Consider the following 144179-nt stretch of genomic DNA (forward strand, 5'->3'; position numbering starts at 1 on the left):
AAGTTTGACCAGTTCAGCACAAACTGTGTAATTAACAGAGCGCAGGGGAATGTAATGCTCCCGTAACTGGTAGGGTTATGTGATCAATTATGCTTACCTGATACCCAAGTCCAACAGAACAAATAGCTTAACACTTCGTGAGCATGAATGGGATACCAGCTTAGCCCAGTTCTCTCTAACTGTGCTAATTCTCCAATTATTCATGACTCATTTTTATTGTTGGTGTGCAGAGAAATGTGCAGAGGCTTGAAATACATGATATAGTTATAGGCATTCACTGACTATAGAGCTGAAGTTGGCTTAAAATTTTCTTGGTTTACTTCTTTTCTGTTCATGCTCCACAGTTTCCTGTCTACATGCTGTGCTGATAGCTACTTCTGGGAGAGTGGGACTGTGTTGCAAATGGGGCCACTGAAATCAGCTGAATTAGTAGTAAACCCCTCTCTACAAAGAACTGTATGGCACAGGCTGCAGAGTAGAGTTGACAGGGCTGCAGACTGCAGAGCTGGGAGGTGCTGAATGGGGAATGGGAGAGGGAGCTCCTAATGCGGGCTTTCTCATGAGAACCATCTCACAGGAAAAGTGCTTTCTGTCCAGGTACCTACAGTATTTAGTGTTGTTTGGGCACCAAAGAAGGACCACATTTGATAAAAGAATGTAGGAGTTAAAGTGGTGTTTCAGGGAAATCACAGCTTATATTACAATGAAAATTAGCAGCTGCAGAACACTTGCAAATCAAGACCTTTTTTAGATGTTAGTAAGACATGACTCTTGAAATTTTGTCTGAATGGGCTAATATGTGCTTTAGCTTTCTGCTAACTGGGAGCTTACAAAATCCTTACATATCATATTTGATTCCTAAATGGTATGTTTAGCCTTGAAAACCCTTTACATGTACTTACAGTGTAGTATATCCTGTTTGGAAATGAAATTATGAAAATGTCTCTGGATCCATGCACTCATGGATACATGTATAAAAAATGAAGCTTATATGTTTTTATGGAATGGTATTTAACAATATCTGTTTCTCCATTTCTTATTTGTTCTAAATCTATTCAGAACAGATGAAATCCTAATAATTATAATCCATTTATTCTCTTACTTTTTTCTATACAATTTCTTTATTGGCATTTTTGTAGAAGAAGAGATCAAATACATATACCAAAGTATCTTTAAATAACAAGACCTTAGGAAAAAAAAGGGAAGGTGGAAGTCCATAATACTGTTGCAAAACTGGGCAAAATCTGTGATATTTGCAAGCATTTTCACTAATGAACTTTTGGGTTACATTCATGCTAATGAATTAAACAGTGCCAGCAAATGTTCTTGGGACTGGAACTTGATTGTCTCTACCCTCAAGTTGACCTTGGCATGTTTTTGCCCTGGCCACTGAGTATTGTCTTGAACAATTCATGGTACGGTTTGGGGGTTAGCATGGACCATACCTGATAGGAAGTTTGGATGTGACCATCTTGTTTTGGAGACTGAGAGAGGTGATTGGTAATGACAGGTACGGTGGAGTGCCAGTTGGGTTCAGTGCCAGAGACTGGAGAAATGTGTACTCTGCGTAGCTTTACCATCTGAGGCTGGGGTGCTCAGGATGCAGTGCTACTTGTAAGCTCTTTTTCCCACCATCTCCACGAAAAGGAGTGGCAGTGACTGTTCATCTTCCGTAGCTGTTTCTCACATGTAACAAGGACTTACTAAAAACAACCGCAAACATTTCCCAAACTTTGCGTCTTCATGCACCTTTTGCAGGTGAGGAGTTGCCAAGATTGACTTTTCAAGCATCAGCTGTGGTTGCTGTAATATCACGCCTGCCCTAGTCTACAGAGGTGGCCCCTTTCTCCTGTCACTACAAAGACTGGTGCTCCAAAAAGAAACAGTAGAAGTGTGAAAAATTGTAAAAGCAAATTTAAACAATGTGAAAAGACTGCATGACTGCCTGTGATACAATTAGAACAATGTTTATGTACATATGATGTATGTACATCAGATACAACAGATGTTTATGTACATCAGATACTGTTAATATCTGATTTATATGGGAACATAATATGATGCTTCTGCTCAGGACTATAACTGAGTGTATTTTTTCTGCATAACATAATGCAGAGGATGCCAGCCTAGCACTTCTGAAGAGACAGACTGCAAGAACTGGGTAGAATTTCTAAATGCATTAAACTTGTGCAGGAATGAAAATTTTGATAAATCAAAACATTATATGTGTCTAGTCTACACAATTACAATGAACATGCTAAAGGAACAAAAGCTCGCCAAGCTGTTTCAGTGCACTATTTGGACTCTGAAGGTGAGTTAAGATGCATAAGTGGACATGACCTTATTTTACAGAGTGGTCACAGAGGGCAATCCAGCCAGAGCTACATTACCAATCGGTTCACGTTTAAGTTGCTACGAGGCTCCTTGAATTTCTGCCAGCATCGTTCTCCCTGTTCAGACCCTGAACCGTTCCCAACTCGCCTCCGAACCCCAGCCCCACGCCAGCGCGCCTCTGCGGTCCCTCCAGGTCTCTCCCAGTAGATTACCGGGCAGCTCCCCACATCAGATCGCCGCTCTTCTCGGAGCTGCAGGCAGAAAACATTGCCCTCAGTGTTCCTTTTAGAGGGTGTTGTGTTTGTCTGAGAATCCCACCCGTTCCTCAGCTGCATCAGCCCGAGGATGCGGAGAGCGCTGGCCGAAGGAAGGTGAAATGCCCCCGTGGGTATCCCTGTGTAGATGGATATATTCCGCCGCCGGGGCGCCCCCCCCGCTCCCCCGGGCCTGCCCCGGGAACGCCCCCGCGGGTGCTGCTGCCTTGGAGCGCCTGGCGCTGGGGCAGCGCCGGCCTCTCCCTTCTCTCCCTCCCCCGCCCGCGAAGGCGCCTCCCGCCCGGCCACAGACACAGCCCCGGCCCCGGCCCTGCGCACAGCGGCGGATCCCTCGGGCAGCGTGCACGGAGAGCCATGGCGCGGTGCCGCGGCAATGTCCGCTTCCTCCTCCTCCTCCTCCTCCTCTGCAGCGCCGCGGCAGCCGGGTACGTGGGGCCGGGGGCAGGCGGGGGCGCCGCACCTCCCCTCCCCTCCCGCCCGGCGCGGGGGCTGCGGGGCAGCGAACGCTTCTCGGGGCTCCCGGCGCCGGGCTGGAGCCGGTCCGGAGAGCGGCAGAGCAGCGCTCCCCGCTCCCCGCCCTGCGCGCCCAGGAGCGCCCAGTGGGTGAGCATCACCTCCAGCCTCCGCAGCAGAGAGCAACGGGAGGGCTTTGCAACATGTATCGTATGTCTTTATATGGACGCTGTTACTTTTTTTGGGACTGTATTTCACTGCTTGCCCTTACTCCCTCTGCCTGTTTGGACTTTCTAGACCTACGTTCCTTGTGGCAGTTCCCTGGAACATCAGGCCTGGAGCAAACCTGACTGTTGGGGTAGCTCTGCTGCCGGACAGCCCAGCGCAGGTCACCGTAAGGGGAGAAGTGATCAGAGATAACGAGACCATCTTGAGCAGGGAAATGGTCTTTGAGAAAGGTAAGGGAATGGACTTGGTCTGGAAATATTTGATTTGCCTTCTCACACAAATATTTTGTTGCTCCCAAAATATCTCAACTTCTAAATGGTACTAAAATAGGAACTTTATTTTACCAAGTAAAAGTCGCTATGGGAAAATAAACTCGTACACTGCTGGCTCTGTTTGCAGTTGGGCAACTGTGCTGGATGGCAAGTGGCTGTGTGGATGTGCTAACTCATTTTAAACTCTGAAAATAAACAGGAGTAGCAAAGTGGGATGGATGTGGGATTTCTGAGGAGCCAGGAAGTACTCTGGTCAATGTAGTGGGGCCACTGAAGAAGTAGTAGAAGAAGAGTTGCTTACCGGTAGCTTGTTAAGGTGCAAAGTGGAAGCATGTGCGAGAACGGTAAGGGTGGAACAAACAAGGTAATAAAGCAACTGAAGCTGCTTCTCATGCCCTAAGAATGGGAGGACCTGAGGACAGTAGTGAAGATGAGTGTGTCAGACACCTTTACTCTGAGACCCTGCATTTGAAGAAAGGGAAATTTTTAAGAATCAAGAACTGAATTGTGGACAGACTGGGGATTGAAGAGCAAGTTGATTTGATCTATGCCACCAGGCAGCAGTAGAGGATGTGGTGGCAGTTCTGAATAGCTGAAGAGCTGAGATATCCTGGTCAGTGTTCCTTTTCAGAAAGGTCAGTTGAGAACAGAAGCATAGAGATGTCCTGCTGGAGATTTGTCCTCATGAGAAAGAAAATATTTTATATGGATAGTCCAGCTTTCCCACTGCTCCTAATATGAGGCAATATAAATGACATCCAAACTCTAGCTTTTTATCTGTTAAAAGTAGAGAGTCTAGGGGCAGCATCAGGTCCTGAATAATCTACCCTGCTATAATGCACTTTCTCTATCGCTCATCTAATTCTTCTATTAATGTTTTATAGTTAATATAAATGCCTTAATTGGAAGCATCACACCTTCATTTCAATGCCTTCATGAAAGCCCACCTCTTTTCACAACCTGTAGAGAAGACTGAGGCCTTGAGTGTGATGGAGTGCGTTTGACCAGATAAAAAAATTTATGGCCCCATGATGCAGAAAAGCATATCTGATCAAAACTCTTCTTGGTATTTCAAATATTCAGAAAAGTTTTCCAGAACTATGCATTGACAGTTATACAGTTTGGATATTGTTTATCCAGTTATTGTTATCAGGTGCCATGTCCTCCAATAGCCAGTGTAAAAGCATAAACCTGAGGCAAATTTCACTGTAGTGGTATGGCTAATAAAAAAAAAAAAAAAGTGTTCATTTCTGATTTAAATCAGTTTTATACACCTAATCTGTTAGTGTCCTAATCTAACACTAACAGTTGTGGTGATGTATGCCTAAGGCAATTACTTTAGCAACTACAATTTGCATGCAGGTAAAACAGACTGTCTGTCATGCCTACAGTTCTAATTCTTAAGTGTCTGTAACACATTACCTGCTAATTTTAGATTTTGCTTATTCAGAAGTTTAGGCCAAATCTAGGATCTAGACATAGTGGGGGATTCAGCAGTGGATAAAGGAAAATTTTTGTTCTGTGGAGAAAATAACTTTGATGTATTTATTATGCTATTAGTAATGAGCTTGCCATTTTAAATTCACAATTCCTCTTCAAACCTTTCCTGGCAGTATTTTGATATGGAACCAAACAAACCTAAACCAACTAACTTTTTTTGTTTTCTTTTGAAAGAAAAAATTATTAAAAGAAAAATAATTTCTTCCCTTTTTCTTCTTCTAACTATACTGGCTTTTTCCTGCTTCTATTCTACTTCAACGTCGAGTTCAGTGAGCCTTGCATGAGTTTCAACCTGTCTGTTGTTGTCCTTTTCAACATTAAAAGGCAGACAAACAACTGGTAATTCCAAGCTTGTGAAAATATATGGATGTCTCTTATCTGCTGAGCCTACAGAACAATCCCTGGGAGCTGCTAAAGTCAGAGTGAACAGTGGGTGATCAGGAACAGGTATGACACTGTATCAGACTGGATACAGTGAGGAAAAAGGAGAAATGCTGTAGTGCATTATTAACTTTTAATCTTTCTCCTGTCTTTTAAATATATCTTTGAATTGTCTATGGTTTTTTTTACTTGATAAATGGAACAGGAAAAAAAAAGATGTTGAGTAGCTGAGTATACGGTGTATAGTTTGCAAGTCCTCTTGGAAAATTCTTAACATTTAGTATGTGGCCATCAATTTTTTCTAGTCAGGTTACATAATCTGTTAGTCATTTGTTCTCTGTGAACAAATACGTAAGCAAAACTGTTAAGGGCCAGAAGCAAGGGAACTGCCCTCAAACAGAGGATGTAGTGTTGAAGATGTGTATCCAAAAGTGCTACAGGAGTGGATTAGTTCTGACTCAGAGAGAAAGCAAGTTGTCAGGGAGAAGCAAAAGCAGTTTGTCAGTGTAAGTTCCTAAAGCTTTAAATTCTTCACTGAAGAACAAAATAATAAGATAAAATATGTAGTGGTATTGCTATAGCTGAACTAGTATGTGACTGAAGGAAGGCAGGAGGAGGAGGTTTTATTAGGCCAGCTGTTGCAGTTGAAGGAAAAAACCCAAGCATATCTCCAGGCACACAAAATCTTTAAATGACATCATTACTGCATATATTAGTGCCCAGAAAATGTTGCTTTATCTGACACTGAACACCTACCTTGGTTATGCTGCAAATTCAGTGGCACTGTTGCCTAAGCTGGCAATATGCTCTGTATTTTTCCTTGCGTGGTGACAGCAAAAACAGGGGATTAACTGCTCTGAAAATCTGATGTGACTGAAAAAGTTTTTATTTTGTTTGAATGGTTTTTTAGGCAGACAGGTCCTCTGGTTCGGTGTGCAAATATTTGTGCTGATGGAACTGAGATGGGTGCAGAGTTGGGAGTTGGATGGTGGAGACAGAGGACAGGCTGAGGACACAGTTTTTATTAGGGATGTTTAATCTTGTAGGCAAAGTTCAGCCAAGTGCCTAAGTGTAAGAGCTATTACATACCAGCCTAGCAAAGTGCTTCTGCAGTTGCTTTAAGTTAAAGATTCAGCCTGGTTCTCCAGTAGCAACTCAATATGATACATGTACTAGTCTAAGTTTCTCAATTAGCTCCATAAAAGGATCCTTTGATTGTTGAATTAGAGGCACAGGGTTTTTTTCTTACTATAATATAACCCTTCCTTTACATAAGAAATATATATGCCTTCTGATGGGTGATAAAACATTTACAGTTTTAATGTTACTGGAAGGGGAATTTTGGTATCTGAGTGATTCATGGGAAATTGTCCATTAGAGAAAGGCTTTAGCGGTGGAGATTGGTTCACATTATTATTGTGCTTTTTATATAACAAAAGGCAAATGTATTTACTAGTAAGTGGTTAGTGGATGTTCTTTGGAGTGAAGGAGAAAGTGCACATGTGTTTAAAGAAGTGCTGATATTTTGAACTTGGCTCGGTATTTCAGAATCGAAATGTATTGTATAGCAAGGGAGATTGTTTAAGACCAGTGTTTTGCTACAGAAATTAAGTTAATTATGTTAAATGTAGTGAAAACAGACCAACTGAATGTTTGCAAGCAGGAGGTTACTGCTACAGGTAAACTTTGTGTGAGCAAGTACAACCCCCCCCCAAAAAAGTCAGTGCATCATCAGAAGAGAATAGGTTTCCATTGCCTACAGTGGACTCCAGAAAAACACAAAGCACTAACTCAAGACGTTTCTGTGCACCGTGCCAAACCTTGACACACTTTCTGTGGAGATGCAGTATCAGAAAGATCCTCACTTTGATTGAAAATGACTGCAGAAGATAACAATGGCTTGTGTGCAATTGGAGCTGTTGGGTTTTCTGGGTCAACAACAGCAAAAAAAACCATGATGGGAATAACAGACAGGCAAGTTAAATTTCCAGCATGAATGGTTTCATTTTCAGTGATTGCAGTGAAGGATGATTCTTGCCGTGCATATTTATCCAGTCATTGATCAATAAAGATGTAGTTTGAACTAGCAAGAATTGTTGTCTTACAGGGTTTGCTACCCAGACTTTGCTGTGTGCTGTAGTGTTTGAGAAACCTTATGCCTTAATTGCGAGAAGTTCTGTGTTCATGCTAGAATGAATTGGAAAGAGTAAGTAGCATGTAAGTAGGAAAAAAAAATCAGTTTTAAGAAAAGCTTTCATGTGTCATGAAAGCTTTTCTACCTGACAGTGCAAATGTTTTTAATTCTAAAGAAAAAGATTCAGTTAGAGCTTCTGATATTTAAGGTACAATATAATGTATTTAAGACATGGTGAGTGAAAACTACTTTGTGAACTTACTGAAGAATCTCATTTACAGTAGCATGCATAGTTTGTAAATTAGTTATATATTTTAACTAATTTGCACTCCTTTTCTGTATTTCTGGAGAGGAGCAAACTTACTTGTTAACAGAGATTATTGAGCTAGAGTGTGCTAAATACTAAACTAGGATTTATGAAACATGGTAGTCTGTGAGAATGTTTGTCAAACTCAGACATGTAGTGATACTCCACACAGACAATGAAAATCTGCTTTTACCAGAAGGCATGTCTTACATATTTAATAATATGGTTCTGAGCACGTTAGTATGTGAAACAGTGAAAAACACTAGGAATAGGAAGTTGTAAAGTTACACCTAAATGGAGTGAAATGGCCCAAGAATGCCAGTCTCTGTTGTTAACCTTGAGTTGTATCTGTACCTTATGTCAGAATAAAATGACTGAGTTACTGGTGACTATACTGTCTATACTGCAAATCTGCAGGGTAAAGGGTTTTGCTGGCAGTTTAGTGGGACATCTTCTTTCTACCTAATTCTGCATCGGTGCCTGAAATTCCAAACAGCAAGAGAGCAGGAGTTGTGTGATTTTACATCCATAACCTCCGCCTCCAAAAGTATGTGTAGCTGTGCCTCATGAAACATAACTTGTCTAATAGTCAGCATATGCAGATAACCTATGCAAAATCAGAATGAAGGAAAAGTTTTTGGGAAGGAGGTGTTGGGGTTGGATCAAAGACAAGGGAACTAGTAGAGAAGAATGCACTCTCTTATGGGCTTTCATATTGCTGGAATACATAAAAGAAAAAAAGCCCCGTTTTCTGTGCCTGTTGTTGAATCCATCCTGCTAATAGGCCCCTTAAGTTGTTTGCAGAAAAATGGGACTAGTGATCCCATCCAGTACTTTAGCTTTATTTTAATGCTTGGCTGCTGTTTGAGATTTGAGGGAAAGAGTCCTTCTGTGACTCAAGGCTTATGTGTTTGTGCATGAGGTCTTTCTGGTCACCATGTTCACCAATATCCAGCCAAGGAGGGTGTGGCAGATCGAGTGCCTACAGGCTGTTTGACAGTACCTTCAGAAGGGTGGAATGTAGTAGAAATGCTGACAGTGGGGCAACTCTTACAGAGTAGGGAATGTTACGCATTCCAGTGTGGGGTTCCCTGTTGCTACTGTGAACTGGAAGGGCTTTACAGCTGTTAGAAAGAGGAGAAGAGAGAAAAACAAAGTAAAGGCTGTGAATTAGGGAAAAAAAAAGTGATGATGATAAACAAAGGAATTGGGAGGTAAGATGCTGTCAGAAACAAGGAGGGAAGCAAAGGGAGAAAGCTCTTGAGGGATGCTTACTAAAAAGATAAGTACACATTACCCTAACGGAGCAGAAAGATAAGAAATAAAGTAACTAAAGAGGATCTTCTCGCTGGCCAAAAAACAACAGAAAAAAAGGAAAACTGTATGTAATAACTGAAAATGAGATCAGATTACAAAGGTTGAGCTTAAAGAAGTAGCACAGGTAAGAAAGGACAAAACTGGTAAGGCCAAACCATTAGTAAGAAAGAATGTGAAAGATAATAAGACAGGGTTTTAAAATATCATATTGGTAACAAGAAGGCTAGCAAAGGATGTGGCTTCCTACTCACTCTGATGAGAAGGGCATTGGTTAATGATGCTGAGAAGCAGTAAGTGTTCAGTCTTCACTAAAAGGATCAACTAACTGTTATGGAAAAGGGTTAAGAATTAAGATAGCAAAAGGGGTGGAACAGTTTATAGAGTACTATGGTAAAATAGATGTGTAGGCCTGATAAAATTTTCTGTAGAATATTTAGGAATTGACTGAAATAATTTTAAACATGCTAGTGAAGTTTTGAGACCATGAGTGAAGAGACAGGCTCTGAAATATTGAAAACCTGCAAATAGAATGTGTTGCACCATGGGTTGGCAGGGGTTGTAGTGGAAAAGAAGCAGGATATTGTTATAGTTGATGTTTCTAAGGCTTTTGATAGTCTGGCATGGCACTCTGACAAGCCAGCTGGGGACGCAGGGACAGCATGAAATTCTTATTTAATATGTTTGTGGCTGGATGGAAAATAATATGCATCAGGTAGGTCTAAGTGGTTCACTCTCAAATGGGAAATGGGTTGCCCTGAAACTGTATTGTTCAGTATGACTGACAGGAATGAAAAAAATGAGAGTGTTTATTAGATTAGTGAAGGGTCTGGTAAGGTTGCTGGGAGAAAGGATTTGATTTTGAACTCATCTTGGCAATACTAGAAATGGTTAGAGGAAAAACTGGAGTGTGCTTCACTAGAGCTAGTGCATGGGTCTGATTTGGTTGAGGAATTAGAGAGTGTATGGGGAACACTGGATGGGGAACAAGGTGGTGCAGCAGTCCAACAGAAAACTGGGAATGTGTGTAGGGTGGGTGATGGTTTAAAGGTGAAAGCAGAATGTGAAAGCTTGTAAGTAATACTGTAGTTCTTAAAAAAGAAGGTAAATATTGTACTCAAAGGTATACACAGAAATAATTTCTGTAAGCTATGAGAAAGTATTCTAGTAATCTTCACAGCCTAATTAGGCATCCTGGGGAATGCTGTGCCTGATCTTTGGCACTCCTCATGGAGGCTGTGAACCAACTGGAGAAATTCCAGGGAGAACAGAGGGAAAGATCAGAGATCTCTCAGGAGGCAAGTTCAAACCTGATGGAAGAAGATGAGCTGTCACATGAGATGAAAATAAATTGTGGAACTCCATGTCCCAGTTATTGGGGATGGAAAATGTGATCTCACAAAATTAAGACTGAAGTCCATCAAGGACTGGCCCACTATGAAGACACTAGTTTTCGTTTTTCAAGCTCCAAGCCTCAGACTGCAAGCCTGGGAAGAGCAACCAAGGAAGGGTTACTGTGTACTTGTTCCTTTTTTATGCTGTTCAGATGTCTGTCCTTGACCATTGCTGGAGATGGGACCTTAGGCCAAACAGACTTTGTTTTAACCCAGGGAGTCTCTTCTACATTCTGGAAAGCATCTGGGGAGAGATGGGAGGAATTAGGGTCGAGTATCAGGAGAAGTGTGCAATGCACCTATTTATGTAGTGTTAGGTATATAAAAAGTAGCTTTACAGAGAAAAGGGTGGGAGCTAAGAGTAGATCTCCGGATGGGTCTACGGTGGTGTCCTGAGCGGTATCTAATTAGGAGGAGATCCAAGATGAGGTGCTGGGTTATAGTACCTGCAGAGGCAACAAGCAGTTGGGAAATTCATGAGTTTCCAGTCCTACACAATTGACTTCTCTTTTTATGAGACAATCAGCACTGGCAGTGTTACTGATTTCCATGCTTTGCTATGCATGACTACCTGTTTGTGAAGGCAGAGTTGAGATCCTATGAGCAAAGATTGAATAGCAAATGGCAAGAGATGATGTTGGTTCACCTAGACTCACTGTAGTCCAAATAAGTATGTGTGTGGAAAACACGGCCACAGTGACAGACCACTTCTCTAGCTTTCTGCAGGTGCAGATATGAGGTGCTTATTTTGTATGGTTAGGGGTTTATATTACCTTTATTCACTGATTAAGAAAGTATCTGGTATTGTTTTTATATATTTAAATAGCTCTGTGGCCTCAGAAAAGTCATGTGTCTTTGTCATCACAGACTCTGAATGTATTCCAGAAAATGGAAGAAAACCAATATGAAAACAAACCTTCTTCTTCCACTTCCTCTAAGTGTGGAAATTTAAATAGATCCTGAATGATTTATTTGCAGTGAATGAGTCTGAAATGTGACTTGGCTTTGGAATTTTGCTCCATTTACAGCAATTGATGTGATGAGGATGGTATTAATACTGCCAAATATCTGGCATATACAGGCTTAGCCACATTTTGTCCTAGTATGATTTTCCTGTGTTTTAAGTTGTAATAAAAACCTGCAGTTTCTTTAAATTGCCTTAATAGTGGCTTTATCTGTGTTTATTTCGTGGACATCAGAATGGATAGTAATTATGGCCAGTAGTGCCTTGAAAGCAGGATGTGTAGATGCCTGTGAGTTTGTGTGTTTGTGTATAGTCACCAAGGGAATGATGACATAACATTTAGTTGTGTAAAAGGCTTAAGTATGAGACAGTGCCCCTTCTTTTCCTACCTTCTGGTATGTATCTGTATCTGTATCTGTTCTGTCCTGACCATGAGTGTTTCTGGTTGTGCTTTTTATGGTTGGGTTGGTTTTCCCCTATTCTTCTGGTGGTGGAGAAAAGCAGATTAGGGAAAAAATCTTTGTATTTAACTGGAGAAGGGTTTTTTTCCTGGTTGTCAGGAAAATATCCATACACTTTACATTGCAGACTGAAGCTAGAACTTGCTAACAACTGCGGAGTTTGCTAAAATGTGGCTTTAAACAGAAAAACGTCTGTACATACTACCTCTCTTCTGTCTTCTAGAGCTGTGGTGCCCTGTTTCCTGACCAGATCCTCAGGTTCTGTTCCAGTTCAGATTATTCCTCCTGCCCTTTTACATCTTTCTCCATAGGCAGCGCTGCTACCCTGTGTCTCTCTCTCGCTTTATAATTTCTGAGTGCTTTTAACCTCCTCATTTGAAGAAAGTACTGAAAAGGAAAGGGGTGGTGGAAATAGGGAGTAGGGTAATGACTGGCTGTGGAGGGAAGCATACGTAGTGCTGGCAGACAGGAAGGGTTTAGGAGGCTTTTTGGAGCAAGTATATACCTCTTTGCTACAGGCCTGTCGGCCTCATTTGGCTTTGGATGTCAGCCCACATGCTGACGTCCCCTGGCAATCCCTATTGCATGTGTTTGAGTGTTGTATTGCCCCTCCTTCTATCAACCGTGCCAAATTTAGCCATAACTGAACAGCAGTGGCTCACACTATGTATTTTGGGCTATTTGTGTAACTAACCACTGCTAATTTGGGTGCTAGCTTTAGGATGATATCTGAGGAGTAGAACACATTTAAGAAAACTATAAACTCAACAGACCTGCAGGTCTTCTTGTTTGAAGAAAAAGTATTTTTCGCTCCCTGGACAGTTTAGACCTTGGTATTTATACTTCCTCTTTTTTTTTTCTTCTTTAAACAAAAAAAAATGTATATTTTGGACAGAAAAAAATCTGGAAGAACATTGAGGAACGTTATTTTTTATTTCTCTGATGTGAGGTTTTTGAAATAGACTCACCAGTAGAAAAAACTCTATTTGCTACTGCAAGGAAAATGCTTTTCTGTAAACATTCCCTAAGCATGGATATGTGAGCACAGCTCTCAGAAGAAAGATGTGGCACCATTTCAGTAAATCAGTCTGAAGTGAATCCAGTTATATTTTTTCTGTTCTTGCACAAGACTAAGAAGGGATGAGGATGTAGGTAGAAAAGTTTAAGTGAGAAAGTCTATATGTAGCAATATATGCCACATGAGCTAGAATATACAGTCAGTCCTAACTTGATGTAAATTAGAGACTGAAGTGCTGCTGTACTGATACGTATTGGCACAAGCTCTAGTTCACTGTGCCAAGCCATACAGTCATTTTCCTGGAACCTCTGTCCTTTTTTTGGAAGTCGAAACATTTATGTCTAGTCCTAGTGCTAGTGGTGTCAGCTCAAGAAAGGGTATCATAACTTTCTGGGTTTGGAGCAGGCCCATGCAAAGGAAAGCATTTAAGATACCATTGTTTGTGCGTCTTTCCATAGGTCTAAAAAAACACGCGTGTGTTTCGTTCTGTCAAACTTTTTCAATTTGCTTTATTGATAACAATACTGTTAGACCATGCCAAGAAATGGCAGGGTGAAAAGGTACATTAAAAAGATGACAATTTCCCCCTGATGTCTATACTGGTGACTTGTCACTACCACACTGTCTTTGATTCCTCTTCTGCTGGATAATCCTAAATGCCAAGGATTCTGAGGAAAAGGAAGCAGGACAGTGTGGCATTTGTTTTCCCTCTATCTCCATGTATTTTCTCGATGCAGTATTTATTGAATGAATACAGTACAAGCTTCAGGAATTCTGTGAAAGAAATGATTTTGCAAGTGGTGAGGATATTTTTTTCATGTGACTTCTGTGGGGATTTTTGGTTGTTTGTTTTGTAACTTTCTTCAAGATTAGTCTGCAACAGTCCACTGAATTTTCCTGCCTTCCCCTGCAGCTAGGTCATGGCTCCCAGCTGGATGTTTTCTTTGACTAATCCCTTGTGGTAGCAGGGGCCTGTGCCCTTGCCTGGTCTCTCCACTCTCTAGCCCACTGCAGTTGTGCTGGTTACTCCACTGCTGCAGAGGGAAGATGAGATGAGTCAGGAGGAAGCATTTGATGGTCTGCAGTGCCTGGTGTAGGTGGCTTAACTGTTCTGGGCTCTTTTCTTAACTTACTTCTGCCTGGAGTTAGTTACATGTAATCACTGGGAGCTGTATTTAATGACTGAACATATTCCTTGCAGGGATGTGTTGAAGGAGGGTGACAACTGTTGCCATTTCTGGAGACAGTAGATTTGACTGATCCCATGTGTAAATCATGTGAAGTGTTACACACTGTATGTGGGTAAAAGTGTCCAGCTGCATGATGGCAGAGCTGCCAGCAGAGCAGTGCCATGTGCTAACTGTTGGACCTTGGTTAATTCCTTATAAACCTGAAATTGCTGTATGATTAAATATAACTGTAATTCATCAAGCGAACAGAAAAATGTGGTGAATTTCTACCATTCAGCATTAGCATAAAGGAAACATTTTGCCTATGGCTCTTGCTTGAGCACATCTGAGGCCATCTCTAGGCATGGCTGGGCAGAGCACCAGGGAATTGACTACAGCTTGGTAGTCTCTGAGAACATGGGAAAATCTTGCATGACAGGGAAATTCACTGCAGCACTGAAGAGTTTCGGATCTGCCCAGGCTGCTCAGTTCCTAACAAAATAGGTACGTAGTGACATGAACTGGAAGCTTACCTCATGCCCAACAGCCTCTTTTATGATCTCCACTGGCTGGGAATTAGTGCTCTGGGCTTTCTCAGCAGTCAGGGAGGCTATAGCTCCCTACCACTGATTCAGAAGGTAAACACTTTCTGAGTTGCACAAAGGAAAAGTAACTGTGACATAAATCTCCTTCCTCCCCAACTCTTTCCCCACCTGCGTCATGTCTGTATCTGGCTCCGACCTGATGTTAGGTCTCCCAGGCGCAGGAACACGAAAGAAACTCTGCCTTCAGATTCCCGTCTTTTGCATTCCAGTTGTTCTCAAAACAGGTGGAGGCAAGCAGGCACTGCCCTGATGAGAAAGGCTGTGAAGTACCTGCCCTGTTACTTGAAAGGTTGCTTTGCAGGCTGGTAGATGCTGCACGGGGTGGTGTGCAGCAGTCCCCTTCTTGCTCTGCCCTTGTGCTGTGTGGGTACTACTGTGTTTGCATTGGCGTGGGTAAAGATGGAAATAGAAACTCCGTGGTGTGGGCTATGGTTTGAGTATCAGATTTGTACTTTGTGTCTCCCAGTGTACTGAAGTCACTGCTGCAGCCATTGCTATAATTAGCTGTGTGGGTTGGATTTAAGATAGTGCGGCAGTACTTAACCATGTGCGTATCCATTCAGACATGTTGTTAAAGGTTTCTGGTCCTTGCGAATAACCACTTATCAGCAGTGACAAAGGTTATTTTTTTTCTCTGGTGGCACAGTGTTATGGGTTGTGGTTGTACAAACCTCAGCTTCAGCACAGCCTTATTTCACAGAGGGACAAACTAGAGAAGGGTAAAGCTTTTAGTGTACAACTGAGAGAAATTTTAGGAGGTAACTTTGTACCATGTCTGTTGTTGCTAGTTGCCCTACATCTTGCTCCCTTTACAGTGAAATATAATCCTCTAAAAGTAATTAATTCTTCCTAGTTAACAGTAACTCCCTTTCTCCTAAGTTAGGAAGACATAATTTTCCTTTAGCTAAAATGATGTCTCTCTTAGTACAATTGTTTGTGCATGGGGTTTTTTGGGTAGGTTTTGGGAATAAATATATCAGTGATTCCAGAGTTTACATTGCCTATGGATCAGGTATTCTGCAGAACTTTGTAATTCTTCTCCTGGAACTGACAGTTGTCCTGTAGCCCTGTGTGCCAAGCAAGCTCGGCCAAGTGTGGAGCTCCCTGCCACTGTGCGGTGGGGCAGTTTGCCCTCTCCATTGGCTACTGAAAAAAGTGTGTATTTTGCCAGAAACTCCTGTCTGGAAAACCTCAAGGGCCAGTGAGGTTGCTCAGAGTCAAGGACTACATGGGTTGGTTCTCAAGGGAAGAGGGAAATGGGATGGTAGGAAAAAAAACGTAGCTTTAGCAGCCGCATAAACATGTTGTGGAAAGAACTTTGTTCCTTAGGGCCCAGTACTGCCCATCCCTGTTAAGCTTTTGAATACCAGAATGAGGTACTGGAGTGTGCTACCCACAAACTTCATTTGTGGTATGTAAGTCATTTGGTGTAACCCAGGTTATAATTTGAATAGATGATACATGCTGGACAGCACTTTTCCTTTAGTGCTCTGGCATCATCCAAGACAACCTGTGTTCGGGTCATTGAGACTTCCTTCTGTTTGTTACCATCAAAGGAAAGAATTCATTGACTTTTAAAATTAACATTTTTTGAAGTTCAGAGGTCAAGTGATTGCTTCATCTTGGAATGCTTTTATGTCCAGGATCAAGAAGGACCTAAGTAAATGAATTAAATTTTTTTTTTTTTTGCTTACTCCATGAAACAATTGAGTAAAAGACAGGTATAAACCCATTGCATTTTAGGAGATATAAAAAGGTCTAACTGAGTGGAATCAGCAGGAGAAAATACGAGTCAACGTAAGTCAGCAGTGTGCCCAGGCAGCTAAAAGGGGAAACCCCATCCTTGAGACGTGCATCAAGCACAGCATTACCAGCCGATCAAGAAAGCTGATTATGCCACTGCATTCAGTGTTGGTGCTGCCATACCTGGAATACCGTGTGCAGTTATGGGCCCCGCAGTTTAAGAAGGATGTGAAGGTTCTTGAATGCATCCAGAGGAGGCCAGAAAAGTTGGTGACAGGGCTGGAAGGCATGTCCTGTCAGGAGCAGCTCAGACTTTGGGTTTGTCTAGTTTGGCTGAGGGGCAACCTCATGGCTCACTACAGCTTCCTGAGGACAGGAAGTGGAAAGGGAGATGTGATCTCTTCTCCCTGCTATAGGAGACATAAAGATCTCATCTCCCTATGCTATAGGAGACATAGGAATGGTTGAAAGCTGCACTGGAGAAGGGTCAGACTGAACATGAGGAAACACTTCTTTACTGAGAGGGTGACCAAACACTGCAACAGGTTTCCTAGAGATGTGATTGATGTTTGAAACCTGTCGGTGTTCAAGAGGCTTTTGGACAATGCCCTTAATAACATGCTTTACTTTTGGTGAGCCTTAAGTGATCAAGCAGTTGGACTAGATGATCATTGTAGCTCCCTTCCAACTGAAATGTTCTGTTCTGTTCTCTGCTAATCTAAAATACATTACATAATTAAAATAAAAGCTGTGGCACTAATGGCTTCATAATGTAATCATATCCGGGAGCTTAATAGCTTCTTTATTTGAATTCTAAAATATTTGAGGTCACATTATCTAAAATAGTCAAAGCAATAAATAATATTAACCCCAATATATTGATATGTTGGTTACTTGTTCCCATGGTGATGTAATGCAGTGAGGTTAATTCTGGGTGCTCCTTTGCTTAAGGGTGGTAAATTCTGTGCATGGTTTTGAAAATTTCAGCCTTTGTCGGGACTGCAGAATTAATGGTAAATAATAACTTGAATGGAATAGGGGATTGAAGTGTGAATGTAAAGGAGAGTGTTCAGGTGGAGAACACGGACATCAGCCCCCACCAAACAGAGAAGTAATGTTACTGTAGATTGGAGTTCATACTTTTACAGCCCTGCAAAACGTATCAGACACCTTCCATCAACCGTGGAAGGGAAGAAGGGGTAGGGCGGATGTATCTGGTGAAGAAGCTGAGAAGTTATGCCCATTAAAGCAGCAGCTTCCAGTTAATGGCTGGGCACAGACATGCTGCCATGCTGCTGGCTTTGTTTTGTAGCAGTGACACCACCAGTTAGGAGGTTACTTCTAGAGGGAATGGCCAGGATAAAGGCATTTTTTTTACTGTTTTACCTTCTGCAATGTTGTGTAATTTAAAGTATTTTCCTTTTTTTTTATTCGTTCTAGAAAAGTTGTCAGTCTTGATAAAAATAACTACAGAAATTAGTTACTTACTAAACTGTAGAGGTGATTAGTAGAAAATATGCTGGGTTTCTCTTACGTGTGATGGAGTTGCAGAATCAACTTCTTAGCAGAAGCAGAGGGCAGTGGTACCTGAGAGGGAAGTGATTCTCAAGGACAACAGTGCCAAACCATATCCTCCTTGTTCAGGTATCTCCCAGCTGGGACACTGTTGGTACCTTCAGAACATTATATAAGCGGAGCACTGCATTTTAGTTTTTCTGGGCTCTTCTGCTCTGACTGGTTCTTTTAGGAGATTTGTGATGGTAGTGATTGTGAGGGAGTTGTTGAATCTGGTAGCTTCATGGTTGGGGGATAGTTTCTCTGATTAGGTTATTGGGGTTTTCCCCTGCTGGTGTGCCTCTGGGCTTGTGGTGATGTGTGTATGGTGGGCTGAGTGCTCCCTTGGCATGGGGATGGCTGTTACTTGGATTCCACATCTGCTGTCTTTCCTTTGTGCTCCTTCACATGTCTGTGGAGATGAGCTGCTTATCCTGTGATCTAATAGTGGCCGACTGTGACCCTAAGAGGACTTGGGAGGAATAACTGCGAGGAATGGGATGTTCGGTGAAGTATAAGTGCAGTATGTCAATACTGACTAATGCAGCAGTTGCTCCAGGCTATATATTTTTTAGGTTCACGTCAAGACAATGTTTGGCAGCAATTAGTGGGCCGATAAACGTGTTTATGCTGGCCAGCCAGTCACAGCCATTGCGTGTATGTTGGCTGGATGGTCCATGTGCCCTGAGCTCCAGAGCTGCATGAAGGGAATTCATTTGTCCAACAGGTATTATGGGCAGTGAAGTGGGGAGGAGCACTGCTCATGTAAGATAATGTTGATGTTTTGGTGAGTTTCTGTTAATTAATCTTACAGATTTCTGATAGTGTGATATTTCTTCTTTTTTTATTCAGATTCCTTTGGGACTCTTGTGCTTCCAGTAGTAAGTATTTCTTTCCCTTCCTTCTTCCTCAGAAAATGTTGACTCTGTAAATTACCATCAGTTGGTGTTGATGAGATGATATATTTTGCATGTGAGCCCAGCTATTTTCACAGTCTCACAGATGAGTGTATTTACTGACCAATAAGCCAAGGAGTTTTCAGGTCAAATGCTCTGCTGCTTGTTAGAAGTAATTATAGGTACTGGGAGCTGATTTCCAGTATCAACAGGAACTATCATAAACCTTGAACACAGAAATTTGCTTTGTGGCTTTTTTGACTGGCTGATACCTACATCTATATTTTAGACACACCATGAGGGCTAATTAGAGCTGAAAGAATTGTGCAAAGTAATAACTGAGAAACACTAAAATAAAAATATTTATATGCAGTCTTTGTAAGAATTTGGAAATGCACATTCAATGAAAAGTACATAATAAGCAACAAAATTGTATCTTGAATTGTGAGTCATGTATGAATCCCAAATTTATAATCCTGGATGTTCATCTTGAAAACCCAATCTAGAGAACTGGGTATTTATATAAGAAAAAAAAGATTTGCCAATGTCATCCATAAGTCTAAGTATCCCTAAATCCAGTGGTTTTAAATTCTGATCTCAAATAAACTGTGGGTGTGATTAAATAATCTGGAAATGTTTGATAGATGGATAATCAATGACAGTGAGCAGCTCAATATTATGAAGATTACTAGGTTGAAATACATCTGTATGAACTATACTTTAGCAAACATAGAAAAATGTGTTCACAGAAAAAGAGGAAAAAAAAATAAATTATCAGATTCCTTTAATAAAATCTGGCCAGGTCTTAAAGTGTTCAAGCACCTAAAATTAGGCGAAGTAGATGCCTCCCTCTCTCGCCGCTATCTGAAATGTCTCATTTTTTCATAGCAAGGTTTTTTTTCATTTGTGTAGCCACAGTAGACTTATGTTTTGTCCAAAGTGTAATTTGCTAGCAGAAGGTGGGTAATGAGTTTTTGGATTCAGCCTCATCTTTTCCAGAGGAAACAGTAGCTGCCTTGTCTGAGGTGTTTGTGGTGGTGGCTGCTGTAGTCAGGAGAAGTACGTGAGGTGGCCCTTTTCTCTCTTGTGTTAGAAGTGCCAAAAGGGGGATAGTAATACCATTCATTTGGTGATGTTTTGACTAAGATAAAGTATTTTCACAGCCAGTCTCTACTACTTAGTGTTAAAAGCTGCCTTGATCATATTTGGGTTGAGAAACAACCCTTTAGAGAAGGGTTGGTGGGGCTGAGGTAGTTACTATTATTGTAGCAATGACCTTCTGGAAGTGTTGTATTAGTGCAGTTTCTGTTAGCACAGATGTGTGAAACAGAAGGTGGGTTAGTTGCACCTCAGCTGTCCTGATACACTACCATGGCTATGTAAACTTCATTGTCTCTGACAGTTGCATTAAGAAAGGTACAACAGGCAATTTTGTTACCATGTTATGGGAAGGAAAGATTTTTTTAAATATAAAAAGTATAAAAATCTAGGGAGCAACCCATGCTATCTATCATTATTCATGATAGGAAAGAGGTACAGGAAAATATATGAGGTCTCTGAATGGCATTTACAGACTTTTAAAGAAGTCAAAAACAGTATTTGCAAGCATGTTAAAATAATGCTGTAAGAGCACAATTTACTGCTATGATGAGCCAAAGCAAACTTATTTTCTCCCATTTTGATTTTGAATGGTTATAATGTGTCATGGACTTCTTGTAGGGAATTCTATCTGCTTTTTTGGGAATACAGCTTCTTTAATAAATAGCAATGTTCATAAATACATTAGTTTTGAGGTAATATTTGACAGATGCAGTAGGTAAGGCTGTTCCTCCTATTTAAGATATTGCAGAATACTTGGCCTGGAATTTGGAGTGTGTTGAAATATGTGAATCATATGTTCTTGGCAATGTGTGCACAAAAAACCTGCAGCTGAGGAAAATGGAGGATCTATTTCAGTGTGGAACTTTGCACATAAAATTTAGTTACATAAGTCCAGATTTTAAAGGGGGAATATCTTCTTCCTGTGTCATCATGTGCCTGTTCATGGGTAAAACCAGCCTGTTTATTTTTCCCCTTCCTGATTTTTTTCCTGGCTTGTTTTTAAAAACAGAAAGTCAACAGAAAGGGATGGAATTATAGTTGATTCCTCTTTATAGGTAAATACAAAGAGAAGAAAATGTATTTGATACAGATGTTTGCATCTACCTCATTTGCCACCCTGTGACATTTTCCCTTGTTTGTGAATTCCTGTTACCTCACTGTGCACTGTTAAAACAAACTTTGACAGCGCTACAGCTTTTCTTTATGGGACTTGGTAGAATACTTCTGATGTTATGTGCCTGGTGAGTTTACAGCTGTAATTTTCATTACACTGTAGAAGCACTGCTTGAGTTCCATATGTTATGCTGAAAAATGCAAGCCTGTCTGCTTTAGTTCTGTTAACTCCAGAGGTTTTACTTCAGATTTACTGTTGTAATTCCAAGCAGAAGCATATGACTCTTTAAGCTTTTCAGCAGGACTGCTCCTTGGAATGAGCTGTGTGCTGTGTTAAAACCGTTTTCCTTCTTCAAAGAGACACTCTGGCAGTACAGAAGCCAGCACCTGGTCTGGAATGTCCCTGGGGTCATTGGTTGTCTGTGAAGACAAAGATGAAATTTCTGTGTGCTGCAGCATCTCTGCTTCCAGTCTTTCAATCCCTGTGACTGGGATTCCTCTCAGCTAACTTCAGGATGTGAAGTTACACACCTGAATTATGAGCTCTAGATTTCCTCTGTCCACTGGAAAGACACAGAGAGAGAGGGAGAAACCTGTACATGATTACTCTAATCTTACATGGTATAAATTTCTTTGCCAGTGATATCTGTCTCTTTTCTGCCAGCACTGAAGGAGCCTTGGGTGTCTATCCCAAATAAGTTAACCATATAAAATGACTCTTCCTTTATTTCTTAATATTTTGGGAAGAATAATTATTTTTCTTTCTAGATGAGTCACAGTGTGTGCTATAATTTTGAAACATTAAACTGAAATGAAACAAATTGAAAAGCAGTACCTCACCTCATAAGATACTCTGTATTTGAGTTTCCTACGCCATAGAACATAAAGCTAAAGATTGTAAAAAAAGAAGTGCAAGGTTCTCTTACTGTCCTGCTCATTTTGCTCACACGTACCTTCTTCAGATCTTTTATATTTAGAAAATTTGTTACAAAAAAGTGATGAAGTCAGAAAAATATTAGCCCCTTATATCAAATCCAAGAAATTTCTCAATAACTGTGAAAAGAAAAGAAAGAGCACAATGTGTATGTGTGTGAGTCTATGAATTGTATGAGAATACATGGATACATACATTGTTGAAAACCTGATTACTACTGAAAATTAGATGCAAATCTGTTGAAAAGATGCCTCTGATGACACGTTTTCAGATAATTGTTGAAATAACACTTTAAAGTCCTGAAAAAAATCCCCTTTCACTTTTTGAGAATTTACATAAGTTGACAAGTTCAGGTATGTATTAGATCTTTATGTCAAATGTTTTTAAATAATAATATCTTCAAGAATATTTTTGATGGTTAACAGAAAGTCACTATTTTATTTTAAGCTGCCTTTGAACAGTGCTTCTGGGAATTATGAATTACTGGTGGAAGGCCGTGCTGACGGCCGGCACATCTTCTCTAACCGTACCAGCTTGATGTACATGTCAAAGAGCATCTCCGTATTCATCCAGACTGATAAATCTATGTACAAACCAGGACAAGATGTGCTGTTTCGGATTGTTACTGTGTATCCTGATCTAAAACCTTACAAAGTGCCTCTGAATATATATATCCGAGTAAGTATCCACAGGAATACAGTTATAAATTGGCCCGTGTCATATGTTCCAAATTTATGTGACAAATAAAGATGATATTTATTGCTACCTAAATCTTGCTAGCAGGACCACTTGCATTTACAACGTAGCTTGACTTTTCTCCTAGGACCCTCGGAAGAAGTTGATTCAGCAGTGGTTGATGGAGGAAGGTGATTTGGGTGTACTTTCCAAAAAATTTCAGTTATCAATGAACCCTCCCCTAGGAGACTGGTCCATAGAGGTGGAAGTGAATGTGAGTATTAACATTGCCAAGTCACAGAGATATTTATTTCTTTTGGTAGATGTGAATAAAATTGTGTTTACTTTGCTGAAACCAGTTACTAACATGGACCATGAGATGCAGAAATCCTTCCCTTATGACAAATATCATGCAAGATGCTATGCAAAGAGATTATGCAAACCTCACAATATTTTCAGTAGTGTATGGTTTTGTAAGGAAGGATACAAAAACCCCCAAACATGTTTTATCCCAAAGTCTGTGTTTTGATTCTAAAATAAAAATGCTATTAAAAACGTGAGGGGGTTTTAATATTAACATGCAAGAAAGACCTTATGGAGAACTGTGTGAGGAGTTTTTTTGGGGGTTGTATTTTTTTTTTACTGAAATCCTCTTATGTTTGTTTTGCAAGCAAATACACAGAAATTCAGGGGCGTTTCATCAATTTGCAATGACTAATGAGTTACTGAGGAAAAAATAACTATGTAAAATAGAAAGGATGTCTAGTAATGCACAACTATTCCAGTAAAAAAAAATGGAACAATCTGCGTTGCATTTTGCTATTGGTAGTAGTTCTCTCAGTTCAGTCCTTTAAGCTGTACACTCCTCATAGACCATGGAAAATGTTGCAAAAATAGCCAGAGATTTAGCTGTTCAAAACTCTGTGTGTCAAGTTTATTCAATCTGCTTTTAAATGCTGTAATTTGGGAACTGCATTTCCGACTTGGCTTGCAGTGGCTGTTCAGGGACATTTAGCAAGTACAAACAGGACTGCTTAATGTTCCATAATGAAGGAGATGATGGGGTAGAAAGCAGAAAAACTCATGTGATCATTTATTACTTGGGAGTAATGTTTACCAGTGCCGGTTATATACTTGATAGATTTCTATAGGCTGAAGTATGTGAGGGTGGTGCTCAAGTGAGTGTCAGGACTGGATTTTTCAAAAGTGTTCTCATGTGGGTGTGGAGTTGTTGCTGTTGTCTGTGATGGGAAAAATGTATTAAGTTGTTCCTGCCCTAATCTGTGTACTCTGCCACCCCTTCTCATCCCCAGACTTCAGTAGCTTCTCAGTCATGCTGAGGCAGCTGTAATCAGGATGGGATCTAAAGAGCAATGGGGAAGTGACCGCATTGAAAAGCATCTGTATGTTTTTCTTTGCCTAGACCAGAGTGGTTCACTGCTCTGGTTGACAACCATCCCCACTCACAGCTACATAGGTGCTTTTCAGCTGGTGGGGAAGTGTGGCTCAGACATGGGAACAAAGCCTGGTGACAGTGGTGGGCTACTTGCCAGGTGAAAGGGTGTTTATGAAATGTTACTTGGGCTTTCTGCAGAGGCTTGAGTAATCCTGAAGTCAAGAGATCATTGATGAAGGAACTGCAGCAGCTGTTTTCAGGATCTGAATGAGTGCTGCTCCGTCCTGAAACAAAAACAGAAAGAAAAAAATGAAGTTGTAAAATTGAAAGAAAAATGCCTTATAGATTCAACTCGGCTAGTGAAACAGCTGTGAGAAAAGACAAGTTAAGTGAAATCTTAGTAGATGATAGTTGATGGTATTCTAAATTTTAGCCATTTAGTACTATTACAGAGGTTAATGATCCTGGAAAACATACGTCAGGGTGGGAATGTCTCTCAACGCATGAGGAAGAAGGAGAGAGTAAATAGGGAACGTTTTGTTCACAGTCTCTTTCAACACATAGCTGAAGGGCATCAGGTAAAGGAGGTAAAGAGCGATTTCAAAATAACTAAAACAGCATAACTGAACTGCAGAACACAGTGGATATTGTAAATACTGAGAATTCAAGTGGGATTGAAAAATGTCTGGACACATTCATAGTACACTCCATTGAGAACGGATAACTAGAAACCCCTGCGGTGTCAGGTCAAGACAGGGTGTCACTGCTGGCTATCCTCATTGATGCAGTTGCCTGCCTAGGTGTTGAACCTTGCTGCAAAAGACTGGACATTGGCTCTCGTATTAGATCTATCAGGCTACAACCTTTCCTAGGTTGTCTGTATCATATTTTCATCTAATTTTCCCTACTATTAAATTTTTAAAATTTAGGGTTTTAACATAAGAGTTTTGGGGTACTTAATAGAGCTCTACATGCTTCAGCAACATGAAGAATATCCAGGGTCATGGATAATGCTCATCACTCTCATCACAGAGAAAGGATGTCTTTGTTCACCACTGTTATAAAAAACAATTCAAGGTGAAAGTCCTGCAGAGTGTTTTTGGTACATATATTAAAGCGGTCTTTTGGGAAAATACAATCTTGGGCAGAACAGAAGTGGAATTCTTTTTTTTCATTGACAGAGGATATGGTTAATACTTAAGAAACACTGTGTTTAATAAGTGGGGGAAAAAATGAACTAGCAGATAGCTATCAGTATAAATGAAAGTCTGAACTCTTGCATGTATGTAGGAAATGTAAAGATCTCAAGGAAAACTTAATGGTTAATAATAAAAGTATGAAAGAGTTTTTAAAGATTGCTAGAAACAAAAGGAATTCCAGCAGTTGCGTAGCCTGGTAACATGAGGAAACAGTAACTGTGTGGCAAAGGGGAAAACTTTTAATAGGGATGATGGTTTTTAGTAGTTAAGCGAGTCTCACTGTGGGCAGTTTTGAAAAGACCATCAGAAGATGAACATTCTTAACAGAAAAGAGTGAGGTAAAATGAGAAACTATAGACTTGTCATCTGGTATGAGAAAAACAATGACAAAGGTGACTTGGGATTCCATTGATTAAAAATTACGTTATTTAAGGCTAGTATGAAATTGGTTAATGAGGTAGATTTAATGACTTAACAGATTTCTGAAAAGGCTTTTCACTGTACGAAGTCTTAACGAAAAACAGTGGTGTGTATACAGTCTGTCAAAGAAGGATGGATTGATTTTTGTGCAATCGACAATCACCCAAGGTGTTTCTAATATAAACTGATACTCTCCCTGGAGCCAGGGAAGACAGCTCCATGGTAGGAGAGACTGCAGAAGTCCTCTCTGTTGACTGTATATCAGAGGATCAAATGAATCAATGGATTTATTGATTACAGTCTGAGAGTGCTGTTATGGGTTTTAAAGGCTTTTTAATCTAGTGGAGAAAGGCATAATATGAACCAACTAATAGAAATTGAAGCCAGACAAATTCTCTTTGGCATATATATGTCTCTCATTGATAAAGTGCTTATTCACTGGAACAAACGAAAAAGTGGGAGTGAGCGTTTTTCTGTTACTTGATGCATCTTTGTGTAAGATGCATTTTAAATGCAGATTTCTGGAGTAGCTGAATACAAAGGAACAAAACCTGGGATAAAAGAAGATCAGGCTAAATGGTTCCTTTAGACACCAAACTCTTTGAATTGAAAATTAAAATAGAGAAGAAAAAGAAGAGTATATTATAATAAAAAAAGAAAAAGAAATTTTAGGCTTTGGGTTACAGAAAAACGTGGCTATCCTTACAGTACTTATCCTTTGAGAATAAAGCAGCAACTCCAAGCCCAACACATAGTCATGTTTACTTTCAGACCATTTTTGTTCACACCTTCTCTGCTTTAATTTTCAAATTCAGTGTTGAATATAATGAAAAAACAATATGCATTATTTCTGTAGCATGTGCCTACACAGTATCTTAAGCTGGATAAGGCTGTCATATGCAAAATATATTAAGTGACTATTTCAATATTCACACTATTACGTTAGGTCTGCTTACTGTGTTGTCTCACAGACTGTTTTTTTCCTGATAGCACAACAACCATTGAATTAATGAAACCTGAAAGAAACTTTGCAGAATAAAGGAAAAGAACTTTTCTGTTGGGAAACTCTACTTGGTTCTCTTGGTTACTATGCCCTGAAATACAAGATTGTATGGGATGGGATTCAGTTTGAGGTTTAAACTCTGTGGATGTCTCTATGGTGGTGATGTGGTAAAGATTTAATTGATGTTTAGTGAAAGCTAGTGCATGACTTGATCACTCCTAGTGGATATTTCTGGCTATTGTCTGGATATTCCTTGCTGTTCTACAGCAATTTGGCTGTCAGAGGAAGGTACGGTTTTCTACAGTGTTATATATAAAGTTGCATTATATATATATATATATTCACCAATCTCTTCCTGATAACAGAGATCACTGAGAAACTGGATTTACTGCTAAGGAATACTTAGTATGTGTCTGGAGTTTTTAATAGATTATCTACCTATCTGTACTAGTACTGCTAGCTCTGAGTCTGCATGGCACTCAGGGCAGCTTATGGATATATTCAGGGCTTTAGATGGCAAAGCCAGACTGATCTCTGTATGACTTAGTATCTTGATGCCATGACCTGAACTTTCTAGCTAAATAGCCAGCTGTCCAGCCTTTCTTTCTCGGATTTCTCTCTTGTCTTTTAAGAGTGTTGTTAAGTGAGTAACATTTCCTTTCTAGTGGTTACACATCAGTTTCCAAGTGTACTGAGTTTTGATTCTTGGAAGTGTTGCCTCTGAATACTGTTTTAAATCAGGTTTTGGCTGCTTGCTGCCGTTAAACATCCTGTAGTACTTTCTTTTTCAATAAAAAAATGAGTTCAGGTGTTAGTACAGCTGTTCCAGGAAAACTCAAGACAAGAGTAATTACAGTCTGGTTCCCAAGTCTCCACCTTGTATTTTAGTTGGACATCTTATATTTCCTGTTATGGAGCCTTTCTCTGAAAGGCTTTTAGTTGCTGGGTTTTAGTAGCATGCACCTCCAACCAGAAGTTGTTGCTAGTTAAATGGCATTTTGTAATCTAATTTATGGAAGTTGTTATTAATAAATTTATGATCAAATATTGAAGAGTAGTAATGTTTCAGGTGCAATGAGGGCTTTCTAAAATATTTTAAGAGTTAATTGTTTTTAAAACTTCAGCTATTAAGCAACATTCAAAATCAACTGGGAATGATTATATACTTTACACTTTGAATTTTTTTGACTTTTGATGTTTTATGTCTGTTACAGTGTATCCACTATGAATTCTGTTATGTTTTACTGCTAGATCAGTAACAGATTTCACAATTGATCCATCAAGTTTGATGTTCTGTATAGAATTGCTTAAAAGAAGTGTCACCTTCCTTCCAAATCAGGCTGTACATAAAACCTTTGGCATTGGCTGTGGTGTATTCAGTAGTTTGCAAATGCACACTGATTCAATCAGGATCTGATAGTGTGAATACTGGTGACACTGGAGACTGTGATGTTGGATTTGAACAGAATTTTATTTTGGGGTTTGTTTCCTACATCTGAGAATAAAACATGGAAGTGATCACAAAATGCTTCTGTTACTTCCGTCTAGACAGAAATCTGTTTTATTTAGCTGCAAAGCCAGAGTGAAGGAGTGCTTCTAACATGGCCTGTGAGATGATGGGGTAGCCTCTGGAATGCAGCTGGTGCTAGCACTTGTCTTTTCCAGGGCCCTTGGACCACACCCAGAGTCTTTCCCGGTGCTCTAACTTGTGATGCACCTCAATGTCAGAAACAAATAAGGAAATGGACCCAGGACAGATAAATTTCAGGGACTTTTGGTTGCCAAAGAAGAAAAAATTGCAGGGAACGGTTCGTGTGACCTCACTTGTTGGATCAGACCCCAATCACTTAGAACAGGACTGGTTCATCACAACAGAGCAAAATCTGGACTGTAGTTGTTAAGGATTCTTAGATGTCAGGATCCACAGCACCTAAGGCTCAACTGCAGAAAGGCTCCATCATCCTCACTATCCCACAATATTTATATGGATCTCTTTTTGGTACTATTTTCTTACTCTGGCTAATGGGCACAGAATGCAATAGGTGTTTTGCAGTTTAGGAAATGATGACAGCGCAAAATGTTATTAGTCTGGAAGGGTGAGTATGTTTAAGAAGCAAGAGAAGGCATGGAAGGCAAAACCTGTACTAGAATAAAGCACCTTTGGAAACAAGTGGAATAGGCATGGTGGTGTTTTTCTACCTTAAAAAAACCTGCTTAAAATCTCTTTTGGATGGTATATAAAACTAACTGCTTGCCTCAAAAGCCACTATTCTTGGAAACTGGTTTAGTAACTTCCCATTCAATATATTTGAACAATATTTGCAGAGAGACAGCCCTGCCCTGATGAACTAAAGTGATAAAGTGGTTGAAATGATGTTACTTGTCTTGCTCCAAACTAGCTGGCTGAAAAGTGTGTTAGTGGCTTGGTATTCAGATCATCAAGATGACTAGTAGGGTCTTTTCCTTACCCTGAACTGTGAAGCATGATTTCTGTCACAAAGCTTGTCATTTTAGAGAAGGTACAGATAGGAGTGCTAGTCTCACTGTAATCTGTTTTCTACTACTTAAGAATTCTCCTAGTTTTTAGTTGTTTGTTTGTTGTTGTTGTTGTTGTTGTTGTTGTTTTACTTTAAGATAATGTGAAAAAAAATTTCATTTTCAAGGGACATGCTTTTTCATCCTGCCCTCTAAGATAATGTTCTGGTCATTGCTTAATTGGTAAGAGTGACATATATACCTAACATTGGAAATAAAAGATACACAGAGAATGAGATGTGAGATAAGTTTGCTGCAGATCATTTTCCTAAGATACATATTCCTAAGACTACCTTATAGTAATCTGATTGTGGACTGCATGTCAATGCTGTAGCATTTCTAAGTGTTGTGATTTGCACAAATATTGTGAAAATAGCAGATTCTGCATATATATTTTCAAACCTAGGAATATTAATATGGCATTTATTTTTGGTGATCAGTGACTTAATCATGGAATTGGCAGCAATCTGATTTTTACTTTGATAGAAGTATTTTGGTAGGAAAATTGTAAATAGGGATGTATAAACGGCTTGGTCTGAAATGCTAAAAAATTAAGAAAATTGCTAAAAATTAAGCACTTTGGAAAGTCATTGATCAGGTTTCCAGCTAAGGTCCTGGTCCTACTGTTTTTAGCATAGCAGCTCCCTTGCTATAGACACTTGTTCCTGTCTGACATATCTTGATGCCACCTGGCAATTGGTTATTCCCTTCCGAGGAAAATCAGGAAATAAGTGAAAAAAAAATAGAAAAATAGGAAAATAGAACGCAATAACAATGTACTATATAGTTTTTTTGGTTTTTTCCCATTGATTTTAACTAACAAATAAATAAGACAGGAAGATACAACACAAAATATCTCCACCAAAGTAAGTATGAGTGTACACTGTAGCTACATTTTATCTGTCTTTTGAGTAAATGTGGAACTATAAGATTAACATGCTTTTGAAATGGTCTTGTCCACTAGATACACACTGTAGGAGCTTCTCATTTGTAGAAGTTATTTTTAAATGAGCTAATAAAGATACTGCTGGTAGGTCGGTCATGGTTTATCCTGATGACTGTGGCTGCTTATGCTAGGTAATTTTATGTTAGCTGCCTCAGGTATTCTGGCTTTTTATACAGAAACCAGCCATATGTAGATGTCTGCAGATTGAAAACTCCACAAGCTTTTCATTTTATATACTTACAATCTGCTTCATGTGAATTCTGTGTCCTTCTCTTGTGCAAATACATACTACTGGTTCCTACAGGAGCTGATAGTGGTTGAACCATGATTTAAAATCACACCAAGTCAGAAATTGTAGTTTAACTTGAATATGGGTGGGATTTGGCCAAGAAAGTATGTTAAACTTACTAATCTAATTATAATTTTCTCATATGAATTTTTTCAATAGGGTCAATTTCATTATCAAAGATTTAAAGTGATGGAATATGGTAAGTGTTATTTAAGGGTATTTAGTAGTGACCAAAATTGTTAGTGATTCTCCATTAATTTATACTAACTTAACTTGGCTAACAGGAACCCTTTACTCACAGAAAGTTTAATTTCCAAATGTCTTGCTTTTCTGAGACTGACAAAAAAATGCTGTCTTATCAACTCCCTGTTTATATTTGATAGTTTTAATGACCTTCTACTGTAGTGTCTGGATGTCATGCAGTCTTAAAAATGCTTATCTTAAGCCTGTGGGAGGCAGTTATTGTCCATGTTTTTCCAGGATCATGCAGACAATGTGTTCGTCCCAAAATATCTGTATAATATCTGATTGTGGAGCTTGCTGATGATTCTGTAAAGACTGAGTAAACTAAAAGTTTTGTATTTCAGTTTTACAAGCTTATATGCAGACGGCTTTTATGATGCTTGTTCTCTTTTTAACAAAAAGTCTTAGTCTGGGGCATGCATAGGGTTGGGTTAAAAATATATCTTACCTTATACTCCTTAGGAAACTATAGTAGTAGTCTTTATCAAATTACATGTTCTACCCTTATTACTTAAAAAAACCCTAATATTCCTTCTGTGAATTTAACACTTTTTGGTTGGGTTTTTTTTTCAGTTTTACCAAAATTTGATGTCATGATAACAACACCATTATACTACTCTCTGAGAGATGAAGATGTAACTGGTGTTGTCACTGCCAAGTAAGTAAATCATCGATACTGTGGTAATGCTTACTCTTAAGAAAATTATTGTGGGTCTCTAAGTGTCAAAGTAAAAGCTTATATTCAGAATGCTAAAAAAGCCCTATCTACTCAAAATTAGTTGGCTAACATCCATTTCTAGTTACTGGATTTTGTTGTGTAACAAGGTTCGATAGATCTTCAGACTTTTAGTAAGTTCTTCTGATCTGGTAAACATACTTCTAGACTATAGCCTACACATTTGCAGCTACTTTATTTTAATTTTTTTTAAGTTTTCTGATTATAATGTATATTTTGAGGCTTTTTTTCTTTTGTCCTTATGGTTCTTTTATGGTCTCTCCAACTTAACATGTCAAGGTCTGTAGGTAGAGTAACTATATTTTATTAGACTACTTGGAAAATTAGGCAAACTTCTATGAACATCCTTCTTGATCCAATATATCAACGTTGTGGATTTCATTTATAGGCTTCTCCTACCTATCAAAATACCTATACCTGTAAATGGGTGAAGAATTAAAAGCTCTTGAGAAATTCAGGAGAGGATTCAGTGAAGACTATTGTATAAATAATATTTTATTTTTTAATTTGAGCAAATATCTAGAGAAAATTTTAGTATGCAATAATCTCAAATAGAAATTAGTTTTATTTTTGGAAGATGAGAACCAGATGAAGGTACCTGACAGATCCACCCAAGAAGACTGGAGATAAAGGTCTTTCATGGGTTATTTAATGCCATAGAATACATACCTTCTAAACAAGAACTGTTGATAAGTGAAATGCAGAAATGGTTGTTTAACAAGCTATTTAAGTCAAAGGTTTGGACTTCAAGAAAAAACTTCCATCCCTAGAACCAATACCATGTGATATTATAAACCATCTGATAAAACAAACTATAAAGGCAGGATTGACAAGGGGCCCTGAGCAACCTGATCTAGTGGGTGGCAAAAACTTGCTTCCAGTTAATATAGTTAATTTTTCTACATTGTACAGCCCTTAGTGATTGCAATAGGTTTATAGAGCTTGTGTGCAGGTTTTGGACTTCCAGCTTTAGTGTTGATAAACTGGTGTCAGTATTGCAAACCCACGTTTCAAAGGAGAAATGTGTTCTAGCCATGTTTGGGACCAGGGAAAATTATTTTGTTACAATCTTTGGCTTTGAGAGCTCTTCAGGTGTATTGTTTCTCTTTGACTGGTGTGTTTCAGGTACACGTATGGAAAGCCAGTAAAAGGAACTGTAACAGTCACATGCCTTTCTGTCTCTTACTGGACAAACAAGAGAAATATAACAATAACAATGGAGGTGAGTTGTCCTTAGCAGTTTCTTTAAGCCTGTGTTCTTTTGTGGGTTAAATAATACCTGGAACCATTTGGGGATGCTGAGTTCAGCTGGCATGGTCTGTGTAGTGACTTGCATGGAGAGTGTTAAACTCTCTTCAGTTTCCAGCCTGAAGTGTCGGTGTCCGTTCAGACTGCTTTTTGGGAATGATACTTGACACCTGTGGTCGTTTGACCTGTGCCTGGAAGTTATTTTGGAGAGCACTAGTTGGCCTAGGTAGAAAAATTTTCTGGAAGCTACTGTAGCACCATTGGTGCTGGAGGACACAGGCCCAGAAATGCCCTATGTCTGCCCCTTCACACTCAGCCCTGTGTTACAAGGCCAGAGCAGAACACATCAATTGTCTAGGTGGAGCTCCAGCATGGTGGAAACCAAACCATTTTGCCTAATAATTGCCTAGTAATGACATTTGATCTACTGCACTAATTAAAAAATCTAAAAGGACATACAGTTTCCAACTGAAGACCTAAAAGAGGTGATAGATTCTTTGCATTCTTTTTGCAAAATCAGACATTTTACTTTTGAGATGTGAACTGTGTTTAAAAAAAAAGTTAAATTTCTGCTACATAGTGTACCTGTCACTTTCTGTTTGCTGACTTCAGCAGCTATCTAACTTCAGTGCCTTCAGCAGCACTTAGTCTACAGAAACTGTGAGCTCAGTGATGTTCAATAGGTTATACCCACCTTGTTGGGCACGTATACCTGCGTGTTCATTGTATTTTTCTATAAAAAGTAGGTGCCACTGCTCTAGCTATGTAGAAATGGATAATTCTAGACATTGGGAGAAAAAATGAGTAACTTTCTCCATAAAACATTGTTATCTCTAAAAAGGTAGTGAGCTTTACTGGATTTAATAAAAATTGATGCCGAAAGCAAAAAATAAAGATCAGCATTGATGATTTTCTGGTGTTGACAAAGCCTTTATGTGAGGAGAGCTACAGGACTTAACCAGAAATAAGCAGTTGTAGATGGAAAGGTGTCCTTGGCTTTTCTGGCTCAACAATTATTTTTTTCTACATTGTAGATAAACGGATCTGTGAATGTAACCTGTAACAAACTTATGTTGCAAAACTTGAATGCTGAGCAGTCGCGGCACCAAGGTGATAGTGATTACACAGAGCCAATAGAAATGATTGCGGTGGTCACTGAGTCACTCACAGGTATGTGGATGTGTGGTGTCTGAGAGAAAGCCAGAGTAGGTGGTGCTGAAAGAGCTTACTGCCGTGTGGAAGAGCTTGGAGTGCTAGGAAAGCATCATGTGCTGATGTCAGCACAAACCATCCATGTGCAAATGTATCATCTGAACTGTTGCTTGCCTAGATATTAAATAGTTTAACCAGCTGTTAATTTGGTTGAATGGAGTTTTATGTTAAATGATTTATTAAATAATCAAGAAATATGTTCAGATGGGAACTTAAAGTCGATGACTGATCACTTTTGATGAGAACAGGCATAAAGGATTGCTAGCATTAGCCTGAATCTTACAAATTTAAACTGAACCATAAACTTACCTTACTTGTGTGTTTGTAAATCACATTAGTTGATTCTCTGGCCCCATGTTGTCCCCCTGTCTAGCCTCTTCTAGACCCACTGATTTGCAAACTAAGTTTTTCTTGTGAGTTTGTGTTCCGCTGCACTTGCGTATTAGAAAAAAACCATTTGTACAAAATTTCTGCCAGTCCCAGAAACTAGGTTTCATTACAGACTTTCTGTAGAAACCCTGTCAAGGTGAAGTTGGTTGATTTGGGATTAATAAGTTCCTTCCTTGTGTCATTCTGGAGTGGAGCCCTACGTGTGGTACGTCTTATTTAGTGTTGTGGGAGGCAGTACCAGTGCATGTGCCACCTTCGTACTGATGCATAGCTGGAAGGATGAAGAGTGAGAGGAGTGGAAATGATGAAAAATATGATTGAATTATTTATGAATCATGGACAGTAAATTTTATTGCTCCTAAAGTAATGTGTATGTTAAATGCATATTGTCTAAACATATACAATTATTCAACAGGAATTTCCCAAAATTCAAGTACCATCATATTTCCAAAGCAAAGTGATTATTTTATTGAATTTCTGGACTACTCTAGAGTTATAAAACCTTCTCTGAACTTCATAGCTACTGTAAGTTCTTTTCTTTTATTATAATCTGTGCCTAAACAAATATGACATCTCCTGTATTTTTGTTTAGATGACAAAGTTTGCCTTGGATTTTTAAGCGTAATTTACAGATTTGTTTTCAAATTACCTCTTTTTCATGACACGTATCAGCAAATACTAAACTTAAAGGCATTTGCTCTAGAAAAGTATAAATTGGCAGGGAATGCTGTGGTATTGGCAGGATATATTTGAGTATAGTTTGTTGACATTCTTATAGAAGAGAAATTTTTTGTTTCTAGCTGATTCTTTTCTGTTCAGTGACTGTATTTTAAAACAACAAAGTAGTTATTGAGTTCCAATCCTCCTAATAGTATTTGCATATCTAAGTGTGTATATATATATACAAATATATACTTTATATAATGCATATATATATATGCAAGCTGCCATTACAAAATTTAGTGAAACTCATTAAACCACATTGCTCTCAAGTGAAAGTGTTGTTTTTACCTTCTGTCCTATCTTTCTCATACCAGTTGCAGTCCACTCAAAGAAGTATTTAATGTTCTTCATGCTGTTCATAGTTTGCATTTGGTATTTCTACATTTTGCAGAGGTTGCATATTGCACCACTGCATTTTGCTTGAAAAGGGGAATCAACTTTACAGTTCCTGAGTCTTTACTGTATAGACCTAAATACCAATAAAATAGGCTGAATATACACTTTCAGAGCAGCTTGGCTCAAACTATAGCTTCATGCTAGCCTGATCATTTGGGCTTTTGTTTTTCGTCCATTTTATTTTCCTTACCAGCATTCCATTTTGACTCCAGCTCTGACCTGTTTTTTCCTCCTCTCCTAAAGATTAGCTGAGACATTTAGCAATGCTTACAGCTGGCAGAGAGGAAGGTATCAGTTATGCTCCCAGAGGAGCATGAAGGAACAACTGCTGCTGTTACTAAAAAGCAGAGATCTGCATATCTGTGCAGAGAGAGAGCATAAGAAAATAATGATGGGGAGGAGAGGTAATGCAGTGGTAGATATATGGATTGAAAAAGAAAAGAGAAGCATTAGTTCAGTGCTTTTAAATACAGACATTGATTTTTTTGGAGTATATAAGGCAGAATGAGAATGTTTTTAGAGTGGATGAGAATCTGCTTGCGCGTGGGGATAAAGGTTGATGTAAATTGTAAGAAGTTGCAGACTGTCAATTTTGGGCCTAGTTTCAGTCTTTTCTTCAACTCACTTGATGAATCCATAAACACATCTGACTCAGCACCATCCCTGCTCATCCAACTCATTTTCCTGCACGTGATGTAAGGCTGTCCTTTCTTGTGGTGATGAAATACAAGTGACAAAATTAAATAGTCAGACTGCATAATTTACCTGAGACGCAATCATTTTCAACAAGAAGAGTATTTGGAAGAGCCGAAAGTCAGGTCACCTTTCAGTTCTATTTGATTTTCTTTTTCTCTTTTTTACCTCCCTGGAGTTATGAGTCATTTTGTTCTTGGCTGACTTGCCTACCTGCAGTGCTTAAAAGGGATAAAAAATAAAGTTACTTCTGTGCAGTTTTGGTCATTGCAATATAAGAAAGATATTAAGCTATTGGAGAGTGTCCAAAGGAAGGCAACAGAGATGGTGAAAGGCCTTGAAAGAAAGCTGTATGAGGAGTGACTGAGGGGGTCACTTGGTCTGTTCAGCCTGGAGGAGACTGAGGGGAGATCTCATTGCAGTCTACAGCTTCCTTGTGAGGGTAAGAGGAAGGGTAGACATCTCTTCTTTGTGGTGACCAGTGATAGGACCTGAGGGAATGGCCTGAAGTTGTGTCAGGGGAGATTTAGGTTGGATATTTGAAAAAATTCTTCACCCAGACTGTGGCTGGGCTCTGGAAAAGGCTCCCCAGGTGAATGGTCACAGCAGCAAGCCTGTCAGAGTTCAAGAAGCATTTGGACAACACTCTCAGGCCCCTGGTGTGACTCTTGGGGATGGTCCTGTGCAGGGTTAAGGATTGGACTCGATGATCCTTGTGGGTTTCTTCCAACTCAGCATATTCTGTGATTCTGTGAGAGAAATCTGAGGATGCCTGTGTTTTCTTGATATGAAATGAATGCAAATATATTGTTAAATATATTGTGTCGTGTTGTGCATTTTAACTTTGCCCTATTCAATGAGTGTTTTCTTTCTTTTTGTTTTTAGCTAAAGGTGTCACGTTCCGATAGCAACCAGCTCACAGCTGAAGAGAGACAGAATTTTGTAACAGTCACTGCACAACAGTCAGATCTGCTTTTTCACCACTCTTCACTTTCTCACCTTGAAAATGAGGCAACAGAGGAGAGAAATCTGACAGTCCGTGTCCTGAATTACACAGTCCCAGAAAATGGAATAATTGATATTGAGTTTCCAATCCTGTATGATACAAAAACTCTGAGAGTTCAGGTATTGCTTTGCCATATGTGGCTTTGGAGCATTGACACATTGAATTAAGCAGGCTTTGATCAATGTTATGCTGTTCTTACCATCTATGACAGCTTACATGTCACCTATTATTATTTTTGTTACCTCATGTTTATGTTACAACACGAAAGTGACAGATCCTGTCAAATGGGATCTAATAATTGCACCAAGATATCAAGGGAAAACCAAAACAGATACCTAAAGCAAGCAGTAAAGTGATTCTGTACCACCACTAAGACTACCATGTAAAGAGTATGTGAGCATCACACAGATTTCGCTGTTTTGTTGAGAGCTGTTTTTTGCACTGTCTCACAGGCAGAGTTCCTCAGCAGCAGGACTGACATAGGTGTTTATGATGTGTTCAGCTCCCCCAGCCAGACTTACCTCCAGGTTAAAACAAAGAGCCAGGATATAAAGGTACAGTCTGAGACAAAACTTGCCAAGATAAGAACCGTTCAAGTTATTCATCATGTTTCCATACTCATGCATATGAATTGCATGTTTTTCTTAGGTTGGGAAGCCTTTTGAGCTGAGCATTGCAAGCAACAAGCCAGTGAGAGAGTTCCACTATCTGGTACGTCACTCGGTTTACACATGGGCACAGTCCAAGATGACTTTTACCATCTTGAGAAATACTCCAGTGAGGGGAATGTGATTAAACGTTAGAGATATTCAGCATTTTTTGTTGTGCTTTGTGAAAGAGGCGGCCCAAAAACTTCCTTTCCACTAGGATGCTCCTTTTTGAAAGAGAGCTCCATTTTGCTACCACGGAGGAATTCCTGTGGCACTGTAAGGAGATGCTCTTTGGGAAAAGTGCATCTCCGATTTGGGTGTTGGGTTATCTCTGCTTGCAGATGTGAGAAAACTGTAAGAACAATACTATCTCTGACTGTGCAAAACATCTACAATGGGAGAAGGGACAGGGATTTCCCAGGAGCAGCCCAAGCTGAGGCTTTTTCAGCAGGTCTTGCAGATGCAGGTGGAAGCAGGGGCATGGCAGAGCCTGTATGCATGTTCAGGACTGTCAGGGCTGAGCCTGTGGGTACAGGGTGAAGAAGACCTGCCTACTGAGGAAGCAGATGGTCCATTGGGCAGGGTGGCATTGTTAACATGGGAATTTCATAGAAGCATTTTAAAATAAATGTCTTGGGTAGTGGCTTGTTTAGTTGCTGAGCTGCTCTACTGTATTTAGCAGCATCTGAATTGAAGGATTCATTAAATATACCATCATCAGTCTCCCATCCTGTCTTTAACACGTGCCTTTTTTGTTCACAGTCTACACCAGAGTAATTGTGATAGCTACTATCCTTTTTCTTTCAGAGACTTTAACAGTAAACTGAATAAGGAAAACTGTATAAAATTCAGGCATTCATATGTATTTCCTAAATTAGAAACACCCTCTAGAAGATTTAAAATAAATCAGGTCCATGAATCAAAGGCAGAGAACCTCCTTTCATGACTCTGTCTTCATTAATAAGTGCTATGATCCAGTAGCAACAGATTTAGAGTGAAAAAATTGATGCTGTGGACCTGAACTCCCAGTATTTTGAGGTACCTTCAGACTAGCTCTAATCTGTTCTGATAAAATGAATGCCTTCTTTTAACTGGAGCACATTACTGGGCCCCAGTTCACACTCTGTATGGTGCAAGCCAAAGTGTTCTAGGTAGGGGTGTTTTGGAGGTTTGCTTTTAAAACGATATGCCTGAACCAAAGTCAAATGCTTTTATAGAAGACCCACATGAACCAATCCTACTACAGTTGTATTTTTATGTTCTCGTAGCATATGTGTGCATTTGTTGTAGTACATTACTTGTGCATAGTGATACAGGAATTAAAGCACCAAAAAAATCTATTACTGATATTTAAATGTTACATTACCTATGTGTTCCATGTCCATTTTCACAGAACTGGTCAACCACCTAGTGAAAAAAAAAAACAAAACCACCACTGCTATATGTCTCTTCTTTTAACAACTACTTGTAGAAGGAATTGCTGAGCTTACGACATATTGAGATATACCAACAGACTGAGTGATTTTTTTTTTTTTCCCTTTCAGGTATTATCTAAGGAACAAATTATGGGTTTTGGCACAAAGTCTGCAAAAACATTCACTTTAACAGCAGAAAATTCCTGGGCTCCTTTGGCATCTATACTTGTATTCTATGTTGATGAGCTTGGAGTAGTTGTAAATGATGCTCTCACTGTCCCCATCCAGCCTGTTTTGGATGACAAGGTAACTACATTGAACTTGAGTCTGAAACTGTGGTTTTGTCTGGTTGTTGCATGGTAAATGGCGTTTTAGATCATAGGATTATAAATGGAAAAACTTCATCATTGTGGACCTAATCTGAGGCTTGTACAAGTCCTTGGAAAGACTTCTGTTAATACCAGTGCAGTTAGAGTCCAGCTATTGCCTATTTGAAAGAAATTTCTACTAGCCCTGTGTGTTCCACGTAATCAGACGCACAGCATCTCCTTGTGTTTTTAATAGTTTGGTCAATTACTGAGCCAAAGATTGCTCGGCATAGGTACTCCTGAGTGCTCAAAGTTTGGAATTGTAAACGTTTATAAAGAGCTTGTTCTAACCAGGCAGTGGTCACACTGTAGGTAGATGTGATCAGTGTTTGTTTCATGTGACTGTGCATACTTTAGCTCAAAACAACTTTAAGAGGAGTGGGAAAACTGTTACATCAAGGAATTGATTTTTTTCTAGTGTACCAGGATGAGAGTTGGTCCATTGTGCAAATAAAAGCATCACTATAACTTTTTACGGGTAAGACCACCCAAAGGCCATCAACAGGTTCAAATTCTGTCTCTCCTATGGAAACTTTAGCACTTACAACCAGACATCAGTAAAGAGGCTATTTGTCCTGCTGCATGAAAAATGTCTCCATGTGCCTCATGATTTATGCAAACTTTTGAAAGTCCTAGGAAAGGGACTCTCAAAGGTTCAGAGTTCCTAAGAAAAGCAAATCCATAACCTTAATTATAGCCAAATAATCTAAAAAAATACTTCCTTGGGATTGTTAATGGCTGTAAATATCACTGTATAATTTAAATCAGTGCTGTTTTTTACTTTTTTTCTAGATTAAAATCTCTTGGAGCAAAGATAAGGTCAAGCCATCTGACAAAGTCTCCCTTAAAATTAGTACAACAGAACCAGGATCAATAATTGGACTTGCAGTTGTTGATAAAAGTACAAAGCTTCTAGGAGAAAGTAGTGACCTAACAGAAGATGCTGTAAGTACATAGGAAATTAAAGGTTTTCATTATTGTGTGTATGAAAGATGTATGCTTATGGAAATGCTACAGATTATATGCTGAACAAATAATGTTCTTCGGGCAGGATTTTCAGTCTGTAATCTTGCAAATATTTTTTACTTCTGCAAGTAACATGAGCAGAAAAGACTGTAAGGCATACATGGTTATAGGCACAGCATTTCCAATACCAGTTAATATTTTATTGTTCTTCCATTTGATAACCTGCTCAGTTAAGTCTTGACAGTTTCTTTCAGGAAAGACGAAGAAGTCAGAAAAAACTCTAATGATTCTTTCAGGAAAGACAGAGAAGTCAGAAAAAAACTCTAATGATTTGTGCTTTGTGCACTCCAAAATTAGTAATATAAAATAAAGAATTTTATTCTTTAAAGAGGAGAATAAATTATTCACATTTTTTAATTCCTTTTACTTTCTCTAGTGCATAACCATTGCAGCTTAATTCTCTTCATCCTGTAACAGATTGTTTTCTCTTTGATACGAGACCTAAGTAAGCTACAGCTTGTGGTACAGCTCCTATGAAATAGCATCTACAACAGTGAAAGTTTTGAAAAATGTGAGTTTGCATTCACTTTGAATGATTTTGGGTTTTTTTGTTTTTTTTTTTTTTTGTTTTAGGTCATCCATGAGCTCAATTTATACAGCACAGTGCAGTATTTTCCCCTGGTCAGAGGTTCTTTTGGTGTATTTCAGGTACTTCTTTTTTTACATTATAACCTGGCTTTTTTTAACTGCTTAGTGATTTGCACATCACTTGCTAGAAGAAAATGTACTTTTTAAAGTTTGGAACTGTAGACGGTGTACTGTTTTCATGCCTTATATGGGTTTTGAATTGTGAAATTTATTAATATGTAAATACTCTGAATGCAAGTAAATATGTTTATACTTCCATAAATACAGATTACTTTATGCTTGACAGAATCTTCCCTTTGAAAAGTTTTCAGTCATTCAGATTCATATGATCTCTGTTTTATTAGTTCCTGTATATTACTTGCTTTAGTTCTATGATTACTTTATGACTTTATTTACATAGAAAGAAAGGAAAAGAAAATAGATAAGCACTGTTGATGTCCTTAATGTCCTGTATTGAGATATACTGTATAAATTTTGTCCAGAAATGCAGCCTTTGGGTATCAACTGATGCAATTCTTGAGGAAGATAAGGAACATTTTCTTTGTAAGTAATAAAATAAATGTATTCAAATCTAGTTTACTGAGTGGGGAGGAGATACAGGGGTTAGGACTCCTATTATGTTTTACTGTACTGCATACAGGCTATATACAGCCTTGCAAAACATTCAAAAGTTCAAGATTTACAAATGCATACAATTAGTATTTTAAAAACTTCCTTTTTGTTGCTGTCCTGAGTGACACTTAAAGGATTGAGGGTGAATTGAGTTTTTATTTGCAGTTCCAGTTGATATATTTTGCAAAGGTATAGTCAAATTGCACCAGTTTCATAACCACTCCAGAAGGGCCATGTAGAAATTTAAGTTTGCATGAAACTTTTTTATTCTTAAAAAAAAAAAAGACAAACAAAACCCCAAGAAAAGAAATGTCCTAGTGCCAGAGTAGTCTTATCATATATAACAAAGCTATAGATTATACTCCCAACACCGTCTTAATTTGAATTTTCTTAACTGCATTAATTTGTTTTTTCTAAATATAGGTGTTTGTAGGTAGGACAGTGTTTTTTATTTTGTAGATGGTGGAATGATACCCATAGAAGATGGTTTTGGTGATGATATGCCAGTATCTAAAAATGGACCTCCTGATTTCAGCAATCTCTATGTGAGGACACATTTTCCAGAGACTTGGCTTTGGATCGACACTAAAACTAGGTATAAGATTAGAAGCAAATGGAAACTGATTTGCATTTGCCATTGTTATTTTGTAGGTTTTAGTAGCATTCTGCACTGATGCTGAAAAACACTAAACGATGTAGTAGTATTTATATTCTGCTACCACCTAGAGGCCTCAAGTGAGATTGGAGACCCAAAAAATGAGATGTGCAACTGCACAAAAGAGGACCATGCCTGACTGAGGGCCTAGGAGTTTCAATAGAACTAGATAAAAATCCCCAAGACAAAAGGAACTCTCTTGCTTTTACAGATGGGGAGATAATGAATAGGGAGACCCAGCCTTTTTCTCTACAGTACATAAGAAGATGGTGATTATGGTGTAATGTGATTCAGTGTAATTACCTTCAATTCATGTAATTTAAAATAATTTAAATTTTGTAAATAATTTTGCTCCCATCACAGTATTTCTAAATGATTAGAAAATGAAAAACAGATAATGAGCAGCTTTTCCTGCCAGGAATTTGGACTTAGTTTTTCATGCATTTTAAAAATACGTATCCACTTACTGATGTTGGTAAGTGGATAGTTTTGAAAGTCTGCTCTCCCCTTCTGCCATCAGATCTGACACAGAAACCACAATGGAAGTCATTGTACCTGATACCATCACATCCTGGGTTGCCAGTGCTTTTGTGATGTCTGAAAACAGCGGGCTTGGAGTGACAACTGCTCCAGTGGAGGTACTAAAGTGCTACACAGTTTGCCTTTGAGGCTGTAACACTGTAGGTTGTTACTGGCAGCTGTATTTTAGGTCTAACATCAGCCATCTCCTTATACTAATGAAGAGATTTAGAGGCCGTGTGTATTCAAACTGTAAAGAAAACGTCATCACTGAAGACCTATGTGATACTGTATCTGCCTTCCCTTCCTGCTCATATAAATCCACACAGATATTTGGATACTCGTTTCTGTTAGAGCAATTGTTTTGTTAGAGTACTTACAGGATGTGCCCACTTCAGAATCTTTGTATACAGGAAGGGGCAATGACTGCCTAGGACAGTGTTCCATGCTTTCTGCCCACAGCGTGTTCCATGAGCTGATAAGGCATACAGTGAGGTTTGCACAGACTAGCTGGGATGGCACAGGCACTTTGCTGCTCTGCTAACACTTACCCCAGGAGGGAGAATGGAAGAATTACTCAAAGACTAAATTGCTTTCATTTTTCTGTCAAAACCAGTCTTGGAGTAAACATGGGTGCAACCTGCTCTAGGTAAACCTGCTTTAGCAGGGTATTGGACTAGGTGCTATCCAGATATCCCTTCCAACCCAGCCATTCTGAGATTCTGTCATAGGTGCTAAATTTTGGATGCCTTTGCTTGAGGAGCAGAGTGGACACTGAGAGGTTGCCATGGGATGAGATGCTTCTTGCTGCCAAATTCCTGTCTCCTCAGGCTCTTTTTGTGCTTCCAAGTGTCCAAATAGTTTAGCAATTTAAGCTAAATTCAGCACTCCTCAGATTAGATCTCTAATCTGAGATTCCCAGTGCAGTACAGGTGCAGTTGTCCTAGGCTCACTCTGTGTTCAAGGAAATCTCTTGTTTAAAATAGGAATTAATTTTTCGAGTCTCATTTAGCTAGTCTTTTTTATACTATGAATAACCTTCTGAAAGTAGTTATCTCTCTCCATTCTCCAGTTAAGTACCTACATTTAGAAAGTTTGAGACTGCAGTACTGGATCACAGATTTCCATCTTGATGCCTGGACTAGCACAAACATAGCTTGGAGACAGCCATTTACCCACTTTAAGTTCTCATGCCCTCAAATTCTTGGGGAAGGGCAACTTTTGAGATCCAAACTGAGATCTAGATCCAGATTTTGTAGTTGGCTGCTATACCAGACACAGAACATGTGCTTTGAACATCCTGATTTAACTCCACCACAGAATTTGGAGCCTGATCTGGATTTTGAGGTTAAGTCTCCTTTGAGACTGGAATCATGATTCTTGTTTCTTTCACTTGGCTTGACAGAGATGGGAAAAAAAGAAAAATAGTTTTCTGGTTTAAACTGTGTGGAAATACACACTTGGCCTCTCATCCTCAAATCTGAGAAGGCCGCAAGTAGAACAGATGTTGAGATTATTATTTAGCTATAATCACCCACATGCACTGTTCAGTACGTCACCCTTGCTGGGATGTTTAGATTGAGCTTAGAGTTCCATATGGCCAAAACATGTTAATCAGTACCATACAGAGAGTCAAATAAAAGAAATACATGGAAAGTGTAATGGGGAAATAAATAAGAGACATGTGCATGCTTAATGTCATTTACTGCTTTGCATCTTGGGCTTTTCTGACTTCTACTATACAGAATGTTGATAATTTTACTCTGTTGTGTTTTATTGTAATATACTGGAATATTCCTGAGTGTAAAATTTTAGTTTTAAAGAAAAGTAAAACAAAAAAGACAAAGAAAATAGGTATATAGGGAAAACCCTGACTAGAAACTAATCAAAAAATCTCCATCAGAACTTCTCTAAAGTCTAATATCTAAAGAAGTTTTTGACACTGAGAGCTTTAGCAAACAAGCTTTCTTTAAAAAAAACCACATTGGAATAGATGCTAGCTAGAAAAGAAAAGCTGTGGGGTTTTTGGATCTGAAACTCAAAACACTTGGAAGAATTTCTTTAATGAAAACCAAATTAAAACCATTTTTAGTTGCCATTTCAGTAATAAAGGATTTCATGTCTCAGCCATTCTTACTGTACAGATGTTCATAAACAGTGAAATTTTGATCCCATTCGACTTGATGAGAGCTTACCACTGACTTCTTAGAGCCAAGATTTCTTCCAAAACCCTCTGTTCACAGATAAAAGTAACTGCTTGCTGGTGTATTTCTGCAGTTTTTTCTTTTAATTAAGAAAATATGTATTTTTAGAAATATGACTAAAGAACTTATGCCAAGGTTAATATTAAAAAATAAAAAATCATTCTAAGGTGTTATTGAATTATAAAATTTGGGAGAGTTAGTTATTTTGTATTCCAGCATGCATTTCTCTATTGACATAAAGACAGGGCAACTGACAGAGTCTTAATCATTCATTACCTATACACTCAAAACAATTCACATTTACCTTAATGCAATCTCAGGACAGATCACAACTTCCAAACTTGCCAGGTGAGACTCTTAGCCCTAATTCAGTTGCCTTTGTTGAGACCTTGCCCTGCAAAGCTGTCAGCAGCTCTCATCTGAATGGTGCCTCTGAGTTCCCACAAAGGTGCTAATGACCAGAAACCTCTTTGCCTTCTGTTTCAGCCCTGCAGTAATACCTTTAGTCAGCTGTAGACTACATACTCTATCATCTGAATTTAAAAGTGATTGGAAGATATGTTGTATAGTAATTTTCTTGCTAGTATCTGATTGTTGGGGCTCAGTGCTGATTTTGTTTTGCAGCTAGAAGCATTTCAACCTTTTTTCATTTTCCTGAACCTTCCATACTCCATCATCAGAGGAGAGCAGTTCATTTTGGAAGTGAACATCTTTAATTATTTGAAAGAAGAAGCTGAGGTAAAATAACAGTCTCTTTATCTTTGAATGTTACTAGATACTGCAGGGTTTTCATCAGTGGTAGAGACCAGGTCTTTCTTTTGTGAGAACTAGAGTATTTCCTTTAGTGGACAGACCATAAAGCTTTTTCTCTATACACAAAACAGGTGGCAGTTTATGAAAGCAGCTTTTCAAAATTAACACTTTGTATTGCAAATATTACTGTGTTTACAGGTTACTGTGATCCTGGATATGAATGATGCTTTTGAAATTATTCTAACGTCAAATGAAATAAATGCTACAGAAAATCGACAGTCTATATCTGTACCAAGTGAAGATGGCAAAACTGTTCAATTCCCAATCAAGCCGAAACAGCTGGGAGAGATTCCCATCAAAGTGACAGCAATATCATCTGCTGCTTCTGATGCTATCATTCAGAAAGTTTTAGTAAAGGTAAACAGTCTTCAGCTTGGCTTGTTCCTGAAGTAAATTGTTCCTTGAAATAGGCAACAAAGTGCAGCAAAAAGGCAAACCAATTTACTTGTCTGCCTCTTGCTCTGTGAGGTTGGTTTGGTGTCAGGTGGCTTTAGGTAGAAAACACGTATTTTAAAATAATTTCTCCTTTAAAATTCTTCAGATCCCCTTCCAGTGCCTTCACAGCCTCTCTGGGCAGCTTATTCTAGTGTTTTAACGCTGTCACAGTTTAAAAAATATTTCTTTATGTGTAAGAGGAAATCCCTTTATTTCCTGTGCATTGCCTCCTTTCTACTACTGGGCACCATTAAGAAGAGCCTGGCTCCATCTTGTTTATGCCCTCCCATCAGGTATTGATACACGTTGATGGGATCCCCCTGAGCCTTTTCTTCTCCAGATTGAACAGAGGCAGCTGTCTTAGCCTCTCCTTAGACTGCTTAAAACCACTTCCCTGTAGGGTTGTGAGCTGTTTTCAGGTAGAGCCACTTACTGCCCTTTCTGTTGAAGTTCAGTTGTTGTGCAGAAGAGAATAAGAGTCCAGTACACCATTTATTTTCTCTACTTCAAGGACAATTTTTCTCAAGGTATTTTGCATCCATGAGGAAATGAAACCTTTATGGACATGTACCTAACTTCAGTTTAAGTCTTTCTTGTATCCCTCAGTACAAGCTGTAGGACTGTAGAGAACATGAAAGGCATCACCTCCAGCCTTGCCTGTGCCTTGGCATGGAGCTCACTGGAATCAGAGATGCTCTCATTGACTTTGCAGGTGTATTTTTATAATTGCTACATGGGCTTGAAATGCAAATAGTGGAGGTGGGTCTTTATGAGAAAAACATCTCTGTGTCAGTTTGGCTGGGCCAGTAGCTCAGGTTCTTGATGTGTTAGCAAGCAGCCCAAAACACCTGACAGTGTTTTAGATCCTTCAGTACAGTAAGCACAGAACTTCTGTCCTAAAAGCGATAAACTGATTGAGATTACAATAATCCTGTCTTTATCTTGATAGGCTGAAGGATTGGAACAAACTTATTCTCAGACAGTTCTTTTGGATTTGACTGGGAATAAGCGACAATCAGTGTCAAAAGCTTTGGATTTCACTTTTCCTTCTGACGTTGTAAGTGACAGTGAGAGAGTGCAGATCACTGCTGTTGGTAAGAATTATCTTATTCTGTTTCCATCTTTAGGGAATGGCATTAATTTTTATTTAATTGCAGTATTAATAGGTTGAATCATTAGTTCAAAGGAATTTACCATCAGGCATTAGACTAAATTTCGGAAGACATTATGGATGGACTGTTTTATTCCTTTATTTAATTTATGATATTATGCTGTTTGTATGGTATTTTCAGAGTTGGAGAGTTGGATTTTAATCAGGGGAGGTCCTGCTAAGTTTGCTAGTATCCTGTTTTAATTCTACTATCTGCAGAATAAAACCTATAACCTGACTGATAATTGTTTCCTGTGACACTTGGGCTTTGATAACTGTAGGTGAATTTGAAATTACTCTGTGGTTGGAAAGGTCTGTAGGGATCTGGGTCAGTGGGCACAAAGTCAATGAGAAGAGTAGCTATTTTTTGTGCCTGATTAGTGGTGTTTAGAAGAAACATTCCTAATACATCGTATTTTCTCCCAGCATAGATTTCACTACCCTTTATGTGTGAGATATGCATTTATTTGCAGTAAGCTTTAATTAATTTTGATTAAATTTTATCTTTCAGGTGATTTACTTGGGCCTTCTATCAATGGTTTGTCATCATTGATTAAGATGCCTTATGGCTGCGGTGAACAGAATATGATCAACTTTGCTCCGAATGTTTATGTTTTGCAATACCTGACTAAAACCAGGCAACTGAGAGAGGATATTAGATCAAAAGCTGTATCATTTATGAGAAAAGGTCTGTATGTGTAAAAGAAAGATGGTAGATTTCTAAGAACTCTTACTAGTAGAAAGGTATCTGTGACTCTGCATTTAATGTTTGAAATATTGCTCTTCTGGTGAGATGAGAACTGGAAGAAAAGCCCACTTTTTCTTTCTTTTCCTCTTTTTTCTGGGCTGACAGAAGTAGACAGCAAATTTTTTGTTTACAAGGGCATGTTTGCTCACAAAAAAAACATGTTTTTTATATAATTGCTTTTTTTTTCAGATTTCCTAGATGGTGGTTATTTCTCATTTGATAAAACTACGTGTGAGCAAACATTTCTGACCACTGCCTGAGGCACAGAGGTTGAAAATTAGTCAGTGAGCAGAGTTAACTGTATTCATCCCATCTGTGTATCTGTCTTCGGTGATGCCACCCTGATCCTGACATGTCCTTGTAGAGCTCAAGGAGTGGCGTTTGCTCTGGTGGCTGACTTTGATTCCTCAGTGTTTTAGTCTTGCTCAGAAGTGAACTCTGCTGGAAATCAAAAGCTGGAACAGTGTAGTTGGGAACTGTTGTATATTTTAATCGGGAGATACTCCAGGGCATCACAAAATGTGGAGAACATAGTTGCTCTGTGCTTCTCTGTGCCTTTTGGATCAGACAGCATCCAACTGTGATGCACCACACTCACCACCTGTCAGTCTCCACGCTGAGAGCCTGGTTCACAGAGAGCAATGAGACCATCCCCATGTGAGCTACACCCCTACTAAGGCATTGTGATGACAATTTCAGTTTTTATTTACTCTCTGCAAGTATTTTTTGTTTGATTTTTTAACGTTGTTGACATTTCCCTTGGAAAAGGCCCAGCTAAAAATAAATTTTCCTTTCATCAAGATTCCAGTTTTCTGTCAAAGCAGTTAAATGATTTTTTTTTTTAAACCCTTTTAAAATTTTTTAAAAATCCTTCCTCCTGGTTTAGTTGAAAAGTATGTTGGGAAGGAAGAGATTTTGTAAACAACTACTCTGAAGTTTGTAAGCAATCTATCACTCTTTTAAGCTTTAGCTTTAGTACCATAACTTTCTGAAGTTTTCCAATAGCCGATTTATTAAAGCTGTTTCAAAGCAAGTCAAAATTATAGGTTTAAATGTCACTTACATACCAAGTGTTGTGTTACTTAACTTCTTCCTGAGGCTTTGGATTGATGTACGTTTTTCAACACCATAATAGCCAAAACAGCAAGTCTGCTGAAATATTTGTAACCTTAATATAGAAAGGAACCACAATCTAAAAAATACTCTGATTTTTTTTGTTTGTTTTGGTTTGGTTTTGCTTTATTTTAACAATTTATTTCACTTGTTGCACTGACTTTAAAAAAGTGTAATCTTGAAGTTGAAATTTATCTTTAGTCTAAGATGTAATTTTTCTAAACTCAGTTTTTTAAAGGATTGTCATGAAGTTTAATTTAAAACAGACTTTTTCACATCATAATTCACCAAGTATTTGAAAAAGTGACTTCAGAATCTGTAGTAAATGTAATTAATTTTAAGGCTAAATGCTTGTGAGAGGAAGGGATCATATAGCCAGAAGAGACTGCTATATGGTCTTATAGGAGTTTTATTTACCTAGAACAAAGGCAAAACCAGAGAAAAGTTGCCTTTCAAACATATTTCTTTAATTGTGGTAATGACAGGTCCCATCTTTAAATCACTTCTTCTGAAATGAAAAAATTCCTGGTTGGTCTGAAAACTTTTTTATTAGACCCAGAAAAATAACAGGTTTGAGCAGTATTTCCAAGCTGTTTGAAATGTGAGACCCTTTAGTCTTTCACATATTTCTGAAGTCCTTTCCATCCTGATGCAGTCCTCTTTCAGTCTTGCTCAGTGAGCCTCCTACATCTCCTGGGTTCCAGCCAGTCCTCTGGGAGTACTAGTGTACATCTTCGTAATAGGATCCTTCTTTTCCTTGCCTTTCCACTTGTACATGTTGACATTTGAAGTATCATTTTTCATGTCTGATGGAGTGTCCGTTGGAATGAACGTGGTGGTTCACAGGCTCCAGGTCTCCCATTCTAGCGTTTTCTGCAGGCTTCCCCACGTTGGATATGCTCATGTTTAGAGACTTGCGTGACTGCAACAGGGTTGGCATTGAGACAAAAGCACACAGACTGTAGGAAATAGCTGAATGATCTCTCTGTCCTCCCTCTGGTTCTGATCTTTCTGGTTGCTCCCAATCTTAAATTCTGGGATAAATTTATCCCCTGTTTGCTCCTCAGCAGTCTTAGTTAAGCAGGCTGTTGGTCTTAGTTTAGTGCTTTTACACCACCAGGGAGGTGGTGATTATAATACTTATTGCTGGCCAGTTCTGCAAAGCAGCAGAAGACCTTGTTTTCAGGCCTTGCAGTCAGATATTTCTGAAGAGGAAGCAATCTATTTGTATATATACATAAATTTGTGCTCCTCATAGAACATTATTTTGATGCTTAAACTTTGACAGTGACTTTTATTTTCTTTGGTGACAAATGCCACTCATTCCTTCTTCTTTTTCCTTCCATTTAAGAGTGCTTTACTCAATATCATTAACTGAGGTGACAGGTGTGTCTGTATGGGAAAGATCCACCATTTTTAGTCATGTAATTAGCCACTGTAATGCTAAATATGTTACAACAACCCTATATTTAAGTGAAAATTTCAATTGCAAACTCTTCTAAAGAGTCAGAAGCTAAATTTGATGTTACTGAGATTACATGGGAGCATGCCCAAGTATACTGTAGCAGTTTAGATTCACATCTCTATATCTCTCTCTCTTCTGTTACAGAGAGACCATGACTAGGGTTTGATTTTACACCGAAACTGAGACTGAGGGACCAAACCATTTGTTCCTTAGTGATTAAGGCCATGATTCACTCACTGTGACTATCTGTAGTCAGGATAGTATGTGATTAATCCTTTATCTGTGAAAGCAAGGAACATTTTACAGGGGAACAGTTGTAGCTGGATGCACCTCACGGGACGTATTCATAAATTCATTCATGTAGGACTTACTGATGTTGCCTGAGAGTTTTCTTTCTGCCTGTCTGATTCTGTATTGTGTCTATGTCTATCATGTTTTAGACTAATGAATATACTTTCCTAATTATAATAGCTAAAATAGCAAAGCCAAGGGAAAACATGAAGTGGGGGGGAAAGAAGAAAAGATGTCTTGTGAAATGCTATAAATAGATATCATTATTGTTCCAGATACACAACTGGCAGGCAAAATTTAATGGAAGAAAGGCTTTAGATATCAGAAGCTACAATAAGTAATTTTTAGCGTTAATGAACATTGATTTTGTACTGAAGTCAACTATTGAGTAAGGATGCTGCTGGTGGTTTTGAGCAGCTGGTGAGCCCTTGAAGCCCTTTTATAATGGATGTCCCGTAGTCAGGAGAAAGCTGTATTTGTTCTGGATACTGAAAAATCTTGGGATACATTTTAAATGCTTGCTTCTCAGGATTTCAGGATCTTCAGGTCTTTTGGCATTTTTCACTCATTTCAGAACAACCTTTTCCAGCATGCTTTTTCTGATAGCTTGTCATTTGATTGGCAAAAGCCAGCTGCTGAAAGGGCCTAGTTTTCAGCAACACGTGTAGCCTTGCCCTTCCAGTTGGAAAAGACGTTTTGCTGGAAAGATAGAGCATTTCTGTAGGTGTACAACTTCAGCTCCCCAGAATGATGAAGCACTGAACTCTAACTGCTACTCTGCTCTGCTCTCACTGGAACAACTGAGTATGTTGGGAGCATGTCTCTCTGCACCACTGTCATGATTGGGTGGCAGATGAAGAGCAGCAGGAGTTTATGGTTCTGCTTTTGTAGATGGATCCTTTGTGTTATTACTGCCCACTGTCTCATCATCTTCTACATGGCTTTGTGTGTTCCTGCATATTTGGGAATATTTTTAGGAAATACAAGCTTAAGTTCTACCCTTCTCTGCCTTAGAAAGTGCCTTGCTTCACATCAGCAGTTTGTGCTGGAAACTGCATGAGTGTTCAATACCAGTCTCTACTTTTCCACTTCAGGCTACCAAAGAGAGCTGCTTTTCCAGAGGGATGATGGCTCTTTTAGTGCCTTTGGAAATGAAGATCCCTCTGGGAGCACATGGTAAGTAGTTCTGCCAGAATCATTGTGGAATTTTAGCGTTTCAGATATTTTTCCTGTGTCTCAAAATTTTTTGTGAAGCTGGTAAAAATTTCCAGCCGTATTAGCCTTCTGCCTGGTTTTCATTAGGTGTTTAGGCCAACTCTAAAGTCTTTCTTGCTGGGTAACATACTGTCAAAGCCATTATTAGTGTAAAGCTTTTTAATTTTGCAAAAAAATGACTGATGTATTATTTTAACCAGGGGAATAGTTTGGTCTGAGAGTTTTTCTGTTGCTTTCCTGAAAGGAATGAAGGATAACAATTAAATTACTTATTCTTGCAGTTGACAGGAACCATTTAGGGCTATGTGATCATCACTGCTTCAAATAGATTTTCAGTTATCTCCATTCAGGAAGCTGAAGACTGACTGAGACATTTCCTAGGGGGTGAATAGAGTTAGCAGCGATAAAAATTTGTCCTACTTACCTCTCTCACATTTCCTTTTATTGAGACTGTAAAAACAGCTGAAAAAGTCTTTTCAGGGCTGAGCTTTGCTCCAAGAAGCATGGAGACCCTAGTCATGGAAACTAGATAGATAATGGAGACAAGTTCCAGCACTTTATTCAGCTAACTCATGTCAAGTTAGTTTAAATATGTATTTCAGTACATGGTTCTGACTTTAAATAGAACTATCCTCAGCCACTGACTGAAACACTGCTTCTGGAGTCACTGGGCATCTTTCATTGACATCAGAGGGGTTTGTCTTTGACTCAGTATGGATGAATTGGAAAATGAAGACAATTCATCTGTGCTAGCAACTCTAGTGCTAAAACAGTACAGTGACAGGTTACATGAATGCACATTTGGAAAGAAGGGAATCGAAGGATAACCTGAAATTATTAAAATAAAGCAACAAAGATTGTTTCAAGGCTATCATTACAGGGATAATGATGGTAATTAATATCACACTCATAACTGCATTGCTTTGTAAACTGTAATATTTGCCTAGCAGCAGAAGGCAGGAGAGCAACATTTGAATAAAGATATACATGTGCTGGCAGACTTGGATTTTTGACACATAGCAGCTGCAGAAGGGGTGATCTTTAGGAACAAGAGCATATCTTCATTTTTGGTGGATTAAACTTAGTCTACTTGCTTATCTGGGTGAGGCATATATTTTTCTCTGGGAGGTGTGTGTAGAACACCTTATGCTTTATGGTATTTTTACATCATCTTAAACTGTAATAAAGCTGTAATACCTGGCTAATTTTGTCATATTTGGTGAACCTTTTCCCCAAGGTTATCAGCTTTTGTATTAAGATGTTTCCTTCAAGCTCGTCCGTTCATAGATATTGATGAAGATGTGCTCATGGATACAGCTAAATGGATTGTCCGTCATCAGAAATTAAATGGAGAGTTTCATGAGCCTGGGAAAGTGTTACACAGTGATCTTCAAGGAGGCACCAATAATCCAATTACTCTCACAGCTTACATCATGTCATCCCTCCTAGGGTTCCCAGATAAACAGGTATTGGAATTCATAAATATAATTCATAATTACAGGAAAAATTCATAAATTGTTGTAGTACCTAGCAAACACTTGGTAGTTTAAAGACATAGAGGGATAAGTGAACAGAGACAAAATGTAACCTTACTTTGTTAAACATCCCTTACCTACCCAAAGAGATGCAAAATTTTGCTGTTAAGCCCCTCAATTTTATGTGCCTTTGCAAAATCTAAAGGCAGTTATCAAGGCTTTTAGCAAGAATATTGCCATGGCTTTAGTCCAAGAACTTACAAAGATATTTATGGGGGGAACTAGTCTTAGAGACGTTAAGTCATTCCGGTTGATTTCATTGAAATTACTTATGTTCATAAAAGGTGGTGCCAGATCAAAAAGCTTACCTTTGAGGTTTGTGTCTGTGACTCTGAAAGAGATTTTTCAGTATTTCTTGGTGGTTGTTTGGTGCTAGTAATTTTTCTGTTTCTGTACAAATTTTTCTTTTACATTTAAGTATTTCAATATATATTTTATTCACATTCTTCAACGTGATCTTCATTTCCAGCATGCTTATGCCATCAAGACTGCTACAAACTTTCTAGAAGATAAATTAGAAGAAGGTATTTCAGATAATTACACTTTGGCACTTGTGACGTGTGCATTGTCCTGGGCAAAAAGTACAAAAGCGAAAGAAGCACTGAATATGCTGAACGAGAGAGCAGAACACCAAGGTATTGCACAACTATCTTACACAGTTCTATAGATGGATTTTTGTCAAATTTAAAAATACCTATCATATATTGACAGCTGCCTATAGAATTCAAGTCTGTTTTGAGTTTGATATAGAGAATAAGCTAAGAAGTTCCAAGACAGCTGTAATGAAAAGTGTCCATAAATGAATGACAACTCACAACAAAGCTTTCAGTCTCAGTTACCATGTTCCTGGTATGAGAACCATGATGCTGTTGAAGAACATGACTTGTCAGTTTTCCTGTGTTATTATGCACACTTGTAAGATCAACCTGGTTAAAGAGAGATACTTGGATGAAATTAGCTATTCCGAAGTGGTTGGGAGAGATCAGGAGGGTATTGGGGGACAATTAGTTAAAATCAGTATTGAAATGGAGGTAAGGCATTGAACTTTCTGTAAGGCAGTACAGAGGTCTGTTGCACTTTCTCTGGGCACCCACCATCTCATTCTTTTTAACCTCTTTCAAGTTTAGCACAGCTGAATTTATTTTCCTAGTTTTGGGGAAGAATAGACTATATTGAGTATAAGAAATGAAAATTTTTGGCTCATAGTAGTAACTCACCTCTTGAAAAATTTGAAGGAATTAATGTTGTAGCCTGGTAACGGAGCCTCTTGAACGTCCCTCTGCGTTTACTGAGTTAGACCTTTTAGACAGTCACTTTTGGGAAGGGAAGAAGTCACTCTTTTGGGAAGGCTTCACTCAAGAACGAGTCTAGTGAGCAGCTCTGCTGCCTGAGGTGCCTTCTCTGGTCCTGAAGAGAAAGGAGCACTCAAACAGCAAGGTGGGGTTTTCGCTAGGGCTCCTTTATGTGAGTACTTTAGGCTGATAATGAAAGGATCAATGTAAAGTTCACTGAAATCAGTGGGAGTGACTATTTGGACTCCATCTTTTTTTGTATATAGATTCAGGCACTGCTGAGGAAGTGCTTAAGTCAGTCCTTTATGGGATACAGGCCTAAACATTAACACAATTTCATGCAACCTTGCTAGATCTTATATGTAAGCATTACTGAAGAGGACTCCCCTAAGTCTTTTGCAGAAATCCTAAGACTTCAGTCTGTGAATCTGAGGTTATTATTGGTTCTTTTTGCAGGTGAATTTCGTTTCTGGATAACACCTGCTTCTGAAATTTCTGACTCATGGCAGTCACGGTCCATTGATATTGAACTTGCAGCATATGCTCTGCTCTCTCACTTTCATCAAGACAGATTAGCAGAGGGGATCCCTATTATGAAATGGTTAAGTCATCAAAGAAATCACCTTGGGGGATTTTCATCTACTCAGGTAATATCTTACCGTAGGGGGCTTTGTTATACTTTCCTAAACAAGCAATGCATATTAAAAGAAAAAAAAAAGGAAAGGAAAGAAGGGACTATTTTTTACATAATAATTACTGAATTTTGTTTTGCTGTAACAGCCTTGGTTATGTACAAGCTTGCATTCTTTGTGATACTGGAATCTTAAACCTGGACTGCCAGTTTTAGTACTTTTGGCAAGTCTAAGAAAAAGACAAAGGGAGACCTTGTTATGTAAAATATTAATAATAAAACATCTTAAATTAAGAAGCAGTGATACCCATAGAAAAGTATTCAAACATATTTTCCAAATAATATAATAAATATCCATGCTTACTTTCTTTCCAAGGAGAGAAACCTCTTTCTATTTTTCCATATGCAGGTCCTCAAACTCCTGAAACTAAGCCTTTAACTAAGGGGAGTAGGTTTTAGAGAAACAACCTAGCCTAGTGCCTCTGTTGGCAGTTGGTCTTAACTCAGTAATTTACTTTGTCCTCATTATTGTGCAGATTTTTGATGGACCGTGAAATTTGGAAGATCTTCATTATCTCCAAGAGGTTTCCATGTTATTGAAGCCACATCTTGTAAGCGATGCTGGCATCCAAAAGAATTAGATAGTACTTTGGATTGCATTAGTTTAAACTAGCTTTTAAATTAGCTACAAATGCTGGTCACAGTGAAATGTCACATTTCATCACTCTGCTTAGTACCAAACTGTACAGGCTATCCTTCATTATTTTCAAAAATTTGTTGGTATTAATCTGAGAGAAATGAATTCTACTAAGTAAAATGCAATTTAAGAACTAACCTGGTTTCCCTGAGGTATTAGGATTTTCCTCATGTGTTAATTCTTTCTTACTATTTGAAGAGGTTGTTCGAGGCACTGAATGAGTTGAAAAAGCTTTTCTCTCTTCTCTGGAAACCTTCTTTTTCCTGGAGAGTTTGCAAATTCAGCAATGTACCATTTACCTCTGAGGCTGAAATTAAGAATTTAATTTAATCCTTTTGTTCTTCCACACTCTAAACTGTTTTGATTTCAAAATTACTCTAGTGTCTCACTAGATACTTTTTTAAATTCGTAGAAATGACCCCATAGTTTTTGTCAACTTCTAAGATTACTTTAAAAAATATTCTTCCATGAATTTAGTACATTAGAAACTTAATATATTGTTAAACAATAAGGAGGAAAGTAATCAGTTGCATGTGTGATGCTTTGTAAGTTAGAATATGATAATTCACTAGAATTTGTTTACGTGATATATCTTACTATGAATTTGTAATCAGTATATTTTGCTTTATAATACCTTTAATGTTTGGACACAAATGTACATATTTCATATATATAGAGGAATACAATTAATACAAAAAATAGCACATACATGACTGTAGATTTAAATGATAGGGAGAAGTAACAAATTCTGCAAAGCCTGTGTTGCTGGGCAAGAGAGGCCTCTGAGTCTGACTTGAAACCATATTCCCTAACTTTTCAGGTTGTGTATTGTCATGCTGAGCTGTGCACCTCAGCTGTGAGTGTTGCCTGGTGAAGAGCATTAGGTGTGCCTTCTGCTTTAGAGCAGCCAAGGAGAATATTTATCTTCTCTGTAGGTAGTTTGTAGCCCTCCTGATTTCCAGGTGTGTTTCTGAGAGTCATTTGAGTCTAAGATGTGGAAGAGCTCTAAAGTCACCTTCAGCAATGGCAGATAACATTTCTAGATATCTCGAACTCTCTCTGAATTTAGTGCAAGAAATATAAATGCAAAAAATATAATTGTAAAGACTTGGGAAAAGTGCTTCAAGGTATTCCTTGGTTTCTGAAACTTAGGTATATTTCTGCTTTTGAATGATTAAAAACATATTCTCCAACAAGATCTTATAGCTTCCTAGATCTATAATATAGATCAGAGATATATTCTTGTTTGTTTTTTTGTTCACTATTGGTGTAGTGTGTAATTCTGACTGTTGTGTCTATCAGCTTGTCAAGTCTTCCAGATACCTTGCACAAGAGGAAAACTTTCTTAGCTGGCTCGTATTTCATATCATATCAGAGCAGCTAACTTCTCATCCTGTGTTGCCATCTCCCTTCTGTACTGGGACCTTCATTCCACAGGAATCCCAACAGAGATGTGGAGATGGCTGCATGAATACTCCAGCATAATCAACAAATGGATTGATGCAGGGATCACGAGCTCCCCAAGGCATGACCTTTACACTGCACAGGCTTCTTCTATTTAATACCGAAGGATTTGTTTCTCTTGACAGGACACAGTGGTGGCTCTGCAAGCCTTGAGTCTATTTGCAGCTCTCACTACTGCAGGCAAAACAGAAATGGATATAAGAGTGACAGCACCTTCTTTGGAAATACCAGAAACATTTTCAATTGATACTCGAAACCGTTTTCTGCTCCAGAGCAAGGAGGTACTATAGAAAATGAATACTTTTGTAAAGTCTGCTGACTGAAAGTACTTTGAAAATACTGGTTTACTCATCTTTCTTTCAGATTGCCCCTGCACAATCAATGACACTTACAGTGTCAGCAGAAGGAATGGGATTTGCTGTCTTTCAGGTATGGAATGCAGTTATTCTTGCTAAAGGTATGCTCTCTTTAAGGAAAGTATAGTTTGGAAGCTTTATAAAACATGTTACTAGGAACAATCTCCTGAAATATCTTAAATCAGTACCAAAGCACTTTACTAATTGAGGAATTCTGTGAACTAAATATTGTGAATGGACGTATTCATGTGATTGTTTCTGACTGATGGCCTGGCCTTTTAAGTACTGCTGGCTGACTGACAGTTTTGGGACACTTCCATGGGTCGGGGCCATTAAAACATCTTTACTTATATTTAAACAAATTAAACTGAGATCAGTGCATACTGTATTTAGAATTAACAAACCATAAATAGACTTTTCAGCTGCCTACTCTTCTTTCATATCAGAGATTAGGTTTTTAAGAAATTTCCCCTCTAAGATTTTCCCTTATTTATGAGAAATACCATATCAGAAGAAGACAGTATTGGATCCATCTTGATATGGCGACTAGCAGGTTTCGCTTTTCTGCTGCCCCGTCCGTGATAATGGGTTAGAACCACACGGGTGAAAGAGAAGGCCTTTGAAAAGCTACAAATAATGCAGAAATATTAATCTCTGAGCATGAGAGACTCATTTTATTGGAAGTGTATAAACTCATAATTGCAACTGTATTGCAAAACCAGGCAGAATTCCTACTAGACTCCTTCTAGTCATACTTGGGAAAACTGAACTAAGGCTACCTTTAATCTTCTCAAAGTTTTATGCCAGGTCAGATTCCATCTCAAGTTCCTTCCAACCTGACCTTCACTTTAGTGTTCTTATGCATGTGGGAAACAAAAAAGTCTGGTGATGGTTGGTAAATATGCTTTGGGATAAAAGACCTTTTCAAAGAAACCTTCACGGCTGCCTATCATCAGTGATACACCTCATTCATTCACCACCAGTCTGCAAAACCCACAGGGCGGTAAATCATGACCCGTGTTTATTAATTCCCAGAAGTACAAACAAAGTTTACAGCAAAGTTGAAAAGTTTCAGGGGATAATTTAGCTTCAGTCTTGCAGGCCAAGATAGGACTGAACATCTCAGCAGGACTGCGTTCACATGTCTGTGGTTTCAGTGTGTGTGTGTGTTTGTATGGAATGTAACAAAGGGGGGCTCCAGAACAGTTAAGAGTACTTAATCTTAAGTCATTATTGAGAAATGCTCCCTGATATTAAGTCAACTAATTTGTCAGACGAACTGACCAAAAACTTTTCAGCAAATTGTTTCTTGCTGGAAGACACTGATTTGTTGAAATGAATATCTTTTATGGAAACACATTGGTTCCAGTTATGTTATTGCCAGCCAGAAAATTTAAAATTCAAACCAGCATGCCTGGTGAAGACTGAGCAGAAGTCTTCCACCTTGAATAGTCAGTAGCTGACTGTGGTGGGAGGACTCCCTGGGGGTGTATAGCACCATGGTTTAAGTTCCTGGTTTGTTATATGAACATGGAAATGTGCTCCTGAATAACTGGTGTTCAGGAACCAAGGCGCAGATTACCTTCTTAATTTAGGTCACTGTGCTGTTACCTCTTTTCCTCAAGCTTTGAGTCAGAGATGCTGTGACTTGATTCAAAATATTGTGCTTAACACCCCTGAGTAGCTCCTCCAAAACCTTATCTTTGCTGAGATCAGTTCTTTCCTTCTGCTTTCTTTAGCAGGTTGGTATTCTAAAAAAAAGAACACTGAGGCCATTGAATGAGAATTCTCTTTTTCCCAAACACAAGCTATATCTGTGTCGAATTTAATAGATCAGATAGCATATGACATTGCAATCACAGGATAGGGCAAGAGGCAATAATTAGGGCATTATAAATATGTCATATTTTTTGAAGCGTAGTGCAGTTAATATTGTCAGCAACTGTTATGAGTATCACTCATACAGAAGACTAGCTTTTAGTTTCTCTTCTTAGGCCTCTCAGCAGAACTGGCTGCAGCATGACAAGACTGGACCAGTTTTGCCTTTAGGTTCAGCAGTTGCTCTTTAAAGAGTTAAGAAATGCAGTTGCTCATTTTGTTGATTTAATGTTAGTTTCTCTATAACTGCCTTCTGTCCCCAAAGTAAGGGTGTATAAAGAAGAAGGCTTTAATTAAACTCTTCATTGTGAAAACCTTTTCCTTCATTGTCATGAGAAATCAGGAAAGGAAAGTCAGACCGTAACAGCGATAACTTATTCCTGTTCAGTATGTGGCTTCAGACATCCTACATTGGCAGTAAATTCCCATTCATTAGCTTTTTCTGGCAAAAGTTAAAACAGCTTTGTTTCTATGATGACAGATAGTTGAGGCGCTGCCAGCTTGTCTTTACCAAACTTTTTGCGTGCCTTTAACTGGCAGGCTTTCTAGATTGGCTTCATCCTTGGTACTGACTTCTCCTGTGGAGCAGTTGTACATGATAAATCTTCACCATTGCACCATGGTTGTCCTGAATGCCTGTACAGAATTGGCTCTGTACTCACACAGCATGCTAAATTCAGCAGTGTGGGCAGGGTAACAGGAATTGTGTGTGTAGATTGAAAAAAAGAACATAACTTTCATATCAAGGAGTGAGAGACAGCAGCAAAAGCAAAAATCAGAAATTAAAGACTCCTCTGTTTGCAAAGACCTGCTTGCCTATAACTGATTTGGTAACCTATAACTTGGACAACCACCTGTCATAGTTTTAAATTTGGACTGACAGTTCCATTTGTTGGCTGAAACTGTTGTAGAAGGACTGTAATTTTTCAAAAGCACTCTTCATTCCCTTTTTTTTTTAAGTGAAACAAAATGCATTTTGGGGTCTTGCAAGGGGAGTTATTTGAGCTGCTTTCAGCTTATTTTTCTACCAAAATCAAGGAATTAAAAATCACCCTACTATGTGTTTTATATGGATGACCGAGGGAAAAAGATAATGATTGTTGTCATGGCAGTCCAGTGCAGTTCCCACTGACTGGAAAAGGGGAAATATAACACCCATTTTTTAAACAGGAAAAAACTGTGGAACTGCAGGCCAGTTGGTCTTGCTTTGGTGCCTGGCAAGAAGATCATGGAGCAGATTCTCCTGAAAACTATGCTAAGGCACATTGGAAATAAGGCAGTGATTGGTGACAAACAACATGGCTTTACTAAGGGCTAACTGTGCCTGACAAATTTTTAGGCCTTCTGTGACAGGTTGATAGCATGTGACAGGTTGATGTCTGAGCAACAGACATCATCTACCTGGACTTGTGCAAAGGACTTTACGCTATCTTGCACATCCTGATCTCTAAACTGGAGAAAAATGGATTTGATGGATGGACCACTCAGTAGATAAGGAATTGGTGCAAAATCATGGAAGTCATCATTCTGTACACCTTTACTATGTCTTTCTTCCACCTTACTTGTTTATGGCTGAATTTCCATCTATTTTACCACTTCTTAAATGGTGAACAGATCAAGTAGTACCAGCAAAGCCCATTATTATGTACATAAAAATTCTGGTTTTTTTTCAACTCTTAACAGTAAGTCTAGTCTTTACTACTGCAAATAAACTATCAGCAAACCTTATCACATCAGGTCGTTTATTGATATGTTTAGTACTGGTCACCAAGCACAGATTATTTTAGGACTTTGCTCCTTTCATGTATGAACATTTCTTCCCACCTTCTATTCTTGTCTTTTAACAGCACTTTATCCCTTGGCAGCTTCATTTCATTTCGTACCTTTGTTTAGTAAGCTTCCTAACCAGCTTCATGCCAGTGTAACATCCAGGTAGCTTATACTAGATAGAGCTGCATTATACATGTTTTTTTGTTTGATTCAGGTAGCTGGGGGGTTTATAGCAGCAGCCTAATCTCCAAGGTGTCATATTTACTCATTTGTCCACTAGTTTGACTCTTTATTATAGTTTTGACAGCATTTTTTGGTACAGATACTGAGTTTACTTGATATTCACAGCTTTTTAGACCTCCAGTACTGTTTTGAAAATTGCTGTCACATTTTTGATCCTCCAGTCTGGAACTAAGAGAGTTTTAAGGAAACACTGCAGTTAATGATTCAGCTGCTTTTTTATCTCATCAAGTTCAATTCTGTAGTCAGTACACGATATTCTGTCATGGCTGATACCATGAGAGTACTCATTGTTTGCTTAATTTCAGCTTCAGTTTTTCTGCTTTGGCTGTTGGCATTGGTAGTTTTATAGGATATAGAGATCTGTTTTAAGAATTTCTGGTTTTACCACTCTTCTGCCATTGTTTCAAACTTCTTATGCATGTCTACAGTAGAAAAACATTGGAAGCTCTTCAAACTGTGTCTTAACAAATAAGCTTGTTTTATATTAATGTTACTGTCCTGCACTGGACATCCTGTCACACTTCCTTACTAGTCTTGCTTAGCAGAGCTTCTTGCTAAGCAGAAATGGTGAGAGCTCCGTCCTTGAGGTAGACCAAATCTGTAGCTTTGTCTTTGTACGGATGAACCAAATGAAACTATTTAACTGCAAGAAAGCTGTGGTGTTCTGAGTTTGGACTAATGTGCTATTCCTCATCTGTTTTGAGTGTATCAATGCAGTGACATGAAGACTGAAGACATATTCTGTACATACGCTATGTATCTGCTCATGCTCTGCTTTTATGTACAGCCTGCCTCTTCTAACCCAGTCCCTGACCAACACCCTTTATTCATCCCAGTTCACACTGTCAGGAAGCAACTGCATACGTTATAAACCAGCTACTAGGGAGAAAATTGATGGTTGTCCTAGAGCTCCCTTGTGTTTGCCTCAGTTGTGTCCTCCTAATTGCATTGGTTCTGCTGCATTACGAAGTGTTCAGAAAGGATTTTTCTTTCTGAGAATTCCTATGGATCTCATGTATGCAGCTGTCAGATGTATGAGTCCGTGTGCAACTGTACAAGTCCATGTATCTTGTCACATGGGAACACTCCTCTGGTGTTATATTGTTAAAAACTTCGTGTTTTAACCACACTGGTTTACCTTACATATGTCATCTAATGTCTGTACTTGTAATCCGCAGCTCAATGTTATGTACAACACAAAACACACTGATCAGAGGCTCAGATATGTCCAAAAGCAAGAAGCCTTTGACTTGAATGTTGATGTAAAGGATGACAAAGATGATAAAAACCATTTGACCTTGAACGTGTGCACAAGGTAGGTAAATCAATTGGAGCATCTCATGGACATCTTTGTCTATACAACTTTTAGATTATTTTAAATGAACTAAATTATCCATTTGTTTGTCTGAATTTACTAAAATATAGGATGTAAATGTATCAATAAAGAGAATAAAAATTACTTTGTAAAAATGGCAATAGTTAAGAAGCAACTCGTAAGTCAATTTTTGCTGGCCAGGTGATTTTTTTTTTTTACTGGTAAGTGTAAAGATACTGGTGCCTTAAACATTAAGTATATGTGGAAAAGTCTGTGTGAAATATGACAAAAAACTCAGAGGCTTCTTTGGTACAAGTGCTTCCGAGCTATATGGAAGACTGTGCGTGGACTTGAAAATTGAACCAATGTCTTCCACATTCTGACTTATAGTAGCAAACCATGAAAATGGCCTATTACTCTTACCTTTCATGAAGAGAATCCTTTGCTTTTGATCCAGAATTAGATACTTGGCTCAGAACAATTTTGGGAGGAGTCAAAATCTGTATTTACATAATGGTAAATTCAACTGTGGATGTGCATTATTGTGCAAGTAACTTTGTGGTCTTTCATTTACCAGTAGTTATGAATTTGGTAATAGAATACAATGTAAGCATTATTGTAGGTTTGAAACAGGTTTTCCAGCCAGGCTAACTCTGTTCTTTCTGTTGAATAAGGGGGAGGAGGATGAGGGATGTGGGGCTGTGTGTGTGCATCTGGGACGTTTCTTGTTCGGTAATCACCTACTAAGAACTGAGCTGAGACTGCTTAAGTATCATCTCAGAGACCACAGAACAGCCACCAGATGTTACCTGAATAGAATTTGGATCAGATGAAAACAGGTGACATCGAACAGTCATATTGCATATTCCTAGGTCAGCCAGTCATTAAACCAAGTTGCTTCTTTGATGGCTTTGTGCCTCAATTTAACTTGCTTTATACATATATTTAAAAGGAATATATGAAGGTATTTGTCCTCTGACTGTTTCTTCAGTATGCATTTCCTCTTGTAGTTAAAGACCACTGCATATTTCATAGAAAACCCTATAGGACATTGTATCTCTCTATATATTTATGTTTTTTTATCTTCTATCTTTTATTATCTACAAGAATGTTGAAATGATTACATTCTTTGTATTTAAGGATTTCATCTGTTTGTGAATACTTCCTCTAGAAACACTGTTTTCTCCTTGTGATGTTATAATGGGTTCTTTGTAAATGCAAGATTTGCAAAATACTACCTGATCCAGCATGATTACTCTGGCATTCCTTTCATCCACACCCTCTTTTTGCTGTTTATTTAAACTTTGAACACCATATGTCTAGAACTTCTTTTATGCTCTGATTACCACAAGGGAACTGTGAACTAGAGATGGAGCCTGTAGGTGACACCATTGTACAAATAATCAGCTATAGAGAATGTCATTTCAGCACGGAGAATTGATTTAACCTGGGAAGTAGCCAGCAGGCATAAAGCCAGAGCTCTCTTTTTATCTGTCTGTGGTATCCAGTTCAGTGACACGGATGGTGGGCAGAGACACTAGAATACATGAGAGCTCTTGAAATAGAATGGGCTTGTTCTCTTTTAAAACTTTCTATGGAGCGTCGACAGCATTCTAAAGTCTAGCACAAACTCCTGACATGTAAAGGGCTTATATGCTGTGTCTGGAGTAAGTTTTTGAAGCAATCAGACTTTCCAAGACCTTTACTTCAAAAATACAGACAAGAAGTGCTCTGTCTCTCCAGGAAGGCTCTAGAATGATGACGATGCTCTAATTATAAAGTGTTCAAAGGATAGCAGGAAATCTAGTGACATTAAAAAAAACTTCCTCAAGAGACTATTTGGAACATTGTGATCCATCAGCTCTTATCATTGAAAGTGAACTGGTATAACTTCTAGTAAATCTGTTTCTATTCCTTAGTCTAAGACTTCATCTCTGGTTGCTTAACTTGATGGATCAGCCATCATCCTTTTCTACTTTTTTTCCCTATAAATTGTACCTAATATATGCCTTATTTATATTCCTGAATTAATTTAAAGTTGCTCTACTTATGATCTTTACAACATGATGTGGCTTTCTAATAGAGAAACCAAAGGAGGCAAATACAGAAAGATTGCTGAAATATCAACCAGTGAGTATGCATAGTCTAGCTGTGCATAGGCATCTAGCTGTGGATATACATAGTTAGATACTGGAGGCTGCAACTTCACAGTTTTTTAGTTTCTCTAATCTGTAGAATATCCACCTTCTTTCAACCAGCTTGATAGTGGTTGGCCGTGGTTGTCTCCACGGGGTATCACTTAAGACTGTGGAGCAGATGATGTCTCACTCAAATTGAAGTGGTTCTTAATTAGAGGAGCTAACTCACTGTCTGGGAAGCAAATACCTAGGGGGTGCCTATTCCTTTGCAGTCTTATTGCCTGCATACCTTTTCCAGACATGAGAAGCTGATCACTGATGTCTCTACTTACTCTCTTGTTTCTGCTTTCTGCCTACACTAGCTTGGTGTTGTTTTCTCCTCTTTACATCATCTCTGAAAGGGTCTTACCCGTATCTCATATTGCTGAAGAGCTGAAACATAAGATGCATCTGAAAACATGCTCAGTTTTCTTCAGGTACAAGCTTCAAGTCTTTCTTAGTGCTCATTCTTGCATGGTCAATTTTTTCCCTTTTTTAAGAGACCATGGAGTCGAAGAGACCCATGCCCAAGGCTACCTCTCTTCCTTGTTAAGACAACCAAATCCTCATAAGCGTATATCTAAGTCACTCCTTGACAGTATCAAGCTGGTTTGGTTGCCTGTTGGTATTTTAGTAGCACCCCACGCTGGCTAGACAACACGGGTATTTTACTCTCCTCTTATTGGTAATTATGCAGAAATAATTACATCCAGTTCCAATTCAGTTATTTGTTTTCAATAGCAGCTACTTTGGCACAGCACATCATCCAACAGATGGTTTCATTTGTTTCTAATCTTATGAGCCAACTGAAGTCAGCAGTTGTGCTGTGTTTCTTTCAAAGTTGTATCTGCATTGAATCAGCCATGCTGTCAGGCTGAACAGCATTACTTTGAAAGTAACTCTTCCCTCATTTTTTTTTATAAGCTATCCAACTCTACAGAGAAATAGTTTAATTACTTTCAGCTACTGTCAGGCTTTCAAAATGAGGATTGGAGACACTTCTATTTTAGTGTAACAATAATCATTTACCCTCCATGCTAAGGCAGGGGAAACTCTTCTGTCACCTACTTTATTTAAAGCAGTACCATCTTTTGCAGATATCACTTGTAGCAAGGAGCACCATAAAATTTTTCTACGTGTGTTGTGCACCATGGTAGGTAAGGCTTGCTCAATAGAGCAAACCTTTTTAGTCCAGCATCTGATTTTCACATTGGAAGAAGATGTAATAATAAACATTATTCAGGAAAAATAAACTTAACTTATTAAATCTTTTTTTCAAATCTGGGTTAATAACATAGCTACGCATTTTAAAACTGAAACTTTGAAAAATAATCTGATAATGACTTTGTTAATGGAACCATCAGTTGCTGTGAAGGAAATCTAAAAAGGTTTGGGAGACTTTTTTGTTGTATAGTTTCATCTCACCCTCCAAAATGAATAAAGGCAAAACAATGCATTCATAAGAGGAAATATGTGTATTTCAGTACAAGAATTCCAACAGCTTTTCTTAATTGCTTCTTTTGAAGCATGTGTAATTGCAATATTTCCTGTGTATTGTTGATGTAAACCTGCACTTATAGATGTCAAAAGAAAAATCCTCCTGTGTCAGTGTAGTCTCTCATATGACTCATGTACTGTAGTTTTGTCTGTGCTGAACCTGCTTTTGCATATGTGGTTGAAATTAACAGGCAAAATAATTGAGAAATGAAGTATTAGCTTGTTATAATTAGAAATTTTCTTGTCAGAGTTTTGTTCCATTTGTTTCCTAAGTATTCTTAAACATTATTACTTCTGTAGTTGAGATGTAAAGATCCAACACTGTCTTTGGAGAGTGGGCTACTGTATTTCTTCTAAAAGTTTCTTTGTCTCTGTGTTTTGAAAAGGTACTTTGGTTCAGGCACAGCTTCCCGTAGTGGTATGGTCCTCATGGAGGTTGGCTTACTCAGTGGTTTCTCTGTGTCACCAGATTTTGTTCCATTAGACAATACAGTTAAGAAGATGGAAAAAGACAATGGAAAAGTCAACCTATACTTAGACTCTGTAAGTTGAAAATAACAAAAAAATGTGTTTGTAGTGATGTTAATCTTGACTCAGGCATTGTTTGGCTTAAATTTGGAAAGACATTATGATTGTATTCTTTGAGGAAATCAACATCTGCTATTCACATTGAATTAATAGTTCCACTTTTTTTTAGTGAGACTAATTGGATAGGTACCATTCAGTTGTATTTGTAAGGGGTTTCTAAATTAAGTCTCTTAAAAATAATGTATAAGAAGGCAGACATTTCAAGAAGGCTGGAGTTTGACTGAGATGACTACAAATAAGATAAGCATCTTTATATGCATCCTGACTCCAAGTCTTTAGAAAAGGACTACTGCTGAGCTAAAAGTCCTTACCTCTTCCGTGAAACCACCACCAGGGTTCTCAGGATATTTCTCTCCTGTTTTTCTAGCTAAATGCAACACAGGTTTGTGTGGATATTCCGTCTACAAGAGACTTCAAAGTGGCAAATATCCAAGATGCTTCAGTGACTGTGGTGGATTACTATGAACCTAGTAAGTGTCAGACATTTCAAACAGGACTTAGTGATTCAGAAGTTTAAAATAAAGGTTTTTTTATGAAAATAGAATAAATTTTATTGAAGAGAAAGCCACATTAAACTGAAGTTGACTTATTTTCATTAAAGTTCATCCTTTTTGGACATTGACATGCCCAATTTCTTAACAAATAGTGTTTTCCCATATATATTTTTATTGTCCTAATGGGTTGGTTCCTCAGCTGGTGTGAGTTGTCATAACTTAGTTGTCAGCTGATATAAATTGGCTTCAGTTTGGCCCAGTGTGTTCCCAAAGTTACCAAAATGAAGCAGGAACTTCACTGTAGTTCACTTATCAAGTTAAAGATTCTCTCTCAAGTAGCTTTACCATCTGTTTCATGCTCAAACTAAGAATCCTTCACTGGAGAAAATGCCAGTGTTTTGGTTTCTATAGCTATCTAATAAAGATGTATGTTGGAAGAACAGTTTCAAAGTTTTTTGTTTGTCTGTTTGTTTGTTTTTTGTGTGTAGAGTGTGTGTTTTGGAGAAAGGGAAAGATGTATGAAATTCTTGGGTAAAATGAATAGCAAAGAAAGATTACAAACTGCTGCAGAAGATATTAGGTTTTCATTACACCAACCAGTTGGAACATTGTTAAGGATTTGGGCTTGTTTTGAGATAAGGCATAAAAAAGTTGTATAGGCAATTTTTTTCATGTTAGTTTGTTTTAGCACAATACAAAAGACAACCAAATATGCTATGAAGTGTGCTACTGTAGCTAGGTGAAGATTGCATTTATTCTATGTAGGCTGAAATGCTTGTTCAATCACAGAATTTTAAAGCAAAATGGGAAATTAGTGAATGTAACTACACAGTCCATTAAAGTAGAGCATGTTTTAAGGCCTGATGTGGCTTAAAGAATTACATCAAGTTTTTATTTGAAACAAACACATAACACTTAGCGTCCATGGCCAAAATTAAATTCCACATACTTCAGTTCCTAGGAGAAGCGCTCAGGACCTAATCGGTTAGAAAAACACCATTAGATAGGCTAATGAATATGTGTATTACAAAGTTACATATAAATGCACATGTGAAATATTTTTATTATATTTAAATAACTGTGGTCCATAAATTCTCAATTAATTAACTAATACAAATTTAAATATATTAATTAATATCTGTGAGAACAAAAACTTGCATGACATAATCAGTGCTGAAATAGAAAGCTTTGACTTCAAGGAAGTTATTTATTTCAAATATTATTTTACAAGATACCATTCTTATTACTATATAGCATAGACATATTATTGGTTAATATATATACATATCTCATGATTCTGAGTTCTCCTGAGAGAACTCCTTCCTATCTAATACAGGAATTTGCTTTTATTTTATTTTAATGATTTTCCATCACTGTTGTTGGTGACCCAAGTTGTGGGACTATATTTTATGTGATTAGTGACAGTCAGATTCATGTCATATTCAGAGTTAGGAGATGTCTAAGGAACTCTCATGCTCTGGCATTTATCAAAAATATGATGTCAGTGTGGCAGTAGTACAATTGTCTTGGGTATAAGAGCTGGCTTGGATGCCAGTACAGCAGTATTCTCTTACCTGACAGTTTAGAACTAGTTTGTTTTCACTGTTTGGAAAGCATTTGGGCTCATAAAGCTGTATATTTTATTATATTTTTTTAGTATTTTGAGGCTTGAAATGAAACTGAATATAATTTCAGTTTAAAAATACTACTAATAAAAAAAGAAATTGCAAGGTCTCTAGCTGGAATGAAAACATTCAAAAAAAAAAAAAAAAAAAACCACCACACTAGGGGAAAAAACTTTGCAAAAGCTTGTTCTGTGAGCAATTACCATGCATTGATGTTTTTGAAATGAATATGATTTTTCAGACTTCTAATCTGTTTGGCTCTGTAGCAACCCTTCAGTGAATGGGAGAGTAAAGTACAGGAGCAGGAGCTAGGGCAGGTAAGCAGTCCCAGATTCAGGAAGCTCAAGCTCCCAAATATGATAGAAAGAGAAACCATCAGTAATGAGAGACCTAGCTCTTAAATGTTATAGCCAATAACCTGACAGGTAAAGCATCCAAATTCCTTTGTCATGTAGTTAGGGACAAAATTCCTTTCAAAATGTTTGACTGAGGTTTATGGACAGATTGGGTCTAACAGTTGAGATTGAGTCAATGAAAGTGTACATTTCAACAAGCATTTCCCTGAATATATTGATATATCCTGGGTGAAGAAAAATGATTAATGTCTATGCTTAAATACTAATTCTGGGAAGTATTTTGCGGTGTACGATGAGGTCTGCATCAGAGTTCAGTGCATCCTTTAAAAATGGTTTCTTTGTGAAGCTAGTTTGTTGGTCAGTTCTGAGAAGTTCATTAATTAATGTTAACTAACTTTTTTGAACAGGGAGAAGAGCAGTGAGGAGCTACAACTCAGAAGTAATGCAAAGTGTAACCTCTTGTGACTTTTGTGAAAGGGATTGCAGTCTTTGCCACCGAGATGGTTCTCCAGCCTTGCTTCAGCACTCTTCGTTGGCCTCCTTGTTCTGTGTGCTGTTTGTCCTTCATGTAAACTTGCTGTGCAGTTGGGTGCTGTAAAAGGAAACATATTGTTTCACATCTAAGGTTTCCATAAATTATCCAAAGAAAATTTTATGTTCAGATACCAGCCCATCTTCAGTGATTACTGTGACCAAACTCCTGCTGTGTTCAGGGAGAACTGGGCTGGCCCATATGGTAAATTTCTGGCTGTGCCAGAAAACTTCTTTAAATGTCTGCTGGAAAAACTTTGTTAGTTTCATACTGAAGTTATTTTCTGAAGAAGCACAGAGTTACTGAGAAAGCAGATTGAGAAAAAATAAACTTAGCTCCATATTCCCACTTCAATTTTACCCCAGCTTTCAACTGTGCTTGTTTTTTAGGGGTGTATGTTAGTTTACTTTGCTTTTCTGAAACACTATCTGCTTCTCCACTGGAGTGTTGGTAAGCAGAGCAATGGGAGCTTGGTACCAGAACTGACTTTGTTCTGTTATGAAGATATGACACTTAATACTGAATTTCACTGTGTGCTCTAATAGGGAATAATATGAAAAAAAAAAGAAGCCGACTTCAGAGCAGATCCAAGAGCCAAAAAGTGCTGCATCTACAAACTGCTGAACGCTCCAGAAAGTTGTCAGTTTCCTTTTTTCTTTGTTTTATCATTACAGAGAAGGTAGGCAGATTTTTTGCCAATTCATAAGCTAATCATGCTTGAAAATAAGGCCTCAGGATGTTCTCATGCATTTTACTCTGAAAGGGTTTTACTGTAAATGCATCAAAGATACAGACTTCATTTTTCCAGAATTATTCAAATCCAAACCTAATTGTCTTTCCATATGAGAATGCTGGTGTCAGCTGGTGTATATTTATGGCCAACTGGAGTAAGGTTACCTTGAACCTTTTCTGGTTTTGGGAAGTCTTCTAGTAATGGCACTCTGGGGCATCATTTTTGTCTTGCATTTGCAGTGTCATCTTGTCAACAGTTTAAGGGGGATGACCCCAAACAGCTGTTTACAGCTCTCAGTGCCATGTGAGTTGGTGGCCCTGGATGCCATCTGTGCACCCTGCTGTTGGTTGGTGGAAGAGGCTTTTAGGAGGCATGGACTGTGCATGTATTCAGTCCAGCAAAACGACACACAGGCTTGCTTAACTTGAAGCACATCCTTGTATGCTTAAGTGCTTTGCTTAAGTGGGATGGAGGAGAAGGATGGTGAGAAGCAGCAGGCACTTTTACAACCTAAACCTGCTTTTCGCACGTGGGGAGAATTAAAGGTCTGTACGAATGTGCAAACGTGGGCTTCAGAGCTTATTGCTGCTGAGTGAGTGTATGAGCGTGTTCCTTGTCTGGCAGCCAATTTATCCTTCTTGAACACTGCCTGTGACATCTAATGCTTATTTCTTTTTAATAAGAAAGCCAAGCTGATAACACTCACAGTTACTAAAATGAAGTTAATAGCTGTATGCCAGCTAACAGAGGTAGAAATTATGAGACTATTGATTCCCTTTCTTTCATATCTTTTTGAGACGGAGTGTGTATTTGTGCACATGTAATAATATGGCAGACACTTTCCTTGAGTAATTTTTATTCAAGTTTTGCTTCTGCTTAAAATGTATGTTTTTGTATTTATGCTTATCTATACTGTTGTTCACAATGGAAATTTTGTGTAGTAGCATGGGAAGAGGCCTGAACTTCCTGAACTTCCTGAACTGGGAGTGCCTTCTAATACTGATGTATAGAGTTTTAACTGCAGAACTAGTTTAGATGGGGTTATTTGTTTTATTTCAACTATATTTAGAATTTACAATGTTTTTCACAAATTTGGGGTTCTGTTCTGTTTCTCTGGCAGAGCTTAAGCCTGGTTCTTTGTAGTCAGTTCACTCTTTTCACTTGTTCTTGGTACGCTTTGGATCTAGCCCCTTGAAGAGTTAAATAGTGCCTTAACAGAGCATCTGTGCTGTTCTGACCCACATTAAGTAATACTGTATTTATTGAAACTGCTTAGTTCAGTAGGATGCACGGTCTGACCCTCGGTAAGCCATGCCCTTGGTTACATGGGTCCAAAGCTACAAGAAACCAAGATACAAACTGAAACACATCTCTGCATCACAAATTCTTTACTCATTTATGGGAGCATAGGTTGAATTGTGCCGAGTGTAAGATTTGGAAAACGTTCAGTCTCTAAACTGGGATGTTTTGCTGTGGGTTTGATTTCTTGGTGACCTATGAAAGCTGGTCTCTTGTCTTTGGGGACAGCAGTGTTGACATGTCATTTGCCTCTTTTTAATATAAGTTCAAGAATGCAAAGCTCACATACTTTCAGGTTTTACTATGTGTAGTGCTTCTAAAAGGGACATTGATACCTGGTTGATGTTAGGATAAAGAGGCTCATTTTCTAGACACGATGTACTGGAGATAAATTACTCCTTTGCAGTAGATAGTAAGAAGAAATTAGTTCTATTTAGCATGTAGTCCCATCTTCCTGATTTCCTTCAAGAAAAACAAATTTAAACTGCTTAGCTGAGTCTCGGACAGTGCAGCTTTTACTAGTATTCCCTTACATTTGTTTTTGAGACAAACAACACATGTTTTTAAATTACTTTTGGCTGCCTTGCACACCACATAAAAACACATCAGTCATAATACACTATATCAGGGAAATTGTTGGACTCAGAGAAAAAACATCCTCTTTTATTTTACTTTTTTCTATACAGCAGGCATATCATTACAGACATCCAAATCTGCCTCTGTACCAAGCTATTTTAAAGGAACAGTGTACATTGTATAACTTTAAACAAATGTTTGCAACAGGTGGCCTATAACATTCCTGCATCAGTGCCTTCAATCACTTTGCAGCTGTGGCTGGTGCTTTGAATGAGTTGCAGAGGATAAAATTTGTAATGTGTGTTGGCAGTGAATGGAACAGTGGACAGGGAATATTATGGGAAATAGTGACTTTTCTTTTGTTTTCCTCATCATTTTGGGGGAACTTTTACACAAACGCTCAGTGTGTATATGATCCCCACTGTAACGTCAGTTTTTGATGTTAGAGGGGCTTGTTCCCACTGAAGTTAATAGGAAATCTTTTAGCAAAAAATCTTTTAGAACCCTTTAGCACAAGGTCTATCAGGAGCGTTAAGGAGTGGTGCTAAAAGCAGTCAGGAAAAGGTATTTTGTGATGGAGTCTTCATGTTGCGTTGCATGAACATTTCTGTGTGATTGCTATTTCTTTGAAACCTGAGTGTTTTCTGGTACTATGCTTTTCAGCCACATGGTGTCAATGGATATGGTGTGTCCAGGGCCATTAATACACTATCGAGTCAGTAAGAAATATTCATTTACTTCGGATGGAGTCTAGGAAAAAAACATAGTGCATTTTAAAGGTCCCCCCAAAAATTCTACCTTTGCTGTCATCCATGATCTTAGTTGAGGTTTTCTCTGTAGGTTTCAAGGTGGGTGTCATCTAGAAATCTTCTATCCTAAATGCCGTTTTTCAGAATAGGGTATGAGTGCTGCCTAACAGCTTTAGAGCACCTCAGAGTCTGCATGCTGGACCAGCTTGATGGCTGGTTTGGTTCTCAGCATAGCACTGCTGTAGAATTGTTTAGGTTGGAAAAGACCTTTAAGATCATTGAGTCCAACTGTTAACCCAGCACTGCCAAGTTCACCACTAAACCCTCTCTCCAAGTGACACATCTACACATCTTCTAAATACCTCCAGTGATGGTGAAACCACCACTTCCCTGGGCAGCCTGTTCCAATGCTTAATAGTGCTTTTGGTGAAGAAATTTTTCCTAATATCCAAAATAAACCTCCCTGGCACAACTTGTATCAAACACAAGAAGTGCAGATATTTCCCAGTTTGCTTCCATACCACATGGTCCCATTTACTTCACAAGCAGGAGCCTGTGGCTTGTGGACATCAGTGGCATGTGATAAAAGGCAGAATTGGCCGTACTGGTACAGGAGAAACATGAGAGCCAAAGTCCAATGTTCACAGAATCATGGAATGTTAAGGAGTTGGAATGGACTCTAAAGATCATCTAGTCCCAACCCTCCCTGCTGTGGGTAGCAGACCAGGTTGCTCAAGACCTTATCCAACCTAGCCTTGAGCACTGCCAGGGTTGGGGCATCCTCAGCCTCCCTGGGCAACGTGTTACAGGGTCTCACCACTCACAGAGTAAAAAATGTCTTCCTAATATCTAACATAAATTTCTCTTCTTTCAGTTTATACCCATTATTCCTTGTCCTGTCATTAAAATTCCTGATAAAGAGTCCCTCCTCTGGCTGCCCTGTAGGCCCCTTTCAGACACTGGAAGGTTGCTATGAGGTCTCCATGCAACCTTCTCTTCTCCAGGTTGAACAGTCCTACCTTTCTCAGCCTCTCTTCATGGGGTAGATGCTCCAGTCCTCTTATCAACTTCATGGCCCTCCTCTGGACTTGCTCCAGCAGTTCCATGTCTTTCTTATAATATGCGCCTCTCTTTTGTCTTGAAAGTTGCTGTTGAAAGTCAAGCCTAAGATGCAAAAATTGGTTTTATTCAGTTTCCAAAATATTATCCTAGCAATATTTCTCCAAAAGTGATGTTCAAGTTGATATGAATATTGAAAATATTTGGTTTAAGTTGGTTCGTGTAGAAAGCATATGCATATACAAAATCACTATAGGCTGCAGTGTGCTACAGTGTGCAGTGTATGTGCAATTAAACTCAAGATTTCCACAAAGTGCCCAAACCAACAACATTGTGTGATGTTAGATTTTTTAAAATACAGTTAGGTTTTTAGGAAAGAATATATTAGAACTAGTGCCTGATGGCATAATTTTTCTATCTCAAACACAGATTATTCAGTTTTAATTCTAATGAACAATAATATTTTTGTTACAACCTTTCTTCTTCTACCATAAATCTTTATGCAGTGAACCATCTCTTTGTGATTTGAAGATTTTGAAATTAGACATTCTGACTAGTAATTTATGTCAAAAATATAACAGCAGTTATGTCTCCTTTTCCCCATATCAAAATATTTCACTTCCATGTCGTTTGTCATTCGGGTTGTTGTATTTTTGTGTGCCATATGGAAATACCATTGCACTAATGCTATTCTAGACAATAAAGGCTGACTGTGCTGTATTAGATCAATCCAGTGACTATTTTTCCTATGAATAGCTTGTTTCCAGATGCATATGAGCATTAACTCCTTACATACTGCTTTTGAGTCACCAGAACTCCAGTGTAAGATTTATCTTTAAAAATCACACATTTTATTTCAGTGTTTCTTACTGGTTACCCAAAAACTTCATCAGCCTTGCTTAGATCTTATGATGTTATATTATGAACTAGGTTTTTTTTGTTATGGGTTTTTGTATTGTTAGGTTATGTGGAGTACTAAATACAAGGAAGGAAATATAAAATTGCTGGCTCAAAGGAAGTATATAAGCAGGTATAATGTACCATACATTAGCTGTCCCACTGAATAGCACATCTTTTTTCTATATCAGGCCTTAAGCAATTTAAACTAAAATTTTTGGCTGCCTTGAGACATGGTCAGATACCCATTTTGGTGTAGGGTAGGTTCATCATACACATTTCCACTTTTGATCAAATCAGAAATGGTAGAAAAATAATGCTTTTATGAGCTGTTTTGAGCAAACAGAGGTGAATTAACATGCCAGCTATGCAAATCGCTTCTGTCTTTTCAAATAATAAATGCTAAGGAACTAGACTGTTTTAAAGGATTTTGGAAAATTGTAATTGGTTTATTTTCCTCAAATAAAGTTTGCAATAGCTATTTTTAAATTCTATTAAAGATGACTTTTAATAATATATGTCTGTTGTTTGCTTGTTTAACAGTACAACTACTTGTACTAGATCACAGTTTCTGTACACTGTTAACCACTGCCCATCCTCATCACTTCTTAGGGGCTGTCTTGCCTGTGTTTTAAAGCTCACAATTTAATAATAGAAGTAAAATAAAAATAAAATAAAGTGGTACAACAGTGGTTTCTATGGTCAGACTGTGAACAATGAACCTGTGGGTCATTGTGACTTATAACTAGGGTCACCTCATTTTTAAAAGTATATTATTTTGTTAACATGAAGTTATCAGAAGATTTGCTCATATCTATAACAGAGGTAGTATAACTAGTCTTATATGATGAACTCAGTTTGGGTAGGCCCCTTGTGGTCATGGAGAACCTCAGGAACTATACTGTTTGGTGAGCAGGAGCAAATCTTTCAGATACAGAGCTTACTGCTAAGAGAGAAAAGCTCACGTTGAGATAAAGACACATGGGGGAAGGGCAAAATAGGAAGGAAAAAAGAGAAAAAGCAAGGGATGCAAAGGCATCACTGACCACGTTCCACCAGGAGACCAATGTCCAGCCAGTCTCTGAGCAACAGCTGCTTTGGAAAGTACCTCCAGTTTTAATGCTGAGCATGACATTAATATCGTATGGAACATCCATTTGGTCAGTTTGGATCAACTATCCCAGCTATGTCCCCTCCAAAACTCTTGCTCACCCCCAGCCTATGTGCTAGGAGGACAGAGTGAGGAACGAAGAAGGCTTGGACACAGCTAAAACATTGGCATGTTATTTACACTATTTTGGTCACAAAGCTGAAATGCAGCACCATTTGGGCTACTGTGAAGGGAATTACCTCCAGCAGAGTCAAATCAGTTCACCTGCAAACCCCTCCAGCAGGTCTCCTTTGCTGTGATTTCACATGCAATACTGTGTGTGAGCGTTGACAAGCCTTGTGCTCCCATGGATCTGAGCTCTGTTGCAGTGACCAACATCATGCAGTTTCTTGGGTCTTTTCAATGGATCTGTCTGTTGTTGTCTCTTCCCTTCTAGTGAGATTTTAACTCTCTTGCCATCTAGCTAAAGCCTGCTTTTTCCTACATTGGTATAAGTTTGTTGCAATAGGGTCTCTTGTATATTCAAATAATATCTTTTTATGGGGAAAGGCAGTAAGCCTAGGAGTATAAATATGGAAATATTTTGATAGAATTTAAAATACCTCAATTGTACAAATGAAGACTCCACTGAAGTAAAATTACTGTTTCAGTAGGTTTTTATTGGTTTTTTTTAGTGAAAAAAATCCCATTCTATAATTTGTTTTGCTCTCCTAGAGCTGTCCCTGCAATCCCCAGACCTTGAGAAAAAGCACCCATTTCTATATGGCAGCAGATGATAAAAGATACAGAATGTTTCAGTATTGTTTCTTCCTTCACTCCTCTTGTATGTGTAAGTGTTTTAAGACTGCAGGTTCGTGGGTTTATATTCTTTTGCCCAGTAAAAGAAGATAATAAAGCTATACAAATACTCTGCTTCATCTGACTGCCATATGTTTTAGTTCTATGTTCTAATTCTTAACATATAACTTATGCTGATGTCCCTTTAATAGAAAAGCACTTTCCAAAGTGGAAGATAGTTTAATGTTCTGTTCTTTAAAAATATTTTTCCTTATACTCAAGACATTTGCCTGATGGTTGTCATTTGTTCATTCTCCCTTTCTGCTTCCTTCCCCCATTATTAGCACATTAAGGACTGAGGAGTGGTAATCTTTAATGGCAACAAGAATCACAGGATATGCTGAGTTGGAAGGGACCCACAAGGATCATGGAGTCCAACTCCTGGTCCTACTCCCCAAGAGTCACACCACGTGCTTCAGAGTATCATCCAAACACTTCTTGAACTCTGTGACTTGGTGCTGTGATCACTGCCCTGGGGACCCTGTTTCAGTGCCCAACCACCCTCTGGGTGAAGAACCTTTTCCTAATGTCTAACATCAACCTCCCCTGACAACTTCAGGCCATTCTCTCAGGTCCTGTCACCGGTCACCACAGAGAATAGATCAGTGTCTGCCCCTCCTCTTCCCCTCATGAGGAAGTTCTAGACTGCAATGAGGTCTTCCCTCAGTCTCCTCCAGGCTGAACAGACCAAGTCACCTCAGCTGCTCTTCATACGGCTTCCCCTCAAGACACTTCACCACCTTCATTGCCCTCCTTTGAATGCTTTCTAAGAGCTTAAAATATAAATTTTATGTAATAAAAGAATATTGTGCAGCTAAATTTTCATACCTTTCTTTGGAAGCATCCTCTGCAGGTTTCAAGACAGGGTTTGATGTGTTTCTGCTATTACCCTCTGTAATACATTCCCTAAGTCCTTCTTGTGCAAGGAACCCTGAATGGAACTGGTGCTTCCTTATTATCCTCTTCTGGGCTTTGAAAGCCTTAAAATAACTGAGTATTGCAGTGGAGAAAGGATTTTCTTTTGAAGAGCCAGTATAGAAAGTTACATTGAGTCAAATTTCACAGGGGTGTTTTGGGTTCCTATTTTGAAAGGTAGAAATTGCCTTATTGAATTTGCAGGCACCAATAGACTGAAGGGACTTCCAGCACTGTAGAAACCAGAATTCAAGTTGACCTTGACAAAATACAGAAATGCTCTAAAAATATTGGTTTCACTCCAACGGAGAGAAGAACAAAGCTCTGTGCTTAGGAAAGACAGTGCTGAGCTGCACAGATGCAGACTGGGGAATGACTGACAAGGTAGAAATTCTGCTGAAAACCAACCGAGATGCAAATGGATCTTTCACTGAACACAGGCCAAACTATTGCATCCGACAACATTTGTCAAGTTATTCCAAAAGAAGTAAACGTGCTGGGTTTTGTAAGTAGAAGTGCTATCTGAAAAGCTGTGCTTCCTCCATCCAACACTGCTGCAGTCTCAGCTGAAGGAGCTGCTCTGGTGCGGGCTGAGGCTCCAGATGGAAATGTCAGCCGAAATGAGCAGGGACTTCACAGACTAGATGTATGAGGATGGGAATAAAGAAGCAATGGTTTAATCTACAGAAGAGGCAGCAGAGGTTAATGGGATAATAGTTTATCGTTGAGGTGATGGTGACAATAGTAAAAGTAGTAAAGGGATTAAATAGTAGCAAGGAGCAGTCAGTGTAGATATTTATAAATAGAGTCAAAGGATCTTCAGTGCTTAATTTTCTGAAAATAGCTTGTAGACTTAATAATATCATGGAAGCCTAAGATATGAAATCCAACTGTTGTAGCTTGACAACTGGAAGAATGTGAAGCCTAATAGTGGGGCATTTAAGCAGTTAAGTATGAAGGAGCTAGAAATGCCTGTACTGCACTGGAACACTAACCAAAGCTGATGTAAAGCAGTGTGGGAGCTCATGGTGGAGCTGTTTTAAATCCTACCTGGAGCATAGACATGACTTCTCTGTGTCCCTGACACTCCTAGTTATCTGGGTCCAGAAAGCTATCCGTGCCTTTACTTCCATAAGGCCATAGCAAGCGCTTGAATAAACAGTTGCAGAATAGAAAAGGCTTATTTAGATGAAAAGCTTGCTTTGTGTTTGTATTCCTACCAACAATTTGCATTTGGGTTTTGTCTTGTATTTTAGGTAGTTTGTTGCATTTATTATCCTGTTTTATTTTGTTCATTTTCCTTCAGTTTAAGCCTTTTACGTAATACATAACACTGATTCCTTCTAAGCTGACTGCAAGGACTGCTTTGCAGTTTTACCTTACAATATATTTTATGTAGTTTTATGCACTATTGTCTGCCATAATCTCCATTTATATGAATAGACTAATAACTCTAGAAGTGTATCTTCTAGGCCAACACTTTTATTACGGTTGGTACTGCAATAAAACTGATTCACTGTTCATGAAAGCATGTACAAAAAGGGAAACCTACCATGTTTATTACAATGTCATTCAATATGTTTTATTACTAGAAGAAATTCATATACAGTGAAATTTTCAGACAGTTTGATATTTGTAGGGTAGTACACAAAAGGAAGTTAATTTTGCAGTCTAATGGGAAGTACTTGGTACTGAGATCTTCATACAGAGCCAATTACATGTAAATTTTAATTTCGGTTCTGTCATAAATGGTTAAACTTAAAAATATTTTAATATTTAAAATATTTATATGGGGATCATATAAATGTAACATGGAACAACATATGAATATGTTGTTGTGTCAATCAAATAGTTATATTTATTTTTTTTCTTTTCAAATTGATAATAGTCCTAAGTAAAGCAAATTTGGAACATGAGATATTTTGATAACGGACCAGTTCCTAGAAAAGTGGTTTTGAAGCAAGCTACAAGATAAAATATAGAATTAACCAGAGCTTAAGTGTAAATATTGGTGCAAACATACCATCCCTTCATACACAAGAAGTGTCAGGCAGATGCATGTGTAAGTGGTGCACAAGTGGTGACTCCTTTTTTTCTTGACTCATGGACACCTTTAAAATAGCTGTGAACCCGTGCAGAGGAAGTGCATGTTGGTGGTGCACACTTTCAGACCTCAGTATCTTGTTACCTGTTCTGTGTTAGCCCATGTCTGTCCAGCCTCAGCTGTGGTCTTCATATCTTGTAACCAGCCAAGACCTTAGGCATAGCTACTTAGGAAAGTAAGGATCTTAATATGTCTGAAGCAAAGAATGAGAAATCATATCCCTAATAAAGAGGAATAAAATTATATAAAAAAGAGCCTCTTGACCTGATTCACAACAGCCACCTACCAGGGACACTGTACAGATTTCCCTGGGGATTCTTCTGACTCACGTTGATGGAAAGGGAGGTCTGGGCTAAGGGATATTATAGGTAAGTGGATAGACATTTTGTTATATTTTTTTAGAGATGAATGCTTATTAAAATGCTGGATTCAAGGAGTAGGGATAGTATTATAAGCACATGTGGAAAAAATGTACTAAGAAATCTCTGTGGTTTCATATGTAGAAAAAAGATAGCAGCCAACTCCAGCTCAGTGGGCAGCTAATTAAGCCAGAGATATCTCTCTACATTGTATTCTAAGTTCAGTAGAAGAGCATGTATCAGCAAGGTGTCACGTGATTTTTCCTTTATAGTTTGCAGTTTGATTTCAGGAATGAACTATGCATCATCACCATAGTGATTATTTAAAGATGGGATGGCTGGATGTTAGATGGGAGCCAAAATGAAAGGTGTGTCTTGTGCATGATCATTTTCCTTGGTCAGTTAGTCACATGCAGCTTAGGTCTGTTGTTTTTCCCTTCCTAATTTTAATTGAATCTTAGTTAGAATAATAAAAACACTTTTAATGTTTAACAACATTAAGTTTTATTAAGACAGTAAGGAGTGATTTTGCCATTGCTACATATTCTGCTTGCTTCATTTAAGATGTGATGCTACAGCTTTCATGGTTGCTTTCCTTCCTCCATCCATCATTTTTCCAATACACAGAGACCAACCACAGCCTAAAAGACTTTTATTACAGGATACAGGAGAAGGAAAAAAAAAAAGGTGTGAATTCCTTGTGAGGAAGCACAGCGTGTGGTCTCAAAGTGGTACCTCTCACCAAAGGAGTATGAAACATTTAGCTACACATTATACAGAAAACAAAGCCTGGTATGACCTATACAACTCTGCCTCATCTGCTTCTCTAGTTTCATTCTTTTTCCACTTATTCATGATGACTTTATTCTTCCACATTTGCAAGAAGTAGAGACGGGATAACACTGCACAAGGTCGTATAGAGGAACACTCTCAAATACAATCCTAAACCCCAAGTCTCTCTAGATTAGCACATTTCACCTGGCAACTTGTGGACACATCTGGCTTGCAGGAGGTTTGAACAACCCTTTCCCCTGGAGGTGATTGAAAACAAGTTATGTGAACTGCAAGCAAAGCCAAGTGCCACCTTCTGCTTCCCAGGCCTGGCAGCGGCAGGCAAGGAGAGGAGCAGTGAACAAAGGCAGCTGCCTGGAGCAGGAGCAGCCTGGCAGATATCACTTGTTTGCACTGTCCCACTCCAATACCCAGGCACGAGAGTGGCTGTCTCCCACCTGGGCAAGCAGCCAACCTCTGTGCCTGGTCTCTGGCCAAAACATGCCTTTGGCAATGGTATGTGAGTCTCTCTGAGAGACACAGGGAAAGCTGGCTGTGTGAAAGAAGGAAAGCAAGAGAGGGATAAGGAGCAAAACTGTGTTTTGTTGGTGCTAGATCAATGTATAGATCAGTATTTATTCTGTGCTAGCAGAAGCAAAACTGACTCTTCAGGCTGACATTACACATCTTGTTTTCCAGGTTGCAAAACATTCCTACGTATTCGAGTTACATTTTATTGGCCTGAACAAGAATCTCTTTCTCCACATCACGTGCAGTGTACGTGTAATACAGATCACTCCGTGAAGGATGTTCAGGAACAGAACACACGAGCATAAACAACCCAGTGAGCGTCAACAACCACAAGCTGCAGTGCAAAAAGGCAAACAACAGTGTAATGTATAAAGAAGACTACACTTGGGAGGCACGTGATGGCCTCCTACTTCTCAGCTACTGGTCGTGCTCTGTTGAGATCTGTGACAGGAGACCAGTGATCTGGCTGTGGGGCTCCCGGGAGCAGAGAACAAGGGTTGTCTAGGAAGCTCAGCCACTATGGGAAGATTGAATGAATTATGGTTGCTTGAAGCCTGAGGACGTGGGGGGTGTGGATAAAATGTTGCTTTGTCTGCCAAGATTTCAAAAAGTCTTGAAAATTTAGGAGAATAATTTATTTACTGTAACCATGAGAGGTAAAATGAGAACCAGGTGATTAAGTTGCAGGAAGAAAGTTCCAGTTTAATCAGCAGGGAGAACCTTTCTAATAGGACAAACAAACTGTGGGACAGGCTGTTGTGGGAGCCTGCTGATTCAATAAGACAAATTATACAAAAAAGCAAATTATACAAAAATCTGCTAATGATTACCTGGGTCTGTATGAATCTGTGTAGGTGGAAAAAGTAATCTCTTGATGTCCTTTCTGGAGCTGTTTTGTTATGACCTGAAGTTTGCAAGTCCTGCTGCAATGACACAGCATTAAACAGTTTTTATGAGACTTGCTGAGGTATAACTTGCTTCTGATGCTAAGGGAAGTGCTGAAAAACTGCTTTGAATTCACTGGAGTTACAGTGGAGTTAAATGGTGATAATGAAAATCTAGGCCATAATTCCCTCCAAAAGTGACTTCTGATTCCTAAAAGCAAAGTGGGACTGCCAGGATATTTGATTTCTGACTTATGGCAGGGTTAACAGTATTTGCACAATGAAACAGTCACTCCTGAAAAGTTTTCATTAGAAAGTAGAGGAACAGGTGTCCTTATAAGAAGAGCTATCAGATATAGTGATCTGAATTTCTGAGCCTTTCAAGAGTTGCCTATAAATAAATAAATAAATAAATAAATAAATAATTGTGAGCAGGCAACTTATCTACAGCTTGGAGTTGCATCAACATACAACAGGAATTGTTCTCCCAGGCTGTTCCTAAGGTTAGGCCAAGTCATATCATAGGTTTGGTAGGTTTCAATGCCCAGCTCCTCATTATTATAAAGAGATATAAATACTGTCTTTGTGACTTTGCTGGTTACAGTTGTGTTGTTAGATTACACAACAAGACAACTTACAAATTCAGTTTTACAGAGTATGAGCAAGCTACTAAGGGAGTGTTTTCATTAGTGGCTACAATTCTGTGCCAAGCTTTGTCCTTCATATCATATTTCTACTGAAATTTCCTACTTCTTCACCATTTTCCTCCCCAAGGGTAAAATAAAAATGCTAGTGGTTACAAAACCAGAAAAATGATACTGAATATACCTTGGGCACATAATAACACTCACAGAAAGCAAGATTGTGAAGATCAAGATAACTAGAACAATTTTGTTTTTTATTTACACTTTTCCATGAAAGCAGAGCTGACTTTTGTTTGTTGAAACAGATGTTGAACAAACAAATTATTTATCACTAAATTGTGTGCCGAAGGCAAGGTGTTAGGCAAAAGTGCATATCTACACTCAGTACCTTTAAAATACATCTATAAATGAGGCTGACATGGTCTCAGTGCTTCCTATTATTTCTTGCTGTACTTAAGAGTTTTGCCACATTTAAAGTGCTATGACTGGCTGTGCAAGAGCCAGGACTGTACAAGGAGTCCAGGACTGCACAAGACCACAAGAGTTAGGGCCCTTCTAGGGTGTCTCAGCCTTAGGATTCCTCATGAACTTTCTTAATGATTAGCCTGATCTTGCTGTTCCCTGACAACAAAGTGGTGCAGGGAAAAAAAAGGCCCCGTATTTAAGTGACTAAATATCTGTCACATGTATGGCATTCACTGGTGTGCTGAGATGGGTGGTTGTTCTATATATACCAAAAAACTGCTGCTCCAGCAAAGATTGTGTTGAGGATTGAACCTTGAAGAGGTCAACCATGTATCAGACTACTATAGGGCATCAGCCTAGACAGGAAATGTTGGCTTCTGGACATGGCTGTTGACAGTGACAACTGACAACTTGACAAACCTGATTATTTAAAACAGAAACAACCTTGGGAGGCTGACATAACTGCAAGATGAGGTGGATGCCATAGATAATAAGAGAAATAGGGAATTTCTCTTTTCCTGATGAGAATGCTCACTATGTTCATCAGGGCAACTTTGAGAGAAAACAAGCAAGGCTATAGAGATGTCCTGACACCTTTAAACTTTTAGCTCTGGAAAAATTCTTCAGTACTGCTCTCTGTCTTTTCAAATATCCCACTAACATTTACAGAGGGAAATGTGTCCTGGTTGTCCAGCAACACTGCTTGCTAGAGCTGCTAATGACCATTTTAAGGGACTGAGAAAATGACAAAAAATGCATCTGGTAGCACAATCTTATCAAGCAGGAATAACCAAACCCAGCCTGCAGGATTATGTGGAAGCAGGTATAACTATAGGGAGAGATTTGTCACCTCTGTAACTTACAAGTTTTGCATATCCACATAAGAATAGAAGCACAGAACTTTTTCTGTTCTACAGCTTGCAGCTGCATATATAAACACTTTACATTTGAAATCCTCCAAAATATGTGAAATGCCCAATGATGCAGGTTTGATATCCTGGCAGTTTAACTCAACATCTCCAAATGAGTGTTGACAAGGTATGCACACTCATCTGATACTTTCTGTATTTCCATTCTTCTGGGGTGCTAATCCCATGAAAGAAGCCACAGTGCTGGACCACAGCAAATATCATAATTTTGCCCTTCAGCCATTTTAGCTTTACTGTCTGGGAAAACAGTTGATTGCATTAATTTTAAAAGTCAGCTGCTGGGTTATTAACTTATTTAAAAATTATTATTTCTTGGTGAAGGCAGTAATCATTAGCACAAATTGGTGCATGCATTGCAGCACATAGTGCACAGACAGAGGCGTGGAATTTTCTTTGGAGGTCACCAATGAGTCTCAAATGAGGCACCTTTTCAAAGTCCGGATGTAATGCTTGTCTGCCAGCTGCACATATTTTGATTTTTTAGGCTGCCTTCAAGTACTTATGTTGAATATTTTAGAATCAGAAATACAGATGAATTTCAGTTCTTGGTTTCTGAAAATCCTGAAGTCCTGGGGAGCTGAAAGTGATCTGCTCCTTTGAAAATGAGCTCACTGCTGTTCATTGACCTAATTATGATTATAAGAGCTTACTGATAGGTTCACATCGGAAAAAAAAATTGCCAATAGGCAAAATGAAAGAAATCTGCACATACCATATTTACATAACTTGGTCAATGTCTTGTGAGCGAACCTGGTGGGGTGTGAAAACCAGGTGACAAAAGGTATTTTTAATCCTTTTTCTCCTGATGCCAACAAACAATTCAGTGTAATTCTAGTTGTTCTCCTCAGCCCACAGCATGTTTTATTAGCTTTTATCTAGTTTTATTAGTCAGTTTTTGTGCAAGTCTTTCCATGTATGAAGTTAAGTAGAAAAAATAAAGAAGGTAGAAAGATCAAATGACTACGCTGTTAGGTAATTTTTCTTTTATTATTTATTATAACCCTAAAACAAAGATTATGTATCACCATCTTTTATGAATGAGGCTGCTGTTCAAGCAGAAGAAGTTTACATATAATTTGTGATTGAAAACCTCATTTTTTTACCTTACTTGCAAAATGCCAGCAGTTAAGAAAAAATGCATGTTCAGCCACTGGCAGTTTCCCCTGGATCTTATGCCCAACCCACCCTATTACAGGGTTCCAAAGCCGCAGGAACTTATCAATTAATCTTCAAACTTACCTTTCAATCTTCCACATGATCTACAAGTATTTCAGTAAGTCTTGTGTAGACTCCTGATACAAAATTAGATCTCTTAATTAAAGAACAATAAGCAGCTCAGTATCCAAAGATTTTTTAAACGGGATTTTCTCTTAAATGTAATTATAGATAGAATTCATAACTGAAAGACAATCAGACAAAATATTTCAGATACATTCATTAAAAGATTGTAAACAAAGAGAATATCTTCAAAAGCTCAGGAAAAAGTTTAGTCCCCAGCTGCCATGAGGAGCAAATTCCTGTAGGTGATTGCAACTGATTCACTAATTTTCTAAACAGATTTTTTGAAATCAGATTCTACTTCAGATCAACCTTCTGGAGAGCCTTTCAGGTGCTAAACTAATCTGAAACTTGCACACACAATATACAGTTTCAAAAGGTGTGGTGGAGGAATGGTTATCACTTCAGCATGCTCGGATAGGTCAGGACTTGGTGCACATGCAGTTGTAACTGATTGCATTGTTACTGTTAGCTGGGACAGCTGAGAAGTCCTTCTCAGTGGCCCTGACCCACCTGTGCTAGTCATGGTGCAATCATGGAGCAAAAATATGGTGCCTACTCCAGAAAAATCACTGTCAACACATGACACAGGGAGGACATAGAAGAATGGGGACAGATGAAGGAACATGGGGAAATAGTGAGACAACTGCAAATCAGCAGGTAGGTCTATCTTGATTCATAGTATGTGTCCAGTAAAGCCCTGGTGAAGACAAAATTCTGGACCAGATCCTTGCATCTTCTCTTTGAATCTCATTAAAACTACAAAGCATCCACAATTATGAACTTAATTTAACTGTGTAATTAATTGGGTCTTATTCTGCTTTACATGAGTGGTACTTTAAAGGCATGTGGAGACCATAAGAACAACTTTCATTAGGACCTGCAGTGGTGTCATGATTGATTTTAAGGGTCAGAGGAAGAACTGTGGTGGGATTTGAGTTAAGCTACAAAATTTTGAAGTAAATGCAAATTTGAGTGTGGCAGATTGCCTCTTTATTTAAAGGTTAAAAAAAGGCTTCCTTTGTTTTTATTTCTCCTCCATGTAACTAAATAGTTCTTCTGGAAATATAATTAAAATTGCTTAAAAAGAAATATTATTCATAAAAGAAGTTTCATCGTTGCATTTTATATTTTACATGGAAAATAGTAGGTTTTTAATGTAGTTGAATATCAAAGCTCTGCAGGTGTAATTGTTGTGCTTTTGAAAAGAAAATGTTAATTAAATGGATGTGTCACTCCCCTGATTAGCTTTTCTTGCTTTTGGATAGTTGCTACTCAACCTCTGTGTGCAGAAATTGAGACCGAAAAAGTCACACCAAAAAAATGAGAAATGAAAGAAATTAAAAGCACCCTAAAATTGCTGGCTCCATCTCCTATTCAGCAAATACCATCTTCATAAATAGAAAGGATGACCACAGCATTCTGGAACTGCCTTGCTATGTAGAAGGTGATTCAGAAATGGAGGAAGTCCAGAAGAATGATGGGGATGGTGAGGAAAGAGGGACAGTTGCAAATTTAATAACATTGGAAAATTAGAATCAAACCTGAACTTCATTAGTGTTTCCAAGTTTCTGTTCTGAAATTTGGAAATATCAGAACTGTGCAATTTCTCCAGTGGTCTAGGATTTGACTTTCTGCAGCTTGAGGAGAGATGATAAAGCAATTCTAAGTTAGCTCCAAAGAGCTCCTGCATCTTAGGCGCTTGTGTTGCCGAACACTGAAATAAAGCCAACAGTTTTATGCCTCCAGGAGACTGACCTCATTGCAAGTCTTTAGGAAGCAAAGTATTTTAGGACTGGGAAAATATTTATCAGCCAACTGGGAAATGTTTGGGTCTGAGTTAAGGGTTACATACAATTGTGTATAGTTAGAAAAGATGGGTTCTTATCTGGCTGTATTTCAGAATGCTTTACGTACCGTTTTGTATGTGGTATGTGATGCGTATGAACACCTCGAACTAGCAGTATCAAAAAACTATTTTTGATAAACAGTTTGTGCTTTGATCATTTTGTACCTTTTCACAGCCAGGTCTATTAGGTGTGGCAAAAACTGAGCATTTGTTTGCAAGGGTTGAACAACAAGAAAATAAGGAGGAAATGAATGCAGGTCAGAAGGCATGTTTTACTTGCCAAATTGAGCCACAAGCACAAGGGCCTCCTGAGCTTCCAGTTTCGAGAATTCAAGATGGCTCAGATGGCTGTTTTGGCCTGAGGTTTATTATTGCCAGTGCATTGGGATAAATGAAGGAGTATTAATTATATTGATATAATCTAGGAGATAACTACAGAAATTTCTAAGGATTTCCTGTTTTTCTCTTTCACTACTTTTCAGTTTTGTTGTTGAATGTGAATTTTCAAAATAAGATATTCTTGAGAGATTTCTATTTTGAGAGTGTTTTATTATTAGTGCATTACATATCTTTTCAGTGTGATAATTCAGCGCTTTATAGCAATGATTTCACTCTGTAAAAGTTGTAATTTGTAAAGTTAGGGAAAGACTATAAAAATTTGCTGGAATTGTAGAAAATTTGAAAAGTCTTACTCACCTTGGAAATTTTGGTAAGCTGAGGTTCAGATTTGATTCACTGAGTTATGATAGTTTTCCTTAAATGATCTTCCTAACCTCATTTAATAAAAGTAAAACTCAAGACTGATTTAGTGTTTGATATTTCAGAAACTTGGTGGAAGGGAGAGGTGCGGGATGTGGGGGGTGTGTATATGTATTTACACTTCCCTGAACAGTGGGGATACAAAAACTACGCAATCCCAGTATGGGGTATAAACTGGAATCTTTTATTGAATGCGAGAACACAATTTAAGGGGCTTAGGGGCAGGACATGTTAATAAGGAGGACAAGCTATGTTAATTAGGGAGTTACACAAGTTTTACTGCAGTTTAGCCAATAGGTTAATATTTCTCTAAACCAAGATTACATAGGGGGAAAGGGATTAAAGGGGTTTAGACATTGATACAATTATCTCAAGAGTCCTTTCTGATTTCTGCTGGAGCCAGGTTTAATCCATAAGGTAGAGCTTTTACAGGTCTTGTGATGCAGTGCCCTGAGAGCAAGGAATTTCTCCCAGCTCCTGCTGTTCACAGCCTGCTACATAATCTCATCAACTCCTTCTTTGCTGATATTATATTTTTGGGATCCTACACTGAACCCTTTTGATAATATTGGAAAATATATTATTTTTCTCACAGTATTGGCTAGAAGAGTCCAGTTATGGTACTGCGTATTTCTCTTGTTATGAATTAGACAATATCTGAATTGATGAAGACCTAAACAAACCTGTTATGTAAAAGACTGTTTTAAGACCTACGTCACATGAAATCTGCATCTCCAAATAAATGCCTAAATGCACAGCTATTGTTCTCCTTTGATGGACTGATTTTCTGTGGAGCAGAGATTTGAACTGAAGATTAAAGAAACTTTTTCCCAAAAGTGTTTTTTAAATTTCCGAGCTCTGGTAAAAAACTTTTGGGTTGCCAAAAGTCATACCTTATGGTAAAACAATCTTTCTTGTTGCTGTCAAGATCTTCAAAGAAATTAAGATTTGCACTAAAGTCATAAAAGACTGGAAGAAATGGCATTCAAATGAAAACCAAGTTTTGGGATCTGGTGAGAGACAATATTGACTTAGTTTCTTCAGAAGAAAGAGCTACTGAAAACCAAAACTTTAAGTCCCAAACCTCCCAAAGAGAAACAGCTGGTTTTGGCCTAGTATGTGTTTTCCAGTTCTTAAAATTCCAGTTTCATGCCTCCAAACTCAAAAAACAATGAACAACATCTTCAATATTAGCATCAACAACATTGCCAGCAATAGGCAGCTCCAGTCAATCTGTTGAACTGTATGTTAGAAATGGTTTTCAATTCTCTTCCTGTATAAACATCACATAACATCACAATCTGACTTCTCAAGAACTTAAATGAGGTAGTGTTAAATTAAAACTTCTAACTCAAGTTAGTCCCTGCACAACAAAATGTTTCCATCCGTGCTATTAATCATGTGGATCACATTTCAGGACTAACGCTATGGATAAGCTAAAGCAATGGAGTTCCAAAATGGATTTTCTTGCACACAGATTTTCTCACTGATTCCCACAATATGAATGTACTTAAAGTGTGCTGAAAATGGGTTTGGCACTATGCACACTGTCTGGTAAAATAGTACTTCCATTCAGCTGTCTATAGACTGAAAAACAGACAGAGAAGTTTAACTATTGAGAAGGCAGACAGCAAAAGAAACTTGAACACACCAGAAAAACTTAACTGCAAGTCTTTTGATAAAAGACAACTAATTTATTTCAGGAGTCTTTATATCTGCTGATTATAGCAGTGACCCATTACTTAGAAATTGATAACCTGAATTTAGAGACCAACAGGATTAGCTACAGGATTTCTTTCTTTCTTCCTGAATTCATATGAAGTATCATCACTTACCTTGAAAAACAGCATCTTTACCTCATAACATATTAAATGACTGAGTCTATTAATTTTTTCCCATGTTAAAGAGTGCCTAGCAGTAAAACTTGTTTAACACATTAAGTGGTCCTAGCCACTCAGTGAGAAGGGTGGTATGTTCTCCAAATGACAATGGATCAAATTGTCATGGTACAGAGATTCATCCAGATTTCTGGGCACCCTTAATTCCCAAGCGTGCAAGAGGGGCTTAGGAGTGCTCAGAAATTTGTAACTTGGGACACTTCTAGATGAGGTGCTGGCATAGTGCTTATTCAGACTGATGAACTCTGTTCACAGTCTTCCTTTCAGGGAGGCATCAGACCTGCCATCAAGCTCATGAACCATGCTTCCCTCCTGGGTAAGATGCTGCCACTTACAATCCAGAACAATGAAACATATAGTCTTTTAGCAAATTAAAATATTAAAAGAAAATTGTTATTTTCAATTTGCAAAGTTAGTGATGTTTTCTTCATTGCACTGCTCAAGTTCCAGTGCAACTTGATGTGACCTGGAGAAACTGCTCACCTGGGAGTCTGATATGGTACCAGCAGCAGTGACTCTTGTCTCCATAGCAGCCCTTAGTTCATTAAGTGTTGCTAGAGATTCTCTGAAAATTTTTCAGAGCTGAAAATTCACAAATTCTATATTGTGTGCCACGGGGTAGGTAACAAATTTTTGGTCTGCCCTTTTCTTCTCCATGAAAACATCATATAGTTCAAATTAATCAAACTCAAACTAGCAAGAGTGAGTCAGCCTTCTCTACTGCCATCTTACCCAGAGGGGTGATCTTTAGGAAGCACTTACCTGTTTTCTACTCCCTTTTCTTGTTGACATTTTCCCATCCAGATCTTTACCTACTCAACAACTCAACAGTTGCTCTCTGCCAGGCTTTTCTATATCTCTTTCCTTCCAGTAGCAGGTCACTCTTAGGGTTGCCATGAAGAGTCATGCGAAGATTTCCTCCTTCTCTCCCTCTGCCTAGGTTTTGTTGACTTCACTGATAGGGTTTCTGCTTCCCTTGAGAGAGTTTATGACCATCCAGAAATTACCTCTGCTAGGAAATTATTCTTTTCCTTAAAGGAATGTGTTCTTAAAAACAACAGTAACCTTTCAGGGTAGACTCAAGGGATGACTAATATTTTGGCGTACTCTCAGTGGTTCACATTCTCTCCTCTTTCTCTTTCCTTTCAATTCCATTATGTGGATTTTCTAACTCTCTTTAGAACATAATTGGAAAACATATCTTTATTTATCTTTTTCACCGCACTTTGTTTTTTTTCTCTCTGTAATTCATTTTCCTGCTCTGGGAATACAAAATACTCTGAAAAAATAACAGTGGGTAAGCAGTACTTTAATGAACATTGCCTTTAATTACTCTAGGTTCTTTCAGGTATGATTTTTGTCTTCCTCATTTTTTGCCATCTGTGGTAAAGACAGTGCAAGCCTTAGGATTTTGCAGTAGATATCTGAAGTAATTCTTTCCTTCTTTTATCTACAGAAATTGATCTCAGTCTAGCCTCTTCAGATTTAAAGGGTTTGGAAAGTATTGACAGTATGTCTCTGTTGCTTTTTCCTCATCCAGCTGAAATGGTATGGGCTTTTTTTCACCTTTTTTTTTGAAGAAGAGTGCCAGAAGATTACTGGGATGTCACCAGTCTCCTCTGCATAATTGCCAACTTGAAAAGGTTCCTGGATGCTTCTCTTTCCCAGCACATGCTGTTCTACTGTTCACACCATTTATTCTAATACTTGTCAGCTATGCAGTGGCTTTTTTTTTTTAAACACTAATCAGCCTGAAGAACCTGTAAGTGTTAGTGCACTTTCAAGAAAGACTTATTCAGAATGAATAATTTCAGAAGGAGAAAGGGGTGAAAGCCATTGCACCTGCTGGCTTCCAGAGCAGTTAGAGTCACAGAGATGCCTTCAAGGCCAGGTTTCCAGCAGTGTTGATCCCCTGTATCTTCTGCTGCATTGGGTTGGGGTGGGAGAAGGTGATGGTCTGGTCCATGTCGGCCTGGGGATGGGCACGTGGAGACTTGCATTAGCACAAGGCAGGCCTGTGATCATGCTGAGACCAAGAGGATGCCAGGGGATGCAGCCCTGTAGGAGGCTTTCCACATAAATGACCCAAGTCCAGTTGAAGTAGATAATCCCTTCTGGCAGCTGACTGGAGTCCTCCAACAACAGTCTGAGAGTCCATTTTGTTTGCTGCTTGCTCCTCCATTTAGTCCCTGTGCTGAGAATATAATTTGCAACCACGTTGTTCTGCTCATTAGAATCTTTCTCCTAAAAGCTTGCCTAAATTTATCATACATACTTATAGGCTGAGCTGCAGAAAGCAGCCCAAAGAGACAAGTCCAAGAAGAGGTCATCACCAATGGTATATTTTACTGGCTTTTAAATTTTTTTTAATAGTTCTTCAATGTTTACATTTTTCTAAACAATTAAACAATGTTGTCTGTCATGATCACTTTTTTTTCTTTCATTTCCATCCAGAAATGAGTGTCCTCCTAAGATGCCACTTTAGCCCATCTCATCAGCTCAATGCCACTGTGGGATGAATGCAATGCAACACACTTTCTGTGGGACAGCTGTTGCTGGCAGCACAGAAGCACGCCTGCTGGTGAAAATGGCTCAGAGACATGCTTGAGAGACATGGAGTCTGCGTCAACTGCACTTTAGAGATAGCAATGGGGAAATAAATGAGCTCCAGAATAGTTTAGGGTAGCTTGGAATCATTCAATGATCCAGCATGAAATACCGTTGCTATGCCGTTGGAGATGTAAACAGTGAAGGCAAGGATAGGAGCCCCATGGAAATAAAAAGGAAAGGCATTTTTCATCAGGAAAATAACAGTGACACTTTGACAGTGCCCATTTGTAGTCCAAGATCAGCCAGGACAGACCTTCAAAGCACACTGCAGCATGTCCCATAACTGACAGAGGGGATCGGTAGCATGCTGTTTGATTTGCTCTTCACCTGTTGTGCATGCCTTTCTGCTTGGCTCATTTTCCTTTTCCTCAATCTGATGTAATTTTTACAGATGAGGCATACATGGAAAGATTCCAACGGACCTCTAGTAACTTCTTCCATTGAATAATGCTTTATGCTTTTAAAATTGTTTCAAATAAGTATGATAATGAATAGAGATAGTAAAAAAATTAGGAACATAAGGCATTTTTGGAGGATGAGCAAAGACCACCCAGCATATTACATTTTTCCCTTACCCACATATCTTCCCAGTCCAGCTCTAGCCAATTGCTGCACAAACAGCTCTAATATTACAATCCTAACTGGTTTATTGGTTATGTCTGGATTTGCCACAGTCATAATTAAAAATTGTGTTGTATGCTTGACCAAAGAATCACACAGCATCCCAGAAATGATGGAAAACAGGGCTGCTAGGAACTTCAGCTGATCATTATTTCCATTGTTTTTGTGACCACTTGTCATGCCTGACAGGTGTTTGTCTAACTTGTTCTTAAAAGTTTTGTGTCAGCCATCGTGCTGCTTTGGCCTCCCAGCTAAACCAACGTTGCACTTCAATAACCACCCCTCAACCACTCCTGATCCCTAACAGCAAGAATTCTTGCTCCCAAAAGTTTCCATCCTGTGCCTCTAGTGAAATCAGTGTTGGGATGATAGCTGAAACTGGGGATACATTTTACTACTCCTGGGTAAATAAATGTCACCCTAGAGTTTCATTCCATGAAGCCCACTGACACAAATTAGAGTTGCAATTTCTCACTTATGCATTCAGAAGCAGGTTGTTTTTGCCAATTGCAGTAGCAACGAGGATGGAAAGCTATTTTTCAAAAGTCTTGAGAACCTGCTTCTCTTTTCTTTTCATATATGTTTTTTTTATTTATATAAGTGCTCATAAGAGAAAGTACTCCCAATGCTCTGGCACCTTTGCTGGACCCTAAGTGTATTAAAATGATCACTCTGTATTTTCTTGAGTGTAGCCCCAAAACATAGCAAGATCAGAAGGAAGGAAATGAGTTCACCCCACTGCCATCTGCAGAGTTTTATGTCCCTTGGTTTCCCATCCACCTCCTTGCAGGCGAGGAATATGACTCTTGCTCAGAGACTAATAACTAACTGCATGTGGCCTTGATGGGGGAGGGGGATAATTTCCAAGACATTGAGCCATAATAGAGAATTTCCTGCTGTGCTCCTGCTCCTACAGCAGCAGGTCTCAGCAATAGCACATTCCCAAGGCAGGTCTGACCAGCCACTATGGGGAAAAGAGGATATCTCTTGGGAAAGGCCCGTCTTCCCAAGACTGGTTTTAAAAAACAGTTCTGGCAGACAGCCTATTGCCAGTGCAGGTCTGTGAAGAGACCATGTTTGATATTTCCATGAAGGGAAATGCCTCATCAAAAGTGAGAGGCTGAGCTGATTAGCTGCAGCCTCTGAACAGAGCCAAACCACTGCCTTGTGCAGACCGCAGCACCATCATCATATCTCCAGCTGATACAGGCTGTTCTTGTGTTCAAAAGTTCTTATTCAGACAAAGAAATAAATACAAGAGCACAATTCTTTAGCCATCTGGTACATGGAAAATTCAGACTTTGCCACAGGGGTTGCTAATCTCTGCCTGGCAGCTAGGATGCTAACCAGACACCCTGATGCAAATCCAAGCAGCAGAAGGCAGGCACACACCTGTCAGGAAATGAGTAGAAAGTGACTGCTCAGCACAAGTAGCCAGCATCACCTCCCTGGAACCAAACCCATAATGTCTCAAAATGTTAAGTAATGCAGCTGACAGCTCTGGTCAGTGGAGTCATCGTTTTCAAATCAGACTGTCACTGGTTTAGCGTCCTCACCGCATCCCATGGTTGTTCATCAGTTCCTCAGGCTTTCTGAGCTATGGATGCTGCACATATCTGAGAATAATGTGGGCAAGGCAACATCTCATTGCATCTTTTATGAGCAACCTTTCCTCACCAAGAGGACAGTGAGATGGGAGGGGAGTAGAGAAGGCAACTGGGTTTTATTTTTACCACCTCTTCATAGGGCTAGAGATGAGGAGTAGAAGGAAAGGGAGCAAGCAAGTGAACCATTGCTCCTGTTTTAAAAAGAAATATTTAGACTCCTGTCTTCAGGGATCTGGGTTATGACTCTGGAAGGAATGGGGGAAAATCCTAAAAACTCAAGGTGCAGTACCAGAAGCAATATGGGAAAAGCAGAAGGCCCTAACCTGAAAGCCCTGATGACATTTGTTGATTTCCCACTCAGTGCCGGGGTTTTTTTGAAACCCCTGCTAGCCCACCTCATGCATTGCGTGGTGAACTGAATTCAGACTCTTAAAACTTTTATTTTGTGAATCTCAGAGCACTCTAGACCCTCTCTGGACTTGATTGTAATATGTATTCAGTACACATATGATGAAGAATGGATAGACTGGACTGTCTGTCAGTGCCATCCACAGTCCATGCCATCGATAAGAAAGCAATGCTAAGCTGGTTCCAGTCAACGGCCACAGCAAACCCAGCCTGTTTCAAAGTCCTCTGAGTGACATGCATGCCTTTAGAGCATGGTTGGCAGGTAGGAGCTCTAGGCTCTCCTTGTTTTTCTTTACAACGTGGGGTGCAGCTCAGGATGATAGCAGAGCTCTGACAAGCCCTGAGGCCGTGTCTAGAGGGACGCTGCTGGCAAGGCAGACAAGGCTGGAGCTGGCTGTCCCTGTTTTTGGCTGGGGCTCTGCCCTCTAGAACTGGATCCTGTGGGAAGCCTGACCCAGGCAAGAGCGATGCAGCAGACAGGACTCATCTGCTTAGCCTGGCTATTTAATCAGGAGGAAAATATTTTCTGTGAAGGGCTGTGTGTCCATAGGTAAAAGGAGATGTCAGACTGGGTTGCCAGAAATAGGTAAGCCCAGCTCAGATGGGAGTGTTTTTTATTATCAGTAGTTAAATGCATTGGAGGCAAAAATGCAAGTGAGGCAAATCCTGTTTATAGAATTTCACTTCAGCAAAGTAAATTTGCTTTTCCTGTTTTTTGCTTCTTCATATCTCTCTAAATGGGGATCCTGTCAGTACCATTTTACAGTTACGGAGGATGAAGAAGCAGTGCAAAACCTGGCATTAAGTTTCCTTGATTTCCCATCCTATTCCCATGGGGATCTAGGGAGGAACTGCACCAGACAAAGCATTTGGCAGGGTTTAGTCTCTATTTTTTTCTGAGCCCAGAAAGCTCTGTTTCTGTTTGATCCTGATGAGACTTGTGTTGAGGAATTTGCCACCAGTAAAAAGGCCACTGAGCTTTTGGGAAGGATGAGACTGCAAACATTCACTGTAACTCCTGGATAAGGCAAACAGCATGCACTGTAGCCTTATTTAACCTGTGTGCTGCCCCCCAGACATCCTGACAGCAGAGCCTGCTGTGATGGCAGAACAGCACTGCTCCGAGTCTGCAAAAATAATTAGGATATTTTGCTGCTGCAGGGACTAGGGCCAAGCAGCAAAGACAATCTGCCTTAGAATGCAATCAAACATGAGTTTCTGCTCTGAAGGCTGGAGGGAAATGCCAGGAGGACAATTTGAGTGCTAGTGGGAAGTCTGGCCCTGGGCCCAGGCAGCACACCAGCCTGCACTAACCCTCTCGGCCATTGCCACCTGCCTCTGTCCAAGAAAATATTGGGGCATTTTAAGAAGATTTGTCAACCAAGACCTTTGGTCTTCCAATATTTAAAAGATAATCAAACTGTTTCTGTGGTTACTATGGCTAAGGGTAAAAATCACAGCAAATTCTAATGGCAATAATGATTATCAGATTATCAGGATCAATGTGTAAGGGGAAAATGGCAGTATTCCAGTATTATCACACTTGTTGATTTTTTAAAATACATTCAGCACAGATTCAGGTTTTTTCAGGCTGGAGAAAAGAAGGTTTAGAAATACTGTGGCTGCTTACCTTTTAGACCTCTTGCTGTTCTCTACTTATCACTTTTCACCGTCAAGGTGAAATTCGCAGCTGCAGCAGTGCTGGAAATTTGTTCCTCACCCATTTTTCCTCTAGTTCCAGGAATGAAATAACACTGTAAAAAATGCATCAAAACAAGCCCAAAAAAATATTTGCTGTCGTGCAGAAACCAGCAGATAAGTCGTCTTCTTCAAAAAAGGAAGACTTGTGGACCACAGCAATTTCTGTGCATATGTACTCAAATAAAATTTGATTGGTAATGTAGGTATTATTTCTTCCATACTAATTTTTCTGCAACATTTGAACTACCATGTAATTTGCTACGTCTGCGTGCTTCTTTCTAAGACAGGTCTTGTTTGTACTTTCCACTAGAGCAGCGAACAATAATTCTTATACATGATGTGATTTATTGTCTCAGTTGCTCTTAAAAAACACAGGCTTATAGTCAAACTGTTTTGCCAAATAAAATTGTAAGTCGAGTGTAAGAAACCCAGTGAAACTTCTCACCAATATTTCAAAGCCTCCTATCTAAATAAAACTATTTTGCTCAGACTCTGTGAACAGCTGAGTCTATGCATTTTACAACCCCAGCATTAAATATATTATTTCTTTCAAGCAGAGATCTCAGTGAAGTGAAGGCAATTGAATCTGGATTGCTGGCATTTGCAGAGGCAAAAGAGTAAAGCAGGTGGTAAGAGCCATCCATGAGTTTGTGTCTCAGCAAGCAGTGCAGCCCTAGCTGTGGCTGTGCCAAGGGCTCACTGCCTGTGGCTCTGAAATAAGGAATGGCAGATAGCTCTCGGTCCCACCAGCCTGTCTCCTATTTTATACCCAGGCACTCACATATTCTAGTTCATATCATGTACTGTCGGAAACTGGGTTGCTGAGCCACCACTACAGCTGGATATCATTGAGAGTGTCCTTTCACCAATACGGAGAGGGACTTGCTGCCTTTTCAGTTATTCAAGGATGACCATTTGTCACGGTTTAGGAATGGTACTACCCAATTTAGTGGGTACTCCCCACCGAGACTCTTCAAACCACCTGCCTCCCTCTCTCACTCCCTCACCTTATCCTCCCCCTCCCCGCTGCAGCAGGATGGAGAGGAGAATTGGAAGCACAAAAGGCAAAGATCATGGATTGAGGTAAGAACAATTTACTGGAAACAGCAACGAGATAAGAAAATCAAACGGTAACAGCGACAATATTAATAACAAAAGTGTACAAAAGAGAGAGTAATTCACATGCCAATATGCTCACCATGGTGCTCATGACCCAATTGTAACCCCATCACCCCAACCGCAAGACAGCCCTTCCTTCTGGAAAAAGACTCCCTTCTCTTCCCCCTACCCCAGCAATGGCTTGAGGTGGTACAGAATAACCTTTGGGTCCTGGCCACGCCCCCTCCTGGCTACTGCAAAAATTAACCCTGTCCTGTCAGGACATGTTAGACTGTTACTAGTCTGTTCTTCGGTCAGGCACAAAGATATCTCACCAGCAGATCAAGCCAATAGACACGTGGCAGTGAGTTACGGCCTACATTTTAGAGTTGGCTGTGGAGACAAGGAGGACTTTTCTGCTGTCCCATACCAGATATCCTCCCATGGCCGATCGCAGACTCCCCAACCCCTTACATTTCAGCCCAGCTGACTTTTCTCCCTTTCCCTTGCTTTGTTTCTCTCATGGTTTAATACAGCAAAATGTACACTGGAAAACAAAAAACCCCAAATCATTTCTGTTCACAGATATCAGGGAAGCTGAGCATTGTCCCAGCTGCATGTACTGGGCTTGTATCCAGGGGCAGCTGTAGGGGTGGTCCAGCCTTGCTTAGCAGGGCTGTTGAGGGCCTCAGCCAAGCCCCCCACCACGCCTCAGAGAAGGGTTTTGGGAGGCAAAACCTTTTAGAAAACTAAGGGATTAATCACACCTGGGGTGGGAATGGCAGAGCAGAAATGCAGAAAACAGGGAAAAGATGGCTTTGATTATAAGGATTCATAAAGTCATCACTCGGAAAGAAACCCAGCACTTGAGGAAAGACCATGTTTCTTGGAGGGGGAGAGCAAAAGAGGTTTTAATTTTCATGTGTTTTTCTTGGTTCACAAAGTAGAGATCACACACGGAATACTTTACCCCATCACTACCTTGCCACACACTGGCTGCTAAGACATGAACTTCATAGTCCTATTCTGCACATGAACATCTCCCTGGGGGATAAATCCTCACCCTTTACACAGGCTCCCAGTCTGGGAGCTGTGTCCTCTGTCCAAACTGAAAGAATATTAACAAAGATTGCTTGTAGGTATAAGAAAAGGCAAACAACCAGTTGAACAGCTGTGACTCCTCTGTGTAGACCAGACCTTCTCTGTTTCCCTGAATCACAAGAAAAGGGAGAAGGATTTACATGGTAAAGCAGCAATGGATGTCTCACAGGGACAGAGACTGGGGATGTAGCAGCTTGTAAAATTTCAATGTGAAACTGAAAAAATTAGAATTTAATTAAAAAAAAATGAAAAAGAAAACTTAGGTTTCAGCCCAAAATGGCAAATGATGAAAGAATTGTGGTTTCCTATGAAAAAGTAAGAGAAAAATTTCCAGGAAAGTTTTTGTCTAGTCAAAAGTATACTTTTCCATTAAAAAATAAATTAAAAAGATTAGATCAGACAATTTCTTCATAGTCCTGGTTAGTCCCAGCATTCCTGAGAACACAATACCCACTAGATGTCAGTCTATTGCCATGCAATAAAAACAAATGAGCCAGAAATATCATCAGGAGTTTTTCGGGATGAGGATATTTCCACTGAGCTGTCTTCTGTCAGAAATTTTGCCAATAACTCCTTGATTTCTATAAAATTCCTCAGCTTTGGATTTCCAGAGTTTTTCAAAGCCATTGCAACACATTCCATGGACTATGCCAGCCAGATATTTTTCCACTACCACATCTAACCCCCAAATGACCTTTAATTCCTCAGATACTTAAAAACTTTTAAACAACATCTAAACAGCATAAAAAAGAGTGTAATTCCCCACCACCACCACCTCCCCCTTCAGTTCATGGTATTACAGATTTTCTAGAGACAGAGAAACAAGCATTTTCTTTAGCTGAGTGGGCACACAGGAAAAAAATTTTTTTTTGCAATATTTTAAATAGCCAAAGCAAACACCTTTCTCCCTGACACCAACATGTGAAGAAAAACTGAGTGTAAAAAAATTCTGTGACTGTTCTACTCTCAGCAATCATTCATTTTGGGATTCAGGTGTTCAAGCAGAGGCCAAAAAAGCTTCTGTGTATTCTTTCCACCACATGTGACATGTGCTATGATACTGTAAATTGCTCACCTTGACTTTCGTCCCTGAATTGACTTCTGTGGAATTTGTGACAGTTGTATTGCAAGAAAATGCAGCCAACAGTTTCTAGAAGTTGTGGTCTGGGTGATGGGCTGTTTCAGAATATTCTGCTGCTTGTGTCTTCATCAGTATTGTTTGCACCATCTTCAATATTGATTCTGTTCCAAGAAAAACATAGAGCATTTGCCTCTGGCATGGAATACAAATAGGAGAAATTACTTAGGCACTGGATCAGAACGGCACTTTCTTTCCTAGCTGCAACACTATAACTTTAGGAGGCCTGCTCACATAATTCCACTTCTGAATTAGAACTTGAATCTTCAGAAGATCAAAACTCCCCTTCACATACACAGATATAATAATGAGGGCAATTCAGATTTGGAGTGTTTTATATATGAAAGCAAGCTTTTCTGAGAAGCACATAGAGACACCTGAGCAATATTTTAAATACAAAATATGCTAGGGCATCTGGGTTGAAACCTTTTCTTGATGATCAGTTGCGATTACTTCATGTACAGAAGAAATTATGCCCAAAGAAAAGTTAAATTTTTTTTTCTGAAGAATTTTTTTTGGTAGAATTAATTTGCACCCAGTACTTGCTGCTGGATTTCACAGATATACATAGCTACTAAGCTTTTTAATGTCAGATTATTGGGAAACAGATAGTCAATTAGGAAAAGAAAAAAATGTAGTATCATATTTGTGTTCGCAAGACTAGACAAAATTGGAATGAAGAGCTCTCTCAGTCATAAAACTTCAAAGCCTCACTTTCCTTACAGAATACAGAATGCAGGAGTGAAAACTGAGAAATGTACCTCCTCGTGTTTAATATCTTCCTGTTCTGCCAGGTGGCGGGCATCAAACTATGCTTCATACTAATGGTTGTGGAAGAAACCAAGGGGCAGTTTTGGGTAGCCACCAGTCTTATACTGGTAAGGAGAGGTAATTTGATTAGAAATCCTGAAACCTCTTCCTCCCAAGAAGCTGTTGTGACTGATCTGTACAAATTAAACTAGTGGCTGACATAAGAGAAGTGCAAATAGGTAGTTAATAAGTTAGTGCTTACAAAAAAAATGTCGGTACAAGATCCATACACATACAGCTCTCTCAAAAGGAGCCTAAAAATATCAGCAGCAAGAGTTTGGGAGAAAGCACTAGGTATATATATGTTCTGACTTGCAGGCACTATTTCCAGCCACATTTGGCTTTCATTTACAAGTCCTGCTTTGCACATGGGGTCTGTCTCACAGGTGTAGTGTGTTCCAGACAGCAGAGATCAAACAAAATTGGATAAATCTGCCTCTTGAGACTTAACACATGATGTGTACTGGAAGATATGATACAACACCTCTGGTCCTCTGTAGTTATTCATGAGTTGGAACATACTTGTATTTAAGGAGGTTCATTGGAAAATAGTTATTTAATTTGTTATACCCTAACACCTTCAAATCATCAGTGGGATTTTCATTATAACTGAACCACTTTATATGAGCTGTGACATCTCGCGTGGATCTTTGTTTTTCATCAGGTCCAGGATGATTAGACTATCTGCTGGTGACAATTATTTCTTCCAGGTCTTTGGGAACACACAGTAATAGAGCAGTTGAAACAACAAGGGAGACAACCTGCTCTATCCCTGTGCAGTTTCACTGTTGCGCAAGCCCCAGCTTAGAGGGTCACCAGAAACCTTTAACTCATCTAGTAATAGTCCAGGTCCATCTAGCAGATAGGAAATAATAGTGCTTTTGGCATCAAAGTTTGTTGAACACACTGTGACAACAACAGAAAAAAAAATATTCCATGGTGGGGTTTTTTTGGTTTGGTTTGGTTTGGTTTTTTGTTTTGGTTTTTTTCGTATGGAAAGAATCTACTAGGAAATGTATTGCTAATAATCCTTCCATATGATAAATCTTATCTTCAGGATTTATTCTCATAACCCTTACCCCGAAAAGGGTCCTTGAAATAATGTGAAGGCTTGTATATTCCCACAGTCCTAGAAACTATGAAGTGTGGGTTTTTGTTCATGCTAAGGCCACCACAGTTTAGAGAGTTGAAAGAGTAAGGGTCAGATAAAGATCCTGTTTTTGAAGGACCCAGTGATCCTTCAAATTGCGAATAGAAAGATAAAAAATCATCATGTTCTTGTACAGGAACTCAAGAAGCGTTTCAGACGGGGCATGTATGTTCTCCACAGGTAGCAATTTATTTAGTTTTATTCTGTTGTGGAAGAATTCTTTGGGATTGGCACTGGGAAACAGAGGAAAGACAGAGAAATCTAAGACAAAGCAAACTGCTGCAAATGATAGGAATTGATCTCCAAAGTGTTAGTACAATGAAAACCAAGGTATAGTACTCCCCTTGCAGTGGGAAAAGATGTCTGGTTGGAAGGTGATAATAACTGACTAAAAAAAGAGAAGTTTCAGCCAATCTAGGGAAGCATCTGTGAAGAAGAATATTAACTATGCCTTCTGAAAGAGAAATGTCACTTCTACAGTGGAAGCCAATTGATTTGCTCCATTCTTAAAATCATTCTTGAAAATGACAGGAAATGTTACACATTGGCAGACAATGCGAATGAAGAGACTAGATCAGCACTTAAAATGTTGATTTACAAAGCCCCAAGAATGGCATCTGCTCCATGGGAGAAGTTAAGGAGGAACTCCAATGCCCCGAGATGCTGCATCTTGATTTCGTGTGATAAACTGGGTGACCCAGAAGAGTCAAGAGGGCTCCTAAATGAAAAGCTACTGGTCATCAGACTCTCTTTATGAGAGAGTCTGTGTCAGAATTTCTGGAGCACACAAAGATGACTGAGTCCCATCCTGAACTGGGACACATAATCTTCACTTTGCCGAAGTATGTATTTTTGGGGACCTAGTAGACTTGTTTGGGCACTCTGCTACAATGCCAGAACCCCACCTCTGAAATGCCACGAAGGACCGTCTGGGGATAGTAAATAAAATGGCCAGACCTTTAAGGACTGGTTGGATGTTGTTATACTCCTACAGTAAATGCTACCAGTTCCCAGGTGGTCAAGTGAGGCATAGGTGTGTGAGAGAGGAAAGCAGCTACGACAAGCAGCAATTCCTCAGATTAACTGCAGGAAGAAAGCCACTGAGAAGATTGCATAAAACAAAGGACATAGCAAAAAGATGAGAGATGGGTGGAAACACAGATGGTACTCCTGGAGAGCTGGAGCAGCTGCTGGAAGGGATGGTAGTAAAAGACTTCATCAGTAGGTCCTAAGTACTAGGCTTGCACTGCTTGGCTCATTCATGGGAACAGAGGGAGAGTGCAAAACACAGGGAAGATGGGGGACTATGGTGGCAAAACCCTCTACAGAGGTACTGGACAGACTAATACTACAAACTGGTGCTGTCTGAGGTTAGGGAAATACCAGGTATCCGCAGGCAGACGCTGTGATACTGCAGACTGTGGAGTCAGAAAGAAGAGATGGGGGAGTGGAGTGAAACATTTTATGCAAAATGCTAAGATACTAACTACAAAAACTCTTTGAATCAATTTATTGAGAAAAGGATGTAGAAATATCTGGATATATGTTTAAGAGTAAAACAATTTGCTCTGTCAGGACAATACACCTTTAGACAGCCGGAAAGAAACATGAAAGGGGCTGACTAGCAGCAATCTTCTGTTGAAGCCAGGCTGACAGGGAAAGCTTTCGTGTCTTAACATCAAAGATGTGTAAAAGACATAAGACAAAGTTGAGAGAATTTTTCGGACATTGTTCCTGTCCTAAGGAACAGACACTTGGCAGACTAAATATGATTCTTCTCCAAGGTGAGAATTTAAGTTAGTGTTAGGTCTGATATGTGACCTGAAATGAGATGGTTGGTATCCATATTACTGATTATCCATATTTATTATTTTTAATAAGAACATGTTATAATCTGATAATAGTGGTCTGTGACAAAGAAGAGTTGAGGAATGAGTTTTTCACTGCTGGGGCAATGTTTAACAAGGTTATTTTTTACAAAAAATACTCCAGGATTCTACTACTCCTTCTGAGATTTTTCGGAATGGGAGATTGTGACGCAAGCTCTAAGAAGATCACAAAAAGAAATGAATGGGATTGTTTTGCCCATATAAAAATAACAGGAGATTGCCAAAATTCATCATTATTGGCAGCCTCAGGGCACATTGCTGCAAGTCAATGTTGCCGGGACAGTGCAGGGAGGTTTGGACTACGTCTGCTTGCACTTTGCTGAGTTCTCATCATTGCTTATTCATTTTTCACCTTTCAAAATATGAAACCCAACATTTTGTCATATTTGGATGGTAAAGTCCAGAGTTAACTAAATCAGAAGTGAGAAGGACACCAAGTGATTTCATAGACCAGGTCAGTCGTGTTTTTTATGCAGGGGATTTTCTCAGTATGCTGTTTGGAATGTGAAAGAAAAATCAAAACGTTGTCATATTCCCCCCCCCCCCCCCTTTTAGTGTGCATTATGAGTAAATGCCCTTCTGACTGTCCCATCTTTGTCAGGAGACCTGTGGCAACTCTTCACAATCTGTGTGCCTGACTAGGTAAGTAACAGCAGAGCAGCCTTAGAGTTCAGACAACCATACAAATTGGTGTAGTTTGACAAGTTCTTACATATCCTCTGAGGCACAGTAATTCAGTGAATGTGCTTTAAGCATGGGGCAAACTTGGGTTACTGTTGTATACCTTTAACCTCTTTTATTGCAGGTTAAGAGGTCTGCAGCCTCCAAATTAAGAGTTATCATTTCTACTTACCTTGCTGGCAGAGTTATGATACGAAGACAATGGCAATTTTACATGAGGGCTATACACATGATATGCCTGAGCAACGGTTATGAAATATGCATTCTGCTGTTGGAGACCAAATAATAGGTAAAATTTTGCCATCAGCATGCTTTGACCCCTATTTGCCCAGAGAGCTGAATAGACCAGTTTTCACCTCTAAGCAGTCCTCCTTTCCAATTCCGTTTGTTGTGGCTGCTTTCCTCTTTCACACCTGTGTATAACCTTGGTTAGTCAGACTTCATATTTGATTATGTGAGGACTGACAACAGCTGGTAAATAACTGTGAAAAAGGGGTTTGTATTAGAGACGTTACCTCCCCAGAAATTGCTGCAAAGATGATGTTTCACAAAGACTATTAACAGAACTAAGAAAGGATGAGTTTATTCGCTTAGTACAAGGACAGTGGGATTTGAACCCTACAAAGTTAAATTTGCTCTACCTTTTGTTTGTTTGTTTGTTTTTGTTAGCAACTTTTTCTTGTTAGGTCTCTACATTTTGAAAGTGACATTATTTAGTAAATCTCAGTATATAAGAAATGAAAAATACATTAGACTTTTATCTGAGACAATGAGATGCACAACTTGGCAAAACAGAAATTTGTTTTTCTTGTCATTAGGGAAAGAATGAAGTTATTTTATAGCTCTGTGATCTCGTTAGTTTTTGCATGTAGTTATTCATCAACAAACATATAGTATGAGTAATTTCCATTAGGAGCAGCAACGTTAAAGATTTAGTCTCTCACAGCATGACTACAGGAGATTCCAATGAGGTCAAAACATAGTGGGCAGCTAACTGATTCCCTCAGGCAGCATTAACAGAGAGGAAACTGTACTGCTCACATGCATGACAGCTTTCCACTAATTTTCCATTAACTGTTCTCTCAGTTTGCTTTACTTGTTGAAAGGAACCAAACTAATATTACAGAAAAGAAGAATTAGAGGTGAGAGGATAACACTCTGGGAGTTTCCTTCAGATTTTGGAAGTTTCTCTTTAATTTTTTTTCCAGTTTCCCAGCCAACCACAAGATAAACTTACACCTTCCTCAGTGCTGTATGCAGTGTTGTAATGTCTTGCAGGTCCAAAAAAAAAAGTTTTTGTGACATGCTGACAAACTCTTCTGGTGTTCTATCTTTTTGTGAACATTTACCTTTGTGAATATTTACATTATAGTTAAATATTGCTAGAGGAATTAGGACAGTGCAGAATTAGCTTAGAGAATGGGTGCTACTGGTGTAAATACCAAGCATTAAAGTGAGATTGAGAACGGGTGGGGATGTCTGAAAATACCCAAAGAGAAGGAAATATTTGAATATACAATGCAGTTATGCTTAAAATACACTTTTAATTTGTAGTCACTTGGTGATGCTCTTGAGTTGTATTTCAGCTTTGGAACAGATAATTGGCAGAAGAGAAAGTTCTTCCATTTTCACTCCTCTCTCTCAGTTGAATCCTGAATTTAGTAGGGTCCTATTGAACACTCCTGAGCTCTCTCTTGGGTGTCTCCTGCACAGACTCAATAAGCAAAGCTTGAGTCATTGTGAGTTCTGTGCCAGAAATAATCAGTCCGGGTGGTAGGATGCACCTCACTCTTTCCAACCATCTAAAAGTATCCTCTGAAAATTAGTTGTTAAGACTCTTCATTGTTGCTAGAGAGAGAGGCCTTTACAGAGAGTATTTCATCTCAACTTGCCATATGCTAGTTCTGTTTTGACCACAAAAGAAGTCTAAACAAGTATTATGCAGTAGATTCCCATTTTTTTGGGGTACCCCTTTCTAAGGTTCTTTTCTGGGGTTGTTTTGGCCTTGTGGGCTCCATACTGCAGTCACAGTATAGCATATCTGGGATCTACCTGAGATACAGCAGAAAGCATGTCATGCTATAGAAACCATCATGAGGCATCTGACCAAATATTGAGAGATTTCTGCAGTACCTCAACTGTAACAGGAATCTAAGGACCTAAAGCATATCTTGAAACAATGATAAAACTAGCTCTATCAGACCTGCTCTGCTATTTCCAGGACTTATTTTCATGTCAGCTTCCCAGGGATGCACTGGAGAACCAAGCCTTCTGAAACTGCAGTTGCTAAAGCCTAACCAGGGAGGTGATTCAGTCACCATCCCTGCAGGTGTTTAAGAGGTGTCTGGATCTGGCGCTGGGTGATGTGGTTTAGTGGTTTAGTGGTTACAGTGACAGTGTTGGGTGGATGGTTGGACTGGATGATCTTAAAGGTCTCTTCCAACCTTGATGATTCTATGATTCTGGGATTCTCTGGTCCTGGGACTGTTCTGACACACTGCTGCTCATCTAAAACACTTAAAAAGGGGTTTTAGACTGATGAAATGATCTAGGCAATTCTGACTTGTATACAAGGCCACAGAACTTAGTCAGATTTTATTTTTTTCATCATAGGTATCTTTCTGTAGTACCTATTCCCTTGAATGAGTGTGATCTTTAACATGTTGACTCCTTGAATGAAAATGCTATCATAAAGCATAAATAATTACACATGCACTTTATGTTCTAACAGTGTTTAACAAAGGAGGCTACCTTTGTGATGTCAGAAAATATGCCTTAAATAACTAGTGTTTATAAGAAAATAGTTGCAAGTTACACAGCTGATGATTTTATATTTATGGGAACTCAGTGGGAAGTGGGTGACTTTAAAACCAGTCTCAAATATGGATGTCTTCTTATTGGCAGTGTCCTGTCTTTGCAAAGTATATGCTTGAAAGCTAGGAGTCAGATATTATTTGTTTCTTTGGCCTCATGATCTGGCTAATCACACAGCTTAGAATTTGCAGATGTTGTATCAGTACCAGTTTTCCTTAAATTCTGGATATGTTGGTGTGCCATTTGTCTAGACATTATTTTTCAAAGTTTGTTCTTAGTTGGCAGCAATTTGTTTATGATACAACAGACCCCATCTGGACTGACCACTGCACTTATGTTGCTGTGAGATCTCAAGTAAATACTATTTGAAAGTTTTGTTATCTACTGTGAGCAATGGAAATACGAACAAATCAATTAATGCCAAACATTATTTTTACACTGTAACATCCTGAGGGTGGCTTAAACTTGCTCAGTTTTATGGGGATGCAATGGAAATAGGGTGCAGTAGCAAAGCTGAAAAAACTACTGAAGTACCAAAAAACTGCTGACACTCCATCACCTGTATGCAAGGAATTTTATTCTCGCAGACACAAGGGTGCTCTCAAGGCAGCTTTTAAGCCAAACACAGCCTCCTGTTGGTAGCTGAGCTATCACATATCATCAGTGAGGTTGACATAAACATGGTCTTTTATTTTTCTCCAGTCTGTTGTGCATTGATTGATGCTGCTGGCAGATTTGGCATGGTGGCATTTTCTGATCCCAGTGTCCAGAGAATCCCCTCTGCTCACGTAGAATAGATTGTCTTGTTGCTGCAACTGAAGGGCCATGGTAGTTTTAATCCTCACTCTAGGAACAAAAAGCAAAAGGAGGATCCAGCTAGAAATGTTTTTAAGCTTTCAAAAACAAAACTTTGTTTTATTTTTGGGTCAGAGTCCTTGTCCTTTGTGCTCCATCAATGGAAAGAAATAATCTTATGTTGAATCAGTGAATTCACCTCCAGCAGATTTCTCAAAGCACCATAAGTCTGATACATTGAGTGAGACAACTGTGTTGAAAATTTGAAGAAATGCTTATTACTGTTTTATCTCAAACTGTTTTTTTTCCCTTTCTTTTATTTTTCAAGAAGAAAAAACATTCTCAGTAGTCTTCAGCCTTATACGTGTAAAATATTATGCTTATTTCTGAGTGGCTACCGGAAAAATTCTAAAGTTGTATGTTTCTGGAAATTGCAATAATTATATGGATTATTAATCATACAACCCCTTTATTTTTATAAAACAAGGAAGAACATATGTTTCCTATTTGATGTAAAATAGTCATCTTACAGAGAGAGACAGAAAACACTGAATTCCATACATCAGAAGAAAGAGTAATTCAGAATAGTTTTAAAGTAAATTGCCACACTCTATGCCAGTCACTGAAGATGTTTCCCACTGCTTCCTCCACATGTTTGCTTTCTTTTCATATGAAACCCACACTTTGCAAAAAGAGGGATTTTATATCAGGATTTGATTGTTAACCAAATGTAAGTGGTATTTTTCAAATAATATGTTTGAATATTCAGTATTAGCCATTTGTGGTAGAGTGGGTGCCCTCAAAATTTAAATGGTTGCATCTGACTTACAGAGTTCTTTAGTGATTTGGAATCAAGCTGTGTGGATTTCATTTCTGACTTGCTTAGTGAGTCTAGGCATATTCCTTGTATACAAAAATGAAGGGTCACTTGGGCTATGGCTAAACTGTGTTGCTCAGGGTACTTTATAGCTTCCAGCAGCAAGTAGACATCAGTTGTGATCCAACCCCATTTAGGACAAGACCTGCTTGAATAGTATTGCTCCATCATCTTGCTTTTCATTGGAATTGGTGTCTTGGTAGGGAGCTATGGATGACTGGAGGCCAGCATTGCAAGGCATCAAGGTATGCTGAATGTATTAGTACTGGAGCCAAGATAACACAATTCTCTACTCAAATGAATCAACAAAACTGCATTCTTTGAGCTGTGAGCTGTTAACTGCTAAACAGCTTGAAATATACTGTGTAGTCAGTATAATGTGTAGTTTAGTGGCAAGCCAGAACTCATGGTGCCTCTGTCAGCAGCTATGGGTGTGGAAGATCAGATATAGTCTGTGGTTACCTACGCTTCAGTTTCCAGCTCTTCTGTTCATATGCTGTGGTGTCTTAGAGCCATCTGGGTCTCATGGAACCACATAGCTGCTGGACATTGAGGATGGCCTGGGAAAGCGGGGTGAGCCACTGGTTCAAAGGCACAGATGCCTGAAAGGATTTAAAAAAGGGGTCAGAGAAGGAGATCTGACCTGAGTACTTCAGCCAACCTGGCAGTATTCCCCCAAATACTGAGTCATTTTGCCCTCACAGTGGAGCATTAGGACACAGTGGCCTGGCTGCAGTGATGTGGAGTCAGAGGTAGTTCTGTGAGATCAACTGAGTCTTTTACAATTACTGTATGGAGGACTATGAACCTGGATTTGCATAATTAGTGGGTCATTTTACCTTAATTTTCTTTTCTGTAGAACTGCTGCCTAGATACATTTCTGTGCAACTGATTCTGCTAAGTGCTTAACAGTATTCTTACTGAGGTGCATTGTATTTTTTTTTTTGAGGTTAGCTCTTAATTTTGTGAAGATCGATCAGAATTCCCATCCTGTCCATTACAAACTTTACTTCAGCTCTTCCCTATCCAGCATCACCTGCAATTTCATCATTGAGATCCCAAGGGTAACAGCTGTAAATCAAGAATATATTCCTCTGGAACTCCTTGAGATTTCCAGTTTGGCAATTAATCTCTGATAAATAGTCTTTAGACACACTTATGTGTGGTAATTAGGCATGCCAGGGAATCATCTTGGGATCAAGAATCTTTATAATTTGTGCTATTTAAGAACTCTTGGAACAGTCATGTCTGTGATTTTGGTCCAAGCCAGCTAACGATTTCTCAAGTAATATTTGAGCGTGGGTGGGGTTGATATGGACCAGAGATCGTACGGGCTGAGCAACAGGCACCCTAGATGTGGCCACCATGTTATGGAGGAAAGGAAGTTGAACAATGTGGACATATGATATTCTGTGCTAGAAAATGCATCTAAGCATAGTTTAGTTCATTTGCAGATTTGTATTGTCTGGATCTCAGTGTTTCATAGTAGATGTAGTATTTATTTACAATTTGTGCATTATTTATTTATTTCCAAGTTGTTTATGAAAATGCGCATCTACACATGGCAAAACACAGAGAAAATCATTTAATCATTTGTCAAAAACCTTGCTGAACATTTTTGAGTCAGTATTATGCAAACTTTCTTTTTCAGAGAGTGACATGAGTGACTAACTTGGTAATGGAGTTGGCAGAGACAATGTTGGCTAAGTGCTTGGACCAAGAACTTTGATGTAATAAAACTGTACTTTCAAGGCCTTTTCTGCAGTGTTTTTGACAGTCTGGAGATCCAGCAATTACTGTTCCATTATAGCAGTCCTCGTGGGTATTGCATGCTGATCCCCACCAAGCTGCTTAAGTGCATTAACTTCTGAGAACAAATAATTTAACTAATACAATTTTTTTTTCATTCTGGATTAGATTTATTAATTAGTCTTGCATGGATTTAGAAATTCCATGTATTTCATGTTTATTTCTGGTAGGAATGTGAGTGTTCCTTTCAGTTTTAATGGAAACGAAAAAACTACTTTAATCTCTTCTGAATCAATTTCATTTCAATTGAAACCTTTTGTTTTCACAAGGGCTCTAGTTAAGAGCATTCTGAATAGCACAATTACTGGTAGAATCATTACAGAATTTTTTCTCTGTCATAAGCACATCTGCCCACTGAGACATGATGCATTTGTCATCTGTTCTTGTGTGTAGAACATATTTAATAATAGTCTGACATTTCCAAAAATTTTCTGACCTGATATTCTGGAATACTATATTTTGGTTAGAATTAGAGTTGATACTATTATTACAAAATAACTATCACATTTTCTGACAAAGTCCAGCAATTCCTCCAAGACACTAAATACCTAAACATTATGTCAATACTGATGCTTCCACTCTACCAGTATTGTGTTTAGTAATTTACTGACTTCTGTTATTAATATATAGTAAAAAATGTAAATATTTTATCAAAAGGTTGCTCAAAAATATTTAAGAGACTGATCAACCTCTCAGGGTATAATTTATTTGGGACTGAGACATCTAAATTTAGATCTATAAATACCGATGCTTGGGAGTTCTTGTTATGGAGCTAATGGTGCTTGGAGACTAGCTCCCACCATCTTAATTTGATTGCTTTAATTTAAGGTGTCTACCATTACTTGAGATGTCTCAGGATGTATGAGACATCCACACAACACCTCCACAGGACAATAGCCCTATGGAAGACCTGGGTCCTTCTGGAGTGGCGGATTAAGGTGAAGCAGAATACCCTACATGATATTACATGTAAGGCAGTGAGATTTTAATTTCAGGCAAATGAATCTCACCCTTAACATTTATTTTGGGACACAATGAACTGCTCTTCAGGCTCCACTGACTGGGTTGACCAGAATGCTGCTGTCTGTGGGAAGCTGACACAGCCAGCTCGCAAGGGGATGCCTAGACGTAGACATCTGAATTTAGGTATTTGAATCAGGAGCCAAGTTCCACTGTGGTAGAGGAACTGAGAGCTTGCAATATGAAATCCTTTCAGGATCCTTGAGCTGCTCTCCACTTGTTTTCTATATCTCTACTTAATTCTTGCAAATTTGCTATGTAAGTGGTATGTTTTATTATGTCATGGTATTCGGAGGGTTTTTTTCACCAGACATTCCCCTACCTGTGTTACATCCTCAGGTCACTTTCAAGCTATCTGTTGTTACAAGTATATCACCTGCGTTTTCATGTGTTTCTACCACTGCACCACAGATAACCTTAGAACAGCTACACTGTTGAGAGACTAGACTGTCAATAGCACATGGTCATTCACCCATGAGATTTCCTGGTCGCACAACGTAGTTGTAGTGCTCTGTAAACTATTTACAAAATCACTTTCAGGGTAACTTTGCTAACCTATCTTGTTATGTCATATCAGTGAAATTTGTCTCCGATTGCTTTGATTTCTTCCTTCTCTCTCCACTGACAGATGAAATCCAATTGGGCTGGCTTCATGTACATGGCCAAGGTCATGCCTTTGTGGGACAAAGTCACTTTTCATGTTCACTACAAGTGTCTGTTTGCTTCACTGATATTTTTAGTCCTACCAGTAGCCTAGCAGTATCTCAGCAAGATATTAACAGCTAAAGGGAAAACTTGATCAGTACTAGAGTTTACAAATTCTAAATGAAGGTAGGATGTTCAAGAATATTCAGTGGTCATTTCACCACTGTGAAGAATGTCAAGACTGTCAAGACTCCTACTAGGAGGGAATATAGCTGTTTGTAAAACATAAAAGAATTGTAGTACTTATTAGCCTTTCCCTCCTTTAATGTCTTTGATAAATTGGTAGATATATGGCAAGAAATAATAAAAGGATGAATGCAAATCCTTTCATTATTACAAGCTAGAAAATATTGGCATCTAGATGTTATTTATAGGGGAATCAGCAGTTAATAATTGTCCAGACAGACTGAATCAGAAGGAAGCTGCTGTCCTGTCACTGGTGAACAGAAAGTCCAAATTCAAATTCATGTTACATTCCCACAGAAGATCTGTAAAGTACCTGTTATAAAACTATTTAAAAATAATTTTAAATAACCATTGTTATATAAGGCTTAAAAGGTTGTTGAAGTTGTGCTTGAAAAACAGAGGGATGTAATCAGTTCTCTTTGGATTTAATGATAATTTTGGTACCATTAAAGAGCACTAAACTTCATTATTGTACTTTAAAAACCGTTTGCATCAGGCTGCTGTGTGCATATATGTGAGTACAGAGTGTGTGCATCTTATAGCCAGGGGACAATAAGGCATGCCTGGGTTAGCTTGGACACTGTTTCCATTCCACAGTTATAATCAAATGAAAGTACATAGAAGTTTAATTTAAAAAGCATCATTAAACTGTAAAACATTGCAGTGCTGGGACACAAGCTGTGTAACAAACCACATGGGAAAGTGATGATTACAATATTGCATTTCTCCTTGTGGGCTCTGTTAGATTCACATGACGTGTGCTACCAAAGTATGTCTGTTTTCCTTTCCTTTCTTTAGCAGAACAAAAGTCCTGTTGCTGCTTTCCTCTACATTAACCATGGTGTTTTATTTTGCTTTGTAGATGTGCCATCGGTTTTGTCTTTTAGTTCTGCTTCAACACAATGTTTAGGTTCATGGGTGTCCCAAACCAGACTTCCCTCCATTCCCTGCTGTGTAGCATGCTGGCTGGCACAGGTGACACAGTGGGTCTTAATGGGTACATTATGTATGATAGCTAAAAGCACTTCCTACATGAGTTATTAATAGATGATAACTGGTGGAAACTGGACTGTGTAATGGGGTAGATTAATTGGTCTCTTGTAAACAATATCGTATTTCTTAAGGGAAGGCATTGAAGAATTACTGGTTGTAACCATGTAAAACTGGCATAATTTCAGCAGTTTTGGTCAACTCATAAAGCTAACTGCTTCCAGGGGTGGTGCAAGCAGCACCTTCTATTTTTCAGTGTTTACCGTAGCCTGCTACAGCTATAAAGAAAGGCTATGAATGGTTTTGTTATGAATCACTGAGCTGATGCCAAGTAAAGATAGACCAGATATCTCCTCCACCAAAGATCCTAAGGGTTTGCTTGGGACTCTGTAACTCTGTAACTGGGACTCTGTCCACTCTCAGACTCAGCAATGGCCAAACTGCTCTGTCTCTCCAGTAAAAGGCTGGAAAGTAGAGGGTCATATAAAATGAAGTACTTCGCGGCCCAATGTGCTCCTTTGACAAACTGAATTAAGCTCTTTCGGAGGTTATCAGAAGAACTTAATGAAAGAGGCTCACAGCCATGAGCTCCAGGGGTAGTTGAGGTTAAAATCACGAACAGCAGAGAACGGAGATACCTTGTGGTATTGACGAGAGCTTGAGCATGAGGAGCAGGCCTCCTGCCAGGCTGTGCTGAAAGGATCACTAATGGCTGCATTGGAAAGAAAAGAGGCCACCACTTGGGTGGCAAAAGATAGGGCTCTGACATTTCATTTAAAGGATAGTGGGACATGCGAACACCTGCCACAGCAGGGGAAGGTCTGGCAGTGTTTCTCTTGTTCTCAAAAAAGCATCCTGGCTCTTCTGGGATACAACCTATAATGCTCAACTCTCCCCTACACATGGGAATTGGAGGGGGCCCACTTGCTTCTAGGCACCACTTCAGCTCCCCTAAAGCCTAGCCCACAAATTGCTTTTGGCAGGGCTTATAGATTCATGGTGCAGCAAAAAGTATTCTAATGCCAGCCCTGTCCCTGTTGCTAGAGAAATTCTTACTCTTGGGGGAAAAAAAAAATCAGTATAGGCTGACATAAGACCATGCACTGCAATTTGGAGCTCTAAATTATGTGATGTAGCCATCACATAGATTAGAATGTAGTTATACTGCATAGCTATTAGTTGTCTTTCACTAGCAAAGCCTAAAATGGAACAAAAAACTCACCAGAAAACATTAGTATAGATAAGATAAGGAGCAGCTCTTTAATGAAGGCCTTCTGGTGCATGGATTACAAAGTGCACGAGTGTCCAGGGGTCCTACAATTTTATAGTACTAATCCATCCAATCCAAGAACTATCCACTCCTAGATCCTCCCTAGATCTGCCCTCCTTGGCACGCCTCCCCAGAACTGAGTTGGAGGTCTCAAGACCCCTTTCTTCCTCATCTTCCTCCTCATGGCACACATTACCTTTAGAGCTTCTCCAAGGTTCTGCACCTTCAAAGTTGCTTTGGCTACAGCTGTATCTTGTTGTTTCAGTCCAGGTACATATGTCCTAGAACAGGCTATGTTTGCTAGTCTTTCCTTGAGCAGAACACTAAACAAGCCTAAAGAATTTAGAAAAATTCAATATGAAGTGTGAGAATAGGGTTTAGTAAGTGTCAACTGCTATTCTAAAGTGTGAAAAACTATGCAGCCGTACTAAAAATCCATATTTACTACACAGCTACATTAAAATCTACAAAAAGCTAAAAATCTTAAAAATTCCAAGGCATCACTAGGATATGTTTTGGCTAATAAAGTATATACAAAGAAACAGGTCTGCATTTTCTTAATTTTCAAGCTCACTAGTCCATTTCATCAGAAGCCTAAAAATCATAAATGTGTTAAACAGAAAAGCCGTAACATATGCAATTTTCCAGTAGTTTTTTATTTTACAAATTAATCAGAAAGTAAGTGGGCAACAGCATTAGACTTAAAAATTTGTCTGTAATTGAAGGACTGCATTTCACTCTGTTACATGTAAAATTCAGAGTGGGTACATGCAAATTCAGAGTACAAAGTACTCAAAGTGTTTTGTACAACTCAGAAGTTTTGTACAAAGAGTACAAAGTAGTACATGTAAATTCAGAGTAGGTCCAAATACAGAAACTTAATTTTCAGTATGTATAAATGTAGGCACTAGAGATATTGTCTTTGTCTTGTGAACAAAAATATTGTTATATTAATTAAAAAAAATTCAGACTTCTCATAAGTAAGATTTCTAATCACAGGGAAAAAACCCAGTAATTAGAACAAGACTCACAGGAGTTTCTTTCATGGTTATAAAAAAGGAATCATGGAAAAATCACATATGTATTTGTTCCACAGAGAAAATAAACCTTCTACAGCTTTTAGACAGAGCTTTAGATACTCATTTCTGTAGCTATGCACATATTAATCCTACTTATGGTTAATTGGTGAGATGAAAATGGATTAATTTTCATACCTGAATGCAAAAAAAAAAATAAAAATCCCACAACCCTCTACTATTTGCTCTAATTAAGCATTACAAATGCAAGACATAATAGGGTACAAAATTACTATTGAAGTAATGTTCCCAACTCTTAAGGAAAGAGTTGTTTTACTTCATCATAAGCAAAAGTTAATATCTTGGAGAAATCTGTTATAATTTATTGAAAAAGTGTGGTTGTTTCTATTGCTGAACAATCAGAAAATAAATCTCTCTAATGTGTTCTGACTGTAGAAAAGTCGCTTCAGCTGTGCTCTGCTCTGTCTCCTAGACTTGCTTTGTAGAGAAGAGGTGGTCTTCCCTCTAAACTAAATATCCCCAAGTTCTTAAGTTTTCTCAAAATAAATTTTAATTTTTTTTTAATAGACTTTTGCAGATCTTCTCTGGATTTTTTCCACTTGTTTGAATGAAATGCCCTAAGTTGCACTGTATTGTGCCCGGAAGAAAATGTATTTAGGTATATTTATTTTTAGCTAGCAACAAAAGTGGAAAAAGCATGCTTTTTTGTGTTTTCTGTAAGAGTTTCCCTGAAATAAGGTTTAACAGGTGTCTTTTTGTCACTCTGTTTCATATTACATTCTGTCTTCCAGACAATAAAAATTAGTTTACATCTTGGAGACTATAGTTGAGTAATCATAAAATAAAATGTATGATGTCAAGATTAAAATAAACAAGCTGAAGACAGTCTGGCAATATGATAAAGTATTGGTTTAATTGTGTGAAATGGCCAAACAGATAAAGGGAAACCCAAGTATGGGTAAACACAGATGAAAGCCCTAGGAATGGAGTTTTTGTTAACTTTTTCACTAGACTAAGCCTTATGACATAGATATTTTTTGATGATGTTTTCCAGAAAACAAAATAGAAAAGTGTTTGTAAACCACTGGCTGATCAAATGACCACTGTAGAACTATAATTTCCTAATTACTCCTTATAAACTATAACAGAATCCAGGTTAAGGGGTATAATTAACCTTTTATTGTTACTTGTTCCTTCGGAAATCACTGAACTTCACAGAGTCCAGAGTAAAGTACAAATAGTAAGATTTATGTATCCTAGCTATTCTTTTGAGGAGCACCTACCCATTTCTAGATAGTTCTTGGGCAAACAGGCTTCCCCTCAACTTTGTGAATGATAGGGCTTTAGCAGAATTCCAGGTGAGTGAGAATGCTCTGTAATCTGGAGGAACAGTTTGATACTGTCCCAGTGTCCTTCTGCCATATCTTGTATGTACTCTTGTGTGTTTGTTTGCTGGAGGCCACCTTTACTCAGCCGGGGAGCCCTGTTCTTGACAATTCCATGTGCCCCTCGACCTTCTCCTATGTTACAGTGGATACTCTACTGCTGAGCACTGACTTGCTGGACTCTTCTGACAGAGGACTTTTTTCAGTCAGGTGGAAATATGAGAATCAGGAGAGGAAGGGAATTCTCCCTTTTTCTCTCAGACTGAGCACCTGCTGTTGCAGGTAGCATGTCATAGATGGACAGTCCTGGTGGGCTCATAGAATGTCTATCTCCCACACCACAAACCCCAGGATAGCTTCACAATATCCTCCAGCACTGTCAACATTATATAACTGAAGCCAAAGGTCAGACAAAAGACTAAACTGTTCTGCCTGTGAGTGCTGGGTCTAGCTACAGGTGCATCCAAGCTCACATCTGTGCACCCTCCATAAACCCTTGTTTTCCACAGAAAGGGAGCTTGACTGTGTAGACAGAAAAGACTCTGTGGAAGACTGTGACTGCTTGCCCTGCTTAGAGGCTGGAAAGATCTGGAGCCTAGAGCATGATCATGCTTATTATAACTGTAGTCTGTGCTACAGGCTTATATTGAATGTCTTGATTTATTCAGTCAATATGTTTGCTGTAATTCTTAAAAACATCATCAGCCAAAAATCACAAGAAGAGTTATTTCATTAGGGCTTCTGCTGATATCAGGGCTTATGGTAACAGCACATCTATAATCTATCTTGATTTTTGCCCTTACATCACATAAATGACCACTGTTACTGCTTTGGTTGTTGTTTACTCAGCAAATGAACTTCATCCCAATTCACTTCATTGTACTTCGTAATTTATTTGTTCTGTGTTGTTTATTGTGTGACTAAGCTGACCAAGGCTTTGTCATGTTTGCATTGAGAATGCTTTGAAGAAAACTAGATTTATTGGTGTGTGTGCCCAATAATGTTCTACTATGGAAAGCCAGTAGAAACTTGATACGTACTTATACATAAGAAACATAGCACTACTCAAAACCAATGACCTTGTAAACCTGCAATTTCTAACCTACACTTTTTATTTTCTCAAAATAAGCCTTTTAATCACAGTTTCCATCCATTTTTCAGAATTTTTTGGTCACTGTCAGATGAGTTAGTGTATCCTTATGGTTGAGCATGCTCCCAGGCCCAGGATGGCTCCACCTTTCTTCAGTACAACTCTGCACTTCTCTGTGCCATTACCTTTTTGTCCTCTCTAAGCACAGATCTGGATGATGCAAACTTTCTGGTACATTCTATGCAGCAAGTGATGCAGGCTTGAATTCTTCAGGTTCTGCTCTTTTGCCAGTCAATAGCCACATGCAGTGACTTTTCCACTCTGCTGTCATTTGGGAGAAGAATCAGTCTGTACAACCAGGAAAGGAGGTCTGCACTCTTAAATCCCATTGCAGTAATAAGTAGCACCAAGTTTTGCTCCATTCATCTGGAAAGGTAGCTGCCTTCCATCCACCAAAAAAGCGTTCATTGTCTGAAATGACTATGCATTCTAGAATAAATTTTTAGAGGTGGCATTTTCAAGGTTCAAACAGAATTTTGTACTGGTGTTAGTATAACTGCTTTTTGGTTTCATTAAGCCCAGACATCCCTGTGTTGGACTGGAGAATGTTTGTCAAGTAACATAGTTTGAGTCTGGGAGTGTCTGAGCTATTTGACTTTTCACTCATTGAACTCTCGTTCTGTTGTTATGATAAACAGAGAGTAAATTGGAGCTGATTAGAGAACATGACCTGCAAGAGAAAAACATACAATAAAATACAGCATGACTGTAAAATGTCAAAGCATTTTATATGGAACCTTTTGGATGAATTTGGTGGCCATTTGGAGAGCTGAGCCAGTGTTGGAGCCAGAGGACAGGGACATGTATGCATCCAGGACTAATCATGAATCCAAACACATGAAGAAATAAAAATGGATGGGATGTACATACTGTGGACCTGTATCATTATGCGCCTCGCTAATCTGGGCAACCTGGTTAGCTGAATGCTATCCCATTGCCACCTCTGTGACTCCTGTTGACCTTTTTCACAAGAATTGTGTTTTTAATATTCTCTGCGCTTTATCGTTGTTTAATACTACGATTGAGTCTGGTAGTACTTGTTTGGAGAAAAATGCACCGGTCAGTGCATTGAATATGTTTATTTAATATGTTTATTTAATTAATTTAAAGAACGACTGCTGTAGGAACACATGGCAGGCAAATCTGATTTTTTAAAAATAGAACATTAATGTTAGAATCACTGTGAATTCACATTATTCATGCAGTTTATTTTGCATGCAGACTCGAATGCCAGAAAAGGCATTTTACCTAAACAGTTTGTCTCATGGCACTATTTGGGGTTGAGATATATGAACATTATAATCCTGAGGAGGATGCTGTGAGGAATATGCTATGTTTGCCTTCATAGTACAAGTTATTCACCGTGTTTGTCTTACTTATGGACTAAATTCTAGAAATTTAGGTCATCAAGTCCAGTTCTAAACCTAACACTGCCAGATCCACCACTAAACTGTATTCCAAAGCACCACATCTACCTCTTTTAAATATCTCCAGGGCTGGTGGCTCAACAGTTCAACCAATTCCCTAGGCTTGTTCTAGTGTTCCAGCACTTGACAACTCTTTCAATGAAGAAATTTTTTTCTAATATCCAGTCTAAACCTTCCCTGGCACAGCTTGAGACCATTTCTTCTTGTCCTGTCATTTGCTACCTGGGAGAGGAGACCAAGCCCCACCTGGCTACAGCTTCCTTCCTTCTATTGCAGAAAGCAATAAGGTCCCCCCTGAGCCTCCTTTCCTCCAGGCTAAACATCCCCAGCTCCTTTAGCTGTTCCTCATCAGATTTGTGCTCCAGACCCTTTACCAGCTTTGTTGCCCTTCTCTGCACATGCTCCAGCACCTCAAGTCTTTTTTTGAAGTGAAGGGCTCAGAACAGAACACAGGATTCAAGGTGCAACCTCACCAGTGCTGAGTACAGGTCACTGCTCTGCTTCTGCTGGCTATACAATTTTGATACAGGCCAGGATGCTATGGGCCTTCTTGGCCCCCTGGGCACACTGCTGGCTCCTACAAGAACAATGTGCGTATGGCTTTCTGCAGCAAAAGACTGTTGGTGCTGTATTTCACTTCCCTTGCTCTTTTCACAATATAATATTATAATAATTGAAAAATAATCCTGTGTATTTTAGATTATAGTTCATAAATCATCTTTCAATTGTTACCCAAACACTTCCTTACAAGGATATGTATTTCTTGGATTAAGATCTGTCCAATAATTTTTTGGCTTGTATCAGCAATAAAAAACAGTTACAGCAGAAATTAATTTTCAATTATTATTCCTAGTACAAAAAGGTGATCTTCGGTACATACATGTAAGACCTGCCAACACAACCCATATACTGACCAGAAAGAGCTCGACTGCTTAGCACCAGGGCTTCATTTCTTCAAGAGGTCCCTATTTTTCCTGCTAATGTATGCTAATTGCTGCAACCCAAAGAACTGATAGATAGTGGATGTTTTCAAGCAGAAGCACCTGCTCTACAAGGGGCAGCAGAGACTCAGGTGTTATTGAATTTGAATAGGCAGTCAGCACATCCTTAAAAAAATGCATGACAGCAAAGGAATACTTGGTGTCCGGCACCTTGGTGGAGATACAAACTGCCCTGGAGTTGTTAGCTCAGGTACTCACAAGGTCAGTCATTTCCAATGTAAACATTTAAAAACAGACACACACAAAAGCAACCTAACTCAAGCACCTGACACCTTGAGAAGGAGAATTCAGGCATGTATGATCATACACTGCCAACCTGAGCTCTCACTCAGCTGCCTGGATGCAGCAGGTGCAAGGCAGGACTAGTGAAGTCCAGTCTATGAGAAGGTATCCTGTACACGATTCTTCCTATGCACTTGGTAGATGTTTCTGATGCTGGAGCCAGGATACAGCTGGGCTTGAGGCATCATGATGTTCAGCAGATATAAATCTTAGCTTCACAGGACAGACATGACTTAAGGATGCAGGAATTCTAAAATATTCTATGAAACATCGGAGGAAAAGAAATGCAGAACAAATCCAAGTAACCTTTGAGAAGCTCCTATGAATTGTAAATCCATTTCTTTATTTTCTTCATATTCTACATCTTAAATTTGTATTTTGGACATGAAAGAAGATACACATGAAAGAAATATACTGAACTTTCCAAAATGCCTTAATGTCTGTGTGAAGTCAGAAAACAAATTGATCACTGTGGCAGTTTCTAATACAAATTACATGTATTCTGCATTATAATAATGTTCTATTTAGTGCTGTACCCAGCCTTTGCCTGTGGTGCAGTAGGTGCTGGAGAAGTGAATAAAAATATCAAGCAGATGGTGTCATTCCCTAGAATTATTGCTCTCCAGAAGCCTGTGACTACTTCACTTTAGGCAGTTTCATAGTCGCTGACTAAAAGTTCTTACATGAATGTCTGTAAGAGGTTAAATGGATGTTGTGTGAAGCAAACCTCCTCTTGTTCACTCAGAATTTGTGATGTGCTGACTTCCTCTGAAAGCCTTCTGTCCCTGTATGGTGGGAGAGTTCAGAGGGGCCAAGTACTGAAACAGAAAAAAAAAAATAAAAAATATACGTCTTAAGAGCCCTTATGGAGCCTAAATGAAAGACTACCTCCCTTGGCCAAACATGAGATCACTCAAACCTGAAGTTTGTGAGGGCCCAGCTTTTGCATTTAGTACCCATTTCTAAGGAAAACATGGTCTCCAAGACATGCTTGCGACACAGGAGCTGAAGCCACTCTCTGAGTGGTTCCTGTGAACTGCTCAGAGGAGATGTGTTACATCCTCAGTTATGAGGGCAGAAAGCATGAAGAACAGCCAGAGCAAACCTGTGCTGTGTGTTGGAGATAGTTTTGCTCAAAGCATTTGAAATAGCAGATGCAGCTGGGGATTGTTTCGTTTTCCAAACAAACATCACAACCTGATCTGACTCTTTAGAGACTTTAAAATTCCATTTTCTTCAAAAATTCATCCAAAACAATATATTACAGAAAAGATCTTAAAAGCACTCTGACTAAAAGGGCTCTAGGGAAACAAGATGAAGTGATTAGACATTTTTCTGTGGTTTGATATTCTGCAGCACTTATTCTCATAGTTTTGGTACATCTAAAAGTAAAACATTCATTACTCTATAAATAGATTGTCGACTAGAGAAGCAGAGTGACAGACCATAAGTGATATATTATTAGATTGGTTTGATTTAAAAGATGTGCTCTATTATAACTCTAACAGGGTACCCCTGTGTGTGTGTAGCTTTTGAGGAAAGGTCTAGTGGCTGCCTCTGTCTATTTATTAAAATTAGTATCCCTCAAACAACAATTTTCATCCACATGAAGGAATAGGTCACAGAAGGATGTGATGGGGACTGGCAGGCCAAACTTAAATCAATATTCCTTGTTTTATACTAAGCCTGGAGTGAATCTATGGAGTGACAGCAAGGATGAAGAATGATAGCTGTAAGGTCAACGAGCCTTTGAAAAAACCATTGGTAAAAGATATTTTGAAAAACTATTTGCATCCTTAATGCTCCACTGTCTTTGAGAAATCTGAAGCGAGGTTCTGATACAGTACCTCTGAAATTGAGATTTTTGTAGCTGAACTCTCAAAGTTGTAAGTAGGGATGGTATGTGGTCCACACAGATCAGAGATCTTCCACCATTTACTCGGTCTTAGATCACAGAGATGGATATATTTACTTATAAAACTGTGCTGCTCTCACGATGTATTAGGCTGACACTGTGAGAAGACATTGATTTGAGTACCAATACATTTTGGAGAATGTTTCCCTTAGTTTTATTGTCCTCTCTAAGACTGTTCAACAACTGAGAATATCACTGAACTACCATCTTGTAATCAATCTACCTTCAAACTACCATCTTGTACCATCTTTTTGTGCTACTCAACTTGAATAAGCCCATGGTATCTTTTTCTCCCAGCCTGTTTGCCTCCAGCCCATCTCTAAAATTTACTGCCGCACTAGAACAAACAGTTTCAGTCTTCAGTCTCCTCCAGATACTTTCTACCTTCTTTTCTCACAGCCCGCTTAAAATTTACTACATAAATTCATATTTTGTACAAGTTTCTTATTTCCAAGCAATAGCAAGACTTCTATAGCTTGAAAGAAGCAAAAATTCTGTCATGGCACATTCTCCATGAAAAAAATCTCTTCTAGCGAGAGGTATATACTGCTTCTGCTACAAGGTTAAAATTGTGAAATAAAACAATAAAGTCCTATTTAAAGTGATAGCCTTGTTAAAGTATTGTCTTCTGGACAGAAAGTTTGCTCAGGTACAAGCATTGCTTTGAGTTCCAGGGAACATATCTGTATGTCATCTACTCTGTGAAATAGAGTCTGAATGTTTTTCCAGCAGAGTGAATCCCAGAATCATGGAATGGCATAGGTTGGAAGGGACCTTAAAGATCTCAGCAGTGCTTTTCCACTGGTTCTCCTCATAAGGCTTTGTGTTTCTTATAGTGGTGATGGACTTGGAGTTGTTTGGAGACACGAAAATAACAGGAATTCCACTAGATTTCACAGATTTTTGTGCTTGCCTCCAATGGATGGGTGAGACATGAAAGTTTAATGCATGCAGATGATGTTTGCTAAGACTGAATAAGGTGACTTTCCATGACCTCTAAGCTTTTGGGCTTGAGAACATGCACATGAGCAGAGGAAGGTCATGGCTGACACTGAGCAGCTGGGGCTCTTTTGAAAGTTTGTGGTCTGGGAGCAGTAAGATAAACAGCAGCTCATCAGAGCCCTACTAAAAAATAAATAGAGCATGTTATCCCCAACTTTTGAACAATTAGGAAAAAATACCATCGTGGTGACCATGGACTTTATTATCTATAGTGTAAAAAAAAAGTCGGAAGGCCCTGACTTGTGGGAACTTGGTTTTGGTCTGGAGGAAGAGAATAATACCATTCATAATGTTTAGGTTATTTATCCCACAATTTTTGCAAAAATAGTGATTCATTTTCACTTAAATCAGCTTCCTTTATGTACAGTTGATATCCCAAGTTCTGTTCGTGGGGATGACAGTGTATTCCAACTAATTATGCTTAAAGATTTGTTATGACTAAGTTTAGAGGTTAATTCTGCAATTTTCCTCTTTCTGGTTATAGCTTCATACAAAAATGGCATCTACAGAATGTTGGTTTCAGAGCTGAATATGAAGCTAATGGTCCTGAACTGGACTCACATAATTTGCCATGTATTTGGCTCCTCTTCTCTCTTTTCAAAAACAAATAATGATAACATCTATTGGTTTTCATTTTAATGCACTAGAATTAGCTGTAATAGAAGTTTTCCAAAACACTGCAAGCAGAAGTATATAAAGTTATGCCAAAAAGACTATGAATAATAGATCTGAAGAAAGTCCTGGAAGTGCATGGGTTCTGCTATCAGACTGCACTAGGCAGAACTTGCTTACAGAATTTACTATGTTTTAGGAGTATTTATTTTTACTTTGTATGATTTCTGCTCTGAGGAACTAGCAATCCACATACTATGTATCAGCTGTTGGATGGGAAATTTGTAATGTTTGCCCAAGAAAATAGATTAAAAATACCAGATATTTAAAAAATAATAACTTCTTGGTTGGTTTGTTGAACATGAAAGAAATACCTGGAGAAAAGTAGAGAACCTTGTTGGTTTCTTCTGTACACACCCTATGTTTATCTTCAGACTGTTCCTACAAATAGCTCCAAATCATTAAAGGACATCACAACTGTGTTACTGCCTTCAGGGGACCTATTAAAATCTAACTTTTCCTATATTTAGTACCTTGAGTTGTTGGCAAAATTAGGATTAAAGAGTTGAAAATTAAAAGAAAAAAAAATTGAGTTCACTATCCCTTCCCAAGCCAAATGCCTGTTTCTTTTTCAGATTGAAGGTTTGCCTTGACAATGAAGAGTCACTAATAGTTGTCTAAGGGGATAAAATAAAATGTATTTGCTAGACTGGGCTTAAATGCAGTACCTCTTAAAAGTATTACTGGAAGAGCTGAGTACTTGCAAATATTTTTTGACTTTTTTCAGCTATTAAGGCAATGGGTACATTTTTGCTTATCATGTTATTTAGTACTCCCATGTGTTTCTTTCAGTGCTTAAATGCAGTTCTAGCCCAGGATTATAGAAGTTCTTAAGTGGTAATGTTTTAAATATTAAATATTTAAATAATGATATAATGATCTAAACCAAACAACAATTTATGAGCTGAACCTAAACACAGCCTCCACTCCTAAGGGATTCCAAGGTAGAAGTTTTCAATTAGCCAACTTTTATCACAGATTACTTGAGGTATTTAAAAGTTTCGTATTTTTTTCCTTCTTAATCTGCTGTAATTTAGGCCTAGGAAAGTACAACAGATAGTCTCTTAAGAAAGGAAGTGTATTTTTTCTGAGGTATAAAGATTTAATACAGATGCAGTAGGAACATACAAATGGACAGACTGAGATGAAGGAAACATGTTTGCAGTCAAGGAAAGTTAAAAAACAGTCCAAGGTAGGACACAGTTTTGGTTCATTACTGGTTCATTGCTATGACCAGATCTATGGTTTAAAAGGTGATAACGAGCTTTAAGTGTGAATTTGTAAATTTTTAATAGCTGAAACAGATAAGTAACTTTAAAGTTTGTAAGCATCATAAGTAAAATATCACAGAATCCACCACTGATAAGTAGGAAAACCACCACAAATGCTGTTCTTGCCAAGCAGCTTTTCACTGGTTGGCCCCGTGTGTATTGGTGCATGGTGTTATTCCTCTCCAGGAATTTCCATTTCCCTTTTGTTGTATGTTATGAGGTTCCTGTCCACCCATTTCTTCTTGGGTCTCTCTGAATGGCAGCACATCCATCTGGTCTATCAACCTCTCCTCACAGTTTTTTTAAGATGAATATATGTACATTGCTTCACACTTTCCTACTGGCTCAGAGACCTGGGATTCCTGAACTCCAGTCATACCAGCAAGGCAAAAAAGCACTGAGTACCCTGACCAGTTTTCCTTTTGCAACTGATACACTTGTAGAAGCCCTTCTCATTACCTTTCACATACCTCACCAGATTCAGCTCTAGACAGACTTCGACTTTCTTAACCACATCCCAACATGCTGTATATAAGCTTTGGCCTTTAGCTACAGCACAGGATTCAGAGATAGTTTGATTATTGAAAATGCATGAAAAAACAGGAAGGAAAACAACTTTATCTGTTAGTGATCTTATTTCAAAAGTGTGAAGTATTCAAGCATCATACAAGATCCATATGCACGTATATATGTATGTATACTTTAACATATCTAATTTTGATACTATATATTCTTGACATAGGGCTATATTTTGCCATTTATTATATTTGAATATAATTTTAAGCCTAGAATTCTGACTGTTTAGTGCATTCTTCAGTAAGACCCAGGTCATATTAATCAACATGATTAACTAGGCAAAACCATGTCAAAGAAGGTGTCATTTTCCACCAGTGAATGCAAGTCTGACACTGGTAAGGTGGGTTTTTTTGTAAGCTTCTTAAGATATGTAATATACTGAGACTGAATGGATTATAGATAAGAATAAACAGTCATATTTGAGAAATTTGTACAACCTGCAGGACAAATAACCAACAAAACATTATTTGAAAATGTTTTCTTGACTTAGCTATATTTACTGAACAGCAAAATCAAAATCCAGCTGATGCTTACAATTGAGAACTAGTGGATTTCACATGCTTATGCATTCAAAGCTACCTACAATTGTTTATTGACCGGAGTGCTTTGTAAGTATGTTTTGCTATGTATGTGTCACAGAAAAATGTTAGTATCTTTTTTTACGACAACAGGCATCCAAGGATGTCTGTAAACACTAAGGTACTTTGCCTTGTCTGAACTTTAATGGTAGAGCAGATGCTTTTCCAGAATTCATCTTTGAAAGCTGCTTCAGAAGATTCATGTATAAAATACATATGTTGTAGTGTTGTTCAAGTTGTCTCTGCATGGTCATGTTAGCCTTCAAACTGGCAACAGAAAGTGCATGGGGAACCCAGATAAACAGCAGGGCATCTCCTATGCTCTTTGCAGCTTTTCTGTTCACTTTAAGCTGTGGTTTAGCAATTTAGCTGGCATGGCTGCCAAGAGGTGACATTCCGGAATGTGCTTCTGGAGTGGGTGGTGCACTGCCGCTTCCAGTGACAGCATGATTGTAGATGTTCTTAAACCAACTGTGAAACCATCCCCTAGGGTACTACAGTGCACAAAAGAGGGTGTGCAGGGGACTTTGAAATGAATAGAGAGTCCAGCCTTTAAAATCCCATCACAGAATTGGTTGCAGGTAACGCAGACACAACGTTATCTTCAGACCAGGAATGTTTCGTGTGGGTGTTGTAATTTTCATCTCCTCTCTTGCATTTCAAAACTACTAGAGATTATTGTATTGACTCCAGATGACTGTGAGATAGAAATGGTTTACAGCTCTGTTCCACTGAGTGGAAAAGAGTTACGTCAGTTTCAATCAAAGTTGTAGTCATTTTTTTATTCATCCTTGTTAAGTGTCAGTTTGTTTTACTTCCAATATGTTGAGCAATATATTTGCTCAATATATTATGAATATGATTGACTAGATATTTGTGATATGAAATAGCTTCTGGAAGAAATACACTGATTAGTTTCCATAATACATTTCATATTGCTGTTGTCCTAGTAGCTCTCAGAAGGGAAACCATCACTTAAACCATTTGTCCAATCTGGCTATAAATCCATGGATGCTACACTGCAGAAAATATTCCTTCATTGGCAGGCACTTCAATGGGATGACCTCATAATTTTTTCCATCTCCAGTACAGAGGTGTTTAAGATTTATTACAATCCTAATATAAATTCAAGACTATGGATTTATTTTTATGACTTATTTTCATGACAATGACAAAAAAAAGGCCAACATAAGTACCAGATAGCTTTATAGTGTCAGGATATTAAAATATGTCTATCCAAGTTTATGGCGAAATTTAAGTAGGAAGCATCTGAAAATGACTATTTTCTCATCTCTTCTAGTATATAAAACTAATTAATTCTGTTACAGAGAAACAATTTTTTTCCTATCAATTAAATACATGACTTAATGAAAATTGCAGTTTGGGGATTATTTTAAAATGATATCATTTGCTAATCTTTCTGAGGCAGATGGCAGATAACCATATCCCATATTATAACAAAGGGTTAGATTAGGAGCCAGATCTAACAAAGTGTACAGGCCTGAATAAGACTTCTTGTCTACTTTGTTCAGAGAAGTAATCTGAATGCTTCTTACCTAATAGTTCCCTTATCCTGAGATTTTTAAATGTCAGTAAGAATGCCTCTTTCATCTTGGAAACTTACAACATTTAACCTAAAGGCTAGATGTCAACCTTCCAACTAACCATCCCTCAAATCCAGAAAAAAGACAGGGACAACTTTTTTTATACTAATGGACAAAGTAAACCCAAAAAAACTTCTAGAAATGCTGGTGCCAGGGCAACAGTAGCTATTACTGAAAAGTTACTGAGATGCTTAGAGAAGACCTCAGGAGCAAGAGAGGAACTGAGGGTGTGAGGGGAACACCTCAGATAGAGAAAAGAGGTCAAACGGACACTCCTTAGGCGTGAGAATGAAGGCTGGACACGACCAAGGAGTGAAGAGTTACACCAGATAATGGAGCAAAAATATGGAATCTGGAAACCAACTAAAGAAAATGGGATTTACAATACTGTCTATATTCTATAGATCCTGCTAAAGATGAGAAGGTGAAGCTTAGTATTGCCATGTAAAGCCCAGTTTTCTTCAGCACTAATTTGTGGAAGAAGGTGTAAACTGTGAGTAAAAAAGGGACTGCTGTGTTCTTGGCTCAACTTTGGTCCTACTGTACATACAATTCATGTGCCGAGTGGGAATCAGGACTGATCTGGTCTTTCTGGATTTAGACCTTTTCAGTGTGATAGATCAAACCACTAAACTATCCAGGCTATTGTCTACAGGATGCTGAACCAGTTCCTGAGGTCATAACTTCTGCACCTTCTGACTTAATCACATTTTCTATTGGTTTTTCCATGCAACAAGGAAGTAGTTTTAATTTTTGTTTTGCCGTACTCTTTCTCAAGGGTGAGATCTTGGGCACATTCTTGTTTGCTTTTGTCAGCAGATACAAGAATTACACAGTAGCAGCAATGGCCCTGGGGCTTTTTTGTGTTTGTATTCTGCAGCTGTGGCCAGCCCTTCTGAGCCTTCTTTAACCATGATCGTCAGATGGCCCCTTCAGGCTTCCTTTAATGATATCCACTAGATGATCAAGGTACAGTCTCCAGCCATCCCAGACTTCCAAAACAGTGACAAATTGAATCAAGCATACCACACAACTAAAGTTTTTGTAGAATATGTCTCTTTACCTCTGTTACTCTGTAAGGGTGTTGTACATGTTAGATATACGTAGCACATACAACCAGGAAAGCTCAAGATGAACATACAATGTACAATGTGGTTTACAGTCATAGTGTCTAGGAAAACATCAGCACCTACTGCCTTTATTTCTTGGGAGGGAATGTCTGATTGCATCAATTTGGGTGGTGATTCTTCCAGAGCTCTCAAAAGAACAGTTTGAGAGCCGTGCATTGATTGGAGGCTCTTGCCTCTGCTGAGACTCTGAGGTTTGGTCAGGTACATGGCAGACAACTGAGAGTATTACCAGGGAATGTCAAATCTCTGGGATGAGTTGACACACTTAGAATGTCACCATGGTTGGCAAAAGGGAATTTGAGTCTGGGAGGAGACTATCGGTAAGAATGATCTGGGAAGAAGGCAGGAATTGGACAGATGGGATCAGTATCCAGAAGCAAAGGGGGAAAATGGGGAACCTTGGATGTCTGATGATCCAGATGGCTAGGGAGTGTCAGAGAGACATAACACTAGAGGCAAAAGACTGCCAGAGACAACAATGTAGCAAAAGGAGCTATATAACACCAGACATGGAAAGGAGAAGTGAAGGAAGAGGAAGGCAGAGCAGCAGTAGGTCATCCAGGACTTCCGTGAGGAAGAAAGTTATATAAGGGTGAGAGGAAAGTGTGTAGTGTGATCCCTATAAAGGCAATGATGCGTAAAAATAACCTCTCTGGCAAATGATTGTATTTTCAAGTGAAAATATTATTATTTATAATAGATATATATTTCTAACTTCCAGAAAAATAATTTAAAGGCCAAATACATATTCCAATGACCTACAAAACTGTAGGTCAAATCAGTCCAAGTCTGCTACCAACACATATATATATACATATGAATGTATACAACACTGCTAAAGAAAAAGAAAGTTTGATTTTGTGGTTATATAAATAGCTGAAAATAAACAGATTAAGTATAGGAAAAGTTTTTTCCTATACATTCACCCCTCTACTTTTGTTAGACACCAGATAAGTTATTATTGGGTCAGAACCAACTTGTGGGCAGTGTGTGTCTGTGTGGAAGGGGAAGGGAAGAGGCAAACCTCATGGGGGTGAGGTGGCACCGCATCCCTCGTGGCAGGCCCCTGAAGCCCACATGGGGGCTCAGAGTCCCAGAGTAGCTGTCAGTCACAAACAACCTGGAAAAACTATAACACACCACACCTCCTGGAGCCCCTAACCCAGCTCAGATTGGCAGGGACAGTGAGAACACTGCCCCTCACCCTGACCTGGAACCCGCAGAGTGGATTCAGAGACCCCACCTGGAGGGGTTGGCCATAGGTACCAGAGCAGATATAACCAAGGGCACGTGTTTGCCTTGTCTCACGGCCTTGCCACTTGAACTTATGAGAGCTGGTCTTCTAAAAGCCTTCAATGGTACCTATATAATCTGTCTCTCCCTCTTTCTCCTTCTCTCTTCTTGTTCTCTCTGCTTTTCTTTCTTTGGTCCTTTCTTGATGCTTGGGGTCTTTTGGAGCTGGAGAGATTGAACATTGATTTAAGTTGTGGGGAATTGGTTGGATTTGCCTTAAGTGTTGTTGGTGTATTGGATCTTGATTTAACTGTTGTTGGTTTACTGGATTTTGACTTAAGTGTTGTGGATTAATAATATATGTTGAATTAGTATTGTAGTGGAAAATTTTTGTCTAGCTTGTGTGGTGTCCTTTTGAACTTCGGTTAAGTCCCCTTGTTTACTCCCCTAAATTAAGAAAGAAATTCTCGACACTATCTCGAGGTATTGAAGAACCCTATATCTATATTAAAGTAAAACTCACAACCAATCCCATGAACCAGCAGCTCCTGGGGCTCTGAGTTTTACAACTTTCCATCATCATTCAAATGCCCGTATCCCTCGAAGTCTTCAGAGCTGGCAGCCATTCATGAATGCCTCATTAGCTATTTATCATAGACATACGCATTGGACAAATATTTTTCTTGGACTACGCAGTTGTTGCTTCCATTACATTATTTCCTCACTGTTGGCTGCTGTTCTGTGACTTTTTGCTGGCGATAATTTTTTTCAGGTCACAGTGTTCCTTGGTATAACTTCTTCAGAAGACCGGTTATTAGGAAGGTAAATAGATATGATCACTGGCATGGAAGATAGAATACTTGATATTTGAAGGAATGCAGTTGCAGAGAAAAATGTCCCATAGATTCATAGCATAGGAGCTCAGGAGAGACTAGCATATCTAGTTTGTTTCACCAGACAACCTGTTGATTTTTGGCATGTCTTATAAAAAAGCAGGATCTTAAACTTAATCCCTCCTGTTTATAAGTACTTGATCTTTCAATGCTTATTTTGATAAGAAGTGTCTCAGAAACTTCTGTGTAAGGACACACCTGTAATATAACACTTGTGGTACTTTAAGATTAACAGATTTCATTGGTGAACAAAGAAAGAGCGCTTGTTAGACAGAACTCACTGCTTAGATGAATTCTGACAGGGTTTTTTTCCTGTTTACAAGAGGAAGGGAATTGCTTAATTTGGTTATTTTCCAAAATCACCTTCTTGGGGTTTCATGTTGGAGGAAGAAGAGCATCAACTCCATAAATTGAAAGTTCAGTTATAGTTCACAGCTGATTGATCCAATCACAAATTTGGTTTTGCAGGTATGTAAATTTGCAGCAGTTATGTGGGATGTTTCGAATCTTCTGTCTGAATACTCTTTTCAAAATAACTTTTGCACTATCCCATAATGGTTTCATCTAGGCCAAAGTCCCTTCTTTAATTTCCAAGATTACTCCCCTATTTCACTTCAGAAAGGCAATACTAAAACTCCTGCTAAAGCTGAGATTTATGTTATGCATGCATTCTACTATCCCCAGCAGCACTTAGAGAAAAATCTTAGTGTGTGAAAGACAGAAGAGCCATGGTATTCATACAAGTAACAAATGAAGATAATCTGTTGAAATGACAGCGAATAATGCTACATAAAGTGGTCTCTGTATGACCTATTTTTAATCATGTTAACATAGTGGTGAACAGATTATACTTAAATATGGTTATGAATTTTTTTTCTGGAAAACACTTTCCTGTGACTACTATTTTTGGCTATCCATTTTCATAAACTTTTTTTACTGAAGAGAAATGTTCTCCCTGTACAAAGGAGACAGTTTCCTCACACTCACCCCTCTATTTCCTTTTTTTGTGACACTCCCAAATCCGACTTAGGGAGCTATATAAAAATTAGTCTCTCTCTCTATTCCTCCTGTCAAAAGGATAACAGAAATCACTAAAAGATTAGACCACTGTGTTAGACCCTGCAGGCCCTTACTTTTAAAGGACTTATTTTTAAGTCAGTGAAAGGAGATGTATGGTACTTGGCACATGCAGAGACAATGGAAAAACTTTTCCATAAGACTAGGTTTCTTGTACTTCAGTACATTCTTCCTTTTCATCATTTTGAATGGCAATACAAACAATTTCAGAAAATAATGAAATAAATATTCCACAATGTTTGCCAAAATATCCCTGCAAATAAACTAGAGTTCATGCAAATGAACTTGAACATTAATGTTCACACTCTATTTCATATTCATGAATTATGCACAGTTTGTTGCAAGAGCTTTGTTGCCACACAATCTTATTTTTGTTTGCAAAAGGGAATGAAACAATTTTTCATCTTCTCTTTCTACAGGTAAATGCTTATTTTGTTCTTTAAAGAAATGTCTTGCATAGGAAGCAACTAGGCATCAGGTATTCATTCTTAAAATACCTTTGGAGTTGTAAAGAACTTACATATGCAAGTGTACTGCAAATCAGTCTCTGAGAGCTGAGCAGAGTGTGTGATTTTTTGAAAGAATGTGGAATTTGTCTAAGTGAGAACTATTAAACTAAAGTTATACTATTGAACTATAAACCCTTATAAAAAAACTCCTTGACTTTAGAAAGCGTTAGACATTGCCAACCCTAAGAAAGGGGAGTTGAAAAAAATGTGCAACTTTGTTCTACATATGTAGTATTTTGTGTCATCACAGTGTGTATGAAAAAATTGGCACATCGCTTGGAGCTGAGGAAAATTAGCAGCACGGTTTAGCTTGTTGTCATGCAAAATCAAGGTAGGATGGTGTTTCCTAAACATGGGTTTCTAAATTGAAAGATAGGCTCAAGGTAATATTAGTTGTGTACAATGAACAAAATCTGGTTTTATATTTGTCCATTAGCTAATCATCATGGCCAGTCTTCGCGAATGAGGATTTGGGAAAGGTCATTACCCTTCAAGCCTGTGCAGTGGATTTTTTAGGTGAGACACAGTGTGCGCTGAACTGAGCCCACCCTTTAATCCTGAGGTTCATCTGCTGGGGCCGAGTGAGCTCGGACAGTGGCATCGAGGTCCTCAGGACGTAGGTTTGTTTAGAGTGACCTTCTCTTAGATGGATGGCCTTACAGGGCTGACGAGCTCCATCTGCCCGGGGAAGTCCCCTGACCGGGAATCGAACCTGGGCCGCGGTGGTGAGAGCACCACATCCTAACCACTAGATCACCAGGGGGCCCCCCATTAGCTAATGAAGAGGTTTTTTATGTAGCTCAAATGCAGTGGCTTTTTGTGATGCTGTTATGCATGTGAAATTAAAAACTAGAATCCAGCAGTTCATTTCTAGAGTTTTTTTAAAAGATGACGCTATTGTAAACTCTAAGAGAAATAGTTGTATTTGTTTTTTTTAGACTTTAAAATTTGGTTTTCAGCTTGGTTTAATCAGGATGAGCTGTGAAGTTAGTTTCTTCCTGTTAAAAAGAAGATTTTGGTGTCTGAGAGAAAAAATTTCTTTACTCATTTTCTATGAAGGAAGAGGGAATGTTGAGACTAAATATACATTACTATTTCTTAATTATAGTGTCAAATGAGAATTGAATATCTGCTTGCTATCTGCTTGCTTTCAATCATATTTTAGTACTAATGGTGATTTTTATTCCTTTCTAGTCACAGTTTTTCAGAATTCATGTTATACACCTGAATTTTTGTTATGTTTTATGGAAGATGAACATCACTTTCTATTTCATATAAAATTTAGACTATTTTTTAGTTGCTAACTAAAGCAAAGCATTTCTTATTGATGTGCAGCAATCATTTCTGAATGGGATAAGTGGCATGAATCCAAGGCAAGGATTAAGCTTACTTTTTCCAGGACTTCGAGGAAACTGTTGTGAGGCAGAAATAACACAAGCATCAAGATATAGGAACAGAGGGAAAGCAATGCTGCCTCGTCCTTCAAGTCAGAAAGTTTCATGAGAGGAGGAGGAGATTGTGGAAGTCAAAGATGTGGGGAGTGGAAGTTATTCCAGTCCTTGACAAGCCTCTCTGAACCTCTGGGAAAAAAATGAAGTTGAATTTAGGTGCCAGCAGATTATGTCCTGGCTCCACTTTATGCTTCTATCTCTATTCATCTACCAAAAGGCGAGCCAACAGGGAAGGCGGTCAGCCTGGCTGAACAGGGAGATTTTGAAGGAAATTAGGGGAAAAAAGAGAGCTTACTGACTATGGAAAAAAGAGCTGTCTACTCATGAAGAGTTTAAGAATATAGTTAGGTCACGTAGAAAGAAAATTAGAGAGACAAAGGCACAATTTAAACTCAATCTAGCCATTTCTGTTAGGGATAACAAGAAGTTCTTCTACGAATACATCAGTAGCAAAAGGAGGGGCAAGGACATCGTATCCCAGTTACCCAAAAATGGCAGACACCCTTCCTTCTTCCCTCCAGTAAAAGCTGAGTGGTGTAAAGCACAGTAACCTTATCCAAATAGGTTAATGTACTTTCCTTTTTTCACACTTACCAAGATGCAAAATTGCTGTTCAACACAGGCATACGAAATGGTGAGGGACTTCATGCTAAGGACAAATGACCAGCAGGCTGATGGGAGGCACAGAGTGAAGGCTTTCTCTTGCTGATGCTGGCTGGAGTCACTCTGCAGTAGACAGTGAGAACGTTATCCTTATTTAGAGCTCTTGCCTCTTACTAATTGTTACTAAAAAAAAGGGATTTTTTACTGCGCACAGATCCCCGATATCTGTGATTTCATACATTATATTAACAGTCACTGTGCCATTTACCAGGCAATTTTGAAGACTCCCTCCTACACTGCAACAGTCGGTGTGTATCTGAGCACAACAAAAAAACTGACATGGGTAAAATGCTTTAATATTTTTGAAGCAAGGTTCAGACAGATTTTTCAACAAATATCACAAATTTACTTTATTTAGATTTCAAGTTACTATTAGCACTTTTTGTCTTGTATCCAACAATTATTGGCAATAACTGGGCTGCTTCCTTTGCCCAAAAACGTTTTCATTGAATCCCACAGGCTAGTTTCATACAAGGAGATATAACTTGGGAACATTCAATAAAGCATTCTCAGCATTGTAAGGAACACAAGAGTTATCAAATATGCATTACTCATTCAGAGCACTCCTCAAGCTGAGTACTGTTGTTCTTAAGTATGTGGGGGGGTCTTTTATAGCCAAAGGTCATTATTAATCACAGTTTGCTGTGGTCAGACAGCAATCTTAACCATTCACCACAATAAAGACAGGAAAAGGGTTTGGCTTGTCTGTAAGACAAGGACAGTTCTTCCTCATCTAAAAATTTTTAATCTACCAGAAAAAAGAGTTTCAGGATATTTACAAATGTTAATAATGTGAGGCAGGCTGAGCTACCACTGAACTATGAAAAAAATCAACTTGAGGCATTTAATGAATTGCCACTTAAGAGTATATATGGAATTTCTTCTACCTTCATCACACTTTTTTTTTTTTGATTTATGAACCAAAGCTTTTCATCTCTTTTTATAACACAGAAAATTTGGATTTCATACAATGACAAAAAATAGAGTTCTTACATATATGTTCCAAGTGTTCCATTTCTTATTAATTATTGTCTTAAAACCTGTGTCCTTTATCTTGCACAATTCTAAAACTCAGAAAACCAGCTTACAAATAGCTATACACCATTATGAATGGCTTACTTACACAGCCAACTTTATTTTCTTTATTTCTTTCTCTTTTCTTTCTACTTATATACAAAATACTGCAGAACCTACAAAGGCTACTACAACAACTGACAAGCTTACTGTCTTCTGAGATGTACTGTAGCACAGGCAGGTGAATTTTTTTTGTTTTGTCATCATAACAGTTAAGTAGTATTAATAATGTGGAAAACAATAAAATAAAGTAACTGTAAAAATTGTCTATGTTTTCTGAGGAAAATGCAGGAGAATATCACAACTGTTTTCAGTTAAGACTACAGTTTCATTTGTCCCAGTATCCCATATGTGACAGAGGTTAGTAGTGCATCCTGAAGTAGAGTCTGAGAAACAAAGTCAGTATGAGGTAAGCCTTCATTTAGCTGCATCCTCCACAACATCAGATAGGTTAGAAAGGTTTTTTGTCATTTTAACTACATACTTGACTCTCATTCCATTCTGAATAGAGTTTCCACTACTTGTTTCTAATTTAAAAAGATCCCAGGGTGATGAGGGAGCTGGGAGAAGAGCTCCCCAAGCTGCTCTCCATCATTTACAAGCAGTCCAGGCTCACTGGGGAGGTCCCAGATGATTGGAAGTTGGCAAATGTCATACCAATCCACAAAAAGGACTGGAAGGAGGATGCGGGAAACTACAGGCCTTTCAGCCTGACCTCAGTGCCTGGCAAGGTTATGGATCAGATCATCCTAAGTGCAATCACACAGCACCTACAGGATGGACAAGGGATCAGACTCAGCCAGCACAGGTTTGGGAAGGGTAGGTCCTGTTTGACCAACCTGATCTCCTTCTATGATCAGGTGACCCACCTGGTGGATGAGGGGAAAGCTGTGGACGTGGTCTGTCAAGACTTTGACACCATGTCCCACAGCATACTCCTGAAAAAGCTGCAGCCCACGGCTTGGACAGGGGCACTCTCTACTGGGTTAAGATCTGGCTGGATGGCCAGGCCCAGAGAGTGGTGGTGAATAGTGCTGTATCCAGTTGGCAGCACCACCAACTACTGGTGTCCCCCACGGATCAGTATTGTTAATATCTTTATTGATGATGTGGATGAAGGGATTGAGTGTACCATTAGCAAATTTGCAGATGATACCAAGTTGGAGGGGGCGTGTTGATCTGCTGGAAGGCAGGAGGGCTCCTCAGAGGGACCTGGACAAGCTGGAGAGATGGGCTGATTCCAGTGGGATGAGGTTCAACAAGGCCAAGTGCCGGGTCCTCCACTTTGGCCACAACAACCCACTGCAGTGCTACAGACTGGGCACAGAGTGGCTGGAGAGCAGCCAGACAGAAAGGAACTTGGGAGTTTGGATTGACAACAAGTTGAACATTAGCCAGCAGTGTGCCCAGGTGGCTAAGAAGACCAATGGCATCCTGGCCTGTATCAGGAACAGTGTGGCCAACAGGACCAGGGAAGTGGTTCTTCCCCTGTATTCAGTGCTGGTGAGGCCACACCTGGAGTCCTGTGTCCAGTTCTGGGCCCCTCAGTTCAGGAAGGATATGGAGGTGCTGAAGTAGATCCAGAGAAGAGCAACAAGGCTGGTGAATGGACTTGAGCACTTGAGGAGAGGCTGAGGGAACTGGTTTTGTTTAGTGTGGAGAAGAGGAGGCTCAGGGGAGACCTCACTAGCTACAACTCCCTGAAAGGAGGTTGTAGCCAGGTGGGCATTGGTCTCTTCTCCCAGGCAATCAGCAGTAGGACAAGAGGGCACAGTCTTAAAATGTGCCGGGGGAGGTTTAGGTTGAATATTAGGAAAAAAGTTTTTACAGACAGAGTAATGAGACATTAGAATGGGCTGCCCAGGGAGGGCATCCTCCATCCCTGGAGGTTTTTAAGATGAGATGGATATGGGACTTAGTGCCATGGTCTAGTAATCATCGCAGTGTTGGACTTGATGATCTTGGAGGTCTTTTCCAACCCAGATGATTCTATGATTCTATGATTCTATGGCTCTATGAACCATTCTATTAAGTTCTCTAAACTGTTAGCAGAAAATTCTTCAAGCGACCTTGTGACTAATTAATGACAAGATGATGCCCTAAGGTCCAATTAGTTGTCTGTGCCTTATCTGAGTGGCCAGGATACACCGGTTGACAGATTATAGATGCCGCCACCTTTTGAAAAACAGTCTGGATCTATCCTTGATTTTAGAAAAAGAAGTTTTAGATTACCATGGTTAAAGGTTTATTCTTTTTCAGGGAGCTGGTTAAAAGTGGAGCTCTGTTTTCAAGACCTTAAGAATCAAAGCCATAAGTAACCTTTTTTGAATTTGGTGTCAGCTCTGCTTTAAAGAGGACTTTGGACTTGATGATCTCATGAGACTTTCTGAGTTATGCAGAAGAGGGCATTCTACTGTGGGACCTGAAAGGTTATACCAGCTTAGTCCTAGGGAGATACAGGGTGCAAGATACACCCCATTTATATAGTCTGGCTAGATCAGGCTGGTCTTCATTCAGCATGTGGCTCTTATGGACCTCATTCTTTACTTTCTAAGCCTTCTTTTTAATATAATGAACTGGTGTTATTTATGACAAAAAATAGCTAAAACAGGCAACATAAATCTTTTCCCTTGACTAGAAGAACCCCAGGATGGAGGGCTTGTTAATTCAGTATGCATCAACCCCATGGCTAATTATTGCTAGCACTTTTATGACTACTTCATGGCAAGGATTATATCACTGAATGAATCATTCAGATTTGATCAGCTTTGGATGAATCATTCAGATGGGGTGGGCCAACATTTGCCTTTCTTTGTTGCTCTTACATTTTATTTAATGAGTATTTTATCTACCTTATTTACCTTGAGATATGTATGAACATGATTGTCTTGATATCTCACCGTTCACTTACAGATTTTAATTTTCCAGCCAGAAGGGTGGTAACAACCATCATACTATAGAGGGCAAACAGAAGAACATGGGTAGATTACATGATCGTAGACTTATATGAAGACCAAATAGGAAATGTTATCTTAATCTCTGCAAGTCCACTCAAGTAAATGAGCTGACAAGGTATGAGTGAGAACCAGCTCATAGTCTGTCTAACTAATATCCTGTTTCTGATGATGAGTCATATCAGTTACTTCAAATGAATGTATGGAAAACTGAAAATAGATTTATAAGTGTAGGAGATTATACCAGAAAAGTTTCACCCTAATTTCTAGTAGTAACAGATTTGTTTAGCCTTCTAAAGTATTTTTTGGATGTTGATAACCATGGTAACTCTTAATTTATATAAGTATCTTCTCACTCTTTCCTGTCTGAGAGCAGGAGTATGAAATATTAATGAATCCTGAAGATAAATGGAAGACCTTGACTCCCCACAGTCTTATGGAAAATAACAGTGATCTACCTTTTAATTTACAGACATTTCTCAGTATACACTAATTTTAAGGTGACTTATATACAGTGCTCTGCAATTTAAAGAACTAGAGCTATTTACAACTTTACCTTTTTAGTTTATGTGTTTCTCTCCCATATAAATAATCAGACTCAGGTGAAGCCAGAGCAGAGGTTTCATGTATGCATGCACATCTGCACCTTTCCCTAAAGAGTAAATTTGCCAGTCTTCCTGTAGAAGCTGAAAAACATCTGCTAAATATTTTCTGGTCAAAGAGAAATGAATGGTGGGTGTTTTAACCTTTGCTTTTTCAGTCACTAAGTAAGGTTCATTCTGCAAAGTTTTATAACATGAAATCATGCTCTTTCTTTTGTGTGATTTTTATATTACTTCAATATCTGACATAAGAAAAACTACAGCAATTAGTCACAATCCTCAAATTGCTTCTTTCATTGCATTAAGTTGTTGAGACAAAGATTAGAATAATCTGACTATAGGGGAAAATATTAAAAAAATAAAATCAAAGAAATAGAATCCTGAGAGATTTGAGATATTGTTCAGATTTGAGAAACCTATCTCAAAATATCTTCAGTCTGATGATTATACCATTTGCATCTCCCTTTTCTAAAGATATTGTGACATCTCTAGCCCTGGGCAACAGCTTCTGGGAAAGGTGAAGCCAACACAATTACACTTGTGATGGATGCCTGTTCATTCCTGACCACAAGGTACCAGCATTCATCTGCACTGACATCTTCACTGGCATGCACAAAGCCTTATTTTGCTCCCCTAAGGGCTTACTCTTTTCTTCATGATGAGCAGTCCTGACAAGTGTGTACTGAGATAGCAGGTACCTTGCAAGTGGTACTGAACTGGAAACTCCCTGAGAAGAATCAGTGTCAGAACTAGTCATAATAATGGTAGAATTTCACTTTTTCAGATTAGCAAAAAATCAGGAACAGTCTGCATGAGCCGTGTGCCTCATTCTCCTGTTCTTTGCTCTGGATCTGCTGAGCTGCTCTGGAGTCTGAAAGAACTGACAATCCAGCCCATGGTCCTGACTCATGTGAAATGGGTGCAAACACAAAATTGTGAAGCCTCCCCAGTCCCTCTCCTGCTTTACACATGGGCTGTATTCACTCCTGTCTTTTGAACAATATGGGGTTTCTTATTTAAACACATGGCCAAAGCCTGTACCTCAGGGATCTTTGACTTCCTGAAAAGTCCTGATTTTTCACTCTTTTTGGAGGCTGAAAGAGACTGTCTTGCAAAGATATTCCCATCTCTACAGAGGGGAAGCACCTAAAGCTTTCAATTTATGACAGTATATTGCACCATCACTGACATTTTGCTGTCGATAAGACAGAAAGTGTAAGGAGCTGAGCAGCATTCAGTCAGTGATGTCTGCCAAGAGGAGGATGCAATTAGGAACACCTCTGATGAGCACTGACGTTATCATGAAATGTTTTAATGGTGCTCACCTTAAAATGAAAGTGGAGTCTAATAGGGAAGCAAGACCAATAATGAGTCTCCAGTCCAAGCAAAGTGTCCTTCACTGACAGAAAACCAAGTAACTGGGAAGGACAGAGGTTGTCAAAAGGATTTGAATAGGGGTTTGGTGCAACTGAGACAGGATGCAAGATGAAAACAATGAAATATGTTTTAAAAAGAAGGAAAAGGAAGAATTAGCATACTTTATAAAACCTTAAACTAGAAGACACAGTGTGTATATAAGGCTGCTTAGGAGTGATTTGGAAATGGCAAAAGTATTAAATTTTTAACAAAGGCCTGTTACCTTCCAGCTGTCAAGTTTCTTACCATTAAATATGTGTTTCAAAAAATGAGCCAAAATGGTCTTTAGGCAATTTAATTAAATTTTTCTGCTCTACTAAGGGCTTCGTCTTGATAGACCCTGTGTTCTTTGTGTCTGTTAAGCTCACCTTTT

The 144179-nt window shown here is 38.8% G+C and overlaps 1 protein-coding gene across 1 annotated transcript; it reads left to right on the forward strand.

The window, feature by feature from the left end:
• The first annotated feature begins 2463 nt into the window (after positions 1-2463).
• On the forward strand, positions 2464-76804 carry CD109 (CD109 molecule). The gene is given in 34 exon segments (XM_051778006.1): positions 2464-2871; positions 2874-3034; positions 3360-3520; positions 18959-18987; positions 22598-22828; positions 22974-23099; positions 30773-30812; positions 31430-31514; positions 32718-32814; positions 33875-34010; positions 34858-34967; positions 37140-37379; positions 37713-37814; positions 37909-37971; positions 39455-39631; positions 40486-40638; positions 41293-41367; positions 41790-41850; positions 42379-42514; positions 43095-43212; positions 45922-46035; positions 46249-46467; positions 47495-47639; positions 48207-48383; positions 52407-52488; positions 53765-53993; positions 54532-54697; positions 55811-56001; positions 58272-58427; positions 58510-58575; positions 63572-63708; positions 67769-67925; positions 68338-68440; positions 70853-76804. Coding segments are annotated over 34 exon segments (4569 nt in total). The 5' UTR covers positions 2464-2736; the 3' UTR covers positions 71044-76804.
• The last annotated feature ends 67375 nt before the right edge of the window (positions 76805-144179 follow it).

Source organism: Manacus candei, unplaced genomic scaffold, assembly GCF_025592945.1.
Source record: "Manacus candei isolate 608988 ecotype Guabito, Panama unplaced genomic scaffold, ASM2559294v1 h1tg000011l, whole genome shotgun sequence".
NCBI lineage: Eukaryota > Metazoa > Chordata > Aves > Passeriformes > Pipridae > Manacus > Manacus candei.